We start from the raw sequence: 108,832 nt of genomic DNA on the forward strand, positions 1-108,832 counted from the left end.
TGATGATGCACCCCTATTACTATTGACGTCACCACTGCTACCGTCGAGTAACTGCATGCACGCGCGCAACGTCGGTATAATCGAGACCTACTGAACCAATACATATATATAATATATATTTATTATGCCCATTACCTACCAGACAGACATGAGGGCAGCGAGCATGGAAACTAGTTTAAGCTTATTGAAGTTAGGAGTCTGTGAGAGCAGAAACTGGAGGAAGATAAAGAAGAGGATGTAGAATGTCTGACGGACGCCACTCCAGCCGGGAATCAAGAGATCGAAGAACTTCTTCAGTGACTTGCCGCCGGTCACGCAATACACGATGGTGGACGCAATCTGTACGGTCAGCTGTTGCACCATCACCAACCAGAATCCCAGCTTAGGCCCAAGCATGTGCTCTCCCAATTCATAGTATCGATCAAATCTCTTCCCCGCAACCATTTCATGCATCTCCACCAGTTGCCACAGTGTATAGAATGTCACAAGCCATGACAACATGATTGCTGTTACACCTGGAATCCTATAATAACAGTACTTTATTCATCATATTCATATATATATATATAGGAACAAATTACACACACACGCACATACATATCCCTAGCTAATATTAATTACCATCCAAGCTGGGATATAGCAAATGGCAAGCCAAGGACTCCAGCGCCAACCATGGCAGTCACATTGTGGAAAGTCGAACACCACCATTTTGCGTCCCTAGCATCATTATTAGCATTAGCATTGTTTCCTTCGTTCTCACCCGCATTCTCCTGAACCGTTTGTTCCATGGGTATATACGTTGAGAATTAGTATAATATAATTAATAATGAATCTTAAGAGAGCGAAGAATTACTACAATAATTGGATGATCGATATCGGCGAGAATAGTATACCATTAGTAAAGCTGGCTCCAAGTGATATCTCCTTCGATATTCTCCGGGTTTGTCCAAGAATGGTAAAGGAAATGGAATTAAATATTACTGGATGGTAGTCAACATTCAGCCAATTTAAATAATGGTGCATCAGTTCGTTGCTGAATTAGTCATGGTTCCGAGGGTGTGGGAGAGAATAATGTTTAGGTAAGAAATTAGGATGATAATGTAAACGTGTAATGCCAGATGGCCACAATTCAAGTGTATATAGTATACTAGTAGTGCTGTACTTCAGTGAATTGAGCTAGGAACTCACTAATTGTTTCAGCGACAAAATGGGAGCAAGTTCAGAAGATCGGATCTAGAAGATCCGACAATAATGCGGTTCCTTATGTGTCACTTGCAAAACGTATGGACTGCCTATAACTTTTCTTTCTTTAATTTAATACTCTTCTCCATCATATCATATTCTTACGGTAAATATGCCTTCGCTTATTGAATTGTTCAAACATTTATTTTACTCCCCGGATCCCTCTACTACAACTAGTACCTACATTAGTTATTCTTTCAAACACAGTATAGTATTAGAGTAACTTGAAACACATTGGCATAAGCAGTAGTGATCTTGATGCCATGCATTGGAGATTGTATACTCCTGCTTTAGCATTTTGGTCTTTAATTAAACGCTATATAAGCTACCAGGCACAGGACAGGACACTTGGAAATGAAACCCAACATTTTATTTTCTTCTACAATTTCATTAAGAAAACAATAAAAATATAAAAGAATGAATGATCATGGTCCATTTATATATACTGTAAACAAAAACGGCATGTACCATATAATAAGACAAGTGTGACATTATATTATAAAAAATATATAGGGAATCCCGATTTCCTACTCTTTCAAAAATAGAGATAAATGAGTTCATGTGTGCACAAGGACGAAATTAGATTGAATTTTAAGAAAAAGACCAAAACTTAATTTTGTAATGAAAAGGAGATCAAAACAAAAATTATATATATTAATTTGACCATGATATCCCCTATTTCGTAGTTCAAGAATTAATTGATCACAAATTTAAATTTTATTTGTTTTGGTTGTCGTTGGTCAATGAATTGTTACATATACAAAGTTTAAACAGACAAATAAATTGACTATTCGATCAACTAAAAAGATGTTAAACAAATTTTTTTTTTTGGTATTTCATATTTGTTAAACTAAAATTTTATATAATTAAAAATTAAAGTTTGGACTTGGGCCATTGTCCCTTCCGTTCAACAAGGCTCCACCACTGGCCGTTGACTTGAGGATTCATTATACATGTTCGTCCTTCTATTTTTGCACCATTTTAGCATGTATTTGGGTAAGATGCGACATATGAGACAAAGGCCCACACGAACAATAACGAAACATATTATAATGATAGTCATGTACAAAAACAAAGAGTCCATAATGGCTTTGTCCATTTAGCAAAAAACAAAAAAGAGTAAAGAAAATAGCAAGAGCCTATGTTGAATTTTCAAGGTTGGGAGTTGAGGATACACAACCAGATGTGATAAGAGGAATTATATGGTTTAGGTTATGGTAGAGTCTCCACTTAGGAAGTAGAGTACAAGAGTTACCACGGAATGACAACAACTCATTGACGAGCGACAAATCTTTAAATGAAATTTGGTCCCGCGATAAATTAATGCTTGATCTGTCAAATTAGAAAATACGGTGCAAAACAAAAGAATGGGCTTATTACTATTAGTTAGTTAGTAGATTACAATTTAGAAAATCCTAAGATGAGCATACTTTGAAGGGAAAAAAAAAAATCGGTAGTGTTCACAAGGAAGGATGGGAGGAAAATGAGCTAAGCCTAATGGCCAAGAGGCCAAGTATAAAAGAAAGAAATATTATAAAGAAAACTGATAGAAAGGATCGGAATTAGGTGAAAGGGGAGAGGCGGTTGAAGTTGTAGCGTAGGAAAAGAAAGGGAAGGCGAAGAGAAGAGAGAATGGAGGGTCCTGGTCCTCCTGCGAACGATATGTGCTCGGTGTGCCATGGGAACTTCAACACTCCGTGCCAATCCAACTGCTGTCACTGGTTCTGCGCCAACTGCATCATGCTCGTCTGGCACCACGGATCCGCCGTGCAGCCCTGCAAGTGCCCCCTCTGCCGCCGTCCTATCACTCTCCTCGTCCCCACCGACGACTCCCTCAGCCACCGCCACGACCCCGAGGTTGCTAACGCTCTTGACAAGATCCAGAGATACAATCGCTTGTTCGGTGAGCGTGAGGGCGGGCTTCTTCAGCGATTGCAAGATCTTCCATTCCTACTGCGTCGGCTTCTCCAGGACTTCTCCGATCCTCGCAGATCCCTTCCACTTGTCATTCGAGCTCGCGTCTACATTGCAGTTAAGTATCATATCGTATCTTCTTTACCAAATTCGATGCGATTTTCTGCTCTTGATCTCAAGCCAAGTCTTGTTTGTTTATGCAGATGATACTAAGTGTTGTGTACATCATCAGCCCTATAGACATCATTCCAGAAGGTATTAAAAGAAATTATTTCTTTCTGTTTTGTAGATAGTAACTGTCATTTATATTATATCACATTTCTGGCAGGGATATTAGGAATAGTTGGACTCTTGGATGATCTGCTCATTGTGCTCATCTGTTTCCTGCACGTTGCTGCCCTTTATAGATCAGTACTCTATCTCCGCCACGGTGGTTCCTGATCGCTGCCTGCCTCCATCATCTTTTTGTACATATTTCAAATAGTGATACTGCAAGCTTATTTCGTGTACCAAAACAAAACAAACACATTTCAGTCATTGTTGCGTTTGTTAAACCGTCATCTTCCTTTACACTTTTATTTTCTCTTGGAAATGCATTTCTCCTAGTATAGAATATAGAGCCTCCGTAGTCCGTACCCAGTTGGGAGTATCGTTTCATTCGAACCCACACAACATGTAGAAGTTGTGAGGCGATCCACCCAAATTCTCCCTTCATTCCATCTGACCAAATATGTTCCCCTATAATTTCACGACCCGCTAAAGCTGAACTGCAAATTACTTTCAGGTTACAACTTATAACCTATTATGTTGTTGATACACGATACTTGATAGAAGTAAGTTACTAATCGGGATTTGGAAATAATCTAAAAATCTGAGTATATTAATATGAGACACATTCAGCAAAGCAATTGATTTTTGTACATTACACGGTGTGTGATGGGATATTATATTTACATTTTACATTCTAAGAAAGTTCCTTACTTCAAACAAAGGAATCCTTGGTCAATCCTTATATATATCAACAAAATTCAATGGTAAACGTTAGCTGCATAACAAAACCGGAAGTATTTATCCAACATTAGGATTGGCTGCTCGAAGAATGACCACAAAGCAGGATGTCAGAATCGTTCGTTCTTGGCTGGCTAGCTGCAATGACATGAAAGTAATACACAAGAACACATCCAATTCAATTGTTCTCAAAATGCTTTTTACATTCGAAAGTACTTTACAAGAAACATGATTCAGAATCACCAGACCAAGGAAATCTTTGAGACGAGCTCCCTAAGGAAATCTTTGAGACGAGCTCCCTGAATACTATAGTTACATATTCACAAGAGCACAATATTAAAGAGGATATCGCAGAGAGCAACAATCCATATGGTTGCCTAGCATCTTTCAAAAATCTTGTATAGTTTCTCCAATGAAGCTACCTGCATAAAGTTTAAAGACACAAAATATCAATAAACGAAATAGATAATGGCAGTAGTCAAATTCCTTTTCTAAGATTGAATTGTACGTTTCTTCACATCACAAAGATCGTCTATCAATAATTAGTTCTTGGCTCATTCAACCGATAGGAAAATTAGGCCACACAACAACAATTATGACGTTATATTTTCAATTCTAAAACATGAATTTATCATTAAAAATACAAAACAAAATTATTAACACTAAACAAATCTGTTGTTCAGTTAATAAAAAATATCATCATGTGGCTCTTTAAAATGAAAAAAAGGAAATACTTCTTGCGGTAGTGACATATGGAGGATGAAATTTGCATGGCGTAAATGCTAACGATGATCAATAGATATCATTTATTGAATTATTAAATAAAAAAAAGTATGTACATTACCCGAACAAAGGTTCCATCTGTAGCCATAGAGACAGGTGGTTTTAGAAAGAGTCTCATGGAAGGAAAAAGCACATGTTGTATTGACCATTCACGCTGTGTCCATGCAGTCTCAGCTTCAGAAAGCAGTTCTTGCTCAACTTTATCATTGATCACGTCACTCCCTGACACAACGTAGCTTGGAGCTTAATAAAAATAAGCAGAAACTTGCACAAATAATGGAAGAATAAAATTCATAGCCATGTCAACATCACAAGACACCTCCCTAGGAGATTATTTTGTAATGATAGCTTTCATTTTTTCTTCCCAAATCCCAATTAGGAACCAGCAATTTTAAACCAGGTTGAATTTGAAAGAAAATTTGAACTAGGCTGAATTTTAAATGGGGTGAAGGCCGGTGTAATCAAATTTTCAATTTGAACAGAGGGTGACAAATATCAAACTCTAAGATCATTTGGACATAAATCTCTAATAACATTTATCAAAACAATATTTCACTCCTCGATGTTTTGTTTGTTCACCTATGACCCAGATATAGGAGACCGGTAAGGAAGTTGGGTTATTTGAAAGTAAACAAACTAGACATTGCTCTTATACTGACTGTCAAGTGTTGTGTCTTCTACCAACTAGCACTAACTGATAAGCAGGGAAGCTCATCATAACCACCAACTAAAGAAGCCTCCTAAAACAGTAGTATGGTATAAGACTCAATATAGACTGATCAAGGTATTTATTAATGGTCAGCATCTCCTATAGACCTAAACTCTACAAGGAGGACATTGGGTCTTCGTTAGAGGAGACCTTGCTCTATGATAATGCATGACATGGAAGTAAATGCAAGGTATAAAATGCTGGATAGTATTGTCATGTGGCACATATTTGCATGCTGATATGATTTAACAACTGCTATGTGAAACCACTTAAACCTCAAACACTTTCAAAAAGAATCAGTTGACCAAAAGGCACTGTTCAGCAGATTTTATTTTTCTTTACATTACAAAGCATCAGTGGACGTGGGTGATCCAGAAAGGAACAAGTGTGAAGTCATACCAACAACATCACAGGTATTCCCCTCCGCACAACTATCGAGCATTTTCCTCTTCTTATAAAAAAGCAAACCCTTGCCAGATGGATTGGGTAACATTGGTGGATGCATTGCATAGAAATTTCCCAGAGCAGCTGCAACTGCCTGAATGCAATTCCTTTCATCTTCCCAATTAACCTATCGGGAAAACATATATGACAATGTTTCAGCATGTTTTGGTGAGAAAAAAAAAATAGATATGATCGACAAACACTATCGACTACATTCAACTGGCAATGAATTCAATGGAATAACAAAAGGATGAAGAGGAATGCACTTTATTACAAAGAATGTAATCAAAATAAACAACAAATTCATAGATGCTACAATCTTTTGATCGTATAAACTGAAGTAACAGCTGCTAATAATATTGATGGTTCAGAAAATACTGAGAAAAGGAAATAAGATAATTTTCCATAAACAGGTGAAAATAGAGGAGAGACTTGGAGGAAGGGGGAAGGGCTATAACCTACATCATTGCCTAAGCAAAGAGCAAACTCAGGGATGTGATCCATGTCAGGTGTATACTGGTCAAGTATCACAGGAAGTCTAGAAATGTTTCCATGTTTGTCAATATGAATTCCAAAATACTCGTCCAACATTTCAGCCTTTTGTTTCAGCAGTTCTGTGTTCATCTGAAGCAAAGGGAAAGAAATACCCATATATTTATATCAACAACAAAGATTCAATAGGGAACTATGATAGGCAAATATGGTTGCACAATATATTGTAGCATTCATAAAACTGGCACAGATCTAAAACCAGCGCGTGCACGCGCGGGTGGGGTGGGGGGGGGGGTTACTTCTGCAATCTTCTCCTTCAAGTTGTCATCATCATTACATTCTGAAACTAAATCCTCTTCCTTCAGTGCCAAGATAATCAAGTCTTTCAAGGGGGCTGGATCACTTAGTTGTATAGCATTGAATTGGCCAAAACGGCTAAGAACTTGCTGATACATAAGCTCTTTGCTGCAAATAATTAAACAAAGAGCATCAAATACCACTCCCTTTGACCCTTTGAGCTTAAAGTATTAGGTAAAGGCCCATAAACAATTTTATATATCTGACTTAATTGATCATAAACTAGTAAATCTCTAGTAGCATGGTCAAAAACTATGTATCACAATCTGGAAACATATCAAATCATACTTTATAAGGGCTTCACAAGAAAATCTTAAATCAAATTTGTTTCAACATTCATATGCTATAAAAGTTACTTAACATATACTTTAAAAAAACACATGCCTACCTCAAGTTTACAACATTAGCAAGATAAAGATGAGTATTATGCTGCAGCAAAGCGAAAACATCATCTGCCATTCCAACATATGTACAGTGCCTTACAATGTCCATCATGCCTATAAAGTTGATACCCAGTGAAACATTTTTGACATCAACATACATCACAAAATGGAGTCATTATTATGAGTAAGGTAGATACAAACTTGGGTGACAGTTGCTATTGATATCATCAAGAAGCTGTTGGACGCTAGTTAGATCTGTAGAATCTTTTGGGTTCCTTCTTTGTCGAATTGAGTTCCTAAGAAGGGACAACACAACTTCTTTGTCACATAGAGGGATTGGGACCTAATTCAAACTAAAAAGCTTTATATATGAGACAGAAAGAGAAGGGGGAAATTCGAGAGCCCATAGCTTATATATTCCTCTCAATCCAATTATCTAAGGAGGTTTTGATTATTCATGCAAGTCCAAGCATTCCATAGAACTTAGAAGAATGTTAAGAAAAAGAGAAGAAAACATATTCAACAATTATACAGAAACTCAACTACAAGTCGTTAATATGAAAATAAGACTAAATCAAATAACAAACTTCAAACACAAATACGCGGAAGCAGGGAAGGAATTAAGTTTGACAATTTAACTATTATTATTCATAGAACCCCCCACCCACACTTTCCATCCTTGTCTAAATGGTTGTATCAAGTTTATAAGGTGTATACTTTAGATACTTTGAGATTCTACACTTGGGTAGCAAATAGGCCCTGCTCAAATAAAATGATGAATGCTGCAAAGCCTAAAAGAATGTAATAAAATTTACCAAAAACAAATGCAGATTAAGGGGTTCAAAGAAAGTTAAACATCAAGAAAGGACTATGAAATCACTGCATCTAGAAATCAATTTAAAGCCAAAGTATTAGCTTGAAGCTTGCTACATATGGGAAAAGGTACAAGAAGAAAATGGGGATCACCTTACTGCATTCAAAGTAGCTCTCTTTTCAAGATGTCCATCAAGCTTGGTTTGGATGTAGGCATGTAATCTTCCTGCAGGATCTAATGAATCTGTTCTAACCAACTTATGCACTGGAACCTTCTGTGATCTTGAACCTACCATGAATAATAATAATAATAATAGTGATGATGATAATCAATCAATTATAAAAAAATTGACAGTTGCAGAGGATAACCTAAAAAGAAAGAAGAAGAATTTCTTATACCCATTGGCAAAGGGATGAGGTTAGCCTCCTTGCTAGTAATACGAGACAGAGAACATTGATCAGCTGCCTACACAGACATGAGGCAAAATATGCAAAGAAAATGCAGGTTTTGAGTGATTGTAATTTATAAAACATAAATAAAAGACAGACTCTGCATACATGACATATCATAATTCTTCATCCAAAGAATGACTTCAATTTTTTTTAAGGGGGGGTTAAAATCCAAATTGACAAGTTGCAAATGCATAAACCGAGCAATCTGTAGGCATAATATAACTACAAATCATAGTGCTTGAGGATTAAACAGAAGACTTTCACCTGCTTTCACTAATTTCAGTTGAAAGAATGAAATTCAATATGCTAAAAAATACCTGTTCTTGGTATGTCCTTGTCTCATTGGAACTCCTCAATCTTGATTCAATCACTGACTGTATCTTCTCAATGATAACTTCCTGGTTTAAAAGGCTGACCTATCCAGAAATATGATTAAGAAAATGATGAAGTTTCATTTGCATGTTTTCAGTAGGTCTACAGTATAACCGTTTATCGGAAATACACTAAAGTAAAAGATTATCAAAAACTGAAACCAAGAGAGGAAAACAAAGGATGGGTATGGAGAAACATGTGCAGTTCAGAAGGCTTATATTATCATCATCAAAAGTTAATTAAATGGAACACTTTAATTAATTAGGACAAACAAAGTTTTAATGATAGTTTTACCTCTCTCTTTGTCGGATGCACATTGACATCAACATTTTCAGGTGGTAAAACAATTGAAATATATATAAAAGGTTTAGATGCTTTTGGCAATGTTGCTGCATAAACAATTTCAATAGCTCTCTTCAATGCTGAGCATTCAACCAATCTATCTGAAAACATGAATACAAACAATTTCATGAGAATCTACAAACAAGTAGCTCATGGAAGATACAAATACATTTTCCAAAGAAGAAATTTAAATGCACAGCAATAAAACTTAGTAATATATAACATAAAATTAACTCCCTGATTCAATTTTGATATTCTCCAGAATAGTGCAAGTTTCTAGAACACACTGAGATGAGAGGACAAGTGAGATATAGCAAAAGAGAAAAGACAGAGCAACCAGTTATATTTTACTCATAGTAAATTGAATATAAGATTATGTTATTAGCAAATATAAACTTCATAAATAAAAAAGAAAATACTAATAACGGCCCAAATATCCCACAGACTGTAGCTACTTTCGTAAATACCTCTGTCAGTTATGCATACTTTCATTTTTTCAGATATTCAAAGTAGACCAGTTAACCTAACAATTAACTTTACCATTTAATAGTTTCCCTTCATCTAGTATACTAATCCAGTCTAGGGTTGAAAACATGAGCTGGTAAAGGACACTTTATTTTTCCCTTTCATTTTGACCCAAAAGAAAAGGGTATTTTCATTAGGGAAAAAAAAAACATGAGACTCAAATGAATCATGTCACAATAACTAATGAAACAAATTCTCTGGCACCATATACTGCTAATGACAAGAGGGTTTATTGAAAACAATAAACACCTCAAAATTTTGAAAATCGCCAGTTAATGTTGTACAGATAAAATATACCATTGATAAAAAGCACCATAGTGATTTTCTTGGAAGCATAATTTGCATTGGACATGTAACCCTGCATTTCAAAAATTGAAGTAGCTGGATTGTTGTCTGAAGCTTCAATTTTCATCAGATTGCGTGCAACAGAGATGCCATAAACAGATCTGATGGCATCAAGTCTAGAAGATGTGGCAACTGTGTGGACATCTGCTCTAGTAGCTCCATGCTGATTGTAAAAGAATTACATACATTGACATTACAATGTGGCTTAGATGATTGCAGTATATAAGTTCTAGTTCTAGGGCGGTAAAGACCAACCTTTCTGCAAGAAAAACTGACATTAATGTGCTGAATAGCAAACCGACTTATTAAGTCGACAATCTTAGAATAATCATCAGAAGCGTTTTGTAATGTCTTCCTCCTTGCAGCCATGTTGTAGAAAAGATTCTCCACCTAATAACACAAGCGCAAACATCAATTAGAATTACAACTAGTTTAGTGAAATCTGCACGTTGACTGTTAACATTGAGGAATGAACTATTAATATCAAATACTGTAGAAAATATCGTGTTTACATGCAACAACATTCAAAAGTTGAAGGAAAACTGATATAAAAGGCTCAGTGAAGTTGAGGGGGAAAAGAAAGAAGGATGGGAATTGGGAGTACCATAATCTGTGTTCCTTTAACGGCGGCACAAGGCCTGGGTTCATTCTCCATGAGACCATCTCTATAGGAGACCCTGTAACCATGCAGCTGGCCTTTGGTGATGGTGGTGACGGTGACATGGGCGACGTAGGTCATGCTAGCGAGGGCCTCTCCACGGAAGCCCATGGACTTTATGGACTGCAAGTCCTCGAACGCAGACAACTTGGAGGTCGTGTGCCTCTCGCACAATATTGGCAGGTCCTCCAACTAACAAGTTAAGCAAATCATTTTTGTTGTGACTGATTAATTAGTTAGTAAATTGGATTAGAGAGAGGGAGGGAGATACTCTAATTCCGTGGCCGTCGTCGGAGACTTGGATGAGCTTGAGGCCGCCGTCCTTCACGAGGAGGTTGATGGAGGTGGAGTGGGCGTCGAGGCTGTTCTCGACCAGCTCCTTCACTGCAGAAACAGGACGCTGGATAACCTCCCCAGCCGCTATTCGGTTCACCACTGACTCGCTCAGCCGCTGGATTCTCGGTGGCTCCTTCGCTTCTTCTTCTTCTGGTGGTGGTACCGGTGATTCTTCGTGTTCAATCTCCATGTCTATCGACACTCGCAACTGACGTGACAAGGGTTACTGGTTGTTCCTCAATACTAGCGCCCTCCCTGCTTTTATTTTGGAGGGAATAATTGTACCGTTCTTGGCTTCAGAAGTTGTAACTTAGGTTAGGGCCTGGCCCGGCCCGTTAGTTGTAAAATGTAAACCCATATGGCTCTGTAAGACAATATATTTAACTTAATTAGTACAAATATAATTTTTGTGTGCAGTGCGCCGCCGGAGGACACATAACAGATTAACAGCAGCATTATTCAATTCAATTCAAATATTATATTATAGTCAAGTTCCTTCCTGGAAATAAAGGAGCCCTAAGCTAAGATTCATGTTGAAGAATTTGATATTAATATAAGATAGTTTGGGATCGATATCGATATTGATGCAGAGTAGCACGTGGAGGGTGAGGTCGTGTATCCGCTGCGAATTGGCCTCACGGCTCACGCGACCGCGCCATCGCCATCGTCATCACACTCCTCCCATGGACACCAACGCTTCTGCTGCTGGGGAACAACGCATCACTCGTGTTCTCTTTTGCGGACCCCATTTCCCTGCTTCCCATGAATATACGACACAATATTTGCAGAGCCATTCATTTATCAAGGTCGCTCCTACGATACCTTCCTTTATTCATCTCATATACTACTGCTACTGTATCTCTTAATAGTAATACCTATGTAGGTTGATGTTCTCCCTCTCGAACATGTGCCCCAAGCAATTCCCAACTATCACGTCTGCATAGTTAAAAGCATGAAGCTTGATTCACATATTATTTCTCGTGCAGCTCGGATGCAGCTTATAATGCAGTATGGTGTTGGTATCGAAGGTACTACTTTCTCTACTTGCCCAATTTACTCTCTCCGTGCTTCAACCCCTTTTACTCACCTATTTCAACAAGGTAGGCGTTGATGTTGAAGCTGCCACCAAGCACGGAATCAAAGTTGCTAGGATCCAAAGTCATGCTACAGGAAATTCTGCTTCATGCGCAGAAATGGCCATATATTTAATGTTGGGTCTCCTCCGAAAGCAAGTATGCCACCTTCCATTTTGAAAACTAAAAGTTCCCTCCTGTTTTGATGACAATTCTTTACATTCCATGCATTTGCATCAAAAGGCTGTTTAATCTTTTGGAGCCAAAAAATATTCTTCTTGCAGAATGAACTGCAAATTTCCATACAACAGAGGAAGCTTGGAGAGCCAATTACTGAAACCTTACTTGGGAAAACAGTTAGTATATTGATTCTTCTCTTTAAGACAAATAAATCTTTGTATGCCTTGGACTTGCTATCTTCTTTTCTCGTTACCTGCATTATATGGAATATTGTTTTTCTTTCTGGTGACATCATTAGTGCATATTGTTAAAATTAAGTGTCTACTGTCTACTGTTTCTCTCTAAATAAATTATATAATTTGATAGGTTGCTTGGGAAAATATATAATATGATACTATTGTCATATTGTCAAATGACAGACGTGTGTATCATGTGTAGATAAATCTTGAAGATAATATATTTTCACTTTCCATATTTGTATATCTCGCTTGGTGTGACTGTAGTTTTAGCAATCATCGAATATACTGTTTGTGGAAATCTAAACTTCATGATAATGTAGATATTCATTTTGGGATTTGGAAACATTGGAATGGATTTGGCACATCGATTGCGACCATTTGGTGTAAAAGTAATTGCCACAAAGCGGAGTTGGACTTCATGCACCCAGCACACTAGCAAATTAATCAGAAGTACGATTGCTGTGGATTATGACTAGTAGTACATAATAAACAATCCTAGTTTGTTCTTCTATTTCATGATGTGTTCCATATTATTTTGTTGAAGGTAATGTGGATGATCTTGTTGATGAGAGGGTTAATCATGAAGATATGTACAAGTTTGTGAGGAAAGCTGACATCATCGTTTGCTGCTTACGTTTAAACAGTGAAACGGTTTATGGCTTTATCCAGTCCTTCATTGTTCATTATTTCCGTTACTTTTTGCTTGTTTTCTTCCACTTTTTATTTCACTATAGGTATAAGAAGTCTGTGAAAATGTTTTTAGAACATTAGATGGTTGGTTCCAATGTCTGAGTTTTTCTTGGTGGTACATGATATTTTAAGTTGGTAAACAGGCATTCTTATTCGTGTTCTGTCCTATCTTCCTTGATCCTTGGTTACTTTAACAGAGATTGCTATTATACCTTTCTTTAGTAGTAAATATACCGTCTTGGACCCTGGATTCAGTTAATAGATGTTTAGATACTCATTGACATGGATGTGATTTTGTTTTACAGGCTGGTATTATAAACAATGATTTCATATCTTCCATGAAAAAGGTTTGTCATCATTGGAGATGAACTTGTGTAGTTTGTTTACTTCTCTTCATATGCTAGATCAGCTCATTATGCACTTAAGTAGAAAGAATAGTTTGTCTGTAATTGATTGTTAATTCTTGTTGACGATCTTATTCTTGAAAGAGAGATGGGAGACAAATACTAACTTGAGAGATTAGAGGATGTACTATGGGAAGATATGGTTGCAGAATTGGATATTTATTTCATATAGGTTAGATAATATATTATATGTACTGCTGAACTTGCTCAGCTAGAAGAGTCCTAACATCTGAAACAAGAGCTTTTGCTTCTTGTTTCATTGTGAATCCATTATTGCGTTCACCTGCTGTAGCATCATCAATTTGTACCATAAATGAGAAAAGGCAAGAAAAATAGCATTTGATTTAAGTATATCTAGCATTTGATGCATTAATGTCTGGCTATTATGATACAATTTAATAATTGTAGGGTGCCCTTTTGGTGAATATTGCTAGAGGCGGTCTTATGGACTATGAGGCTGTGGTCAAACATCTTGAATCAGGCCATTTGGGAGGGCTAGGAACTGATGTTGCCTGGAATGAGCCATTCAACCCTGATGATCAGATATTGAAATTTAAGAATGTTATCATGACTCCTCATGTTGCTGGCGTTACTGAACATTCTTATAGAACCATGGCTAAGGTACGTCTCCACAATTATCTGGACTTGGATCAGTAACAAGTCATTTTTAGCTGCGTTGGGAATTGTTTTGTGTTTTACATTACTGTTCTAGATCACACTAACCATTACATTCCATTATAATTTATTATCATGAGAGGAAGAGAGAGTCAGAGAGTAAGCAGGAAAACTTGTACTGTGAAAATCATAACTTTTCATGCCAATTGATCTGGCGCAGGCTGTCGGTGACGTCGTTCTTCAACTTCATGCTGGGCAGCCTCTGACAGGGATAGAGATAGTCAACTGAATTACGGCAAACTGGTCTTCAATTTACTTATTTCACAAATAGGTTAATTTGAGGTGTCGAAGCACTTTCAAAATTGTATTGTATAATGAAATAAGAAAACTGAGACTAGTTAGTGATTTGGTGTTGGACATTAGTTGATCTTTTATTGTTATAGTGAACCAACTGTTCTTCAACATTTGGTTGTGGGGAAATACATTGTCAAAGTATTTTTTTCAAATTTTACTCGTTAATTAAATTGATTCTTCAAATTTTCATTCAATCAAATTATCAATCATATTCTTCCTTAATTTTCTGTCCAAACTTTGTTTTTCTTTGTGGAGGGTTTTATTTGACAATCATATTATATATACACTAAAAATTAGTTACTATATCAATCACTTGTATAAAATATGTATTGAAATATAAAATACATATTAAAAATAAATTAAATATTTCATATATATATATATATTATGCTAATTTAGTGATTATTTTTTTTTTGTGTGCACATTATTTTTATTAAAAATATTATTTGTATATTAAAATTAATCACTAAAATTAGTCACTATGTATTTATGTATAAATACATGAGTTGTTTAATTCATTTCAATATCTATTTTGTATTATAATATGTTTAATTCATTTCAATATTTTAGTATACATCTAACATAGTTAATTTTTATTTATCTAAATTCTAAACTTGTTTGGGGCGGGGAGTTGGAACTCTCACAAAGAGGCTATATTTTAAACCTATTGTAGAATTTTAAATCCTACAAATCTTGATATACAATTTTTGAATATATTAAAAACTCGCACAAATAAGTTTAGTTTCTAAAAATTATAGCTTTTTTTAAAATCCCTACATTTGAATGAAACAGAAATTTAAAGGAAAGACGAAAAGTACAAAAACCAATTCAATGTAAGAAGAGGAGAAACAGGTGGTTTAATTAAATGAAAATTTAGAAAATCAACTATCGAATAAAATTTAAAGAATTTGAATCCTCTAAAATGAGAAAATTAGTAGTGATAAAGTGAAAAAGTAATCACTATTATTTTTGTAATTTCCATAAAATATGTAGACACTATCTTAATTTAAGAGGAATTAATTTCTCATTTTATTACTTTACCATTTTCTTTACTTTAGAGAATCTTATCCAAATTTAAAATACTGTTGACCATTTATACTTTGCGTGGATATATACTAATCTAATAAGCGCCATTTAAGATTTGTTTTGACTTTTGATTATATTCTACATTATATCTTAAGTGGCCTTTGGTCTCCCCGAACATTAGCAAGTAGTAAGGTTTTGGTCCATCGATTTTATGGTTTATGCTGTCTGAAGATGCTTTCTGGATCTCTGCCAATTGCCATATATGTGTCCCATAAGGACCTAATTGGTGTGATTTACAAATGTATTCGCCTATGGAATAGTAACGAAGGGAATCAATTAACTATATGTACTCTCTATTACCCAAATTGGGGTAGTGTGAGAGCGCGTAATGTGACACAAGTTCTAATAGCCTATATCACTATTCACTGTACATCAAAACTAGAATAAACAAAATTATCTTAACTTGTACTCCAAAAAAGAGTTTCCTCTCCAAACAATTATCCTCTTTTGTTGGATTTAATTTGGTTAAGACTTTTATTTATTCTACAAGACTTCATTTTATTGTTCTTAATCTTGGAGGAATGCAAGTATAGGCCCTAGCATATCAATGAAACACTGACGGCTTTAAACTCATTCGCCTTTCTCTTGCTCAATCTCCTGTATATATTAATATAGAGGAACCATTAGATTAAAAGCTTCCATAAGATGTCATGTTGAGAACAACACAGATAATAGAGAACATTGTCACTCTGAGAACTGAGAACATTGCCATGGACGATTTTGATCGTAGCGAATACATCTGCTTCTATACTTCTAATTATTAAAAGGAACTAACTGTTTTGCATTAAAAAAAATATTCAAGTTTCCAATAACATACAAGATATTTAATATCTTTTTAAAAAGAAAGTAAAAATAATTAGAGAATATTTTAAGATGATATGGAGAAATCCAAGTAAGAATACCAACTCTTACCCTTAGAAAGGGTAAAAGGACAACCTTCCTGCTTTTATGGTTGGTATTTCATGGGCACTAACAATGCTATCCACAACCTACAAAATCTTAGATCACCCCCTTCTACCTGAAGAATTTGAAAGCCCTGTTACTTTTGACCTATAAATTTTTCTCTCTCTACCAACCTTTCCCATATTTTTCTCCAGTGCAAGTGCAAGTTAACCACATGCTTTAAAATAGCATCAACCTTAGCATTATAATATAAACAGTTCTAATTATTTGTGCATTATTATGTACAATTCAATTCATCAAGAAAGAACACATTAATGGCTTATAACTGTAATTGAGTGGAAAAAGTTACTATGACCTTGTTACTATTTTGTCAGACATCCCTTACCTTCAGCCTAACTTCTGAGTGTGGACGGAGGAGCGGCTTCTTTGGACTTGAAGGAACAGATGAGAACTTCTGGACCAGAACTTTGAAGCATGGTACAAGTGCTATGTATAGGGCTCCCAAAATAACAGGTGATGCAGCTAACCACCCTAATAGCTGGGAAAGGTTTTCGACAAACAAATAACTATTAATATGTCATCAATATTTTAATTTTGAAAATGAAATGAAGGTTGGATCACGCAGAAATCACAGTGCAACTCAAGCAGAGAGGAATTCATTGTGAATAGAAAAACATGAATTCATTTGACAAGCTAGTAAAACAGAATATCGTACTATATCATAAGTGATTGTGATAACATTAGCAATGATTGTTTTAATACTTCAACGGAGACAATACAAGCAGCCCAACTCTCCGCATGATTAATAATTATAATATGAATTTCAAGCATCCATCCCACTATTAGCTCCATTCATTTTCGTAATATAGCTCAGTTCAACTAATGTAAAATGGATATCACAATCATATTCTGAAAAACAGGACCGAAATTGATATATTAAGCAAATAAACCACTATTAGTCTTCTTGAGACAGATACCAAAAAAGAAGGATATGGTGGTACCTACCGCATGAGCAATACTTAATAGGACTTCATGTGAAGCTCTGCCAGTAAGAACTTTCTTCAAAGCATCAGATGTTAAAGTGAAATGAGGTCCACCACAGATGAATTCACCAAAGCGTAAAAATGGTACAATGAGACTGAAATGCCAAATGAATATCCATAATTCTCACTATAATAGAATCAAGATAGAACTGCATGTATAAGAAACTACAAAAATAAACATCCATCACATGACATAATGGGGGAAGGCATACGAGCAACATTAGAAGTATCCCAGCCATTTTTCATTGGTTTTAAGGCTAACAACATATATGTTTCTTATAATATGAAACTAATCCAAAATAGATAGGGAGTGTAAACTTGAATTTCTCACTAGTAACCACTAATCACTCCTAAACCACTGGGTTCCCAGTTGGTAGAGTCAACCACATAGATCAATCAAAACTATCGGGTTCTACTAACAACCACATGAACAACAAAATACAAATACAATGATTCACCATGGCACTGGAATGCGGATGCAAATAGATATTAGAATTGAATGCAGCATACCTCAGCTCTACTGGAGTTGCAATGAAGTTTGCAAGCATGACAGTTGGGGCATGGCAATTTGAGCCAAGCAATGCAATAACGATCCCGCAGAGGAATACAGTGACACCTATTAGAAAAAAGATTAGCATGTCTAACAAAATGTAGGGAACAATTTAATTAAGAGAAATGCTAGAGGGTCATCACTCATCAGATTTATTGTTTTTGGCCATCACTTTTAGCAATCAATCCAATTCCTTTTAGTCTAGTAATCCAACAACATACTTTAGCTCACACTTTTAAATATTAATGGCTAAATGAGGGCCAAAAACAATAAATTCTGATGGCCCTAGCATTCCTCTTTAATTAAATCAGCTTATTCTAAGAATTGAATTGCAGGTAGGTTAATTAGAAATACCACATATAGGAAATACTCCCAATGTAATTCCAAGAGCAGCAGAGAAAGCCAGCTGACTGGGCTCAGCACCTCTGTAAACAAACAGCCCCGAGAAGAAATTCAGATACTATGAACCGATAAAGATTTCCATTTCAGAAACGTCTTAGCATAACCAATATTCAACACAGATTATTCTGTGATTGGAGTGAAGAATAGTCATAAACATTGAAGGATCTCTCTCTTAAATTCAGAAGCAGATCTCATCTAGTGATTACATATGCACAAAAAATAAATAGCAGATCAGAGCCGAGAAAGGGAGATAAGTTTGAAACAGAACCTTCGGAGAATCGAGATAAGAGGATCGGTGATCTTCTTCTGGAACCAACTAGTTATTCCCGTCTTCCCAGTCGCCATATTCGCCCAAAGATTTCAACTTTGAGGTTTGAAGTTTGATGAGCCACGGGATTGGAAACCCCAGCTCCAATACACACCAAAATGTTAGAGAGAGAAATAAGACAATTTTTTCTTTTTCTTTTTGGGAAGGAAAGAACTTGAACTTAGCATATATATTTTTTTATTAAATTTTATTAATTATTTTATATTTTATTATAAATTTAATTTTAATACACTATAAATATAAAAAGTTTTAGACACTAACTATATTCGTTTTCTTTTTTTTTTACATTATCATTCGCACGATTAATATAAAATAATATTATTTTTATTAATATAGTATTATATTATTAAATACATATATAAAATTTTATATATTAAATTATTTTATTAGTATAGAAAATAGTGAGGATGGATGAGAATCAATTATTTTGTTGGATTAATGATTGACTTATGACTTATGAGTGCTCACAAATCACATACAGACCTCTAAGTGCACCATATTTGTAGCCAGATTAGAGTGGAATAGCTCGATTAGTTAGCTGATAGTTTTGCAGCAATGCAGCATGTATAGCAAGCTGTCCTATTTAGTAAATTAACGAACTAGTTAGTTTGAGTTGTGTTAGAAGTTTGTTAGGCTGTTGCCAATATATCGTTCAGATTAGTTGTATATATACTAGCTCATGATAATGAAGTCATGTCTTTTGTTATTCTCTAATATCTCACACTTTGAGTCTCTTTTGCATGAAGCAAAGAAAACACTTCGCAGCTAAACAGCTTTTATCATAGTACAGTGAACATGGAGTTGTAAAAAAGTGTAACCACCCTGCGCAAGATCACATTTTTAAAATGATTCGTGTAAAGTAACGTTTGCATGATTTGTTCATCAATGGAAGCGAGCATGCATAAAAGAGTGCCAAATCAAGAGAACCAAATGATGGTTCAGTTCAACACGTTTCAAGCCCAAACAACAAGATCCAACACGAATTTGCTGCAAGATTCATTCAGCCATTTCTATTTGCACTCTAGCGAAATTCCTGGAATCTCTCTCACGAATGCTCTACTAAGTACTTTGAACTACCAACCGTGGCCAAGGTCAGCGATGATTTCCCTCAAATCAAAGAACAAGCTCAAGTTCATTGATGGAACTTCACTCAAATCAAAGAAAGAAGATCCTTCATTTGAGGCTTGGGACCACTGCAACACGTTCGTCTTGTCTTGGCTGCATGGATCTCTAAGTCCAAAAATATTCCAGAGCGTTTTGTGGTGCGATAACGCCTAGGAATTATGGATGTATCTAAAACACAGATTCTACCAAGGTGATCTGTTTGGAATTGCATATCTTGAAAAAGAATTATTCTCAACGAGACAAGGTGAGCTCAATATTACTTCCTATTACACAAAACTGAAGAGTATTTGGGAGGAATAGATGAATTTAGACCTATCTTGTGTGTTCTTGTCTGCATAGTTGAAAGTGTGGAAAGAGTCTTGAAATTATTCGAGAGTATAGAAAGCAATCTCATGTAATTAGGTTCTTTTGAGGATTGAACGATCAATATGTAAATGTGCGCTCCCAACTCATGCTTGTCAACCCCTTACTAAATGTGGCAACAGCTTTTTCTTCGCTTTTACAACAAGAAACACAAATGTTACACTCTATAGACCCTGAATCTGGATTGATGGTGAATGCTATTGAAGCCAATGCATTCAGGACTTACCAAAGCAGTGGAAATAACTTGATTAGAGGAAGAGGACGGATTCATGGGGGCAAAGGTAGAGGAAATGGTCGAGGGATGCCTAAATTATGCTTTTATTGCGGAAAGAATGGACATTTGGTGGATGCATGCTATCACAAACATGGATTCCCACCACACAGGCAAAGAAGTCAATTCAAAGGGAAGACTATATGTCAAGTCAAGTGAGCTTAATAAATTCTATTACTACTGCGAGTAATGAAGAAAAAAGCACTGAACCTTTAAGCCAAAGGGATGTAAAGGTCAACCTAGATGGCTTGTTTTCGGATAAGCAAAAGGAAGCACTCATTGTCTTGTTCCAACAACAATGCAGTGACTTTCCAAATAATGGGAATTTGGCTTCTGTACATGCACCATCTGCAGGTACCTTCTATCTTCTCTCAATTTCTAACCATATATTAAACTGTCATAACTGGATTTTGGATACAGAAACTAGTGTTCATATGTCATTCTCACTCGATTTCTTTCAATCTGTTAAAACAATTCAGTCAGTTCAAGTAATTATGCCAAATGGTTCTAAAATTGTCACAACCATTTCTGGAACAATTTTCTTCTCAGCAAATTTCTACTTGACTGATGTGTTATATGTTCCAACTTTTAAATATAATCTGATTTCAATTTCTAAAGCAGCTGATACACTTTCTTGTTTTTTTTGTTCAATACACATAATTGTGAGATTTAGGTGTGACTTACCTTCAAAATGATTGGAGCTGCCGATCAAAAAAGGAGATTGTATATAATAAAAATCAAACCAATTTTAACAACATCAAATCTCACAATTATACCTATAGTAGAGGGTGATCTTGCTAAATCTGTAAATTCTACACATACACACACAAGATCATTCATGCATCTGATGTAACAATGTAGCATCATCAATTAGGACACATTTCTAGTAATAAAATACAACAAATAAAAAATGCTTTTCCATTCACTTCATCTCATAACACTGAGATACCATGTTCTTCATGTCATTATGCAAAGCAAAAATGCTTGCCTTTTGATAAAAATCACACAAAATCTGAAACATATTTTACTTGGTGCACACAGACATACATATAGGAATTCATAGCCACACCATCCATCTCAGGTCACAAATATTTTTTCATAATAGTAGAAGTCAAAAGATGGTGAGTGAGAGGCGGATGAGTGAGAGAAGTGAGAGGGGTAGAGTGGAAAGTCACGTGTTTTTTTAGCACAAATTTACTTTTTTGAAATTTAAAAATTAAATTATTTCAAAAATTGATTTCATTTGACCGCATATGTATAATTGAATGGAAAATCTTAGCTTCATATATATGTGCCAATCGGGCATCATAACGGACACGGAGTAAATAATATGCAATCTTCTGAATCATAATGTTGTTTTAAACTTTTCCTTTTGGACAAGGAATAATAACAATGTCGTGATATGCATATATATATATATATTACTCGTAAAATCAACGTGGATATCATTGGATCCCTAGATCAGACTCTAAACGCAACATGGTTGCAGCAAATTAAAGAATTAGCCTCATGTTAGCCCCACATTGCAGAACATGCATACTCTAATGTCCACACGTATATTTTGGTTTTTGCCCTTTTTTTTTCCTGCCTTCTTTTAAAACAAGAATAAATAAATTGGACGATCCAAATTAAGGAGAGAGATTAATCAGACGATCTGATTTAAATTTAGGTACGAAAATCCAATGTGTGCATACCCTATGTGTCGCGCGTGAGAGCTCTCTCTCACAAGTCTCATTCCATGCGAGCGACCTCTCTCTCTCAATTATTTTAATTATATAAATATAAATTATTATTTAAATTTTTTTTATCCAACAAAAATATTAATAATATTAAAGATTAATATTATTTATATTGATTAACTGCTAGTTAATATATGGTAGTTAGAAATGTGTTATTATATTCAGTTAGTGAATATTGTTAACATAGGTTTATATATTAGAAAATATATTTTTAGTTTATTTAATAATAATTATTAGAATTATATTTTATATATAATTTGTTAGAGAATAAATTAAAATCAATATTAGATCAATTAGTATCATTTATATTTATATAACATATCTGTATATTAATATATTAAATTATTAATATAAAATTTTTGTAAAAGAGATTTAACATATTTAAAATATTAGATATTTTAAAATTTTAATAATTAACTAATTATTATTAGATATTTAATTAATATATTTATTGTAGTTAAATTTTTAATTAGTTTTTTTTGGTGACTTACGTTTTTAATTAGTTAAGTAATTTACATGTTATACGTACATAATGCAATAATACAATAATTAAATTTAGGGTTAACTACGATTTTGGTTCCTAACGTAGAGGTCGAAAAATTATTTCATCTCTGGTCTTTTTTCGCTACAAAATGGTCCTAAAGGTTTACTTTAATTCTAAAATCATCATTCGGATGAAAATACCCCTCCCCTTTTTTCCCAAAATCAACGAGAAGCAGAAGCAGACCTAGAAACTCAAAAAATCATCATCTGCATCTGCATCACCCCCCAGAACTCAAAAAACCATCATCTGCATCTACATCACCCCCAGAACTTGCATCACCCCACAGAACTCAAAAAACCACCAACTCCCACCCACTGTCACTCTATCACTATCTGCATCATCCCACCCGGAACCCAAAAAATTATTATTATCATCATCGTCAAAACTCAGAAAGCAGAATTCAAAACTAAAAAAAAAAAACAAGAAAATCATCCTCATCATCATTGAAACTCAGAAACATTAACAAAACTCATAACTAATAAAATTCTTCTTCTTTCATTAACAAAACTCATATGCAATTACAATAAAAAAAACTCCAAATTCATCTTCAATTACAAGAACCAAAAATCCATAAATATAATTACCAAAAATCTCTCTGGAGAACGCGAGGAACACGAGGGCGACCACCACTTCTTCGACGACGACGAGGAACACGAGGGCGCAGGCCAGACGCGTCGCGGCGAGGCGAGGCTAGGGTTCAAGTCACAGCACTGCGAGGTCGAGGTGCGGCAAGACGAGAGCGACGGTGAGGCGAAGACCGAACGACGAGGAGCAAGAGCGGCGGCGACGAGGAGTAGTGGCGGTGGCCTTTCCCCTTCCCTTTCCCCTTCCCCTTCCCCTTCCCCTTCCTTCCCTTTCCTTCCCTTCCCCCTCTTCTTCCTGAATCCAAACCCAACCCCTCCCCCTCCTCTCCCACAAAGCGTGATACCCTTTTTCCGTTAACCTGTTTTCTTTTTTTTTTTACTTTTTATTTTTTTTTTATTAAGATAATTTAGTAATAAAAATAAAAATTTAATAAAAATGACAATTTTAAAATAAATTAAAACTTTTAGAATTATTTTGTACCAAAAGGTCAACGACGAAATAAATTTTTGACTTTTATATTAGGGACTAAAATCATTCATATTTAATCCTTAAATTTAGTGTAAATCAGTTAGTTAATTAATTTATTAACACTAAATATATTAATTTAATAAATTTAGATACTGTTTAAAATTTTTGGATATACTATTTAATCAATTATCTATTATTATTTAAAAATTATTTAATAATGGTTTACTATTTTAGATGTCGGTCGTCGTGTTTTATATAGTCCACCTTTTCACTTGGTCGTGGGCTCGTGGCTGATATTTTGATCAAAATTATTAATTTATTATGTCCCAAAATGGACACACACTAATGTGATAAGATGACGTCGACATACCATACTTTTTCAATAGCAAACAGGTCTGCGGTAGTTGAATAATTGATAACTGTACATAATAAAATGAATATTTAACAAATTTTATTGTATTTACTTAAATTTAATTTAAATTAAATAAATATCTATTTTAAAATAAAAATAATCATTCACATTAACATTTATATTCAAAAAAAGAAAAAAATAAGAGAAGGCTGAGGAGAAAAACCACAGCGGCCGATAATGGTGCATAGGAAAATGTGCACGATGGCATCATTCGTGCAGCAACAGCCGACAACGACACCGCAACAACTCCACAAGAGAGTGGCGGGACATCGTAGCAATGCTGCTAGAAAAGAGAGGCGCGAGAATAGTTAAGACCAAGGTTGCGAGAACCGAACCGGTCAATGAACCGGTGAAGTAACTGGTTCAATAATTCAGAGGTTCAACCGGAGTTCAACCGAGATTCAATCGGTTTAATTATATATACAAAACAAATTTAAATACCTCAGTCAGATTTCAATATAAACAATATTTTTCCTCAAATCCAGCCACCCATAGTCAACAAAACACCATCAATAACTCAAACCCAGCAACCAGAATCAACAAAGCAGACAAATCAGCAGAATCAACTCAGAATAAAAATCATTGCACAACTCAGAATAAAAAAATTTCAGCATTAATAATAAACAATGCAGTGAAGCACTGCCTATACCACCATCAACAGCTGAATAAGAAAAATAAAAATCATAGCATAACTTAGAATAAAAGAATTCCAGCATAAACAATGACCAATATAGTAAAGCACTGCCCATAACACCATCAACAACTGAATCACAAAAATCAAAATCATAGCATAACTCAGAATCAGAAAAATTCCAGCATAAATAACCAACAATGTAGTGAAGCATTGCCCAACTGAATCAGAAAAATCAGCAACCAGCAACTCATAAATCAAATTAACAAAATTAACAAAATAACCGATGCAAGGTGACAAAGCGGCTAATACTCCGTAGCCGGGCAGAGAGAGACGTCGCCGTGTGAGAGACAGAGAGAAAGGACGTTGAGCTCCGACCCTCAGACAGAGAGACGGACACTAACAAATCGAGCAGCGACGACGACAGAGCAGTCCTTCGCGGCGGCGATTCCAACAGCTCAGACTCGACGTCGAGGGGAGGTGACTATAATAGGTGCTGTTGACCTTGAAGAGAGCGACAGAGAGAGATCGCCGAAGAGACGACGACCGGCTGACGGCGATAAGAAGAGTAACGATCCGAAGAGACGGCGACAAGGAGAAGAACGATGAGAAGAGTGCGACGGTGGGATAGTGATGGTGCTGGGTTTAGGGTTTCTCAGAGACGGAGAGAAAGGAGAGGGGAGGGGAGGGGTGGGGTGAGAAGACTGCGACGGTGGAAAATTGATGGCGGCTAGGTTTAGGGTTCTCAGAGACAGAGAGGGAGAGAAGGGGGAAGGGTGGGGGTGGGTTAGGTATCTGCTGGGTTGGGTTTGGTTTTTATATATATATATATTATAAAAAAACCGGTAACCCTGAAAAAATCCGGCCGGTTCTGACGGTTCACCGGTTAACCGCCGGTTCGGCCGGTTCTTAGCCCGGTTTTTTGCTGAACGGTTTTAGAGTACAATCGAACCGACCAGATGACCGGTTTCCGATTAATCCGGTTGAACCGGCCGGTCCGGTTCGGTTTTCAGAACAATGGTTAAGACAACAACTGCGGCGGTAACGCTGCTATGCACGTGGATGGGAGAGACAGAGGCAGAGAAGGTGGCAGAAACAGACGGATGTGACGGCGCTGCGTCTGCACGGACTGTGGGGATGGAATGACAGCTGCATTCTGGAGTTTTGTCATTGTGAGGGATGGTCTTTTGATCTGTGTCGCACAGCTGTGTTGCTTCCGCCATTGTCCAAATCACCTTTTAAATTAGGGAGTGTTAGGTAAATAATGACCATCTTGAACAACATTAACAACTACTAATCAAATAAAAATACACTACATCCTAATTTAATGCTACTAATTAAATTTAAGATTAATTTACTCTTTTAACCCTATTAATTCACATTATTTAAAAATATTGATGATTATCTATACTTTTTCTTAAATTATATATGGTTATTCTGTAAATTAAGAATAAGCAATAATGTGAATAAAAATAAATTTAAAATGATGATTTAGTTTAATTATTTTAAAATTATAATCTAAAATTTGATATTAATTAATTAATTAATTAAGGATCAAAATTTTAAAATTAGTTTATTTTTATTTTTTTACCATATGCGTTGTTCATTCATGCTTTCTCGTATTATATATAATTTAAAGAGAAAGTATTAGGAACCAATATTAATCGTGTAGAATGTGTACAATGAATTAAAAAAATAAAATTAAAATTAAAAATTAGATCATTAATTAATTATTTAATTTCAAAATTTAAAATTTGAAAATTAATATTAGTATTTAAATCCATTCACACTATTATACGGTTATTTCTAATCTTACCGTAACCTCCAATATACGTCCAAAACTCACCGTCATCTTCTCCGGTTCTCACCTCGCGTCACTGAATTTCTCGCCGGCCATGCTGAGGCCGCCGCATCCTCCCACCGACACCGTCTTCACCTCCGCCGGTCAGCCCGATGCGCCTCGCCCTCCGACGTTCAGCCTAACGTTGCTGTCGCTATTTTCGTGCCTCTCTTCCGAACCGCCTTCGCTTCCTCCCATTCCTTCAAGCCTCTTATCACTGATGATACCACTATGCTCTTCTTGTTCTTCGGATCTAAGCATGGTTAGCTTCTTTCATGATTTGAGCTAGGGGTGTTCATGGATTGGATCGTATCTGTAGATCTGCGATAAATATCCGCATTCGATCCGAAAAATTGCAGATACGATCCGATCCGCAAATTGATTGGATCGGATCCGATCCGCACCCTAATAATAATTAAAAATAAATAAATATATATGTTTGATATTATATTTATTTGTTTGTATGTTTTAGTTAGTAATTATGATTCATATATTGTATTATTTTATTTTTGTTATTTAGAAAGAGCTTGATTAAAAATATTTTAGGAATAAATAAGCTTAAAAGTATAAAAGAAATATTTTTATTGAATTTTTTTACATAGAAATATGATTAAAAAGAGAATGTTTAATTATGCGGATATATCCGATATCGGATCCGATTTGCGGATCGGATCAGATCTGGCATTAAAAAGCGCGGATATCATATCCGATCCAATCTAATGAAAATTGTGCGGATCGAATCGAATTTTTTGCCATATCTGATCCGATCCGATCCGCAGACACCCCTAATTTGAGCCCTATGCTTCACAATAGTGCCGCTTTTGTCATGATTAGTCCTTCAAAATTATGTTTCACCACAATAATAGTTTCTTCTGTTTATTCATCTTCTTCTTCTATTTTAATGGTCAATTTAGGATGGTCATTTTAGTAGGTATGCGAATGGTTATTTTATTTTTATGTAGATGATTATTTTGATTGGATTGAGTTTAGTTATATATAATTAAAATATGTTAGATGTTCAATTCATTAGGTATGCGGATGATTATTTTTATCTGGTTATTTTTATTAAGGTGAGTGGCGTGTAGCAAGTCAAGTAACAACAGTGAAATGGGATAATTATTGATGAATGTGGGATGACCGCCGGTTGAAAAAGAAGAGAGTATTAGAGGATTTCAGATTATTATTTTTTTAAAATAACTAACTGAATTTTTTAAAAATTTAAAATTTAAAATTGGGAAATTTGAAATTTGATATAAAATAACTGAATAAAAGTTTTTAAATTTATTATTTCGTGGATAATTTTCATTTTTAACTCATATTAGACTAAATAAACAGTTCATTGTACACATTCTACAAATACGCATGAGCTCCTAGCGAGACTCATTATATATTTTCAATAGTTAAATGTCTTATTTATAAGTGCTTTTGTTATATATATATATATATATACACTATGGCTCTGTGGAGCTTATAAAAAATAGAGAGACAATGGCTTTGAAAGAATTAACTTGTCCCAGTTTTGAGCTATGTCTGTTGTTGTTTTCTACGATTATTACTATTATTGTGTCTAAGCTAAGAACAAGTGTGAAAGTGGAAAGCAAAGGCATTGTAAATCTGCCTCCGTCACCAAGAAAGTTAGCGATAATTGGGAATCTTCATCAGATAGGCGCATTGCCATATCGGTCCTTCAAAGCCCTCTCAGAGAAGTATGGTGACGTCATGTTGTTACAGTTAGGCCACATTCCAACTGTGGTGGTTTCATCAGCACAAGTGGTGGACGAAATCATGAAAGCTCACGACTTAGCACTCTCGAACCGAGGCCAAAGCACAGCCACGAATATCTTGCTGTATGGATCCAATGATATTGGTTTTGGAAACTATGGAGAAAGGTGGAAGCAGAAAAGAAAAATATGCGTGCGTGAACTCTTGAGCCCTAAGATGGTGCAGTCAGAGTCGATTCGTTTGGTGAGAAAAGGGGCAGTTGCAGAATTGGTTGACAAGGTACGCGAAGCTGCAGCAGCATCATGCTCATCACTGAATTTGAGTGAGTTGCTCGTTGAAGCAGCAAACAACATCATTTGTAACTCTGCTCTTGGACAAAAGAACGATGCAAAAGGTGTTCGTCGCAGAGACAACGTGAAGGTGTTGGCGAAGAAGGTGATGTTTGAGGTTGGAGTTGTCACCCTTGGGGATCACTTTCCTTGGTTGCGTTGGGTGGATGTTTTGACTGGCCAGGTTCGAGAATTCAAAGCCACTTTTGCAGCCTTGGATCCCTTGTTTGATAAGGTCATTGCTGAGCACAGGAGTTCCATGTTCAACAAAGAAGCAGCTGATGATGATGTCAGAGATTTTGTTGACATCCTCGTCCAACTTCAAGACCAACAGCAGGCTGCCAATAACGCCATCTCCAACGATGACATCAAATCAATTCTTCTGGTTTTGTTACCTTCTTCATTTCTTCTATTTTCTTTTCTTTTCCCTTACACTACCTTTGATTGAGAGGAAAATGAAAGGAAAGAAAAGAAAAAAAAAATGGGAAGAAAAATTGTTCGATTGAGAGGAAAATGAAAGGAAAGAAAAGGAAAAAAAAAATGGGAAGGAAAATTAATGAAAGGAAAGAAAAAAAAATGGGAAGGAAAATTAGAGAGGAAAGAAAATGGATGGAAAAAAAATTAGTGGGTTCATCAATTTTTTTTCTCTCCAACATTAGAAAAAAAAATGAAAAGAAAACTAATGTTTTTATCTCTACTTCCAATATTATTTTTTTACTTTTTCAATATATTTTATAATATAGGGATAAAATTGTCTTTTTATAATATTTTTTTTATTTTTCTTCCATCCAAACACATCTAAAGAAAATAAAAATCCACTCAATTTCTTTTATTTTCTTTCTTTCCTTTCTATTTCCTTCCACTCTATTTCTTTCTTTCCAACCAAATATAGCTTTAATGCATGCAAGAGTGGCTTCTATATGTTAGAATAGAGAGAGTTTGGGGCAGCAACTTTTGTGTTTTGTGGCTAGCACTTAACCATCAAAAGAAAAGTGAGTGATCTCTCACCATTAGATATAATCTCACACCATTAAAAACACTATTAATGGCCAATTGATTATTACAAAACACAAAAGTTGTTGGCCCCTAGCACTCCTTATTAGAATATATTATATGATCAATTAACATTCATTAGATGTAATTTCACACCATTAAAAACATTAATGATGGTTACTTAATAGCTCCAAATTACAAAACTTGTTGGCCCTTAGTACTCCTCTATTTAATATATTTAAAATTTATTATAAAATATATTTTTATTATATCGATTCTCTTATCACTTATAAATATATTTCTATATTATATCATTTTACTTGAATACACACAAATTTTTCTCTACTGCTCTCTCTTAATCTTACTAACATGGTATCCGAGCTATAGTATTCTCCTTGAGGAGAATAGATTGATTTTCTTCTCATAAAATCACCGTACTTTTCATACTTTTTTTCGTGTCATTTTTTTCCTTTTTCTTTTGTCGATGTTTTGATATTTTTTTTTACCTCATCGACGAGCTCATTCACTACTTACTTATTCTCATGAAGAAATCATATATTTTTCGTCACTTTCTAATAGTTTGTCATTTTTTCGCACTTTGTCACTTTTTAGTAGTTTTTCGGTAATGTCATCTTTTCAACAATTAGCCACTCTTGCGATAGTTCGGTCTACGCTCTTCTTGTGGCAGTTCCATCTGCACTTTCTTTCGCCAGTTCTATTTGTGCTTTCCAGTTCTGTTTGCGTTTTCTTCTGACAGTTTTGTCTGCATCTGTTCTATCAATTCATGCATTTTTTTTTGTTTGGTTGTTTTAAGTAAGTTTCAACTTGAGTTTAAGGAGAGATGTTAAAATATATTAGGATCAATTAGCATTTATTAAAATTATTTAATATATCTAAATATTTATTATAGAATATTATAGTTTTTATTATATCTATTTTCTTAGAATCTATAAATATCTTTTTTATATCATATCATTTTACACAATTTAAATACATACAAATATTTTTTCTATTGTTCTCTCTTACTCTTTCTAACACTATAAATTCACATTTCATGCAAAAGTAGTACTTGATTTTTTTCCTTATTCTACGAAGACTCTTGGCTCCACGACATTTTTATAAATTGGTTCTAGACTTCTAGTTTTTTTTGTTCGTAATCCACAGGATTATGACCAAGCTAATTTAGTTTTTAAAAAAATTATAATTCTATATTTTTATAGGCAAAAATATTAGTATATTTCTAAAAACTTTTATAATTGAAGAAGAATAAAAGTGAAGATATCAGATGGTAATAATTGTCCTGTATAATTGATGTTAAAAAGTAATGATTTCAGGACATGTTTGCAGCGGGAAGTGAGACAACTTCAGTAACAGTAGAATGGGCAATGTCAGAACTAATGAAAAATCCAATGGAACTGAAGAAAGTCCAAGAAGAGGTGAGAAAGGTTGTGGGGCACAAATCAATTGTGGAAGAGAGCAACGTGAACCAAATGGAGTACCTAAAATGTGTGGTGAAAGAGACTCTAAGGTTGCATCCACCTGCACCGCTCTTGGTTCCGAGAGTGGCAACACGCCATGTGAAACTCTCTGGATACGACATCCCAGCAAAGACAAGATTGTACGTGAACGTCTGGGCTATCCAGAGGGATCCTCGAGTGTGGGACAGCCCGGAAGACTTCATTCCAGAGAGGCATCGCCATAGCCACACTCCAGACTTCAAGTTTATCCCATTTGGTTTCGGCAGAAGAGGATGCCCTGGAATGAATTTTGGCCTTGCTTCTGTTGAGTATATGCTCGCTAACCTTCTCTATTACTTCAATTGGGAATCTCCACAAGCCATAGATATGGCTGAGACATTTGGCCTCGTTGCCTCCAAAAGAATCCCACTTCATCTTAAGCCTATTCCATTCTCATTCGGATAACAACGTAATCATTTACTTTCCAAGTGATGTTAGTGAGATGAGTGTGAATAAAGTCTTGGAGACTATATATTTACGTACTACTTTGGTATGTCTCATCAGTGGCAACTCTTATGTTTCTTCAGTACTATTTTCTGTACCATCATTTAGAACTCTAAGCAAGCTGATGTAGCTTCAAGTTTAATTTACTGAGATTTTTATGTGAATGAGCAACATATTCCCCCAATGAAGTAAATTAAACAAGTATATTTTCTTGCAAACATTAAATTCAATAATCCATAAGCTGGCCGATGCACAAGTCTCTGGTAGAATTAAAGCCGTGTATATAGCTAGAACATTTCTTGCTTCTACTTCATTCATTCAATCTGAATATGGAGACGGGTTCCATAATTTCCACAACATAATAGTAATAATCATATAAAGAAGCATATACGAAGATGATATGTAAATCTTGATGCAAAAATAACACTGCTGCTGAACCACGAAAAAATGTCTTCTAGTACACGCCAATCAATAATAACAACATAACCCAAATTATTCTCTTCCAATTTTTTGCTCCACAAATATTTAAGGAGCCACTAAATATCATGAATGCAAAGGTATAAGCCCCAAATCAACCACGAGAATAATGAGACTGCATACAACAATAAAGATTAGTGTATTGATTATCAAGATTTGAAACAAGGCAAATTTAATGTGAAAAAAGGGTTATGTTCCTGAACAAATGTTACTGTGGTAATGAATAGCCCTCTTCAAGACATTGCGTTCTGGTATCTTGCATTAGGCGTTGAAGTAAAGTTGGATTGCCCGTAACAACAGCATCAACATGCTCAAACAGCATCCTCTGCATGGATTCCACATCATCAACAGTCCAGGCATACACCTTTTTCTTCCTTCTATTAACCATCACAACGCAAAAGATGGATCATCAATACAGCAGAAAACATCAATGCTACTGGATAAGTATATAGTAGGAGATGTATCAACAGAAAAGCAGACCTGTGCAGAACTCTCATAAGCTTTTCATCAATCAACGGGTGGTAGACACCAACAACCTCAGCACCTTTCATCCTCAACAAATTTGTTCTAGCCCCAGTAGAGGGTTCTTTCATAACGATGTAACCAACCTGCATCGGGGACATTGAAGTGCAAAAAGATGACACTCGTAAAATGTGACTCCAGCTATAGCAGCTTTGTAACGATGTAAATAATTTTTTGTCACTATTAACAAAAGGCAAGTGAAGTAGTTACCGTAATTTCTGACGAAAGTTTGATTACATCCCTTACCAAATTGTCACTTTTACACCATACGAGACAGTTTTGACACACTGTGTTCTCCAGCTGAAACATAAATAAAACGCAACAAAGCAGTAAAGAATTGTGTGCGCGATGGAAAGTGCAGAAGAATTACACTTACAATAGAGAGAATGTCTCTGGCAAGACCTTTCTCATAAAACGGGGGTCCAACTTTGATGTCTAGAATTATCTGTCGTACTGAATTTGCAGTCAACTAAGAAATACATTGCAAAGCAGGGGTCAATAAATATGATCCATAAACAGGAACAATAGCAGACGAATGAAAGGAATGATACCATGAGGGCATCTTGAATGGTAGGTATACTTTGATCTTTTAACTTGTCAGGAGAATGGAGAGAAGCACCAAGCTCTCTTATCTAAAAAATTACGATCTTAGTTAGTTGAAGTGATTATTTCTGAGCCCCAAGGGCCAAGGGAGAAGTGAGTAGTGAGCAAGACCTGGTTGGAGGTAAGGTGACCAACTTTAGAAGTAGCGTTGGGAGAGAAGCGGTGCAAATCCCTGCCTGTGCCACCACCATGGGACTCGTGAGAGCAAACGAATAATTAATGGAAGAGATATGAATGGAATGGAGTAAGAGTACCTGTCGTGAAGAGCAAAGAGGACGCCATCAGAGGAACGAGAGACGTCGATCTCAATGCAGTCCACTTTGGAATTAAGAGCAGACACATACGCTGCCATCTGTCAATTCAATTGTGATGCACAAGAACTAAAGTAAGAAGATAATGATGAATATGAATGGATGAGGAATGAGGAAGCAAGAGGCATACGGTGTTGGAGGGGGCGACGGAAGAGTCGCCGCCGTGGGCGCAGACTAGAGGCGGTTGGTGAAGCCAGGCGCACTTGGCGAGGTGGATCCGGTGGAGACGCCTGACCCGGAGATGGAAGAATATCGGAGGCAGAATGGCGAGAAGAGCAAGACACGCAATCAGAATCCGCAACTGTCTGCTGCTGCTGCTTCTTCTTCCTGATCTCGCTGTTGATCTCGATCTTCCACCTATCAACGTTGACATTATTTCCCCGCTCGCATTCACACTCACACGCCGCAGCTGCAGTTATCTCATGCTTGCCTCCATCCACTTTCCTAGTTTCCTGTAAGGCCTCGCCTTCCTAAAACTAGAAGTCTCCCCTACATTATAGCTTATGCAATTCTTTTCTTCTTTTTTTATTTCTTTTTTATTTTTTTTCCTTTTCTTTTCGTTGCTTTATATACATGGCAATATATATATATATATATATCAAATCCCTTTATTGATTGATTTTTGTTAATGCAAATAGTTACTACTATTCTATTCATTATTTAAAATTAGATATCTTAGGATGATATTATTTAAAATGGTCACTTTTTATTGATTGATTTTTGTTACTACTATTCTATTCTATGCAAATATTTTTTTAAGAATTTAATTGTATTTTTTATTTTCTAGAGATTTAAATGTCCACAGAATAAAAAGACAAAAATATATTTATCTTTTTATCAAAAAATTAGTCTATGTTTCTATACTCTGTACGAGATAATAATACATAAAATTATATAACAAATTTTATTAAAAAAATTAAATAAAATATATATAGTAATTATTATTATAAATATTTTATAAAATTATAATTAAAATCAAACTTTTAGAATTTTTAATATTAAAATATTAAAAATAATTAACATTTATCTTAATCAATTTGAGTTTGTTGAGTGATCATCTCACTTGTCCGCTTAAACAATCCATTGACTAGCAATACACCCTTAATAAATGGAGCATCAATACATGGTTAGACTTGGCAGGAGTACCCGAACATGCGGGTACCCGACTCGTCCACACCCAGTTGGGGAGGGTAATAACTTGACTCGAGTTGGAGAAGATTTTGCTTAGGACAGGGCAAGGTCGGATTTAGCGTATACCCGCCTTGGATATGTACATAGAAACACTTTTTATGAATTAGAATTTGTCTCACATCCATAGTAGCTAGAATCTCGATTTAACTCTTAAAATCTTTCGATATTACGATTTTAAATGAGTTTATCGATTTTACGAAATTTGTACTAAGTCTGACGATTTTACGATTTAAATCTTATTAAGATTTTACGTTTTACGTTTTTTATTTACTTTTTCGATTTCACGTAAAATCTCGATTTTCTCTACCTTGGTCACATCACAAATTCGGTGATTTACAGTTTCAGTCCATACTCTATAGCCATGCAAGAGAAACACAATCATCCTCACCCAGAATCTTCTTCTTCTCGGCTTCTTCACAAAAAGCCTCATAGCTCCGTCATCGTTATTGTTGAGCCCATCGCCGCCTACCCCTTCACAACTCCTATCTTCCTTCACAGCTCATGTCGCCATCACTGCTTATCCTGTTACCATCGTTGTTGAACCGTCACCACCTTTCTCCTACCAAGTCTCTCTCTGTGTGTGAGTCTGTTAAGTTCTTCTCTTCTTCTTCTTACACAGACTCATTGTAAGGCCCACATCAGTTGGGGAGGGGAACGAATCATGCCTTATAAGGGTGTGGATACCTCTCCCTAGCATGACGCGTTTTGACGAGTGAGTGTGGGAGGTTTCGGCTATCATCCCTATCGTCAAAGGCAAAACCGTGAGGCCTTGTGTGCCAAAGTGGATAATATCGTGCTAGCGGGTGGTCTGGGTTGTTACACTCATCACTCAGTTTTATCTGAGTCAGTCACCGAATAAAATAATTTTTTTATTCAAGTTAGACCAGTTAAAAATAGGCATGCATGAGATTATTTTTGCATGTAATTTCTGAATTTTCTCATCCAGATTTGATCTATGTGATTGAGTATTTTAGTATGGCAATCATCGTGGTTTCGTTGCGACACTAATGTGATAAAAGTTGCGGTAATTTCATAACTGATATAGGAGACAGACCAGATTATTAAAGTAATCAGAGAAATAACATTCAAATGTGCGTATAAAATTTATAAGATGTAATTATCTCAGGAAAATATATATATGTATAACCCAAGTGGAAGATTGTTAGGAAATTATCATTTCTTAATATATTTATAAGCAATACATATATTAATTATAATCACGAATTAAGTAATTTCACATTAAATGACTTATATAAGGGTGATCTCATTTATTGTCATAAATGTTGAATTAAATAAGTCATTATTACTTTTAATTTTGGATAAATGAGATTAAAACCATAGATACTATTTTATTTGAGTTTTAGGGTTTAATGAGTGTCACACTCAAATATAAATAATGATTTCAGAATTTTGGTTTCTAACACATCAAACTCGTCTCTGTAACTCTTTTTCCATAGTAGAGTTGTGATTCAACCCTATTAGGGATACAAAAGGTTTTGGTTGACGAAGATCAAAGAACCACAAGAGCTAAGCTCTCTGATCTCAATCATGCTCTCAAATGAAAGGACGCTTCTGCACTCTCAGATATATTTTTTAATGATTTAATACAGATGATCTTGATGTTGTGAAATTCTAAAATTTTCAGATAAAATAGAATTTTTATTCAATCAAATGATGATAAATAATTTTATTAAATTAAATTATATTAATATGATCATTGGATGATGAAGAATGCTAGAAAAATAAATAAATAATATTTAAAGAGTATAAAAATATTAAATTGTCATTTCAATTTACTTTTTTAATCAACGACAATAAATATCTTGAATTAATTAAATTTTTACAAAAAATTATATACCTAAAATTATTTCATTTCTTCAAAAATCTTTTGAACATACAATAGTTCAGTGAGAGGTTGATTATATATTGAGAATTGAATATAATATTTTTAAATTCATATTTTCAATAAAAAGATGTACTTAATTCTATCCATCCTAAATAATTCTATATTCACTATTATTTATCTATCTAAATAATTTTAACATTAATAGGATATTGTTTTTAGATGCAAAAATTTTAAAATATATCATATGTCTAGACTGATAATAAAGTAAGTGAGGTGATATAGAATTTAAAATAATTAAATTATGTTATTCACCTAAGGTCCCGTACTATCCCATCTTAATTGAACATTGCTAATTGCCATTGTAACTGATACAATTTTCAATTCTCATAGCCGCATTCAAGTTTTTTTTTTTTTACATTTTTGAACTTCTTAAATATCATTTTGTTTATTTATTGTTGTTTTGATTGGTGTCGAATGACTAATATGTTATTAATGACCCGACTTTGTCAGGTTGAGGCTTAATTGGTCACGAACCTCATCTCGCACAACACGTTTGATGAAAATGCTCCCTACACGTTCACTGTGTTATGATTTTGAGTTACGGGCTCGGAAAATATTGTTTAAGTGGCTAAAAATTACAAATTTCATAAAAAAAAAAAATATTTTTTGTTGGTTTCATGGTTTAGTTGCTAGATGCAGAGGATGATCCTTAGTTGATAAATCTAATGGCTTCTTAAGATATGCGCTTTTTTTTATTTAGAGAACATTGGAGACCAAAAAACAGGCAAATTAAAGTTCACGTGATGCTTCCAATGAGCCTTAGGTAAATATTACAAGTTTGTTCTTTCTTTTTGTTTCTTCTTCTTACATTTAATTTTTGTATTTTTAGGAATACACGCTGATGCTCTATTCTTGATGATGACTTGATTATAGAGAAGTTCTCTGCGACAATTAGTGCGTCCATCATTAGTGTAATTAGAATGGAGACATCACTTGAAAGATATGGCATTAGAGATGTTTTTTGTTTAATTTGTGTATAATTTTATATTCCATGAATTATGTTCTTTTGTTTCCAACTTACCAAGTGACTACAAGGAAGAGTATGTTAAACAACAATGTTGAAAGAATGGAGTTAATTTTGAGGGTGTTTAGAAGTTTTTAATAAGTTAGAGTTTAATAAAATGTTTGAGAGAATTGAATTAATTATGGAGAGAATTTTTTGATTAGGAACCAAAAGAATATAATTGAAATAGAATATGTAGAGTGTGTTTGAAATAATTATTTTGTCTTTTAACTATTACCACTAACTCTTTAGTGAGGATAATTTTGGTAATATCATATCTCATGAGAATACAATTGAAAATTAGACCACTTTTTATGTGATTTGATTTAAACTAAATCATGAGAATTGAATTCTTACTAGAAATCAAATTTGCTTTACTTTTTACTACTTAAGTATAAAAAAGAATTCTAACACTGGAGTGAATTGAAATTACAATGGTATTATTCATATTATTATTGCATCTACAAACAACACTAGAATAGTCTAATATTCTTCATGTCTTTCTTTTTTTTAATTGAAATGATTACAATTTACTTTAAATTTTACAAATACTTTAAAAATAATAAAGATAATCATTTCTTTTTTACACTAGATAAAATAACCAACAATTCTTTATATTCATCGCGTGGGTATATTGCTAGTTATAAGAGAAAATCTTATTTTTTATTTTTGATATGTCTGACTATTTTTTAAGAAAATAAAAGTAAAAATAAAAGAAATTTTTGAAATAAAAATCCTTTTTTAAAGCTAAAATATTTAACAAGCGATTTTTTTATTTTAAAAAAGAGATATTTTGATATAATTAAAAGACAATTTTTATATTATTGTTTCTAAACAATACTTTCATATAAAATTTTCAAGCATCAAATTACTTTAAAATTTTCAATTTATTTTTTAAATATCACTTAAAAAGAGATTTGTTCTAGAAAGCACATAAAAACAACCCTTGATAACTGAGATTTGCTCAAGATTGGACTCATCATATAGTTAATATAAAAATAATAATGGTACAAGTCAATAATAGGAGCAACCAGGGAGAGCTAGCTTCACAAAATTTCCTGGAATTATTTGTTTTTTGATAACTTAGTGTTCGGTATATGCTCATAGCCGTATCCAGAAACAGCCGCAAGATAGCAAGCAATGAAAAAATAGCAGAGACAAGAAACACAACCACACCCTTGTTTTCCAAATATTCTTGATTCTCCCGGACGTTTTCAACCTCAGACCTGCATCAATGAAGAAAATAATTAACAATCAAAAGCCAAGACTAGAAAAACAAAGGGAGTCTCTTCAACTCTCACCTCAGAACAGCATTGTCCCTACGTACATGATCCAACTGCATGGAGATATGGGACTTCCAAGAATCTAAGTCTCTAACATGTTTCATCTGCAAGGCCACAATTTGTTGTTAAAATAAACAGAAAGGAGACATGCAGTTGCACTGGTGTTGTATAACTATAAACAAACATAGCAAGAATGTGCAGATAGTACAATACCATAGCATCCTGCCGGTGAAGGAAATTCCTAATGTCATCTCTGATCATTTGTATAGGTATATCCTTTTCTGCAATGTCCTTGCTGTACACTTTGAAAATATTGACATATCTAGAATTCAATTCCTCCATGTACTGCTCCAAAACAGACAAGTTCAAATCTAGAAAACGAACTTTCTGCATCAAAATCTTGAGCACAGTATCCCCAGGCATCCTGCCAACTTGTTGACGGATTTCTTCAACTGGATCAGGAACAGCCTCCTGGTTTACAGAAGACACTTCAGAATTGGCTCCTCCAAAATTAATTTGGCCAACATCATCTTCCTCAGCAGCCCTCTTGTCTTCACCGGATGAAAATGGGTTATCTGGAGCATGTATCAAGTCCTCCAGCATCCTCTCCACTGCATCCACACCATAAACTTCAATCACACTTAGAGTGCAGTAAAATTCTGAACCATAGTGGCTCTGGAGGTTCAAATTCAGGTACCTCACCCATTTCGGCTCATGAAGAACAAACCTTTGGGCCTGCTTCACATTTGAGGCAGTAAAATTCCCAAGGAATACCCAAACATCTGTTGGATACACCAAACTTGCACGCAATTCAAAAGTTTTCAAATTGGAGGAATGATGCTCTAAATTAGCTATTTCTATTGTACCAACCAATGTTTCTTCTGAAAGTTCGATGATGACAAATTTGTCTTCTGCAGAACAAGGATTCCGAAGATATTTGTCTTTGTCTCTGGTTAAGATATTAGCGGCACCCTTGGCTTCTTTATTAGAAGCTAGAACTTTAGCGCCCTTTGATGCGGAAGCATAATTGTATTCTGCACCACCGGGCTCTACTCTGTGGATCACATTTCCGGAGGGACCAGTACCTGACTTGATTTTGGAACTGATTGCCCTGCTCTTGAATTCATCAAGACCAAGAGGCTTAAGCATATCAGATTCAGATTCAGATCTCTCAGCTTCATCTTCTTCTCTAGTTTGCTTATCACCGGGTTTAACAGAACTTATGCTTTCTCTACTGAGAAGTGACAAATCCTCAACGGAAACGTGAGCATCGGTTTCTTTAATCTTGCAGTATGTGTCCTCTTCTTTGTTGCCATTTGATACAGCAACTGGGAGTTCTCCAGATCCATCTGCATCTGCATAGACAAATAAGGCCATGACAGACAGGTTTCAGGACTCTAAACAATTGACTTTAGATGGGTGGTCAAAAAGCAACAAAATCTTTTCATTCTCAAATCTAAATCGAGTTAACAGACAATTGTGAACATACAGGGCAACTCAGGAAATGGAAAAGGTGTACCTGTAGCTGTGTAACCATGGCTTCGACTTATCCACAAGCTGTAGAGGAAAATCAGTCCCCACAAAACAAAAACCAAGGACATAGACAGTTTATAGAGATAGCTTCTGCAGGTTTTAGCCCTTCTTTGAAGAAGAGCTTTGCGAGATCTCTGCATTGCACTTGCACATCAATCCAATTCACTGCTCTGGATGCTGTAAGGAAAAGAATGAAAAGCGTTGAGGATCTCAATTGAATTCTAGTTTGGGGATCATCATCATCGAAGCAAGAGAGCGCGTGTAAAGTGTGTCCAGGTTGTCGAGTGTCATCAATGGAAACACAAACAGAATTATGACGTTTTTAAATTCAAAACAAGACTCTCTATCTCTCTCCCCGGTATTACATTCCAAGCGTTACCACCCTTTTATATCTCACAAGTGTAGGAGGTTCTATGCAATTTATTAACGGATAACTATAGATAAATTCTTACACATAGTTCCATTAATCCTTGACTACCGTAAACAATATATATTATAAATAAATTTAATAATATTTACATTTATATATAAATACATAATGTCATAATGGTTATTTTTTATGTATATATAATATTTTTTGTTTATATATAAACATTTAAGAAAATGTCATATACATATATATCTTCATTTTTATATTATAATTAAAAAATATAAAATATAAAAAAATAATACTATAATATATATACACAAAAGATTATGCGAACATTATTTTTTCTACTTAATTCACTTTTCCTTCGTTTTAATAATAATCATATTGTTTCGAGAGTTACTTGAAACTGTAGATCGATCTCGGATGAGATCTGCTGTGGTGGCTGGAGCTGTTGTGTCCGACTTGTTTGATCTGATGGTGCTAATCCTTCGTTACCGGAGGATGGTGGTACCTAAAAGGGACTCCGATACTTAAGTTAGCAAGGACATTAAGCAGGTTTTTTGTAGAATCAAAGTATGAGTTATACTTGGGTGCTTCACTGTATTTTATAATAGTGTGGAGTGATCTTTCTGGAGATAAGATAGTTATCTTATCTTATCTTATGACTTTCTAGGCTTTGCCTGCCTTTAGATTGGGCTGTGTCGCTTCGTTTGGGCCTGCTTGGGCCTCTTACGGCAATTTGGCCGAGCTCTTTGTGAAGAGGTCGGTCATGGGCCAACCTTCTGAGAGGTCGACCAACCTGGTCCTTTATAGCTCTAACCGATGTATGAACACATATATATTAAATTTTTATCTTTTTTATTTATTATCTTATCTTTATTTCTTATTTTTTATTTATTTTTATCTTATCTTTATTTATTTTTATCTTTTGTAGTCAATATTTTATGTATATTTAGTTTTATTTTTACAATTTTTCAATCAATCAAAAATATAAAATATAATATTCTTTATTTTTTTTTCATTCTTTCATATTTTTATTACCATACAATTTAAATATCTTAACCAAATATTTTACTTCAAATTCTCTTACTGTACAACCCATTTCTTTAATATTTTACCTTTCTAAATATAACTAAAAAATTTGTAGCCAAATATTGTAAATTCTATCACTTGAATAAATTCTAAATATACATTCATGAATTTTAATAAATTTTCTAATTATAAAAAAGTCAAAGGATATACTTAACATACATTTTATGACATTAATTTTTTTCAAACATAACATTCCTAATTCCTAGTAAGTATGGTATAATATTTAATAGGGGTATTTAAATCTAAATTGATCCAAACTAAACCGCTCATCTAATTTAATTTAAACTGAAAACCGATTAAAATCGCACTCATTTGGATTTGATTGGATTCTATTTTTGCAAACTGCTCTCGAATTTCAGATTTACTTTTCATAATTGATCCAATCCATCCAAATTACACAATGTGCTATAATATTATTTTATTATTATATTTACAATTATACTTATAATATGTTCAATTTGTTATATATTTTTATATTATTCATATATTATTATTTAATAAATATTTTATGTTTAAAATATTATACATTTATTTATTTATTTTAACTAACCTATAATTTTATTTCTATTATTATGTTATTGTTGGCTTTTTAAGATATTATTGAGACTTATTATGTCATTATTGATTATTTAAAATTTGATGTTGAGACTTGTTATATGTATTTAATTTTTTTAATTTACAAAACCGCAAATCCAATCCAATCCAAACTACTTGAAATTGAATCGGATGTTGGATTTTTTTTTTTTTTGTAAATCATCAAATCCAAAATGCACTGCAAGTAAAATTAGTATTTAAATTGAATGAGTTTTTGACTCAAAACCGATCCAAACCACACCACAAACAATCCTTAATATTTAATACTAGATATTGTATCATTAACTTATCTTTATTTACTTTTATTATTTTATTACACGTACACGCACACACACACAATATTTTAGACTAAAAAAATTAAATTGATAACTAAAGTTGTTTAATTAGCCAAGTTATTTTAGAAAAGAAAAAGGAAATCACAAGTATTTTCTATAAAAAGGAATAATTATTATGCTAGTCTCTCTAATTTTATCAAATTTTCAATTAAGTTTTTATTATATCTTTTTTTAGTTTAATTCCTATACTGAATCAGATTTTATAACTAAGTTTTATCGTGAAAAAAATATTAGAATTAACTTAGTTAACATTGTAATTTTTTTATTCAAAAAAAATATGAATTATAAATATAATTGTATTATAATATTTAATTAATTATTGATATATAAATAAATTATGTTTTACAAATTATAAATTATAAATTTTAAAATATATTCAATGTTAATTTAGAAAATTTAAATTATAATTCATGAAACAAGTTTTTTAAATAGATTTATGGATTTATCAGATTTTAAATAGATCAAATTCGAACATAAAAAAAACTTATAAAAAATAATAAACTTAAATTTAGACCATTTATGTATAACATAAACCAGACTCCTTAAAATTAAGACTCGACATTGCTCGACCCATTTCCACCTATACTCAGTGTGAGATACCTAACTAGCAAGGTTTCTATTCGTTGACTTGACCACCACCGGAATGATTTTGGGTCATTTTATTTTATCCTTGATGTGTGTTGTTAAGTGACACATAACTGGTCGGTCATACGGCACATTTAGTATAGAACATGTGTCAAATCTAGAGGATTGATAGACCTAGAACTAGACATTACATGGGACATGGCAAATTCAACACGTAAGATTTGCCACATGTTACCAATACAAATATATTTATATCAAGATTTAAATTTTCTAAATTTTAAATTTTATTTTAAAAAATAAAATATAATTTTTTATTATTTATTTCATAAATAGAACAAAAAAAATATAAAAAAATTATCGTTCAAAAATAAAAAATTACACTTTTTTTTTAAATTAAAATAAAAATTTAAAATTTAAAGAATAAAAATCTTTCATATTAGTTCTTTTTTTTGGACGGACCGGGTCAGATAAACAGACCCAAACCAATACCCAAGCCCAGACCTTTCTAATAAAGAATCTCGCGTCACTTACATCTCCTATTGGTGATCATCTTGTGTTACTTAACACCTCACATTGTCCACGCAGTATTGGCGTAGATCAAATGACTTACTACATATACGAGTCTCAAATAGTTAAAATCAATCACGGTGATAAAATGGACGAATAAAGCAACTATAATCTGGATTTGGACTACATAATATAGAAAAACTTTTAAGTGTACTATTACATCAATATTTTAATAATTTTTAACCGTTAATTTTAATTATTTTTTTTTGAATTAAAGGGAGCTCAACACAACCGGGTGGAGCAGTAAAAAGGTGATACAAAGACAAAGAGTAAATTAGATACCAAACAACCCCTAGTCAATTTCAGCAAGGCCATCAACAACCAAAGGACTCCCCACCAATCCATTCCTCAGCAAACTCAAACGACTTGTTTATAATTGCCGGCACACCTGAGGCTTGATTTCGGAACAACAGCAAAGAACCCAATGAACCACTGCTTTCTATCCACCTTCCTTGCTACTGAGGTCGTCCAGCTTTCAAAGTGGTCCTTTAGAGTACCTGGCAAACACCAACTCCTTCCAAAGGCAAGTAGCCAAGCACACCACACCTGCCATGTAATCTCACAACCAAGAAACAGATGAAAGGCAGTTTCCTCAGACTTACAACATAGCACACACAAAGTGTCATTCTGATCAATGACATGTAGTCTACCCAGTCGGTCCTTAGTATTCACCCTTCCGATCAACACAAACCAGGACAAAAGCTCAATCCTCGGGGGGACGAACCCTTTCCAAACAGCACTCGTGAAACTATAGCTTGTGACTTCCTCCGGTAGAACTTCCGCATGCAGCGCCTGGGCAAAGGACTTAGTTGAATAAACACCTGTTCTATCAAATTTCCACACCACGCTATCCTCTCTCGCAGCTGTGGGCTTGACTGTGTGTAAAGTCTCATGAAGTTGGTTAACTAAATCCAACTCTCATTGAAACAACTCCCTTCTCCACTGGAAACTCCAAATTCAGTCTAACACATCCCAAAATCCACAATCCCCTACCACTGAACCGTTAAGGGTTGAAACCGAGTAGAGTCTAGGAAACAAATCTTTCAATACCCCATTAGGTAGCCAGCTATCCTCCCAAAATCGGATGGTTCTGCCGTTCCCGAGGTCCATCAACAACCCGCTGATCATCTTTTCTCTCAACCGCGGTTCGCGGATAGGTAGCTGACAGATATCCTTCCAAGGCCCCCCTCTTTTGGGGACAGGCTGGTCGCGCAGCATCACAGCAGGATCCATGTGGGTACAAGAGCAAACCACTTTCTTCCATAAGGGACAGTCTTCCTTTGCGAACCTCCACCACCACTTAAACAACGCTGTATTCCTAATAACTGCATCACCAACTCCCAATCCACCTGCCTTCTTTGGAGTCATTACTACTTCCCACTTCACAAGTGGTAATCCTTGCCTCCCCTCCTCCGTACTCCACAAGAATTGGCGTTGTAATGTAATCAACTTCTCTGCCACCGTCTTCGGCATCCTGTACAAGCTGAGGTAGTAAATAGGCAGGCTACTTAGGACCGACTTAATGAGTATCAGCTTGCCCGATTTGTTGAGGGTCTTCGCTTTCCACAAGCTCAGCTTTTCTTCCACCTTATCAATCACAGGTTTCCATGTCCTAACTAGTCTCGGATTTGCTCCCAGTGGAATGCCCAGATATCTAATTGGTAATGATGCCTCTGTACAACCCAATAACAGACACATTCTACGGGTCCACAGCCTATCACAATTGACCGGAATGATGTTGGACTTCTGAAAATTGATGCTCAAACCAGACATCAGTTCAAAGCACCGGAACAGTCGCTGATAATTTCTAATGGTCTCCTCATCAGGTGGGCAAAAGAGAATAGTATCATCTGCAAACTGCAAATGAGACAGCTCAATGTTATCCTTCCCAACCAGTAGCGGAGAGATACGACCGTTCCTGACCGCCTCTCCAATCATCCTGTGTAACACATCAACAATTAGAACAAACAGGAACGGAGATAGCGGGTCTCCTTGTCGCAGGCCCCTTTCCATTTTGAACGGCTTCGAAGGTGATTCATTGACAAGTACCGACATAGAAGCAGAACAGACACACTCCTTAATCCAGCCTCTCCATCTCTGACCAAAACCCATCTTCTGTAAAACAATATCCACAAAACCCCACTTGACTCTATCATAAGCCTTTTGAAAATCCAGCTTTATTATCGCGGAGCTCTTTTTCCGTGCCTTCAGCCAATGCACGGTTTCACAGGCGATCAACGCCCCATCGTGTATTTTCCTACCCTACACGAAAGCACTCTGAGTCTCTCCTACCAGACCCGGCATTACCCACCGCATCCTCCTAACCAACACCTTAGAAATGACCTTATAGACACAACCCACCATACTAATCGGCCGAAGATCCTTTATTTCTCTGGCTCCAGTAAACTTCGGCGTCAGCGCTACCCAAGTGACGTTTGACTCGCTAGGAAGCTTTGCTAAATGGAAGAACCCTTTCACCGCTCCAGTGAAATCTCCACCTAAATCTTCCCAACACTTCTTTATAAAATTCATATTATATCCATCACTGCTTGGTGCCTTTGTTGACTCACAATCCCAAACTGCCTCATTTATTTCTTCAGTAGTTGGCATTAGCTCTAGCTCTATTGCCTCTTCCGGAAGAATTTGCTTTACCAGCCCGTCCCTGAACCCAATAACTGGCGAAGTCTCCTGGTGGTATAGTTCCTTATAGAAGTCTCGGATAGCAATCTTTATCCTTGCTTGATTTCTAACTAACCTCCCATTTACTAGTAAGGCATCAATCCGATTGGACCTTCTTCGTGCTGAGGCTAAATTGTGAAAGTAGCGGGTATTTTTATCCATTTCCTTCACATGCCGAGATCTTGACATCTACTTCCAATGTAGCTCCTTTCTTATATACCACGTTCTACAGAAACTCACAAGCGCCTTTCTCCTTGCTTCAGTAGTCCCATCAGCCACTCCAGTACCAACCATGTCATCCACTTTTCTTATTTCATCCTCAAGATGTGTGATCCTAGTGTCCATGCCCCAAAGTGCTCTTTATGCCATCTGCTCAATGGCATTGCCAAAGCCTTTAGCTTGTCCATAAACTGTACCTCCCCTAAACTCCTTCATTCCTCCTTTACCATCCTCAAGAACCCACCATGTGTAAACCAAGAGTCCAAACTCCGAAAAGGTCTAGGCCCCCCTCTAATCCGTGAGACCTCCATAATCAATGGACAATGGTCAGATAGCCCTCTAGGTCCACCTCGCAGCCTTGTTTCAGGAAACACTTCTAGCCATTCCAAGCTAACCAAAACCCTTTCAATTTGACTGCACGATTGCCTTCTAAACCAGGTGAACAAGCAATCAGATATTGCTAAGTCTACTAGCTCCATATCCTGGATCCAAGATTTAAACTCAGCTGCAGACACCGTCAAAGAAGTAGCCCCCCTTCTCTCTTCCATATGAACTATCTCATTAAAATCCCCCAAGTAGCAAAGTGGGACTTGGCATAACCCAAATAAGAAGCTCAGCTCCTCCCACATAACAAGTTTTTCCGCCCTATCATATGAGCCATAAACTAGGCAAAAAGCACAAGAGAAATTATTCTGTAGTAACACACCCTCCACACACAGCCAATGATCTCCTTTATAGCAATTGTTCATCTTAAATACTGTTTCATCCCACATCAAAACTAGACCACCTACAGCGCCAACTGACCCCACAAATTCCCATTTTAATTATATATATATATAATATATATAATTAAGACGGTTAAATATTACTAAAACACCAGCATACCGATATACTTGAAAACTTCCAATAATATATAACATATAAAATCTCATATAATATAAGTACACCAAGGTAAAATCTGATCTATATATATTATTTCGGTGTTCAGTTTAAAAACTAAGTTTGGTTTGCCCGAGTTATAATAAATGAAAATGAAACTATCCAAACCCCAGATCCTCCTACACTTTATCCTATTATTTTCGCTGCAAGTTGTGGGGGGGGAGGGGGGGGAGAGAGAGAGAGAGAGAGAGAGAAAGACAGAAATGCAGCAGCAGAAATATATAGGCAGGACAGGACATGAAAATTAATATTTGAGTATGATGTCATATACAAGAAGCCACTGAAAAGCTTCGTAAGTTCAAACACCCACACACATAATAGAATAGATACATGCTTTGTAACAAAAGGATTTTTATAATATTACAACCATTATTGTATTTCACACTACTTGCAATTAAGTATTGTCAAATTCTTCATCTGATACTCAGAGTGACACTAGGCGCCGGCAGTGATGGTCGTACTATGGGAACACGTCTCACAACTGAGAACGCTTCGTTAAGACGTGCAACACGACCCATCAGCTGAGATGCCTTCTGCAAATGTTGTCAACATTGCCAGTGTCATCATATTTGCCAAACAATACAACAGATAAGCAATTAACAAAACAAAACCACGCTGATATATGCTCCTTCACATAATTGCTCAACCAGTTCCAATCCTCAACAACAGAAGAAACCCCAAAAAGATGCTCACAAACATGATAGTAGTGGTTTAGAATCACTAGACAGGCAGATAATAATGTTTTTCATGAAATTACACTAGGATCTCTTCCTTATTATTGAAGGTGAATTCCAAACAAATAAGTCTGGTAGACTAGGGGAAAATGCACATCAGTTTCTGAATCTATTTTCTCATGTGCCACAACTGATTTTATAATACTTGAAGAAATCAAAACCACAGTAAACACACAGCTTACATTTCACAATAATGACAATACCACCTATTAGGAATATTGGATGGGACATTATAAATACAAATATCAATTTAAATTGCCAACTAAATACTTAAGTATGTTTTATTCCACAAATCAAGGATCTTAAATTTGAACAAACACAATACAGAACCATTGTCTGAAGCCATGCACTATGAATGTTTTCCTTCTTTAATCGCCGCCCAGCATTTTTTTTAAATGATTATGCAATGCAGTGAAACAAGCATGGATAGGTCTACACTAAACCTGGTCCGCATGCTAAAAGGAGCAGTAAAATGATTGGATCATCTATATGCAGAGCAGAACGAATATAAGCGAGTAGGGGCAATCAAATATGGTAGGCTGTGCTGTTCATTAACAATTTTATGTACAATAGCTACCATCTAATTAGAACATGAATGAATAAAAGCAAAAGAAAAATGTCAAAAAGGCTGAGACACCAGATTGAAAACAAAACAAAGTTGAAATGCAAGATGTTAGCATCCCGCTCCTTTAACTAAATACATAAAAGATAAAAAAACGGACTGTGCAAACTCAACATTAACGTTTTAGCCAATGCTACTATGTACGTGGGGGGCAGGGCAGTGCTAACTTACACATTTATTGCTGTTTTATTTTGTATTGGATAGATAGAAGAAACATAATAGAATGAAGATGCGAGAAAGCATTTGGAATTGAAATTTGAGTATTAGGAAGGTATAAGAAAGTGATGACCTTATCGTCAAGAGCGACGTTGAGCTTCAAGGATTGGGTCTTGCGCTTCATCTTGTAGAGCCTCCTTCCGAGGATTACGAGTCCGAAGAAGGCAGCAGCTGCAGCCACAGAGAGAGACCAGGCGGGGATAGGGCTGACCCTCACTACCCAATACTTGAACACCTCCAAAGGAACCTTCCACCACGCAACTCTCGTCTCCTCCTCTTCCTCTTTGGCTATCTCCTTCCCTTGTTGCTCCTCCTCATCCTCCTCCTTATTCACGTGAGCCTCGGTCTTCGCATCAGAATCGGAGTCCGAGTCGTTATTATCGGGGAGCGGTTGGAGAGTGGAAGAGGAAGCAGAAGAGGGAGAGTGGTTGGAGAGTAAGAATTGGGGATAGAGCTGATCGGCGAGGTAGGTGTCGTCGAAGTTGCGATCCACTTCGTTGGGATCGGTGGAGGAAGACGATGAATTGCAGCTGACCGCAACGGGAGTAGGAGGGTGGATGGAGAAGTGATTGGGCCTGATCAGGGCCGAATCCTCCAGCTGCGGGCCCAAGTCCAGATCGTTATCATCGTCAACATCAGCGCTGTGGTGAAGCAACTCCCACTCCATAGCTTCAGCTTCAGCTTGAGGATCCATAGAAAGGGTGTATGGGAAGGGAAGAAGAAGATAGAAATGAAATGCGAAGAAGCAAGAAAAGAATCCCAAATTTGCAATCCCAATTCCCAAGTGCAACTCAAATGCAAAATTCAATAATAACCGCGCTCATCCATCACACAGCCCTAACCCTAAGTACCAATATTTCCACACTGCCAAAGTAGGAGGCTATGCGGATTTAATTCATTCATTAAATTAATACGACTTCCGCCAGCAACACGCTTATAAATTGATTCACATATCAAATTTGGATTTGAATCCCCTCAAATTTAAATTTTAATATAGAGAGTAAAGTATGATCTTTTATCTTTAAATAGTTTTTTTTAGATTTGTTTTTTGTCTCACTTATAAAATAAATAATAAAAAATCACACTTTATCTTTTAAAGTAAAATTCAAACTTTAGAGGATTTAAATTCATGTAATTTTGAGTATTAATCCCTTATAATGCACTAATTATTTTTAGAAAAACATTTTAATAGAATAATGACAATTTTCTTTAAGTTTTGACATATTTAATTTATTGATTTAAAAATGTAAAAAAACGTTTTAAAATTTTTTAGTAAAATATTTTTTATGATATTTTTAAAAGAGTAAAATGACAATTAAGTCTTTGAAAATTTTGATTTCAGATTAATTAGTCACCGAAAAAAATTATCAGTTTAGTCATCCACAATAGTAAACAGTAAATACGTTATGTCCTTCTATCAATTTATCACGTAAAATTTAATGGTAATGCTTATATATACCATTAATGACTGTGACGTGTCTATTTATAAAATATTATCACGTATATGACAGATTTTAGAGCAAAACTTCACTTATTTTGATAGGATTCGTATAAATAGAGTGCAATTGATAAAGGTTTTATAAAAACTCAAAAGATAATAGATATTTTACTGTCTAAAATTATATAGTTTTCATACTCATGTGACAACAGCAGGATACACATCACTTTACATGTGCAACTATGTTTTATTTCGTAGTATCTATTTATGGAAGGATATACATGTCTATTATTTATTATCATAAAATATCTAATTTATATTTTTTTTATTCATAGACTATTTAATTTAAAATTAACATTTTTAAAAATCTAATTATCACTTTATTATTTTTAAAATATACTAATAAAAAAATACGTTGATAGATGTTTTCTTAAATATTGAAGAGTATCAAACATTTCTTCTATAAAAGTTAATGAAGGAAGCCTTATATAATATGATGATTATATGGTTGCATTAATGTTTACACCATCTATTATTAGGGAGGAGATTCTCGAGTAAGATGATAAATAATACTCTTCAAAAAGAAATATACTATATAATGAGTCTTTATGAATAATATATTAATATCTTTTACCTTTAATTGAAAAAAAAAAATATATATATATCTCCAATCCAACTCTTAGTCTGTGTTTGTTTTTAGAAACAGAATATAACATGACATTGAGACAAAGACAGAATAGAACAGAACATTAAAAATTATTGTTTGTGTATTGTGTTTGAATATGATGGACAAGACACTAATGTAATGTCTAGTATTATGTTTGGATACACATGAACAAGACTAAATTATTAGGTAAAATGACTAAAATAGACATCCCTCCCCTCCTTCCCTGTATCTCTAATCCTTGCCCTCCCTAACCCTCTCTTGAGTTCAAGAACCGAATGGTTTTCGTTGCTTCAACTTCGATCTTCATTGGGTATAAGAGCAAAAAACTGGCCAAGAAAAACCAAACCATGCCGGAACTGGACCGGAATTCATTGCCAAAAGGGTTCAGTTATCGGAATCAACATTTCCGATTTCAGAAGAACACATAAAGCTAGTCTTCACCCAAGTTTCTCTGTTGATGCACTTGCCAATTTTACCCGTTTAGCTTCCTTCAATGCTTCAGGTTTTGTGCTTAATGGTTCTATTCCTGAGTGGTTTGGTGACAAAAGCAATAACAACTACCTTGGTGCACTCCAGGTGCTTGATTTAAGTTCTTGCTCAATAACTGGCTCTATTCCTGAGTCAATTGGTGGTTTGATTTTGTTGAAGTCTGTGTTACTTTCTGGGAATAGCTTAACTGGTAGAATGCCTTCAGGTTTGGGAATATTGTCTAATTTAATTGTGCTTGATCTCTCAGAAAATGAACTTTCTGGGTCTATTATTGATTCATTGTTTTCACTTGGTAACCTCACAAGTCTTAATCTTTCTTCCAATTACTTATCTGGGAATGTTCCGAATCAACTTAGTAACCTTTCAGGGCTTGAAACTTTGGACCTTTCCAACAATGCACTAACTGGTAATGTGCCTAGTGTCTTGTTTTCTCGCCTTTCGAAACTTCGAGTTCTCAATTTAAGTGGTAACTTTATTGATGGTGATCTTCCTGATACTTTGTGGTCATTACCGAGCTTGCGTTTCGTTGATGTGTCCAACAACAACCTTACCGGTCCTCTACCGAAATTTTTCGGTTCAAATACTAGTTCTACTGATGCCACATTCAAGAGAGAATCATATGTTGTGGAGTTGGAATTATTAAGCAAGGTTTCACATGCAAGATTGATCCCAATCTTGGGACATTGCTTGGAGAATGACAATGAGAAATGTATAGTTTACAAGTATATGCCAAATGGAGATTTGGCAAGTTCTTTGCAGAGAGTCACCGATGCAGATGGTAAATCGAAGTCCCTTGATTGGATCACGAGATTGAAAATCGCTACGGGAGCTGCCAAAGGCCTTGCTTATCTACATGATTGCAGCCATCCCCTCGCTCACAGGTAGTTAACACCAAATATAATCTAGACTCTTTATTGTTATTTCATCATGAAGGAAATGAATCTATTGGCAAAATGTGATTGAGTTTATGATATGCTGTCAAAGTGTCATTTTATGCTGCATTTTCAATTTTTTGTTACATCATGGTGCCTTGCAAATTACTGAAATTTACTTTTGATTTTGTGAAGAGATGTTCAAGCTAGCAGCATACTTCTTGATGATAAATTTGAGGTGCGACTTGGAAGTTTGAGTGAGGTTACCACCCAAGGAGATGTCCATCCTGGTGTCATGAACAGGCTGTTCATCAAGCCATCGTAAGTTTCGAATTCTTTAACAGACAAAGACATAAAAAACAGCTGAATCTATTACAATAATTGAATATTAAACCTGAAGAGGTACCGTCATGATTTATAAATATATTGAATCTTAGCATTTAGTTTGAATGGATGCTGATATTTAAGTTTACTGTTACATTTTTATGTTCACTCAAAGTTGTAATCAGTATTTTCATCTTTGTAATTTTGCAGATCTTCTAATCAACCAAATTTTGGTAAGTAAACTTGTTTACCCTTTCTAGTTAGTTTTCATCCAAGTGTTGATGGAAGAGATTTAAATGCAGCACATTAGTCCCATTGAACAACTTTCTATTCTCCAAATTCTACTTATCATATTACAACAATAACTCAATTTTCTCCCTGTTTTAGGGGGTAAGCTTCTGTTCGAGATGAATCGGATTCTAAGACCCAGTGGATACTTTATTATGTTGACTAAACATGACAGCATTGAAGAAGAAAAAGGTTGGTCAGTCTCACTTTAAATCAAACTGTTTGTTGCAATTCATTATTTTCTTCACACCCCATCTTCTCTTTTTCTGTAGTACATTCTTGCATTGCTATACAAGTAACATTGATGCATCTTTTTCTTTTCCAGCCATGACTTCATTGACAGCATCTATTTGTTGGAATGTTCTGCCACATAAAAGTGACGACATTGGTGAAGTTGGAGTTAAAATATATCCCTGAAGGAAATGAGATATATGAATTGAGGAGGAAGAAAATTCCACCACTTTGCAAAGAGAGTGAAAATTCTAATGTAGCATGGTATGCTTCTGTTACATTATTTTGCCAAAACTGCTTCATGATTTATCCAACTTGGCTTTCTACATCATATGACTTACCATATTATCTAAATAGGTACGTTCGAATGAAGAGTTGTTTGCACAGCATTCCAATTGGAATTGAACAACATGGGGCAGAGTGGCCCGAGCAATGGCCGAAGAGGCTTGAATTATATACTGACCAAAGAGAAATTGGTTGCTGACATGAACCACTGGTATGCTGTTGTTAACAGGTCCTATCTCAATGGATTGGGCATTAACTGGTCGAGCATCCGAAATGTAATGGACATGAAAACCATCTATGGAGGGTACGCCTGTGAAACAACTCGAGTGCGTAGATAAGCAACAGTATTGGAGCAGTGTCTGGACTTGTTCAGCTGATATTATATGCTTGCTACTGCTCCTACAAGGGAGACAAGAACAATGATGAGAGTGCCTTTGGCACAAAACCAGAAGATGCGGTTCAACTCTCTGCTACTTCAAATGGAAGGGTTGCAGATCAAGTTTGATGATGACAACTACTCCAATATCAAACCCTTTTGCTTTTTTAATTTCTTTTCTGTTGTTTAATATTCGATCAAGACAGTATCAATTTATATTTTATTTATTGGTACATGAGAGAGCTAGATATTTCTGTGTGCTACTCTCCTCATGTGACTTTATTATTGTCATTTCATCATTTCTAGTGAGTACTTTTGCACATGCTTAACATAAATTAAGTTATATTCTGCACAGTTGACTAAAAATTCTAATTGAACATAAACAAAAGAAACATTTGAAAATTGAAGAAAAAACTAAAATTAATTAAGCACCCATTTTGAACAAGTTTTTGCAGTAACATAACTAAAACCAATACTTAAAACTAATTATGCACTAACATCAACAAAATCTTGCATTCAAAATTATGCATGTTTGAACCTAAATCTGCACAAAATGAAATGATAACTCTAAAAAAGATTAACTCTAATTCTAAGTATGCAATATAGCTCTAATAATTCCGGCTTTCTGACTATTTCCCAATGACCAAAACATTTTTTTCTAGTTGAGGATTTGTGGAGAACTTGAGTGCAATAGAAATAACTTCATCATCAGTGAATCCAAGTTCGCTAAGTACATCACCAGCCTTTTTTTCCTCACGAGTGTTTACCATAGCTTGGGCAAAAGCGTCCAAACGCTTTCCCTGTTGATCGAACACATATTTCAACGTGTCAGTTAACTCCTTCATAATCTTCGTATCCTTTGCCGCTTTAAATGAGGAAGGCTTCTTTCCTTGTTTCTTCCCAGAAGATGAAGCCACAAAATTTGATTGTTGGAGTAGAGATTCACTGCAATCATGGTTTGAGTTAAAGATATCTGTATCTTCTTCGTCTATTTCTTCATACCCATTCATTTGCACTTCTTCTTCAGCGTCATTGCCGCATACAGCAGCATCCCCATTTGTTCTTTCCTTACAAAATATTTTTTCTAAGAGCGTATAAAGGGGAAAAGGCTTTCCTGGAGTATACAACCTTACTCCTTGTTTCTAGAAAAAATAAAAAATAAAAGATCAACAAAGAAGGACAGACTATCAAGTAGAATAAAATTAATTCAACAAAATCAAACTTGTAAACCAACCTTCATATAAGCAGTTAAGATCTCTTTGTTGTCCACAACCACACATTGCTTCACATCATCCCATCCAAAACCGCTACAGGCTGCCATGTCAGCAGCAAATTGATATTTCTCTTTCAACCTCTTAACTTTGTTTTTGCAATGAGTTATTTGAAAACCACCACCTGGAAACCTCTCATTCATTTTTGCAGTAAGTTTCTCAAAAGATCCGGGCCTAAATTGACCTGCATCAGCTATTCTTCCTTCAATGACAAGCTCCTCCATAAAACCAACAAATACCTCTGTCTCTTCATCAGTCCAAACATGTCTGTCCATTTGTCCCTACAATCTATATTAACTCAATCAAAATTCAATTGAACATCCTAAGCATATCATGACATTATCTTTATAATGTATCAATACAATATATTTAAATAAAATACATATAATAATTCAAATAAAATACACATATAATGTATCAATACAACACAAAAGCATATCATAAGCATATCATGAGATTATTTTTATAATGTATCAATACAATACAAAATCCAACACAACAAACTATCATAATAATTCAAATAAAATACACATACAAGAAATAAACCAACCAATTAATTCGGCTATGCATCCACTCATTATACATTTCATGTGCTAAGTTGTCTTGCCAAACAGTCCATTCATTGCTGCCCTCTACACTGTCAATAATTTCATCGTCGCCATCTTGGTTATCACCATGCTCCTCTCCAATAAGTGCTTGCTCATTCTCAAGTGACATGTCCTCCTTAGGATCAGAGTCCATATTAAGCCGAATAAAATTTTGTAATAAACAACAAGCAATAATTATTCTATTTTGTGTCTTGATTTGGTAGAAACAAGGACTCCTCAAAATTGCCCATCTCTTCTTCAATAAACCAAAACAACGCTCAATAATGTTCCTAGCTGAAGAGTGCTTCTTGTTAAAATATTCTCGAAAGTTTCTAGGCGCATTTCTACCATAGGCCCATTCTTGTACGTGGTATCAAGTATGCCTATATGGTGCTAGAAACCCCTTGCAATTAGTATAACCAGCATCCACTAAATAATAATTCCCTATAAATTAAAAGAGACAGGTTATGAGGATTACGAAAATTGTATGAATTAAAAATTTTGAAGTGTTTTTGTTACCTAAAATTTAACTATTACATACCAATTGGTATCTTGAGGTTATTACGACGTGAAATTGTATTTCTAAGGACTCTTGAATCCGATGCGGATTCTTCCCATCCACTAAGTACGTACACAAAATTCATATCTCAGATTGCATACGCCTAGGACACTGGTTGATATTTTACCTTTTCTTGTTCTGTATCTTGATTTATCTTCTTCAGGGACAGTCACATCTATATATGTTCCATCTAATGCTCCTAGACAATTCTAAAGCAAATAAATTGAAGGTTCAAAACTATCTCTATACCAAACCATATATAATACAAAACCACAACCGCATTTCTTCATTAGACGTACCTTGAACCATTTTCATCGGGGATCTATGCAGTCTTCTGGAACAGGAACAGGCTTTGCAAACAACAGGCTTTGGACACGTAATACCGATGACAAAATTTTATTAAAATACTTACTTATTGTTTCTCCTGACCTATAAAATCTAACTTGGAGTGTGCGATTCTTTTTATGATGAGCTAAAATTATTAAAAATATAATCACTTGCTCAGGTATATTTACATGACATTCATCGCTTAATCCACCCTGAACTTTAAGTAACTCACATAATCTTCCTAATGCATCTACGCTCATCCTTAATTTCCAAATACAATTCCTATCGCCTCCTCCTATGATGCGGCTTAACACATTTCTTCTTAAGGGATTAGTATTAATTTCTCTATTCATGATCAACAAATGTCTCCTTCTCCTATTTTTCAAATAAAAAAATGCTAACATCAAAACTAATATTGTGGTTGTCTCAAGTTCAATCTGAATCATAAAATAAATAAAAAATTGCCTAAATTATTCAGATTGGTCCAATCGTTCCATTCTTCCCTAACAACAGATAAAAAATATAAATCATAATTTATTATAAAATAACATAAATACTAAAAATAATCAATAAGAATAAAAATAACAACATAACCAACTAATTATTTTATTTTTGCATTCAAACAAATAAGAAGACTTCAATATATTTTTTTCCATTCTTTATTCCATTCTGAACAAAATATGTTCAATCATTCATGCACAGCAGGATTGTATAAATTAAAAATTTTGACACCAGAAAGACAATTTCTCATGTCCATATTCAATTTTTACATTTTCAAATTACAAACAATATAAACAAATAAAAATAAAAGAAGCCAGTAGAACCCAATAATTTAAAGTAAAAAAATGCAAACGAAAATAAGAAGCAAAGAGGAAAGGCTGAGTTATATACCTGCGTGACTAAGAAAGAGAAGAACACGTGAATTCCAAAAGTTGTTACAAGCTCTAATAAATAATTTGCTTCTGAAATGTTGTAGTTAAATTAGTTGAGCAAAAAAATAAAGAGGAGAAGTACACAGTAAAGAAGAAGAAAAAGAAACAAAGAAAAAAAGAAGAATAAGATGAAGTACTAAACCACAGAACACCAAAAAAAGAAGAGAAATAAGAAGAAGAAGAAAGGGACAGAGAGCAAGAAGAGAAAGAGAAGAGATAGAGAGCTAGACTTGGAAAGTGAGACGAAAAAAGAATCCAAAAGAGAGAAGGAAGAAGGAGAGACGAAACAGAGAGCATGGGGAAGATTACCTGGGAGGAGAAGGCTGCTGCACAACACATAAAATTAGGGATTATGATATGATTTAAAAAAGGGCAACAATGAAATAATAATAATTTGTAGAGATAAAATGGAAAAGAATTTTCATTAAAAAATTTGTGTCTACTTTGTTAATTCCTGTGTTCATCATTGTCCCTCATAAAAGAGTGGACACAAAAATTAAAAAAAACTGTTCCAGAGATAATATGTCCACTGTCTATGTCTCTGCTACCAAATACGTTTTAAATATTTAATGTCCATGTCTTTATGTACTGTCTCCAAAAACAAACGCTACCTTAAAGACATGAACTTTGATTTGATTGAAATCTATTTTTACTCCACTCGTTAATACTCCAGCAACATCCCACACTAGATATAAGTTGGCCATAAATTCTTATTTTTATTAACTTTGTATTATACAATAGTAGAATTAATATGAGTATTTTGTTATTTTAACGGATGAGTTTGTCAATATTTTATATTATTTTAATACCAAATGCTAATATATTTTTAAAAAAATAAAAAAATAACTTAAATCTTAAATTTTAAGATTTAAATTCTAAAGTTTAAATTTTAAATTTAAACACGTTCTAAATTATTTGTCTAAGAACTAAATTTAAAAGTATTTAAAATCCTAAAAAAAAGAATTTAAAAATTAAGGATTACTTTATATTTTAAGATGTTATACCTCAGAAGTATAAACCACAATAATAATTCTTCATCAATCCACTTAATTTTTTATCACTCAACTTTATAAATTTAGTGACAATATTATAACTATTGTTTCTACTCTTAAAAAAAATTTATAATATTAATGATAAATAGATCTATAGAAAAAACGAGTATGATATGAAAGGAGAACATTTCGTAAAATATACTTCATGAAAAAGTATTTCAAGTAAAATATTATTTTAAATACGTACACTCAAATATGATCTCTAACTTAATGCCTCTCGTGACCGATGTTAATTTAAGCATCGAAATCCTTACAAGTACATTCTCATCATGGTGGGAAAGACAAACTTGAGACATTGAAAACTTTGAATAGGAGGATGGAGACAGTATCGTATCTCCAACTCGCTTTCTCCAACTCAATTACATAGTAATATGTAGTCGAACCAAATACTCGCAAAGAATCAAAGTCCGTTGTAGGTTTTTCAGACCATACCTCCAATGATATTTTATCAATGATTGCAGATGATAGCAAGCGATTAATAAGATGTTATGAATATCTCATAGATTCCGTCTAAAATTAGTTGCCTAATCCAGCGTTAGACAACATTCTCCGAACTTTCTCCACCAAAATCTTGTTCATGCGTTCTGCCACCCCATTCTTGCTGTGATGTATTTCTGATTGTAAAATGGCGTGTAATTCCATACTTATGATAAATCTCCAGAAATGGATCACTCTTGTATTTTCCATTTTTTTTTTATCGGAGAATTTTTATCTTCCTTCTTGTTAGGTTTTTTACTTTGGCCTTCCATTTTAGAAAAATTCTAAGCACTTCATCTTTAGTCTTTATGATATACACCCATACTCGTCTAGAGAAATCATCAATGAAAGTGACAAAGTAATGTCGACCATCAAGAGATGGAGTCTTTGAAGGACCATACACATCAGAGTTCACGTAATCCAAAATACCTTGAGTATCATGAATAGCAACGCCAAATCTTATTTTTTCTTTTTGCTTTTCCATCACACAATGCTCATAAAACTCCAATTTACAGAGTTTAATGTTTTTAAGCAATCCTGATTTAGATAGAGTTTGCAAGACTTCTTCACCAGCATCTCTACAAGGGAACAGGAAAATTGCGGTTTTTTTTTTTGGAGATTTGCGGTCGTTTTTAACCGCCGCAAAATGGCATACCAACGGTTCCACAAATGTTTTGGTTTACAATGTGGAGATTTAATTTTGCGGCGATTCTAATGAACCGCTGGTACAATTGCCACTATTTTAGTAAGCGGATTTTAAATAATAATTTGTGACAGTTACACAACTGCTGCAAATTTATGTGTGTTTTTTTTTTAAATTGTGACGGTTTTGAACCGCCGCAATTTCATAATTCCCTTTCGCTCCTCCAATATCTTTGTAATGCTACTACTTAAATCAAAATCAGGATATGAACCAACAAGCATGCATAACAACCATCTTCCTAACATCTGTATCCACATTCGCATCAACTTCCATGGTGTCAACACTAGGATTTTCATTAGGTTCGGTGAACTAAATGGATCAAACATTGCCATCCATAGTGTCCATATCATAGATCATATCTGCATAGAACTTTAAAACATATTCAAAACACTTGGCATATTGTCGAATACTTGGTATGCAAAAGCATAAACAACACAAAATAGTACTAACAATTATTCTTTGCAACATCAATTCAAAATTTAGCACCAATAATATGAAAAATAAGTAGTATTTCGCAGTGACTCAGCAAAGAAACAGTCAATTAATTCAAACAGATTAAAATTCAAACTCAAGAAGCTCTTAACAGCATGTTTAACTATGTATAAATTAACATTAATTCTAATAAGAAAATCCTAATCCTAACCAAATCAAATTAATACTAGAATCAACATATAACTAATCCTAATTTAACTAAAACAGAGAAGAAAAGATGATCTGGGAACTTGAGTCAAAGAACAGAGCAATAACACAGGAGAGATGGATGTAGTGGCAGTGACCTGCCGCTGCTGCGTCTGAACTCGCTGGAACTAGAGTGGCTCTATTCTGATTCTGTGACTGGGAATGAGGGAGGCAAGGGCGAGCTAGAGAACCACAGTGCGAGGTTGTAAGGAGGGAAAGAAGATGGTCGTGGCAGCGCTGGATGGTAGCCGGCAGCGAGACAGAGAAGGTATGAGACAGGGAAAAAGAAAGAGAGAAAGGGTTTTTGCGGTGGTTGTTCGGCGAAGTTGGAAGAAGACGAAGATGAAGATGAAGGTGGTGGTTCTGTGGTTCTGACGAAGACGCTGGGGAGTGATGATCGATAGTGCCACTGCGTGGGTGGTCGAAGAGAAGCTAGGGATAGAGAAGGGGGAGTAATTCGAACTTCAAAGCTCTCGACTTCTGGTTGAGTGAGTGACAGAGGACTTAGGGCCGCTGGCTCTTTTCTTGGTTTGATTTGTAGCAGTTGGGAAGCTAACCGATGCTATATTGATTTCTTTTGTAGCATAAGTCCAAATTGCTACCATAACCGTTACTATCTTGCCAATTTGTGGCGGTTTGATAAACAGTTGCTAATTAACCGCTGCTAACCTGCGCATTTGCTATAGTGCATGTCCCAAACGCCAATGTCGCAACTTTGTTATTTTTGCATCTTTATCATCATGGAAGTTGTTATTGTTGTCGTTGTTGCTACTGTTCCACCAACTATACTACCTTGATAATGATACAAGTTTTTTCTTCGGATGCCTTTTATCACTACTAATGCTACAAATTTTGTTATAAGAATTCCATTTTTCATTTTCACCACTAGGCCACTTGATTCTATGACCCCAAGAAAAATGAGATTCTTCTTTAAACTTGGCATGTATCAAACATCCTCTAATATTTTGGGCTTTTGGCGGATCCATTTTGATTTTTCAGTCTGATTGAATATATCCCAACTATTTTAGATGGAATGTTATTTTGCATGTAAATAACTCCACCATTTAGTTCTTTAAAATCGGAAAATCATTCTCGAATGGGTTACATATGATAGATGTAACTTAGATTCAAAAGCCACTCATATGAGTGGATTTTTGTTGATAATACGATCAACGAGTAGTTTGAATCTTCATTCTCACACTCAATGACATTTGCATTCCGGGGATCTTTTTATTTGTTCTTCAATTTTAGACAGTCTTTCTTCCAGTATTCTTTCTCACGATAAAAAGTACACTTATCTTTCTAAATTCTGGTTTTTCACTTTGATCTACCTCTTCTATTCTTTATTTGGTGTTTTTGACATTATTCTCTTGCTACCAATGTTTTATTTAATTTGTCACTGCATGTTTATTAATCTTCTTTTAAGATATATAATATAGAATTTAAAATTAATAATTTATGATCTAATATTTGGAAATTAAGATAAATAAAATAATTTTAAAAAAATAACAGATATTGGATAAAAAAAAATTAGTTCTATAACATTGTTGGTTTGAATATTATTGTTGTTATGGCAAAGGTGCTGGAATGCTTCACCACGTTATCTTCGTTACGAGCTTACGACTTACAATGCAAGCCGTTGTATCATGTAGTGTAATTCATCGTCGAAAATATTCTTTAATGAAGTTATATAAACTTATTTCTATTGAGCGTCGATCTGCTATTACGTGTTTTTTGTCGATTAGGGGTGGTAATGGGTAGAGTAGGGTAGCGTTTGGATCTAACCCTAATTTTATCCGCGGGTTGAGATTTTTATATAAACTTAATCCTACCCTATCCGTGGGTTGAAAATATCCCAACCCTAACCCTACCCGCTCTTAACCTGCGGGTACCCGACTCTACCCGCGGGTTACAAAAAATATACAATATTATTATATAACTTGATGATAATTTAAAATAGAACTGATTTTTATGTAAAAAAAAAAATTAAATTATCAATTAATGATTTTCTTTTAGTGGTTAATGATCTTTTGCATTTAGTGAGAGGTTTTTGATTCAACATCCATTTAAAACATATTTTTATATAAGTATATAACATAAACATATATAGAGTGCGAGTTGGTCGGGTAGGGTTGAGGTTCAACCCGCACTTTATCCGACCCGCACGAGAACCCTACCTGCACCCTACCCTACCCGTTGCGGATTGGGTTGGCAACCCTATCCGATCGGATGGGGTCGGGTTGGATACCCGCGGGTAGGGTACATATTGCCATCCCTATTGTGAATACAATGTAAAACTATGAAGATATTAGGTGATTTCTATTTGGAAAAATATAGATAGACAATGAAAATATTAAACAATGTGAACAATAGATATATCGGATGTTCATTTCACTAGGTGTGTGGATGGTTGTTTTAATATTAAGATTTAGATAGATAATTTAAAAATATAGTGTATTTTAATTTAATTGGTAGTTGTTCATGTTATTCAAAAAAATTATTAATTACCTAGTATTACCCTGTTTAAGATATTATGTAAATGCTTTTAAATATGATATAATAAACAAGAAAGTGATTTACATTTAGTGTGTATGTGTACGGTTATCCAATAGGATAAAAAAAGATGGCTTCGTATATAATTGTTAACGATAGTAGTAGTATATTTTTTATTGGATAACAAACATAGAAGTTAGTTAATTTTTTTTAATTAGATAAGTTAGTTGTTAAAAAATGGTGAACTTGATTTGCTTTCCAACTATAATAATAAACTTTGTTCATGTGGAATGAGTAAATTAAATACAGCAGCATTAGTTGACTAAATTATTTTGGATTATATTGAAGGCTAAAGAGAACTAATGGTAATTGTTAGCGACGCACTTAGCGTAGAGCAGAGAGTCAAGCAAACAACAAAGCCTTTCTTGATGCATGATTCATGCAGGTTTCGCATATTCAACTGTCAGTAACGGTTTTCAACATTGATTTTTAATTTCTTAGTACTGCAGACATGATATCCGGTATCTGCAAGCGCCACTTTCTAGAATTATTTTTATTTATTCTTATCATACTTGTTAAAGTTTATCAGAGATAGAACAATATCATTTTTTATAAAGATTTAAATATTTCATCACTTATGAGCTAATTTTGTAAGTTGGAGTCAAATTCACTTAATTTTAATGATCTTACTCTATAATTTATTCTAAGATTGTTAGCAGATCGCTATAAATGTTCAATCTTATAAAATTGATCAATGATCATCTATCGTATATTTACCCTCAACTCTAATATATTATTAGAGTATCTAAACAAATTTTTGGCAAGTTGATTTTGTGATGTATACTCATCTAATTCTAATAATAATAGCTAGTGTTCCGTCCTTATGTTGCCGAGGTATAACGACTCCTTCTGCCTGCAACTGTGTTCAGGTGGAAGAGGTATGTGCTCAGGTGGAAGAGGTATACGTCGGCTAGGTTGGAACACCGCGGCGGGAGCACCTGTAAAAAGCATTCCGACGTTCAAGTAAGAATGTGAGTTATGAGAAAATAAGAGAAATTAATCAGAGTGAGTTGTGTGACCTCTCTTACTCCGGAGTTACCTATCTGTTTATATAGGCGTTTGAGGTTGCTTAGTTGGAGTTAGTTTCGGGATTCTCCGAATTTACCGAAGTTATCCAGAAGGCTAACGTTTGACCTGTTAGTTGTGGTTCCGAGCTTTGTTAAGCTTGTCCGGATTTTGTGTTAACGATTTTGGAGATAGTTTTTGACTTGTTGGGAGCTGTTATCAGATTACGTAGTCTTATTAGCCAAGGCATAGGGTATGTATCAGCTAGTATTAACCAAGCACGTATTAATTAACAAATTAGCAAATAAAGATTTAATTTTTTTTATATTACTTTTCTATTTATGATAAATTTAAAGAGTGCATTTAAAATGAAAACTGCTGGTTAGCATAAACAGTTAAACTAAATAGACAATTTTGAAGCGCGCAACGAGGAGATTCAAAGTATTGGCTCAAGGATAGGAAGAAAGTAGAAAGTAGACAGGATTTGGGAGATAGCAAGAAAAGCAGCACAGCATTTGAAAGCAAAAACACTGAAAAAGCAAGAGATTATTAATTAAATAGTAATAAGAAAATAGGAAAAATGTGATTATATGGTAAACTCAATGGGGGCGCCGTTTGCTTAGCGTAATTCGAGGAGCATATGATATTAGTAAAATGGCACCATTCACGCCCCTTCTTTTCATGTGAATGTTGACAAAAGATAATAAGCCAATGCGAATATTGGCAACTTTGCGCTTTTGGTCTTTGAGGAATGAGTTCGTCCGGTCCTAACTGCTCCCAAACATAGGTTTGGTTTTGATCCATTTGAGGATACATGTGATTCCATGGCGGAACACAAGCCAATCACAAGAGGAACATAATCAGAGGAATATGTCATGTGTGTTTTCCAAATTCTTGATGCTAATTAATGGTCCTACAATCTCGTGTGATCTTATCAATTATCATACTACTAAACATGTCACATTATTATTCTATATTGTATAGTCTTTTTCTAACTAGGCCATTCTTCATTCATTTGAATTTTCATGTCTTTTCCCTCTTTATGAAATAAAATAAGCCTAAATGGATTGGCCAATGGAGTGCGCACTGGTCACTACTACTATTTTATACATCAAACAAAGATTTTATCAAACATCATAATGATTTTCCTTTTATTTTATTTTTGACGTGGCCATTATAACGATCATTGGATGAAATAAAATGGTAATCCTGCCGTAACAATATAAATATAAAATGTTAAAAATAAGAGTATAAAAATATCAAATACGAAATATATTTAGAGAATTTGATGAATCTCCGATTATTAAGAGGTATTCATATAGTAGATATTAGGTTGATGAATAATGATATTAAGGATTTTACTAAATAGACAATGATTTTTGTGAATAATGTGAATAATGGGTTCTAAAATTAGCTTAATAAAGTAAAAAAAAAGTATAGATAGATAATGAAAATATTAAACAATGTGAACAATAGATATATCAGATATTTAATTCACTAAATGTACGAATAGTTATTCTAATATTAAGATTTAAGTGAGTAATTTGGAGTGTAGTATGTTTTACTTAAATTAGGCCAATTTTAGAATCTATTGTTCATGTTGTTCAAAAAAATTATTGTTCACATTATCTAATATTTTTATTGTCTACCTATACTTTTCTTAATATTAATGCTATGACTGTTTGGTTATCAAGTCGGCAATAATAACTAATAAAATCGTTGATTAAAAACTAAAAATGAATCAAATACTATTTAGATATAATGGATGAGACAAATATTTTTAAATACGCAAATAGAACACATATTAATAAATGGACGGTGTTATTAGACATTGAAAGATATTAAATTTGCAAAATGGTCGCTAAATATTCTGTAGAAAATGCATAAGTTAGCAAAAGATACGAAGGGATGGTTAGAAAGCGTTGTTTTATTTGGTGTAAAACTGTAAATAAATGCGAAAGTAATGCTGATTAAAAAACCAATTATACTTTAGGTACATAAAAACTCAGTAATTAAAATAATTATTTATATAAAATATATATTAAAAATTAATTAAATAATATATATATTTACGTATAAATATATAAGTAATTTGATGATTATATTTTTAGTGTGTATATATTATTTTTTTAAGAAAATTATAAATTGAAATCACATGTCATAATACTGTTTTGGCATAAAGAATGATATACTTGTTAAAAAATTGATAAAATGATTAAATTAATAATAAATAAAAATTGAGATAAACACATAGCCAATGTATATGGGGCATTTTGAAATTTGCATGGACGGAAAAGGGGGCATTTTGAAGTTTATCAAAACCCCTATTGAAGGGCGAAGCAAGTGTATAAATATTTATTTTGGGGCTAGCAAAAAGCCTTGAATTACGCTACGTGATTGTATGGGCTAAGTCTCTTGGATAGCTTTGTTAAGTTAGGTAGTATTATAAAAGGGGGAGGAGCTTGTAATTCATTTCCATCAAGTGAGGCAGAGAACATTGGAAAGAAAAAAAAAAAGAATGTCCATGGCAAGTAGTTGCTTGTTTGGGGTGTTGACATTGCTGTTGTTAGTGGTGGCGGAATGCAACCCAGTGAACTACAGGGATGCTTTGGCAAAATCATTGCTCTTCTTCCAAGGACAGAGGTCTGGAAGGCTCCCTCCAGACCAGCAACTCAAATGGAGGTCCAACTCTGCCCTCTTCGATGGTCGTTTAGCCAATGTATGTTCATCACATTCCCTGCTTCAACTTTTTCATCATCATTTATCTTGCTTAATGGTTTTTTCGTTTTACTCTTCTATTAACAATGCTAAGTGTATTAGTTGGTGGAAACTCAAGAGAAATCGACTTTACGTGAAGTTGATACTTGAGAGTTGTTAGATGATTTGACTGATTTGACTAAATTTTTATCCGTCGGCTCTCAGCTATTAACTTCATGTGACTTTTTACCATATTAGTTAGTAAATAGATCGAGATTACACGCATCCAGAAACAAACAAAGGACATTGCAGTACTGAAATCATCTTAAATACTTGCTTCTTTTCCAATTGCTTTGGACATATTTTCAATTTTTCCTAGTTTTTTATTCTTTTAGAGCATTATCGAATACCGAGCGATTCGATTTAAACAGTACCGAAAGATTCTTTTCTGCACACAAAAGTCAAACAAAAAAAATTGAATAGTCACGGTCTCCTGAATCTTGGCATTGTCATTGAATTGGAAACATCACTTTCCCCTTTGCTAATTGGAGCTTTGTACTGCGCGATGGTGCCTCTGTGCCTCTTCACCCTACTCTGCTCTACTCTTCGCATGCATGAGTCTATTTCACTTTCCACTTTTCCTGTTGACCAGCCAATTCTTATGACCCATTACCGTAGTTTCCCATATTCAAAACAGGGGATATATTGTATTTTAGAAAAACACGTTTTTTGCTTTACATTATTTTATACTTAATTATTTATTTTTATTATATTTTTACTCTCTTCTCATAAATATTTGTAATATAGAAAAAAAGAAAAAATCATTCTTCGTATGTAGTATATAATGTCTTTTTCTAAAAACAAAAAAACAATAATCATTAACATAAAGCCTTTGTATCACCAACTTCTCTAAGGTAGTGTTTGGTGGAGAGACAGAGACGGAAAGACTGAGATTGAGAGACAGAGACTAAGAGACAGTGATTGAAATAAATCTCAGTATTCTGTTTGGTGTAAAATGGGAGACAAAAATTGAAACAAGAATAAAACTCTAATTTAATTTGCACAAAGGATAAAATTGGAATTAATTAATTGAAATGAAAGTATTTTAGGTATAAAATGTTATTAAAGTTTCAGTCTCCATCTCTAAAAATTTCAGTCCACTGTGTTCCTACTTTTTGGAGGTACTGAAATACTGAACTTTTAGAGACAGAGACAGAAATTTTAATACCAGTCTCTGAACTAACAAACACGATACTGAGTCTCAGTCTTTCAGTCTCTGTCTCAGTATCTCAAAACAAACGCTACCAATAGTTCCTTTTTATATTTTTAATGTTTTTTTACATAACTCATCTTGGTTTTTATTATAATGTGTTCTTTTAATTTTTAATATACAATGATCAATTATTTTGAGGATGAAAAGTGAAGATGAAATTTTGTTTTGCAGGTGGATTTAAGTGGAGGGTACTACGATGCAGGGGACAATGTGAAGTTCAATTTTCCAATGGCATTCACGACAACGATGCTATCATGGGGGACACTTGAATATGGGAAGAGGATGGGTCCGGAAATCAAAGAAGCAAGGGCTGCAATTCGTTGGGCCACAGACTACCTTCTAAAGTGCGCGACTTCCACACCTGGGAGGCTCTATGTTGGTGTTGGAGACCCAAATGTGGACCACAAGTGTTGGGAGAGGCCAGAGGACATGGACACTCTTAGAACTGTTTATTGGGTGTCTCCTCAGAACCCTGGTTCTGATGTGGCTGCTGAGACTGCTGCTGCCCTTGCTGCTGCCTCCATTGTCTTCCGAACCGTCGACCCAACATACTCCAACATCTTGTTGAGGAATGCCCAGAAGGTTTACCAGTTTGCATACCAGCATCAGGGTTCTTATAGTAGTTCCCTTGGATCAGCAGTTTGCCCTTTTTATTGCTCCTATTCTGGTTTCAAGGTAACACCACACACCAGTTATTATTCATTTGAATAATTCACTAATTAATTCATTAATAAGCATTTTGTTGTGTTGGTTGTTCAGGATGAGCTATTGTGGGGAGCTGCGTGGCTTTTCAGAGCAACAAATGCTGTTTACTACTATAATTTGGTCAAGTCCCTTGGAGCCGATGATCAACCAGATATCTTCAGCTGGGACAACAAATATGCCGGTGCACATGTCCTTCTTTCCAGGGTAAAGTAATCTAATTCACCATGTGTCCAGAAACACTAAATTAGTATATTTTGTGTCTATCTTGACAGGAAGGACACGGAGATACTAACAAAGGACACAACTTATTTTTTATTGTTATATTTTTTATCTCAAAATTTTTTAATGAAAAAAATGAGAATAAATTGAATTTTCATAATTTGTTCTAATTTATCACCAAACATAATACAAGAATACAAAATTTTGTGTCTCTGTCAGTACCTTGTCATGTCCTGTTCTCAGTGTCTTGTCCTGTCCTGTTCTTAGAAACAAACGCAGCCAAAGTGTATATAGAGAGTGTGTGTGAGAGAGAAGGTAATGGTGCCTGATTATGTTTATAATGCAGAGAGCATTGGTGAACGGTGATAAGAACTTTGAACAATATAAGCAAGAAGCAGAGAATTTCATGTGCAAGATCTTGCCCAACTCTCCGTCTTCAAGCACACAATATACACAGGGTAAGTAAAAGTAACAAATAAATATAGTTTGAAAATGAAAATATAATTAATTAATTAAGGAATTGATGCACAGGGGGACTCATGTACAAGCTTCCAGATAGCAACCTGCAGTACGTGACATCGATAACATTCTTGCTTACAACATACTCCAAGTATATGGCAGCAACAAAGCACACATTCAACTGCGGTGGGGGAGTCCTGGTGACTCCAAATACACTGAGGAGTATTGCGAAAAGGCAGGTAGACTACATATTAGGAGAGAACCCATTGAAGATGTCATACATGGTAGGGTATGGTCCATACTATCCCAAGAGGATTCACCACAGAGGATCTTCCTTGCCTTCACTATCAGCTCATCCGCAGGCAATAGGTTGTGATGGAGGCTTCCAACCATTCTACTATTCAATGAATCCAAACCCTAACATACTCCTTGGAGCCATAGTTGGAGGTCCCAACCAGAATGACGGATTCCCCGATGAGCGCGGTGATTACAGCCACTCCGAGCCTGCAACTTACATCAATGCCGCTCTTGTCGGCCCATTAGCCTACTTTGCTGCTACTGCTTGACTGCTACTGCTTTCCCTTACGGCCTTAAGCCTAATTAATTAACTGTAGATACAACAAAAACATCTACTTAACCCTCTAGTCTTGTTTTAGTTTTACCATCCACAACCACAAATACTTATGTTGTACGCCGTGTGGTGCATTATATATCTCATAGCACCCCAAAAGTTTATGTCATCGTCATTCATCAAGTCAAATATATTATGATTCCCTACTCTCTACAATACTGAAATACCCATATCTTGTGCATTTTGATGGCGTTCTCTAAAGCTAACGAGTAACCAGTAATTTAAGCAAAGTAACATCAGTGAATTTGGTAATTGTGATTTGTGAATGCTAAGAGACGTTTTGTCATCAATAAAATGATAAGTGAATGGTAGATACACAAATAATAATGGCATGGGAACTTAGCTCATTATGTAAGGTATTGACCCACTAAGGTAACAAGAGTCATATTAGTTTTGGCAACTAGAATGATTCATCGGATTTGACCCACAAAAATTACTATTGAGCCCGACCACATATTAATAATTTAATATACATGTGGTTAGGGATATTTATATGCCTCTTGCAAGCTGCATTCATCCTAACTAAGGCTGGATTTTGTTTAAAAATTCATAGTATGTAGTTATTAACATAAACTAAATCATAAGCATTGCTAGAATTTTTAATATTATATTTTTTATTCTAGTCCGTACTTAGAATGAAATTATGAGGGAATGAACGTAATTGGAATGGTGATGACTATGTGGAGATGTAATGTAACTGAGAGGGAAGAAGAATTTATCATGAGGGAGAATTAGAGAGGGGAATTACGAGAAACTCATTGGCTGGTTTATTCAAACTAAGATTAAGACCCACGTGATGTGTATAAACTAAATTAATTATATTATATATAATAAATTTAAATTTAAATACTATGTTATTTAAGAATGAATTAGATAGGAGTAATAAGCTAGAGAGTAATGTTGTGTCCAAGGGTGAAGATTGTTTTTTTTAGAATAAAAAAAATTTACCAGTAAAAATCTAGCATGTGTAATATACATATTTGTTTTAAATTTAATATATTAGTTTTTATAGTTTTACTAAATTTATAATTAAGTTTATATTTTTTTAATTAGGTCTTTATATTAATTTTAATTTTATAATTAAGTCTTGTCATTGTAAAAGATGTTAGAGTTAACGAAATATTTATTCATAAATTGAAAATACTCACAATTAAGAGTTTAATTAGATTATTCATCACATATTTTTTAAAAAGAATATTCTGTTAATTTTAATATTTTTGATATAAAAATAATTTAATTACAAAATTAAAAGTAATATATAGATTTAATTAAAAAAAATTAGACAACATTTTTATTCATACCCTGACCCAATACTAAGGCCCAGGTCCAAATAAGCCAGAAAGGCCCAATCCGTAAGATTGGCCTTCGCACATAACCGACCTCTTCAGAAGAGTCGGATTCGACACAGACTTCGCTCTAAAGAAGTAAGGAGCATAGGTTAGCTGGCAGATAATGCTTATTCGAATAAGTAACTGCCCCTAAAATCTCTCAACCCACTTCTATGAGCCATATCTCTACTTCCCTAAGATAAAGGGACTGTTATCCTCCTTTAAAGGTGGAACTACTCCAATGGTGGTTATTGGTTCACCACTATAAATACATTGACACCCCTCAGGTATCCCTAAGTTCCAATACTCTCTAAACCTGTTTAGGCCTCTACTGACCTAAGCATCGGAGTGTCTTTGCAGGTACCACCCCCCTTCTTTCATACACACTAGTCGGTCGGGGGCTCCCTGACGCGAAGCAAGTCGAAGAATTCATTCTTCAAACGATTGGGCCAACCCAACGAGTCCAGCCCACTAATCTCCGGTTACCCAACGTAACATTGGCGCCGTTGCCGGGGACCCGAGAGATCAACCAGTAATGGCAGACGATTCACCCGAAGATGGCCACACAGCGTCTGATTCTGAGCAAGAGAATCAGGACATTGGGACAACGACGCGAACATAGCCGCCCACCAAGGGGTGACTAACCAGCATAGAGAAGGAACCTATGGGTTGAAAGACCCAAAGGCAAACTCTTTTGAAGGGCGCGAATCAGGAAAGGAAAGACAACCCTATGCAGCCGATTTCATGGGATTGTTCCACGGCCACCAAGGGAACCTGGAGCAGTTGGAACAAGAACTGGAACGACAACGAGAGGCAGAGAGAAACTTGAGGAACGAGATCGAGCGACGAAAGGAGCTTGAGGAAAAGCTCCTGAAGTTAGAATCTGCTCTCAAAGGTCGAACCTCTCGCAGTGACCGAGAAGATTCTCCCCTAGTGGGAACATATTCGTTCAGTGAGGACATAATGAGGGCAAAAGTTCTAAGGAACTTTAAAAGCCCTGATATGGACCTCTACGACGAGACTACTGACCCAAAGTATCACTTAAGCAATTTCAAAAGTCGAATGTACTTGTCCGACGCTTCTGATGCTACCCGCTGCAAGGCTTTTCCAACAACCCTTACTAAAGCAGCGATGAAGTGGTTCGACAGCCTCCCCCCAAGGTCGGTCACTAGTTTCGACGACTTGTCTCGAAAATTCCTCATGTGGTTCTCTATTCAGAAGGACTAGGTAAAGCATGCACCGAGCCTCCTGGGTGTAAAGCAGAAGGTCGGAGAACCTTTGAGAGGATACATGAAAATGTTCAACAAAGCATGCTTAGAGATTCAAGACCTGCCCACAGAGGCAGTAACTATGAGCCTAGTAAATGGACTCCGAGAAAGTCCTTTCTCCCAGTCCATCTCGAAAAGGCACCTGACCTCCTTAAGCGATATACAGGAAAGAGTTGAGAAGTACATCAATATGGAGGAAAATGTCAGGCTCCGAGAGCCAAGTTGGCGACCTGGGCTCTCTCACTCGTCAAAAGAGAAAGAGAGAGAGCCCAAGAAAAAGGAGGAAGTCGGCCCGGAAAGGCCTAGGAGATATCACTCATATACTCCTCTGCGAGTTTTCCTAGTTGATGTCTAAAGGAAAATTTGTCATACTGAAAGGCTACCTCCCCCTAGACCCATTAAAAACAAGAAGAGGTGAAGTCGTAGCGACTATTGTGAGTACTATAAGATATATGGTCACTCAACAAATGAGTGTTACGACCTAAAAACGTGATGAAAAAGTTGGCCAGAGAAGGTCGGCTAGACAGATATCTCGTTGAGAGGTCGGATCATCATGGGAAGAGGAAGAGAGACAACGAGGACCGAAGAGATCGACCACCACAGACCCCGGAAAGACATATACATATGATCTTGGGGGGATTCGGTGGAGGCGGCCTCACAAAGTCATCTCGAAAGAGACATCTGAAAGAGGTCTACCAAGTCGGGGGCGAAGCTCCCGACCTCCCTACCATTTCTTTTACTAAGGAGGATGGGCAAGGCATCATTCCTGGACACGATGATCCAGTAGTGATAACCATTGTTCTTGCCAACACCCATTTCCACAGAATCCTGGTGGACCAGGAAAGCTCAGCCGACATCCTGTTCAAACCAGCATTTGATAAGTTAGGGTTGGATGAAAAGGAGTTAAGAGCTTACCCCGATACTCTCTATGGGTTGGGAGACACTCCAATAAAGCCACTAGGATTCATACCCCTGCACACGACTTTTGGAAAATGGGTAAAATCCAAAACTCTGAGCATCGACTTCATAGTCGTCGATGTGGGGTCAGCCTATAATGCTCTAATAGGCAAGACCACCCTAAATCGGCTCAGAGCAGTGGTGTCTACTCCCCACCTTTGCATGAAATTCCCAACGCCAGAGGGAATAGCAACCATCAGGGGAGATCAGAAACTGGCAAGGAAATGCTACAATGAAAGCCTGAACCTAAGAGGAAAGGGCAAGAAAATTCACACCATAGAGCTCGGAGGAGTTAGAGCCAAGGAAGAGTTGCAACCACAACCAGTGGGAAAAACTGAAGAGGTACAGGTTGGAAAAGAGGAAGAAAAAATACCAACATAGGAGCCAATCTGAAAGAAGACATGAATCAGGAACTTATAAGGCTCCTACAAGAAAATTCTGATCTCTTCACTTGGAAAGCCTCCGATATGCCAGGGATAGATCCCGAACTCATGTCGCATAAACTTTTAGTTTACCCCGGATCGCGACCTGTTCAGCAAAGAAGACGGAAGCTTGGACCCGAAAGGGCTCAAGTGGTGGAAAAACAAGTACAAGCCCTCCTAGAAGCCGGCTTCATCAAAGAGGTTAAATATCCGGCGTGACTGACAAACGTGGTGCTGATCAAAAAGCAAAACGGCAAGTTGAGGATGTGCGTCGATTACACTGACCTGAACAAGGCGTGTCCCAAAGACCCATATCCACTTCCAAACATTGATACCTTAGTAGACTCCAGCTCGGAGTATCAGTACTTGTCGTTCATGGACGCATACTCGGAATACAACCAAATTCCGATGTACAAGCCGGATCAAGAAAAAACATCCTTCATCATGCCTAGAGCAAACTATTGATATGTGGTCATGCCTTTTGGGTTGAAAAATGCTAGAGCCACATATCAAAGGCTGATGAATAAGGTGTTTGCTCCTCACCTTGGAAATTTAATGGAAGTTTATGCGGACGACATGCTAGTAAAAACCAAGGATGAGACTGACCTCTTGGCGGACCTCTCGTAAGTCTTCAACACCATAAGGTTGCACAGGATGAAGTTGAATCTCGCAAAGTGCACCTTCGCGGTAGAGGCTAGAAAATTTCTGGGATTTATGCCGACACTAAGGGGGATTGAAGCAAACCCCGACAAGTGCAAGGTAGTCCTAGAAATGAAAAGCCCGACTTGCCTAAGGGAGGTCCAGCAGTTGAACGGCCGACTTGCAGCTCTCTCCAGGTTCTTGGCAGGATCAGCATTAAGATCCCTACCACTCTTCTCTCTACTAAGGAAAGGATGCCAGTTCGAATGGACTCCTGAGTGCGAAGAAGCATTTCAGAATTTCAAAAAGTTTTTAAGCCAAACTCCCATTCTGGCCCGACCTAGAATCGGGAAAGAACTCGTCCTATATTTGTCCGTAGCAGACAAAGCTGTAGCATCAGCTCTAATACGGGAAGACGAGGTCGGGCAGCATCCTGTATATTTCACCAAAAAAGTTCTACAAGGCCCTGAATTAAGGTATCAAAAACTGGAGAAGTTTGCGTATTCCTTAATAGTAGCCTTACGAAGGCTACGACCTTATTTTCAAGCCCACACAATAAGGATACGAACGAACTAGCCCATGAAGCAAATCCTTCAGAAGACGGATATTGCAGGTAAAATGGTTAAATGGGCAATAGAGCTCTCAGAGTTCGTTTTGAAGTACGAAACTCGGACGGCAGTCAAAGCCCAATGCCTCACTGACTTCGTAGCAGAATATGCAAGAGATCAAGAGGAAGCCTCCACAACCTAGGAGCTGTACGTGGATGGGTCCTCCAACAAAGTGGGAAGCGGTGTAGGCATAATCTTAGTCAACCAAGAGGGAACTCAAGTAGAAGCCTCCTTCAAATTCGAATTCCCAGCTTCCAACAATCAGGCAGAGTATGAAGCCTTGATTGCGGGATTGAAGCTGGTAGAAGAAGTCGGCGCAACCAAATTAGTTGTGTTCAGCAACTCTCAGGTGGTGACCTCCCAAATAAATGGAGAGTACCAGACCAAAGACCCCAACATGAAGAGGTACCTAGACAAAACCTTGGAGCATCTTAGACGTTTTGCAGAGACCGAAGTTAAACACATAACTTAGGATCTCAATAGCAGAGCAGATGCCCTCTCCAAGCTAGCTAGTACCAAGCCAGGAGGGAACAATAGAAGCCTGATATAAGAAATTCTCCAGGAACCCTCTGTCTCAAAAACAGAGGCCAAACAAGACGTCCTTGAAATATCTGGATTCGACCTCGGATGGATGAACCCACTAATCGAATACATGAAATTCGACATCCTACCCAAAGAGAAAAAAGAAGCCAAGAAAATCCGAAGGGAAGCACAGAATTACATCTTGGTGAAAAATATCCTCTATAAAAGGAGAATATCCACACCACTGCTGAAGTGCGTCCCGACCTCAAGGACGGTTGAAGTACTAGAAGAGGTCCAAAATGGTATCTGCGGAAACCACCTCGGGACAAGGTCATTAGCCAGGAAAGTCATCCGAGTTGGGTTCTATTTGCCGACCTTACAGAAAGATGCCACCAAGTTCGTAAGAAGTTGTCAGCCATGCCAAATGCATGCGAACTTTCACGTCGCTCTCCCCGAGGAGCTCATTAGCATAACTTCTCCATAGCCCTAGTCATAACTTATAACTTATAAGTGTCAAATTCTTAATAGTTGAATTAATTGATTCGATTATAATTGAATTAAATAGAAAATACTAAAAGATCAATATTTTAAATTAAAAAATAGAGTTATAATTCAAACATAAGACAAATCAAAATAATAATTTTCGGACAAAAATAAAACATTTTACACATTATAAACAAAATTAAAACTTAGTAGAAAGGACAGACGTTAGAAAATAAGAGCGCTTTCCTGCTTTACCATGCATTAGAATATTTAATACGATTGAAAAAGAAAATTGGAAAAATAACCTGACCTCTGAGTCTCTGACCTGGTGGCACTTTGGTCCTTCTCCGCTCTCTCTCACGCGTCTTCTTTCTCTCCCCCTTCTCTCTCAATCGAGCTCACATGAACCAGGTATCTATGTATTTATTTACACGATCTTTTTCTGTTACTGTTACTGAACTCTTTGCAAAGCCAACTTCAACTATCATTACTATTTCAGTTTCATTTGGGAATCCCCTTTTTCGCCAACGAACTTGTTTGATTCTCAAGTTCCACCCAGCTTCCTTCTAGTGCCGCCAAGTATGGATCTTTGCGACTTTGCCTTCACTTTAATATTTTCAAACTCCTTTATTAAATCAATCTCTCTCTCTGTGCCAAAACTTCATTTCAAGCTACTTTCTATTGATTGATGTTGACTCTGTGATCTTAGGCTCTGTTGCGCTCTTGGTGAAACGATGTAATGTGCTTGTCAGTGGATTTAATTGAAATTGATTTCTTATATGCATGCATATTTGCTTATTGTCAGGTAGGGACTAGGGATGAGGGGTTTCATTCACCATTTTCAATACTTAGCTGAAACTCTCTCTTTGTATTACCCGGAGAATTCATTGCCCTTGCTTTTTGCTTATTTCCTTGAGGAGTTTATTGGCTTCCTCTTCTGCCAGATCATGCTTGCTTAAGCTCTTAAGTTGAGATCAGTGTTTGACAAAGTCAACTTGACATCCATCACTCAGAAAGAAAGACAGAAGCAGAAATGTAAATTGTCTGATTGGGCGACCTTCCATCCAAGTCGAATTTGCTGCGATCTGATCTGGGATATTGTTTGCAGAATTTACAATGGACTCTATTCAAAATAAAGTTCATTACTGTTGTGTTTCTAAGGGTAATCACATCCTGTACGCATATAATGGTGGAGACCAAGAACTTGAGAATGTGGCAACCTTGTGCTTGGAGATGGCTCCTCCTTTCCACAGGTGGTATTTTGAGACCCTAGGTAGAAGGACTTACGGATTTCTCATGGAGGAAGGGCATGCTTACTTTGCAATTGTTGATGAAGGTGTCGGTAACTCTCAAGTTCTTCGGTTTTTGGAGCATGTCAGGGATGAATACCGAAAGCTAGCTAAAAAGGGTTCGAGGGGCAAATTACAAAACACGAATTCAACTCACATTCAGGAAAAACTGGTTCCTGTCATTCAGAATCTGATTACTTCATTGGAGAGTGTCTCACATGGCAGCAATCGGAGGGATCGAACTTGCTCATCTTTTCATGCCAACTTGTCTCCTTCACCAAGTAACTTGAATAGACAAATTGAAGGTGCTAGTTCAACAAAAGCTCCTCTATTGGGAAAATCTAGCAAGCCAGAGAAAAAGAAAATAAAGGATCATGTGATTGCTATGAGAGATCTTGAGTTAGAGGAGCATAGAAAATCCACAGACAGAGGACCAAAGGCTGATTTAGGAAATCTGGATTGCATTAGCCAAGGTGGTGCAGGTGCATCGCCCTCTTTGCAAAAGGATATGGGTTCAATGAGGATGAGATCAGGCCCTCAAAACATTCGCAAGAAATGGTGGCACCAAGTACGCATTGTTCTAGCAATTGATGCAGCTGTATGTATAGTATTATTTATCATCTGGTTATTTATATGCCGTGGCTTATCCTGCATTCGATAGAGTTAAATCCCTTATGACGTAACTCTGTTTAAATTATTATCACGTTGGAATTGAGATCTTCCATGCATGATCTGATCAACAACAGAGATCAGTTTCTCTGTGGAGCATGTTGGTGGAAGTTACATATTTGTCTTCTCACAGAGACGTTTTCTGCTTATAAGGCATGTGCTTCCTTCTGGTCACCCATTTATCGCCATTTTAATTCAAATGTTCACTGTACAGCTTCACCTATTTTTAAAGTGCATGTATATGAATTTTGGATATTGGGAAGAATTTAAAGTGATTATTAGTCTATTTAAAGTATATCTTTTTTAGGTAATTATTGTTTTCTAGTATAGAGGACTACTATTATCAAGTACCTTTTTTGTTAAACAATAAACTTGCTTGAGAATTTTATGTTTTAGCCTGAATCAAACCTTTCTTAAGATCAAATTTGTTGCTAGTGGTATTATCCTTTCATTTGATGGACTCATTTTACAGAACATTACTGGTACTAGTTTTAGAACTCGTAAATATAATTGATAATCAGAACCGTAGGACCTTATTTTTAATCCTTTGTGTTAAAGGTGTTTGATGGACTGATTCAAATAAAATCATCAATTGTTGGAATGTAGTATAGACTGGATTAAATATTCACAATTCAAAGTTAGATGTATATATTGAATAACTTTGACTGGTGAACCCAACATTTTATAATTAGCGTTTTCCCTCAGTTTCATCATCAGAACTGTGCTGGGTCAAATAATCCAGCGAGGTCGTGGCCTTCTTATGTCTTTTCTATTGAGCATGTCCTTGTTATACCTATGAAGAAGTCAAGATTACTTGTGAATTTTGATATGCAACTTGAATTCAATATCTCAGTGGCTTACATGTTATGATATATGGAGTGAAAAGTTTGATGAGTTTCAAGTCGGGGATTAGTGAAAGAATGAATACCACCATTCAGACATAAAATACATTAAAGTGGTTCATGAAAACTCAAGGATTCCCCAAAACAATAATTCTTAAGCTTAGATTATATGTGGTAGTGTTTGACTTCTGTCTCGGAATAAAAATAACAATTATATTTACTGTCATATTAGTTGTGTTACTTTGCTTTGTTTATATATATTTATAATTTGCTAGTACTCAGAACAATTAAGTCTGAAAGAATTTGAAGATCGCATGCTGATATAGAGGAAACTGCGAAATAGAGATTCCTATGGTAAGGTTTTGAATTGTATTATGATGGCTTAGAGTTGACAGGTACTTTCTTTTACTATAGTTGGTGAAACTTTACTCGCTGATGAATTGCATTGTCTTGAATTCAAGAAGTTGAGTTAATAAGAAATTAAGAATTAGTTTAGTCGGCATTTCAGAAGAATGAATTGCTCGAATAAGGATGTGGGTCTAAAGAGACATATAAATTATAAAATTTGATTTAGTTTACTTGCGAGAGATAGGTTTCATTTGGAGCTTTAATGACAAAGTCTTGGTTTTACTATTTCTATGATGAGCTCATGTTTAATACTTCAACTCTATTGTGTGTGTAAGTTAGCAAAGAAACCAAACTCTATTTTTAAATTTTAGATTTTTTTTATTGGGGTTCTAATAAATAAATTGGCAGATATTATCAACAGAGTATTTAAATAACTGCTAAGAGTGTCGTCAATTTTAGTAAACTAGTTTCATCATGTGGCCAAGAAGCTTACAGCTCAACTAGAATCGGTCCCAAGTCTTTTAAAACTTTGTTCAAAGTTAGATCCTTCACATGCCAGCATTTCTTCCCCTTTATGACATACCTTTACTTTGCAAATGGCAATTAGTTTCGTGTCTCTAGGATGAACTAAAAGTCCATAATAATAAGCAATATTGCTGTAATCTTGGGTTCACAATAAAGCCTACATTTGATAACCATTTAAAACCTAAGTATTGTAAAATCATACGTTGATCTGTTATCTTGCATAGGATCTACCATGAAGTTGAGTCCATATTAGCATTTCTCTTAATAATGAACTGATCTTTCCAATTGAAGAAGACTATCATATATTACCCCCCTCATCAAACACTAGTTAGTATTGATGGTTGATGATAGAGTTGAATTGCATCAATTAAAAGTGAGGAACTGTTACTTTACCCTATTGAGGTACTTGCATTCGGTTTTAACTTTTAACCCAGCATGCCAGAGGCCCAGCAGCAGTAAAGTACTTTATATGAAGAGGGGAAAAGATCAAACAAAAAGGTTGTGATTTTATTTTATTTTTTATACTCATGTATCAGAATAGTATGAGCAAAGTTTTGGGGTACAGTAAGGCGATAGATTGTGGTGTTGTCTTCTCTGTTTGTCTTGGGCAGCGTAACCTTCAAATGAGAGAAAAGCTAAGGAAGAAGGTGTGGTGTGTGAGAGAGCACTTGGTATTGGTCCACTTCAAATACATACACACCTAGTATTATTATTAGTCTTTCGTATCATAACATCAATAATAACAATTAGTTATATACAGTAGTTATCCATGCCTTGCTTCATGGCCACTTCTTTCTTCCCTATCTTTAATCTGTTGGTTTCTTTTCGGAAAGAGAAAGGCTCCTTTATTTATTTATTTATTGTTGGATCGGTGTGGTTTTGTTCTGTTGGTTCTTTGGTCTTATTTACTGGGTGGCGCATCATTATTACACATACAAGTAAAAGCAAATTGATTCTTTTCTTGTTTGCTTGGGGTGGGGGCATCATGGCTTCAAGTTCTAAGGTTTGATGATGCAACAAGTGTCGTGCTTCCCTTAACCTTAGCTTTATTTATGTCACATGTCCTACGCCTTTTTCATTAACTCCACGGATTAAGTGGGAGGTAGACATGAATTTGCAACCAATTGTGAATGGCATTTCCACGTGACTCGTTATTAGCTAGGTAGCTTCCATAATTTGATGCATCGATGATCGATACACTTAATTAATTCATTGAGATTTCTATATAAACAAACAGGCAGGCCCTCCTCACCTGGGACACATTGAAGTTATAATTATATTATACTTATCCTGTGATTGCGATGAGATGAGATGAGATGAGAGGAGAGGGACCATTGACCAAATCCAATGAGGTAACAGCCAGCAATGTCTCTAACTTGTCATTCAAATGCAATTGCTCCCTGATTTGCAACCACCACCCACTAATATTGTTGTTGTATCTTAAGAGCCTTGCCAGCGGATCCTCTTCAATCTTAGTTATTAGTCCACCGCTTGCGTAATATTAAATTGGATTGGAACAAATTAAGGCACTGGGGTCAAGCACAACTGCTACTAATTAACATGATACAACGTAACCAACAAATTAAGTGCAACATAGATTCATGAATATGATGTAGGGCTTGTTTGGGTGAGCTTTTGAGAAAAGATCTTTTTTTGAATTATCTTTTTTTAAAAGATCTTATAGAGAAGTAAAAGTAATTTTATGTTTGGATATCTCATGTAAAAAGGTCTTTTTATTTATCAATTATGTTTGGGTATAACAATATAAAAGTACTTTTTTGTTCATTTATTACACGAAAAACATTTTTTTTTTAAGGAAAAAAGATATTTTAAAAAAAGATGTAAATTACAGCTTCTCAAAAAAGATCTTTTTTTAATTTTACTAGTGCTTTTACTTTTACTACTAGAAATTTGCCAAACACGTTAAAAAATAAAAAAAGATCTTTTTTCATTGAAAAAAAGATCTTTTTTTAACAAAATAATGGCGCCCAAACATGCACGTAGTGTGTCATATTGCGATGTAGCTCGTGAGCCTTGCCTAGACTCACTCTCGTTCACAGTAATGCTTTCTTGTAGTGACATCGTTTGATGTAGGCCATAGCAGAGACTACGAATAAATTATCATTTATACCCATAAAAGATATAGATGTTGACAAATGTACCTATATAAGAATAAAACGACAATTATAACTACGGAAGATAGCTTCCGTGTGCCAAGAGTACTCGGACGTTGGTTACATAATTGATCCGATAGGGTATTCTTGGCACATAAAAACTATCTTCCGTGTACAATTATTATTTTATTCTTATATAGAGATACATTTGTCAGCATTTATATTTTTCATGGATACAGAGAGTATTCAAAGAGCAGCAGGAGATACATATTACATAGGACATGAATTTATTTCGAATAAGGATGTGTTATCTGCTAAGTAGAAATGAAAGCAAAGTGTGTGTGTGTGTGAAAAGCGGCAGGAGCGGAAATGGAAGTATATAAATATAAATAACATTAAAAAATGATATAGACAGAGAGAGAGACAGACAGTACCGAATACAAAATAATACAGTACTGTACATGTAAAAAGAATCGGTGATTTTGTTTGATAGCAGAAAAAATCTATTGTATAACGTATAGTAGTAGCAGCAGCCTAGTAGGGTATAGAAGTGTGAAATATAAGGGATAAAGGTAGGACCAGCCCCTTGAAGGTTGTAGTATTACAATAGTATACAACGACCTGCTCCTACAGGCTACAGCTACTGAATTTAAAGATTGAGTGTGTTGTGTAAGTGTGTCACGCTCACACTCAAACACATGTTAGTTTCATTTTGATATTCTTCATGTATAAACATGTGTATCTCTGCATCACAACTTTAATCATAAATGTTTCCGCCATTACCATTACTTACGACACAGTGTGTGTGGAATGGTGAATGAATGCATGGGTAGTCTCTCAGCTCAGCTGTATTAGCGGCTATACACTAATACTACTCTCGCCCTCATCCTTCTCGTGATTACCATTTCAACCTTTTACTTTCCCCCCTTCTCTCTCTCTCTCTCTCTCTCTCTCTCTCTCGCTGTTCAAACTTCAAACCCTAGTCTTGGGGCTATTCACTCTTGCACGCCTATCCTCAATGCTCACACCTCTTCGTTCCAGGTAATTTCTCTAACTTTTCCCATTCTTCATTGTCTTGTTTTTCAATTAGTTTTCGGTCATGGGGATTATGTGTCTCTCATCGTGCAATTATTTTTAGCTTTGATTTAATTGAAAGCTCAAGTTTTTTTTTTGGAGGGTGGAAGGGGGGAGGGTTATCTTTTCTTCTGCGCTTTTAATTTTCAAGCTTGCATTTAATTCGATCGCTGGAAATGAAATCAATTAAATGAATTTTTCTTATTGCTTCGACGACTCTAGGTTTGCTGTTGTATATGTTTAAATTCAACTCTAATTTTAATTGGAAATATGATCGCAAAAGTTTCAGGTTGGGATGGTTCGTTAAGTGGGAGGAGTTGATCAAATGGTTCTGCTTAGAAGTGTGACGGAAGAGTGAAGTGGCAGTTGTTTGGATCATCTGATCAGGTACATCTATCCAATATGGAGGCTTCTTCCAGTACATGTGAGATAGTGGAGTCAAGCGAAGATATTATTTCTGAGTTCAAAGTGGCTGAAAAACCTGAGTGTAGTTATGCCAACAAATCAGGGAAAAAGTATTCTATCGAGGATGATATTAATCGTCTTTTCCAGGGTATTGACATTCAAAGTTCATCTAGAGGTCTTGGTGCATCACGCTCACACAAGAGTGCTCTTAAGAGGCCAATAAAAGTTAGTTCAGCTCAGGCCTCAGGAATCGGCATCTCCGAATCTGTTAGTTTGAAGCAGGCATTTAGAGGCTTGTGCATTTCTCAGGCGTCGGAAATGGCTGCTTTGAAGAGACTCTCAAAGCCATGCAGTTCGTCACGAGTATCAGAGGCTGGCAACATCAAAAAGTTATACACAGCAGTTGTAGATGAGGGCAAACAGAACTTGCTGGAAATCTCCCTGGTGCCAGAGGCATCTGCCCATTCTGATAAATTGCCCAGGGTCTCGATATCCATATCAAATTCAAGTGCTAATCATTCTGTTCCCTTGGCTGATGCCACAAACCTGAAAGAAACTACAACCAGGCTTGCTTCTCGAGATCAGATTGTTCCTCTTCCATCAGAAGTTGAAGGTGAAAAACCGACAATTGCAAATTTTTCACCGACTGCTTGTGCAAATGAGATTGTGCTGGAGGGCAGAATGGATCCTGCTGCTGCTCACAGTTTTTCAATGGCAGATAAGGGACACAAAGCAAATATACTTTGTGTGTCTTCTCCTTCCTGCTCTAGTACTGGTGATGGAGTGGATAAACCCACAAGCAGCCATACATGTTTAGCAAAGTCAATAGTCAGTAGCAAGAACTTCTTTAAGAAAAAAGTAAAGCAAGATGTTTGTTCTGCCTCAAGCAGCTCCACTCCATGCCTGAGAAAAGTTGACAACAATTTGGGATCGATTGCAAATACTTTGGACAAAGAAACAGACAATTCTGATTTGAAGCATGAAACAAAAGGAAACCAAAAGCTGTCTCCCAGCAGTTCAAACGGTAGCATTGAAATTAACTCAATCAATTCTGAGAAGGACTCATGCAAACCTGGTTTCACGTTAAATTGCAACAAGAGAACCAAATTTCAAGTGACAAAAGTTGATGAGAAATCAAGATCAAAGGAAAAGGGTGAGTTCTCCCAAAGCTCAAAAAGTAGCATTGGTGAGTATAGTAGTAGCACAAGCATCAGCGAGGAGAGCAATCTAAGTGGTTCCAGTCGCATTGGCTACAGGCCTCATATGTCAAAACATCTGAGATGGGAAGCTATTCGAGCTGTTCAGCAGCATGGTAATTTAAGTTTGAGGCACTTTAAGCTGCTAAGGAAGCTTGGTAGCGGGGATATTGGAACTGTTTATCTTGCAGAACTAATTGGGACAAACTGCCTTTTTGCCTTAAAGGTGATGGACAATGAATTCTTGGCAAGCCGGAAGAAAATGTTCAGGGCTCAAACTGAACGAGAGATCCTACAGATGCTGGATCATCCATTTTTTCCTACCCTATATTCCCATATCTCCACAGATAAGCTTTCTTGCTTGGTCATGGAGTATTGTCCAGGTGGTGATCTGCATGTATTACGGCAGAGGCAGCCATATCGGAGTTTCTCAGAACAAGCAGCTAGGTAGGGTTGATGGGCTATCTTCAGCCTTTCTTATTCATCATTTAAAGATATCTATTATTTTGACGTTCAATATCGTCCACATAGTGTAGTATTTTGCACTTGCGTTCTCAAGCTACTTTTCTTTTTTTTTTTTTTTTTCTCAAAAGAAGTGCAGTTGTAATTCGTTGTAGCATTCATCGACTCTGGTTATGCTGGCTCATTCTCAGGTTTTATGTTGCTGAGGTTCTTCTTGCCTTGGAGTACTTGCACATGCTGGGAGTTGTATATCGAGATCTAAAGCCAGAAAATATCCTAGTGAGAGAAGATGGCCACATTATGCTGACAGATTTTGACTTGTCACTGAGATGTTCCGTGAATCCAACGCTAGTGAAATCATCTTCTCCGGAGGAGGTGGATGGAACAAGAAAAATGTCAAGTCCATGCTCAGATGCCAGCTGCATTCAGCCTTTCTGTCTCCAACCTGATTGGCAAGTCTCCTGCTTTACTCCCATTTTAATATCTGGCGGAGCGAAATCTCGAAAAACAAAGGCTGATGCTCAGGTTGGTCCACTGCCACAGCTCGTGGTGGAGCCTATTAGCGCTCGATCTAACTCCTTTGTTGGAACCTATGAATATCTTGCTCCGGAGATCATCAAAGGTGAGGGTCACGGGAGTGCTGTGGATTGGTGGACTTTCGGTATATTTTTGTTTGAGCTTTTGTATGGTAGGACTCCCTTCAAGGGCCAATCAAACGAGGATACGTTATCCAACGTTGTGTCGCAAAGCCTTAAGTTCCCAGGCGCTCCTATTGTCAGTTTCCATGCTAGAGATTTGATCAGAGGATTGTTGATAAAGGATCCTGAAACTCGGTTAGGTTCTGTCAAAGGAGCTGCTGAAATAAAGCAGCATCCCTTCTTTGAAGGACTGAACTGGGCTCTAATACGATGTGCAGCGCCACCAGAGCTCCCCAAATTTCGTGATTTCGGAAGTCGTGCTCCATCTATGGCTGCTCAGAAGGAGAATGCAAACGATTTAGAGGACACAGAAGATTGTGAGGAGTTTGAGTTGTTTTAGTTTGACTCGTCTTTGCTACTCCCCCCTCCTGGCCCTTTTCTTTCATCTTTCTTCCTTATTTCTTATTCCATGTAACACTTAATCTATATATAGCAGCTTATAGCGTTAATGTAATTCAAACAGATAGATTAGTATATAAAGGAAACATGGGAATTTCTTTAGTTTTACCTCTCATACTATCAATGATATCTCTCTCTTGTTTTGTATCCGGCCCTGGATTCTGTACAATTTTATGTTATTACATTCCTAAGTCATATCTACTAATCCATTTTTTCTTTGAGCTAGCATTAAAACAGGGGCGGAGCATGTTTTTGTGCCACTTCGATTCATTTCTCTGCATCAGGAAGGAAAAGGTTCAGCATAAGAATTTGTTCAGCTTTGGACGTATTATATTATGTTGAATGTCTTTCTCTGGTCTAATGTGAAATATTAATGATGCAGGATACTTGATGTGGACATCCTTAATATAACCTGGATTGGATGCGAACCAAAGACCAGGACATGATCAGAGTCAACTGGAGAACATAACAGCAGAGTGATGGATGCTTTCTTTTTTTAATTTTAAAAAGAAAAAGGATCTTCAATCTTCAATGTTATATGTTTTAAATAGCTTGAGTCCATTTTAAATGCAGTGATAGAGATGCAGAGTTTTAAACTTTTAATGGATTAAGTTTGAAGACAGTAGGTGTAAGTTTATAATTAATTTAGTAGAACTCGGCCCATAAGGCAGCACAGAGAGAGCGGAGTGAGTGAGTAGACAACACAGAGACAAATGTTAGGAGCAACCTGGTGTGGTGTTTCTACCATTCATTCCCCCCATTATGTTCATGTTCATGTTGCACCTTAGTCATTGAGGTGTTCATGAACTTGTTTCAATTGATAACATCCACTTCCTCGCCACCCTTGGTTTTTTAATTTTTTTGTCAGGTTGAATTGACCCTCTTCAGTCTTAAGCATTATAACATCACAATATTCATGCACAGTGTAGACACATACAACATTAAGAATTCGATCCATTATTTACTTCAGCTAAATCTCAAAGCCGAATGTACTTAATACAAGGCAAGAAATGTCACTCGTAAGTCAAAGTCTTGTGTGTCTCATCACCCTTGGTTTAGTTAATTAGATATTTTGGGTATCCTTTATGTTGGATTGGATCATTGCGCCAATCCAAGTTGGGCATGCGCTGCTGCCTTACCATAACCATGCCCAAACCTACCATGGATTAAATTAACCATGTTTCTTTTCTTGGAATTAATATATATACTTTTGTGACCTAACAAGTGATGATTGGAGCACTGCACATCATATACTATGTGTCAACTTTAAAAAAACAAGGCTAAAGTTTCACAGTTGGATATTCCATGTCAAAAATTATAGTAATAAAATTAAATAAACAAAAGTTGGACATTAACCAAAAGACAGATCAACAGTTGAACTTAAATGACAAGTAACTCTTCCTGTTTGAGAGGAGACAACATAACACTTCTAAGGACCTCAAATTTTATTTAATATTAATATATTATATTCCAAGCATTAGTGATTGATATGGATATTCACCGAGTTACTGATTAACTTGCCTGAAAATGAAAAGTAATAATGTATTACTGGTCAGTTGTAAAATTTAATTGTTTTTTTAATTTTAGATTGTTCGAGTGAAAAACCTTGATAATAATTGCACCGACGAAGGGGTAGCAGGACAGGACGTCTACATGGGGCGGGGCCCATCCTCCCAATCGTATTCACATTCATTAATCACAACTTACTTACCCTTCCTTCTTTCCCTTCTTTCTCTACCATAGACTACCATTCTTCATCTTCTCCTTCTTCTTCTTCTTCTTCTTCTTCTCTCTCTTAACACTATTAACGCCCACACACACACACACCAACCACGCCATCGCAAACCCTTTCCTTCCTTCTTTCATACTTAGGCTTAGTCGGCGGTGCCCGCCTCACTCGCTCACACACATGTCGTCCTCCGGCGCCGGCAGGTACATGGCCTTCCCTCCGTCGCCGTCGCCCTCCCCCTCAGCCCCTCACTCCCCTCACATCTCCGGCCTCCGCTCTCCTGCCTCCTCCGCCCTCCTCGAGCACGACAAGTATTCTCTCGATCTCACTTCTTCCCTCCCTCGTCCACTAATTTCTACTTTCGAGCTTCTTTTTTCTGTTCTTATTACTATTCTTCCTCTACCCTTAAGTTCTCTAGTTATAGCTGTAACTGTAACTGGATTTCGTGCTTTTCATTTCCTGTTATTGCTCATGCCTTTTAAATCACCTGATCCAGTGGTTGACTCAATTTTATCCACAGAACATACCCCATCTTGATAATTACAGCATTCATTCAATATTGTTACTTGTTACTTGTTAGCCCTACCTGCAGAGGTTTTGTTTTTCCTGTGAATTTGAGTCCATTTACTCACTGGATACTTTTAACAACCCGATCTTGTTTCTTACACTACTGGAACATGACTTGACCATCCTCACTTTGTTGTAGTTTCTCCAACTTCATCTTCTGCTAAACAAATTGTCAACTTACATGTGGATTTGGATCTTGAAAATAAACTTGTTTTTATGATAAATAATGTCTTGATATCATCGGATGTTTTCCTTTTATTTTCAGATATCTCACTGAGTTATTGGGAGAACGTCACAAGATCAGTCCATTCATGGCTGTGCTTCCACACAGCTATCGATTGTTAAACCAAGGTCAGATCCCTTTCTAGATTATTATATATTATATTGTTGTTATTGTCAGTGCTGTAAGTAAGCTCTTAATCACCCGTTCCCCCCTTTTTTTTCTTATTGCATAAATCAGATCTGCATTTTTGCTGATAACCCCTTTTTCCAGCGTTTAACCACTTGTGTTGAATCTCTGGAAGTGTATGAGGCTCAGCACCTTTGCTTTGAGCAAATCTAAGTTTGAATATTTTATAACTAAATCATTATTTTATCAATTTTTTCTTTATAATGTTTTTAAGCTTCAGCCATGATACACTTTACAGATGAAGTTAAAGACATAGATGTATTTCTTCTATAAACTGTTACAAAGGATATACTTTATGGCTACGAAGCATAATCTTTTCTACAACAGCTTAGCATTTTCTTTGGCATAATATGTCGGAAGGTATTTTAAATTTGTATTCAATGGAATAAGTTATTCTAAGATCTTCAATTATACACCAACGAATTTCATGCCAAAGTAAATAATTTGGTCTTACCTGGCTGGAGGATGGTTGTAAAAGACTTGCAGTAGTAGACTCTGTAAATTTATTAATGGAAGTTACAGAGATAATAGAGGTTCTAGAACTACACTGAAGTATATGTGTGTTTACAATTGCATATTCAGATATTTATTAATATGAGTAAATACCCAAATTAGTCCCTAAGGAATTTCAGATTGGACACTTTGGTCTCCCAACAACTAAAATTCCTCAAGAATTACTCCCGTTGGACAGACTGGTCTTTTCGTTGTTTTCAATCAAATTTTTAATATGCATGTCGGGAAAATAAGTCCCTAACTTTTATTATAATACAAATAGGTCCCAAAAAATATCACTATAAGATGAATTAGTCTCCTTTAAAAACGACGAGGAGACCAATTTGTCTGACGGGAGTAATTCTTGAAGACTTATAGAGAATAAAATTTATTGGAGACCAAAGCGTCCGATTTAAAATTCCTTAAGGATCGGTTTGGGTGTTTATTTTATTAATTTTTGTATTACCTGATAAAGTTTGCTGAGATAGGAGAAATATGGAAAGACATGAGAGTGTAGCATACATATGAAGTGTGAAAGAGCTATATGAAGGATTTATTGGAAATGATTAACTTGTTTAATACTGACCGCTTTTTTTTTTTTTTTTTTAATTTCCAATGGGGAGTTGACTTTTTCTTTTTGTGTGGGAATGTTTGTAATTTTTTTGGGTTTTTTTTTTTTTTGGGGACAGTTCCCCAGAATGTAATTTGGTAGGAAAGGTTAGGAAGCTGGGTCCGATGTAGCTTCTATTCTGATTTATTAATATGATTTGATGGGAAACCTGTATTTGCTGCTTTGGGACTTTTAGCACTTAATAAACCTAGAATCTTAACCATTTGCTGCATTAGGTTTAGTTAATTTAATTCATAGTAAAGAGATTCAAAAGACTTGGACCAAAATATGAGGCTGGAAGTCTGGAGCCATTATATTTATTGCCCTGGATCTATCATGTGTGTTGCTTTCTTGAGCTCAATTGGAAGTATAGGTTATTAATATTTTCCATGCATATAGTTTAGCCGTTTCTGTTGATGTATGAATTGCCTTACATTCAAAGTAGAAGAAATTTTGTATAATCCCTACTGAAGTGATTCAATATGTGCAAGAATTAAGGCTGTTAAACATCTTGGCAAGCGTTCATACTTAACATTTAACCACTAATCCCTTCTGTTATTATGGGTTTGTTATGATGGAGAAGATTTGAGGAAAATGGAGGAAACAAGGTCAAGTTAACATTTTTGTTTGGGGAATTTTTTAAAATGTTAAGAAATTGATAGATTACCTTGTAAAGCTTCATTGTAAGTTCTAACAAAACTTCTAGGGTTCCTCTAATTTGGATAATTTGAACATCCACAGCTGCAAGGAAAATTTTTCAAGTCCTATTCTACCTGCTTTCCTTCCTGTTCATTTCATCTCTTCATTCATCTCCTTCCCCTCCTCAATTCCAATCACACCATGTGTTAGATCTCATGTTTATTATATACTTTTTTGACAACATAGATTTCACTTATCTGTTGGGTTAGTGTGTTCTTATTTGGTTATCATGAAGTTTAGTTTGTAGGGTTGTATTGTATTCATTATTAATTATGTTATTTCGTCCAAGATATCAGCATAAAGAACAGTTTTGAGCCACTTGTTTAATATCTGTTATTCTGTTTACTAACATAAACTTTTCTTGTAGCGTCTTTTCTTCTAGTGTTCAATATCTCTGTTTTGTTTAATATCAGCAAGATGACACTTGACTGCATGGTTTACTAACTTAATATTTCTTGTGCACTGACTCAGAAAACATCCGTGTTGTCTATCGATTATGTAGTGGCTGCTAACTTGTTAACAAATGCTGACTGGTACATCTTATTCTTGAAAATTGACATTTTTGGAGCAGAAATTTTGCGTGTAACCACACTATTCGGGAATGCATCAGTTTTAGGTCAAAGTGGGCTTGAACATGCTAGCCCCCTGGCTACCGGAGGAATATTTTCAAATGGAGGTGCCGATGTGAATGGATGGGCATCACGATTTCAATCAGAAGTATGGATACTAACCATTAACATAACTTCATTTCCATCTAATTCTGTATTTTAGAAGTATTTCTGACACAATTCTTACATCTGATGCTAACTCTTGACATTTGTTCGAGTTATTGTAGCTCTATTTGTCTGTGACAGGTAGTGCAAAGCTAACATCAAGCTCTGACAATAATCTATAGCTTAGCTTCTGTTTCCTAAATCCTGCTAATGGATCTATATGTCTACTTTTTTGCATTAACATAAATCAGATGTCAATACTCGTCACCATTTAGAGTTTCCTGCAGACAGATATGATGAACAGTTTCATCTGGATAAATATGAACATTTTAACATGGTTATCTTGATTTTGTTGTGTAGAATGCTAACACTAGCTACTTAAGGTGTTTGCCTCTTGTGTGGAATCAGTAAGTTATGAGGTTTGAGGAGATCACTTATCAGATATTTTGCCGAAATGGTTCATTATCCTGATGTTTCATGATATGTTCAGTTTTATTTCCGGATCTAATTTAACATCTTATATTTTCCAACACACTGATCCTTTTTATTGATGTAGTTGCTATATATTTGCATTTTTTTTCTTGTTATGGCTATTGTTAGAATGGTAGTTACTCTTCACGTGTATATTTTTCTCTGGCGCAGTAGTAAATTTAATGTTAATCTGCATGGCAATGAAAGTCCTGCAAAATTTGTGTCTGTGTTTGACATTTGGATTGAATCATGCAGATGCCAAGCTTGTTACAGTCTTCATCAACACAAAACTGGCTGAGTCCACAAGGTGGCTCGTCTGGTATTATCGTTAAAAAGACAGTCAGAGTTGATATTCCTGTGGACGCATATCCAAATGTATCTCTCCGCTCCAATGTATATTTGAATTTTTTTATCATTTAACATTTGATATTGACTTAAGCATTTTGCAGTTTAACTTTGTTGGTCGCCTCCTAGGGCCTAGAGGAAACTCCTTAAAACGCGTAGAAGCAAGTACAGAGTGTCGTGTCTTGATCAGAGGCCGAGGTAGCATTAAGGATCCAACCAGGGTAAGAAGAATCATTTCGTTGTTTTGTAATACATGATTCTTTATTCCATTATTTCTTATAAAGGAAATACATTATAGTTCATCTACGATAGTATTATTGCACGATATTTGAGCTGTGTAGAAGATATTTTTGTTGTATTTTTATCAAATCCAAGTGTCCATTGACACCTGATTGACATTTCCTAAAGAATTTTAAATCAGACACTTTGATCCTCAACAAATTTTATTACTTTAGAGGTCCTCGAGATGGATTGATCCTCCTATAAGGAGGACTAATTTGTCTTATGAAGGTATTTGTCGGGGATCTAATTGTCTTGTAGTAAATTTTGTTAAGGATTTATTTGTCTAATACGCGTATGAAAAATTTTATTGGAAGTGATAGAGGGACCAATCTGTATGACATATGTAATTCTCAGGGACTTCCAAAGTACTAAAAATTCATTGAGGATCAAAATATATGATTTGAAATTCATTAGGGACTAATTTGGGTATATACTCAAATTATTATAATATTTTAAAATTAATTCTATTCCTGTGTTATCTGGATGTGTGTGACATATATACTTCCTTCTACTTCCTTCTGGTATCCGATGAACCCAGTAATCTAATGTTGATGCCAGCATTACTTCACATTCTGTAGGAGGAAATGATGAGAGGGAAACCTGGATATGAACATCTGAATGAACCTCTCCATATTCTGGTAGAGGCAGAATTACCAGTCGAAATCATAGATGCTCGCCTGATGCAGGCACGTGACATACTTGAAGATTTGCTTAAGCCTGTGGTATGTACTTGTTGCTTAAGTTAGCATTGGCAGTACTGCATACCTTTGTTGAGATAGAGTTTTTATTGTTTGAAGTTTTCTACATTTCAGGATGAATCTCAGGATTTCTACAAGAAGCAGCAGCTTCGGGAACTAGCAATGCTCAACGGCACTCTTCGAGAGGAGGGTTCTCCAATGTCTGGTTCTGTTTCACCCTTCCACAACAACCTTGGTATGAAAAGGGCCAAAACCAGGGGGTAATGTGTTCTAAGAGCTTGTGTTAATTTTATACAAGAGCACATAGCATGCTACAGGTATTGCTGTTCAGCGGGTGCCCCGAGCTGCATCACCGTCGGGGCACTGGCACCACAGTGCCAGTTCTAACTTGTTCTATGTGCAGTGTGTTTATATTCCGTTTGAGAGAGGTTTAAGTATGGTAGCACGTAGTAATGGTCCACTTGAGTTTGGTGAATTCGCTATTTTGAGTTGATTAGGCGGTTTGCTTAGATATTCATCAAATGTGTTTATATATGGCTTATATTTTAAGCTTGCGATGACAGTTTTGGTATGCTGTTGGAATTGTGAGGAAGATACTGTGTCAACTGTCCCCTGCTTGTGAGGCACATAACATAATATCTACTTTAATTCGGGTATGCTATGTATGGGTCATATATTTGTAATCTCAGCTGTAGATTATCATTGTCAAAATGCATCTCATTTTCTATTGTCCTGACGATTACTATCATATTACTACCATCTAGTTGGGGCCTCCGAGGACGTTTAGCGTGTGTTCTTTTGGTTTTGCTGGAAACCAATTACAAGTTACAACCTCAAGAGCTTCGTTGTTCATTGTTCTCGCCAACAGTATTATACCATATCTACAAATTAAAGGAACTCCTTGAGAGTACTCTGATCTTTTTTTTTTTTTTTGGGGTTAGAAGCAAAAAACTATCACCAAATGGAACAGAAAACAAAAGTGGAAAGTAGCTGAAGGAAATGAATTATCCCTTTTGAAATTTTAAATGATTAGGTGAAGATATATAAATAGTTTTATATTATTTATTATATTTTTTATTTTTTTTCAAAGATAGTAGGTTATTTTATTTCAAATGAAAAAAAATATCTTATTTAAAATTCAGGACTATACAAAAAAAATGAGGTTTTCATTCTTCGTTTAAATATTGAAAAAAAAAAAATGAAACTAAAAAGAAAATAAAATTGGAATTATGTTATTTATTATTTTTTATGTTATAATCAAATATAAATAATGTGTAAATTAATATTATCTGATATGCTTAAATCCTCTTTGTTTAGAAATAATAGGAATAAATATTAAATTTTAGATTTTTTAGTTATAAAAATTTTGATCTTGTATTTTAACTATTAAGAATTTTTTTTTTTTAAGTTAAAACTGTGAAGATATGAATAATTTCAAAGAATAAAATGATATAAAGAAAGAAAAAGGCAAAGAGGAAAGGTGAGAGGTACGAAGAAGAAGAAAAGGGACACACGGCCACCCCACAAGAAAACGTACGTAAAACAGATGCCACGACAACCCACCCTCTGTTACTGTTCCTAATTCCTAATTTCCTAGGCTTGCTAGATGCTTCTTCTGCTCCAACCTTCATAATTCACATCACTGTCAATGAATAATTAAATACCGGTACTTTACTTATTACTATTTTATATTTCATTATTTCTCAGCTTAGCTTCATGTAATCATAACTAACGCTAATCCATAACCCATTTGCCCACCTTCATGCAGATTCAACTTCACTTGCCATTTTAAGCTACTTAATTTCATGTGGTACAACCAGTATCTTATTGATTTGGATCATCAGCATAAAAATCTCTAAAGCGAAAAATCAAATTAAATCGAATCGATAAACATATATAATCTTATCCTCTAAATTTCATGATAGTTGTTCTATAGAGAACTCTACACACATATATATATATATACATTATAAACTTAATGTATCTCTATAAATTATTTCATATGTATAATTTTTAATGTCGTTTAATTTATAGGAACAACGAAGATTAAATATCTCTAGTCGGAATATACTTTATATATACTAGCAAATAGTGTCTATTGATTTTCATTTTTAATTGCTTTATTAAAAAATAAGAAAGGTTGAATTAAGATGTCATGTGAGTAGTTATTTTCTAAGTTAAATTTCTAATTGAAAAGAAATGATCAAGGAAAGTTGAATAAAGGAACAAAATTTGAATACCAACAGAGAGTAACCCATACATATACCGAAAAGAGTGGTATTTCTTTTCACATGATAAAATTATCAACATTTAAAATTTTAAATTTAGTACTAATTACTATTAATTTGAATAACAGACTAGACTTGGCTAAAAGTTATTGAAAGAAATGAGAATTTATTTATATATGAATCTCTTCTATTTTGAGTGTTTGGAAATATCTTGAGGGATGAAAACATCAAACACCTTAATCAATTAAAACATATGGTATGAATATCAGCTTATATTAATATTGTTATTTAATTATTTAGAAAAGAAAAGAGAGAGAAGAAAAGAAAAAAGGGGAATAAAGGAATATAGAAAAAGAAAGAGAATAATAATAATAATAATAATAATAGACATCGTAGAAGGAAGCAGAGGGATCCATAGTTATAGTCGCATAACAGCGTTAACGTAGCGTGTCACTTGCTCTCTCTCTCTCTCTCTCTCTCTCTCTCTGTCGAAATCAAATTCCGAAGAGGTACGCATTCGCTTCCACTCTTTCTTTCTGTAAATCTGTCGACGCAAAAACCATATAGATTAGAGGTAGTTGGGGTAGTTTGTATTGTCGGTTATGTTATTTGAAAGAAAAGAAGCGAGATCCGAAGAAAACAAGCATTGCCAAACGCCAAGTGAACTGAACCCAATTCAATGCGTTTATTTTTGGGTAAAGTAGGTGTCAGGTGAACGAGCTATAATAAATAAATAATAATAATAAATATAAATCAAAATTATTTAAATAAATTAAATGCTACCGCGGATCCAACCCATGATATTGATTAATGAAAATTGGATCCTTCTTCTTCTTCGTCTAATCATAACGCTCACATTACAAACTTGACATCCTTCTTGAGCTCACTTCAGCAGCAAGCACCCTTTTTTAACGCCCAAACCATCCCTCTTTCGTTTCTTTCCCAAATCTCAACATTCGTTTCAAGCTCTGTTTGAGGTGGAATTCCCATCTTCGATTCAATAGCTTTTGCTTCCCCTCGCTATGCTGATTCTGTTCTTAGATTTCTGCATTTCTTATTGAGCTCGGACAGAGTCGGGCAGCTAAACAACTATTTCAATTTCTCTTTCCTTCATAAACAGTGCCTTTCACATTCTTTTTTCCTTTTTGTTAGATTTCCTTCTAGATGTTATCGTGTCAATTTTATGAAGCTGTAAATTTATCCTCTCCTTTTTTATTGTTTAAATTTCTCTGTATACGATTCTAGATGTATCAGTCCTAATCAAATAGACAGCTTGATGAAGTAGTTTATCGTAATTAGAGAAATTTTTATGGCTTGTGTTCGATTTCCGCAGTTTAGGCAATATTTAGAGATGTGTGATATGCTGTTGCTTTCAATCCCATAACTTGTTTAGCTGCCTTGATCATATATTAGATTTTCATCCTTAAGGAAAATGAAATGTGTTATTATTGTGTATTCTAAATGCAATTCATACATCTGATTTGGTTTGCAGTGATCTCTGGAGCTGGAAATCATGAAAGGGTCTGCTCTGCTACGAATTTGATTTCATCGTTTTAACAGTTAAAACTGTCTTTGGTTTTTTGTTGCGCCAAACATGTCAGGTATGCTATCCTGTCTCTGCTGCTGTCTAATTTTTTATGGTTGTAAAGTGTCAAGTCATGATATCTAATTTCTAATTAGTCACTCTTGCTTCTAAATTCTTCTGTGAAAGGCTCTGAAGGACAATGTAGTCATGATGAAATCAGAGATAGAAGATCAGATGTTGAGTACTTTGAAGATGAAAGGCAGCGGTCTAAAATTGGAACCCTCAAGAAGAAAGCAATGACTGCTTCATCCAAGTTTACTCATTCGCTAAAGAAAAGAGGGAAAAAGAAGATTGATTATAGGGTTCCCGCAGTATCCATTGAGGATGTGCGTGATGCACAAGAGGAGACTGTTGTCCTTGAATTCCGCCAAAAGCTAATTGATAGGGGATCTTTACCTCCCAGGCATGATGATTACCATACATTGTTGAGGTATTTCCTCACTTCATTAAAGTTCTTCCATCGCTCAGTGGACGACTAGCTTAGCTCCCTGTGGCAAATTGTTTCCCAATCATTTCACTTCCTGTTTAAAGGGTATAAAACGTCAATTGTTATAGTTTATTGGAATGTTAACTTTTAACTCACAGGCTCACACTTTACTTCCTGGTAGGTTTTTGAAAGCCAGGGACTTTAACATTGAGAAAACAATCCAGATGTGGGAAGAAATGCTTAATTGGCGCAAGGAATATGGAACTGATACTATACTAGAGGTAATGATAGCAATGTTATGTCTTGCAACCTTAAAAAATAGTTGTTGCTTTAGACTGAATAGTTTAATGGTGTAACAAATTACACAAATTATGTCTGTTTATCTGATTTCGAACTTCATACTTGGAACTATAAATTTAATTTAGGAAGACTGGGCTACATGGCAACAAATTGCACTCTTTTGTAATATCCAAGTATTTTATCTTCAGCATGTGTACTATGCTAGATGATGCTTGATACATATTTTATTTGGCTCTAATGCAATTGTGATCTTTGAAGGATTTTGAATATGAAGAGCTGGAAGAGGTATTACAGTACTATCCTCAGGGGTACCATGGAGTGGATAGGGAAGGTAGGCCAGTTTACATTGAAAGGCTTGGGAAAGCTCATCCAAGCCGCCTGATGCGCATCACCACAATAGATCGATATTTGAAATACCATGTCCAGGAGTTTGAAAGAACTCTACAGGAGAAATTTCCAGCATGTTCTATTGCAGCAAAAAGAAAGATCTCTTCAACAACGACAATATTGGATGTACAAGGCTTGGTATGTTGCATTACACAAAATAATGAAGTGGGAATATGGGATAAATTTTTGCAAATATCTGGATGGGGTATTTCTGTTGATGTTTCTCCTTGTATGCTTGGTAATTTATGCCGCTTTCGGATAGTAGTAGTTAGTTTATGTGCTTAATGCCTATACCTTAGCATTCTATCAAACATGAGGACAGGTTTCTTCATTTTAGGAACTGCATTGCTTTTATCTGTTGGAAGGTTTGTCTGATGAAAATTGACCTGGCACTTATTATGTATGGTACAGGGAATGAAAAATTTCACCCGAACTGCTGCAAATCTTTTGGCTGCCATGACAAAAATTGACAACAATTACTATCCTGAGGTTTTTGTCCTATCCCTTCCAAAATTAACTTGTATAGTTAGTCCTGTTCCTTTCTGTATAGAACTTTTCATGGAATTTGCAGACACTACATCGAATGTATGTCGTCAATGCTGGTCCTGGGTTTAAGAAGATGCTTTGGCCTGCTGCACAGAAATTTCTTGACTCCAAAACTATTGCAAAAATACAGGTAGAGAATGTAACATCCAGCTAATAGTATATCATATGCTCTTCTCCCGCATTGCCACTGATTTTATGTTGATTTCTAAAATTTTCAGATTCTTGAACCTAAGGCTTTGTGTAAATTACTTGAAGTCATCGACTCTAGGTATATATCTCTGCCTTTGTCACACTCGCACTTCATTTAAGTTCTATTAATTTTTAATTAATTTGGAATTTATAAATGAATTTGTACAGTCAGTTGCCAGACTTTTTGGGTGGCTCATGTACATGTCCTAATGAAGGTGGATGTCTTAGGTCTAACAAGGGTCCATGGAGTGATCCTGATATAATGAAGGTAATGTTTCCTTTTATATGTATTGTTTTAGTCCTTAATTGTGAGCTCTTGAAAATGTATCATGATTTAGAATTATGGAGATAGTATTTGGCAACTAATGTATGTATTCTGATTTTAGCTTGTACGTAACGAGGATGCAACATTTGTGAGGCAAACCAGCCGAGCGTCCAATGGACAACAGAAATATTTTCTATTGCACCCACTGAAGGCAAGTGCAGTCTTCTTGACATGCAAAGTTAGGAATATGACTTTTTAACGTCAACTACTTCACATATTACTTAGTATTATTATATGGTTTTTGAATTCTTTTACTCAACTTCCAGGGACGATGCAGTGATATGTCAACAGTAGAATCAGGATCTGATATTGATGGTTACTCCTCTCCCCTTAGACAAAGGAGCTGTCCTTATCCTCGTTTAGCCCCGGTTCATGAAGAGGTCAGTTTTGAAGCCTCATCTTCTGGTTTATTTTGGAATTACCAATTATGTTTCTTATCTTCACAGATTTCATGGATGTTATCTATGCTTATACATCTTGAGCTCACAATCTTTCCTATGACAATGTGTAGGTCAGGACATCAGATCTCAATGGATACTATAGCTGTGATGATAGCGCTCTTTCACCTGATAAAATGATAGAAAGTGACCAATCTCCCCCTACATTGGAGCAGTCATTGCGAACTGCTGATATGGGAAATGTTGATAGTATGACAAAATCAGAAGGTATGATCATGCTGTGTGGAACCCTACTTGCACACCTTTATATTTGGATGGGGAAGTTGGAAAACTCCTGATGGCTATTATTCATGCTAGGTTTAATTGATATCACTGACTAGTGTTTCAGCATGTCTTAATGTTCTGAAATCTCACTAATTTTGTTTTGTTGTCAGATACTTGGTTTAGCATAGTTAAGGAAAAAGTAGAGAGAACAAATTTCATGTACGTGTCAACAATGCTGACATCTTTCTTTGAAAGACTTATTGCATTCTTCTGTAGTTTAAGATTTGAATTTTGGAGGCCACAGAACATTGTTCACCCATCAATTACTGTGGAGCATAATATTAACAATTCAGCAGTTGTTGAAGCATCTTCTGAAAGAGAACATGTTCTTCCTTGTGAACAACGTCTTCAGAGACTAGAAAAAGTATTCGAGGAACTTAACAAGAAACCTGATAGTATGCCTGCCGAGAAGGAGCAAATGCTCATGCAATCCTTTGATAGGATCAAGTGTGTTGAGTTTGACCTTGAGAAGACCAAGAGGGTATACTTTGGCCGTCATCTAGAACTTTTGTTTATCGCAGATTGTACGTTGTTTAAAATCCTGGTTTTACTGCAGGTGCTACATGCTGCGGTGATGAAGCAGCTTGAAATATCTGAGTTGCTGGAGAACATGCGGAAGTCAAGGTGTCGGGTAAGTTGGTTCTTTGGGTTTTCCGATTATTTTGTTCTCTGCCTCGGATAAATGGTTGCAAACAAGATGATCCTAGTTAGTGATCCCTTGATGATTTCACATACTTGTGTTAATGATATACGGTTATTATTGCAGCAGAGGCGGCTATTCTGTTGAACCAGGATCCTGTCTTTGGCACCACACCAATTGAAGACTTGGTCAGGCAAATGGAGTACACACTTTGGCATTTTGGTCTAAACATGCTGGGACACATTCCACTTTGTTTTATAAATATATAATGTAGATTTTTACTCATAAATCTTTTTTCCCTTTTGGTGGGGGTCAATTTTCACAGTAAATACTTAAATAGATGACAGAATTTGTAGTTACGCAGGGACAAGATGTTTAACTCAGTTTTAGACACTGCTACAGAGAATGATGGATGCTATTAAAGTTCACATTACAGGAAATTCGGAAGAAAAAAATGAAATGAAAAATAAAAAAGAAAAATTCCCTCCTCTCATCCTTTATTATCATTCCCCAATTTCAAACAATTTGTACCGAGTTATGCCATTAATTTTAGTAGAGAAAAGAAAGAGCCCCTAAAAAAAAAAAGTACGTAGTCAACATAAAATACTGCAAGCGCTAGTTCGGTAACAATTGTAACAGCTGGCGATAGTTGAAAGTTGAAACCCATTGTCCCATTCTATGAATTTCCTTTTATAAAGTATCAGCTAGCGTGATGTATATTCCTTGGATTACTACATGAATTTGCTTTTGCAACTGGTTTTTATAATTTGAATAACGAGATTAAATTGTTGTGGAATGTGGAGAGTAACGGTGGCAAATGGCAAAACGGGTTCGCTGAATTAATGCGAGGCAGGTTGCTTGCTTGTTTCATTTAAAATTAAGGGGTTTGGTGGATAATCTGATTGATAATAATAAATGTAAAGTGATCTGTCATCTATCAATAAACGGTTTCACTCGGTATTTTAATAATTAATAGCTAAACATTCAAATTATTATGGATAGTTGGATACTAGAACTAGACCAAAATAAGTGTATATAAGTAAATTTTTCCTTTACTACAGTACAGTAGAAGATGAAGATCATAGAAATTTTGGTCGCCAAACATTAGGTAAAGTCGTAAAGAAAGAAAAAGCTACTACCAAATCTAATTTAATAAACCAGTTTACAATAAAATAAAAAATAATAGTGGGAAGGAAGGAAGGAGGATTTGGAGAAAAGGAGTTTTGCGCGTTTCCGAGCTGTCAGCAATTTGAAGGGATCGTGTCTTTCTGTCATCTATCTGTTTGCAATTTGAGTTGAGCTCACAATCACATCACACTCTCGTTCCATTACCTGCTGCTGCTGCTTCTTCTTCTCTTCATTTGCCAAAATTAAAGAGGTTTTCAATTTAACTTGGTGGTTACAAAAGAAGATCTACTCTGTGTTGCTCAGACGAACTGAGCAACGATGGCTATGCCTTTCAATCACCCACTCTCTCTCTCTTGTGCTATTCTTCTCTTCATGTCTCTCTCCGTTTCTGCCGTTTCTCTTTCTGGTAACTTCCTTCACTTCCCTTCTTTTTTTCAAGCTCCTTCTGACTCCTTTTTTTTCTTCTTCTGACGTTTCGGTTTTCTAATTACAGACACAATTTTCGATTCTCAGGCGCATACGGCTCGCCATCTTCTTCAGGCTAAGAGAGGTTTGCAATTTCTTAAACATCTTTATGCTTTTGGATCTACCAACATTTTTTATTCAAAAATTGAAAACACCAGTAGATGAATTATATGGACATAGCTATATTAAATCTATCTAGTGATTTATGCTGTTCTTTCCTTTCCTTTTATTGTTGAGATCAGTCTGCTCTGTATGAGGATTTTCATTATTCGTTTAGAGATAACTCTAACTTCAAATGTGACTCGATCTGCCATTTCTGATAAGCTCTTGTATATACAAACAGCACAAATACTTATGAATAGTTGAATAATGATTGCTATTAAACAACTACTTCAGTTCTGTTGATTACTTATTTGAGATATCCATCTTTATAGGATGTCTTAGTATATTTTCATCACTTCGTGCGAATCTAGTGCATTACCTGTGTCTCTGATCTGTAGAGGATTTTCAGCATGCTGCAATTTGGTTTTGCCGTGACATTTGAACTGTTATGTGTGTGCTGAAGCCTGAAAGGTTAGAGTTTGGTGATATCAATTATCAAATGCACAAGGCAAGTGGAAAGTGCTGCCACATGGCATGTGTCTTAATCACTTTCTTATGTCTTTCATCTAGTATCGCCTCATGAATCATGATTTTATAGTTGCCAATTTTGTCTTAATTTGTTTGCAAACTCGTTGCAGACGTTGCTACTTGCTGTTACAAAAGAAAATTCTTTTCTTTTTAATTTTCCTCACCTGTCTGTTTAAAATATATATGGAATCTGGGCCAAGCTGTTCTCATGATACTGGTTTTCCCCGGAATCTGCAGGTTGTTCTGTGAATTTCGAGTTCGCGAATTACTCAATAATCACAAGCAAATGCAAAGGACCCAATTATCCACCTAAAGAATGTTGTGGGGCATTCAAAGAATTTGCATGCCCTTACGCCGATGTGTTGAATGATTTACAGAATGATTGCGCTTCAACCATGTTCAGTTATATTAATCTCTATGGACAATACCCTCCTGGCCTCTTTGCTAGTGAGTGCCGTGAAGGGAAGGAAGGTCTTGCCTGTCCTGCATTGCCGCCATCGGCATCTTCTGATGATACAGCAAATCAAGTTATACATAAGCCATCTCTACTGCTGATGATCACAACCTGCTTTTTAATTTTGTTACTCTGATGTTTCAGTTGCTAATTTTCATTCATTTTTTTTATACCAACATGATTGTGCTAGAGCTCAAAACATTAGCATGCAATCGGATTAGTCTCCCCCTTTTCGGTTTTACAGTTCCATGTAGTAAGCTCTGCTGTATGCGAGTGTTGGTAACTAATTGCAAGCTTGCTTGGGACTTGTATATTGTCTGAAAAGGAATGTGCCTACTCATATCTTTTTATTCGGGTTATTTATTTGTAACTAGGTATTTTTTTTTTCCGCCGTGAAACATTTGCAGTAGAATATGCATGTGTGAAGACCAAAACCAAATTGTTTGACAAGTTGTATGTGATTTGTGAACTACTACTCTTTGGATTTTCCTAGAAGATGTGCGCAGTGCGCAACATACTTAACATCTTAGGAAGAAAAACTGAATTTTCTTTTGGTTCTATAGTTAATTTGAGAGAATCATGAACTCAACTTTTCTTATTAGGGTGTTATTGTTAAACCCAGAAATGTTAATGATCAGTCACGGATTTAGGAGACATGTATAGGCTGTTGCCCTCCGTAATTTTTAAACAGTTATGGTTTTCTAATTATTGCAACATGAAATGAAAAGTTTATACTTTTTTTCTTTTGCTAAGACATTGCATTGTGAAGGTATGAAATTGAGAAATTTTTATCAGCATCTATTAATCAAAAATGCTAAAAGACCAAACTATTTGTTGCTTTTTTATTATTATTAGGTTTAATTATTTTGTTGATTGTTATAGGTTCACCAAATTTATAATTAAGTTTCTAATTATTTTTTCTTTTTTCTAATTGGATCTTTACACAATTTTTAATTTTACAATTAGGTCCTTATCAGTCTAAAAAATGTTAGGGCTAATAGAATATCTCTTCGTAAATTGAAGGTTCCTACAATCAAGAATTTAATTAGATCTTTGATTACGTATATTTTTGGAGGGATATTCTGCTAATTTTAACTTTTTGACACGAAAATGACCTAATTACAAAATTAAAAGTAGTGTATAGACCTAATTAAAAGAAAAAAAAATATAAAAACCTAACTATAAATTTAGTAAAACTATAAAAACTAACAGAATAATTAAATTTTATTATTATTATTATTATTATTATTATTATTATTATTATTATTATCAAAAAAGAGCCACATCACTAATAAAAAGTAAAAATAAGGAAGAATGGACAAAATTACACCTGAAAGTTCACACGCTGGATACAAATACACTTCAATCTTTTAATGAGTCACGCGTGCACAGTAATTATACACTCCAGCGGACACATTCACCCTTCCGGCCATCAGCGTGTGGCGTCGTTAGTTTGAGTGGACACGTGACTCTCTTTACTCCTTGCTGGCACCTTTAGTTGAGTGAGCTGTCCATTTAGTGCCAACTCAAAAAAAATCTTTTATTTTAATGATTAATTAAACAAAATTAAGGCTGAACCCTTCGTTCTCTTTTATCTTCAGAAAGAAGATGCTCTGTATTGAAATCCTAACACAGAGACCAATAACTAAGAACATGGGCTTACTCCAGGAAAAATCGAGCTCTTTATCCCTAAATTGTGGCAACGTTGTTAGTGGCAGATCTTCGTTATTAAGGAACAAGAAGAAGAAGAAGTTTGACTACAACAATGGCAAGTGTTTGCACGGAATTGAAGCTGTGGTACTTAAGTCTGGAACAGAGTGGAATCCGGACAGATTGTTTCTTGGATGTCCTTTGTGGGAGGTAGGTTTCGAAATTGCGTTGCTTCTTGTTATTGGCGTTAGGTTTTCATCTATTTGTTTCCTTCACCTCTCCTCCGATTGTTGTCTCAAATTTTCAGAGTGCTGAACATCGATGTGAGTATTTTGTTTGGCTGGACGAAGTTGAAGGAAAAACAAAAAAAAAAGTGGAGACAGAGGTTGAATCTAAAGAAAGGTCATTGAAACAATCATACCAGAAGATGAACGAGCTTACAGAGTATGCCACAAAATTGGAAGAAGATGTGCAACAATTACAGAAGACAGTGAATCTGATTAGGGGTGAAATAAAGTGTATTAAGAATATGGTTATGGGCATTTGTCTGGGGTTGAAATTTTGTGTATTATGGATTTTTAGGATATATGCTCAGAAGTGAGGATCATGTGTAATCATTTTAAAAGTTGCATTGAATAAATGGAAGAAAAAAAGCTCTGTGTTCTTGTGAATTACATATTGTAATTGGTGTAACATCAACCATTGACAACTAAAGAAATGTAAACATGTGTAAATTAGGGACAAAACAAGCAATTGTCAAATTCATGAGTACTGACTCTGACTCATAACCAAGCTAACTCATTGTTATTGTAAAGACAGATAATAATATCCAACAACTTCTTTTCAATTAGAAATTTCTGCTTCATTGTAATAACAAAATAGTCAGAGTAGTGATTATAATCACCGAGTTTTCAAATAAGGCAGAAATACCTAATTAAGAGGCAAAGTCACAACGTATATAATATATCACATACTACCAAACACCAAAAAAGACAAAAGTTTATGATGCTAAACAAAACAACCTTGTCCACCTAGTTGTTCAAATAGCCTAATAAACAAAAAACAAAACATGCACAGCAGTGTTCATCCTGGGTCCTATGTATCTGTTGCAGACCCTTCCATGGCCCACCTCCACTTGGGCCACCTTGGTCAATTGGTGCAGCTGGACCATTGGTTCTCCCAAGAACTCCTCTTGGGACCAGTTTTGATGGTCTTGGACCAGGCTTTGGTTGTTGTCTCATACTTGGGGTTGGCATAAACTGTTGAAACCTCTCCCTCATTGATGGGCTTGTAGCATTCATGGTTTCAGTTGAGACCATAGGGTTAGATTTGGGTCTTGGAGCTGTAGCAGCATCATTAGCTTTCTGTTGTTGGGGTGCATTAGTTGGAAGGTTTTCTTGGGGTGGTGGTGGCTGTGCAGGATTTTCAGTTGGAGGAGCAGCTTCCTCTGCTTCCATAGCTGCTACCTCATCAGCCATATTAGCCTGCTTTTTTTGACAACTCCTACTATTGTAGCCACTCTACAACATATAAACATTGTTGGTGTAAATATAACATTATGAGTGAGTTCTAGAAACAATACATAAAACATGATATTCATACCTCACCACAGTAATTGCAAATTATTGTTCTATATCTCCTTTTAAGCTTATGTGGGTTAGGGTTTGGTCTTGCCTCATTTTTCTTCTTTCTTCTCTTTTTTGTTGGTCTGCCAATAGGTGTCTTATAATGAGGGGGCAGTAGAGGATATCCTTCAACCTTATCCCAAAATTCTTTACTTGGTACAGGGTTGATGTTATGTTGATATGCTGAGTTATATGCAGCCATTCCCAGCCAATTATGAATCTGATCTTCTGGCCTACGATCCCTCAGAGCAAGTGCTGCACAAGCATGTCTTCAAGGCAAGCCTCTGAGCTGCCAAAATCTACAGGTGCACTTTTGATTTCCCAAGTCCACAGTTACTTTAGTAGGATGCTTCTCAACCTCATATATTTTTCCATTGTCATCCCCTTCCCATGTGGGAGTCCATTTGTTGCTTTCTTCCTTCTCTCTCTCAAGCCTACTAAGCTGTCTTGGTGCAACCGAACCAACATAGCTACTAAGAGACTTTTTGTTCCTTGCCATAACCCTCATGATATGCATTCTGATTTTCTTTAACATTGTGATGATTGGCTTGCCTCTGTACTTGAGAATCTTTCCATTGAAGGTCTCATAGTTGTTGTTGGTCACATTGTCCACCTTCGGCCACTCAATGAAATGTGTCTTTGTCCAAGTCTTTAGGTCAAGTCTATCTAAGTATTCCCAGGCAACAGTGTTGATTCCGTTTAACCTCATCATTACAGCCTCAAACTCATTAACAGTGGTGGCTCTACAATATTCCCAGACTGCTCTTTTCAACTGTTTATCCTTCCACCTTTTAGTGAAGTTACCCCAAATGTGCATTGCACAAAAACGATGGCATAACTTGCTCCATGGCTGGTATGAGACCTTACAGTCACACAAACAACAACAATTAACAAGTTCAGTGAGCCAAATGAACTAGAAAACAACAACAATTAACAATTACCTTCTGTTGGTCACTAATGAAGTTCCAACCATGCACCCTATAGTTCCCCAAATTATGATGCAAGAGTTCTAGAAACCATCTCCATTTATCTCTTGTCTCAGAGTCAACAACCGCATACGCAATGGGAAAGATCTACTTGTTAGCATCTTGTCCCACTGCTGTAAGCAACTGGCCACCGTAATACCCTTTTAGGAATGTACCATCCAGTCCAATAAATGGTCTGCAACCTTGTATGAATCCTTGTTTGCAAGAATCAAAACATATATAGTCTCTTGAAAATCGGGAAGGAATCAGGCATAGGGGTAGTGTCCATGTCAATAGTTGCTCCTGGGTTAGCTGTCAACAGGGCAAAAATGTAATCCCTCAACTCATCATACTGCTCCCTCTCTGAACCCTCAATATTCTCCCTTGCCTTCTTCATT

The 108,832-nt window shown here is 35.6% G+C and overlaps 18 protein-coding genes across 35 annotated transcripts in view; 10 read left to right on the forward strand and 8 right to left on the reverse strand.

The window, feature by feature from the left end:
- LOC107641593 (lysine histidine transporter-like 5) overlaps positions 1-788 on the reverse strand; it is a 1,869-nt gene extending 1,081 nt beyond the window's left edge. Inside the window, exons 1-3 of the mRNA XM_016345077.1 lie at positions 622-788; positions 140-523; positions 1-51 (exon numbers count right to left, since the gene is read on the reverse strand). The exon at positions 1-51 is cut by the window's left edge and continues 346 nt beyond it. Of these exons, the coding sequence (XP_016200563.1) occupies positions 1-51; positions 140-523; positions 622-788 (602 nt within the window). The remainder of the gene's footprint in view (positions 52-139; positions 524-621) is intronic.
- Positions 789-2,658: 1,870 nt separating this feature from the next.
- LOC107645080 (uncharacterized) lies at positions 2,659-3,710 on the forward strand. Of its 2 annotated transcripts, none has more exons than XM_016349108.3 (3): positions 2,659-3,273; positions 3,360-3,411; positions 3,485-3,710. In XM_016349108.3, the coding sequence occupies exons 1-3, from the start codon at positions 2,875-2,877 to the stop codon at positions 3,595-3,597; spliced, it is 564 nt and encodes a 187-aa protein (XP_016204594.1). In that variant the 5' UTR covers positions 2,659-2,874; the 3' UTR covers positions 3,598-3,710. The 2 variants fall into 2 exon arrangements, with proteins under 2 accessions (XP_016204594.1, XP_088356538.1); XM_088500412.1 differs by having other exon boundaries at positions 2,716-3,269; positions 3,355-3,411.
- A 344-nt stretch (positions 3,711-4,054) lies between these two features.
- Positions 4,055-11,627, reverse strand: MLH1 (MUTL-homolog 1). Of its 2 annotated transcripts, XR_015900086.1 has the most exons (16): positions 11,112-11,627; positions 10,787-11,032; positions 10,438-10,572; positions 10,135-10,345; positions 9,265-9,413; positions 8,916-9,014; positions 8,545-8,611; positions 8,299-8,434; positions 7,534-7,628; positions 7,338-7,446; positions 6,892-7,057; positions 6,563-6,724; positions 6,056-6,227; positions 5,009-5,169; positions 4,413-4,586; positions 4,055-4,302 (listed from the first exon to the last, which is right to left on the reverse strand). XR_015900086.1 is itself a non-coding variant. In XM_088500411.1 (15 exons), the coding sequence occupies exons 1-15, from the start codon at positions 11,364-11,366 to the stop codon at positions 4,542-4,544; spliced, it is 2,208 nt and encodes a 735-aa protein (XP_088356537.1). In that variant the 5' UTR covers positions 11,367-11,627; the 3' UTR covers positions 4,323-4,541. The 2 variants fall into 2 exon arrangements, 1 of the variants encoding a protein (XP_088356537.1); XM_088500411.1 differs by lacking the exon at positions 4,055-4,302 and having other exon boundaries at positions 4,323-4,586.
- LOC107645077 (D-isomer specific 2-hydroxyacid dehydrogenase family protein) lies at positions 11,564-14,925 on the forward strand. Its single transcript, XM_016349103.3, has 9 exons — positions 11,564-11,982; positions 12,060-12,204; positions 12,281-12,408; positions 12,534-12,605; positions 12,989-13,118; positions 13,213-13,319; positions 13,664-13,705; positions 14,171-14,383; positions 14,598-14,925. The coding sequence occupies exons 1-9, from the start codon at positions 11,761-11,763 to the stop codon at positions 14,664-14,666; spliced, it is 1,128 nt and encodes a 375-aa protein (XP_016204589.1). The 5' UTR covers positions 11,564-11,760; the 3' UTR covers positions 14,667-14,925.
- A 1,146-nt stretch (positions 14,926-16,071) lies between these two features.
- LOC107645073 (uncharacterized) lies at positions 16,072-19,185 on the reverse strand. Of its 3 annotated transcripts, none has more exons than XM_016349092.3 (6): positions 18,984-19,185; positions 18,668-18,738; positions 18,274-18,379; positions 17,726-17,858; positions 17,106-17,258; positions 16,072-16,414 (listed from the first exon to the last, which is right to left on the reverse strand). In XM_016349092.3, the coding sequence occupies exons 1-6, from the start codon at positions 19,058-19,060 to the stop codon at positions 16,388-16,390; spliced, it is 567 nt and encodes a 188-aa protein (XP_016204578.1). In that variant the 5' UTR covers positions 19,061-19,185; the 3' UTR covers positions 16,072-16,387. The 3 variants fall into 3 exon arrangements, with proteins under 3 accessions (XP_016204578.1, XP_088356539.1, XP_088356540.1); XM_088500413.1 differs by lacking the exon at positions 16,072-16,414 and adding an exon at positions 16,575-16,835; XM_088500414.1 differs by lacking the exon at positions 16,072-16,414 and adding an exon at positions 16,712-16,955.
- Positions 19,186-28,465: 9,280 nt separating this feature from the next.
- Positions 28,466-32,228, forward strand: LOC107645072 (phenylacetaldehyde oxime monooxygenase CYP71AN24). The gene is made up of 2 exons (XM_016349091.3): positions 28,466-29,457; positions 31,400-32,228. The coding sequence occupies exons 1-2, from the start codon at positions 28,510-28,512 to the stop codon at positions 31,985-31,987; spliced, it is 1,536 nt and encodes a 511-aa protein (XP_016204577.1). The 5' UTR covers positions 28,466-28,509; the 3' UTR covers positions 31,988-32,228.
- An 82-nt stretch (positions 32,229-32,310) lies between these two features.
- On the reverse strand, positions 32,311-34,488 carry GDPD4 (PLC-like phosphodiesterases superfamily protein). Its single transcript, XM_016349089.3, has 8 exons — positions 34,070-34,488; positions 33,883-33,980; positions 33,740-33,800; positions 33,577-33,657; positions 33,402-33,494; positions 33,236-33,325; positions 32,984-33,111; positions 32,311-32,880 (listed from the first exon to the last, which is right to left on the reverse strand). The coding sequence occupies exons 1-8, from the start codon at positions 34,310-34,312 to the stop codon at positions 32,712-32,714; spliced, it is 963 nt and encodes a 320-aa protein (XP_016204575.1). The 5' UTR covers positions 34,313-34,488; the 3' UTR covers positions 32,311-32,711.
- Positions 34,489-38,998: 4,510 nt separating this feature from the next.
- LOC107645070 (SUN domain-containing protein 3) lies at positions 38,999-41,267 on the reverse strand. The gene is made up of 4 exons (XM_016349087.3): positions 40,842-41,267; positions 39,536-40,677; positions 39,341-39,426; positions 38,999-39,265 (listed from the first exon to the last, which is right to left on the reverse strand). The coding sequence occupies exons 1-4, from the start codon at positions 40,993-40,995 to the stop codon at positions 39,019-39,021; spliced, it is 1,629 nt and encodes a 542-aa protein (XP_016204573.1). The 5' UTR covers positions 40,996-41,267; the 3' UTR covers positions 38,999-39,018.
- A 6,241-nt stretch (positions 41,268-47,508) lies between these two features.
- On the reverse strand, positions 47,509-48,069 carry LOC148543485 (uncharacterized). Its single transcript, XM_088497984.1, has one exon. It carries the CDS (start codon positions 48,067-48,069, stop codon positions 47,509-47,511), a length of 561 nt encoding a protein of 186 aa, XP_088354110.1.
- A 388-nt stretch (positions 48,070-48,457) lies between these two features.
- On the reverse strand, positions 48,458-50,721 carry LOC107645069 (uncharacterized). The gene is made up of 2 exons (XM_016349086.3): positions 49,881-50,721; positions 48,458-48,768 (listed from the first exon to the last, which is right to left on the reverse strand). The coding sequence occupies exons 1-2, from the start codon at positions 50,499-50,501 to the stop codon at positions 48,649-48,651; spliced, it is 741 nt and encodes a 246-aa protein (XP_016204572.1). The 5' UTR covers positions 50,502-50,721; the 3' UTR covers positions 48,458-48,648.
- A 550-nt stretch (positions 50,722-51,271) lies between these two features.
- LOC107641591 (uncharacterized) lies at positions 51,272-54,906 on the forward strand. Its single transcript, XM_016345075.3, has 7 exons — positions 51,272-51,307; positions 52,117-53,282; positions 53,469-53,594; positions 53,808-53,830; positions 53,985-54,077; positions 54,504-54,676; positions 54,775-54,906. The coding sequence occupies exons 1-7, from the start codon at positions 51,272-51,274 to the stop codon at positions 54,904-54,906; spliced, it is 1,749 nt and encodes a 582-aa protein (XP_016200561.2).
- Positions 54,907-55,406: 500 nt separating this feature from the next.
- LOC148543486 (uncharacterized) lies at positions 55,407-56,272 on the reverse strand. Its single transcript, XM_088497988.1, has 2 exons — positions 56,012-56,272; positions 55,407-55,919 (listed from the first exon to the last, which is right to left on the reverse strand). Exons 1-2 carry the CDS (start codon positions 56,270-56,272, stop codon positions 55,407-55,409), a joined length of 774 nt encoding a protein of 257 aa, XP_088354114.1.
- Positions 56,273-67,094: 10,822 nt separating this feature from the next.
- CEL3 (cellulase 3) lies at positions 67,095-71,061 on the forward strand. The gene is made up of 5 exons (XM_016349085.3): positions 67,095-67,640; positions 69,063-69,566; positions 69,651-69,800; positions 70,162-70,273; positions 70,347-71,061. Exons 1-5 carry the CDS (start codon positions 67,440-67,442, stop codon positions 70,838-70,840), a joined length of 1,461 nt encoding a protein of 486 aa, XP_016204571.1. The 5' UTR covers positions 67,095-67,439; the 3' UTR covers positions 70,841-71,061.
- Positions 71,062-77,352: 6,291 nt separating this feature from the next.
- LOC107645067 (SNARE-like superfamily protein) lies at positions 77,353-79,514 on the forward strand. 5 transcript variants are annotated; one of them, XR_015899020.1, is made up of 4 exons: positions 77,407-77,543; positions 77,632-77,711; positions 77,842-77,937; positions 78,077-78,213. XR_015899020.1 is itself a non-coding variant. In XM_016349083.3 (2 exons), the coding sequence occupies exon 2, from the start codon at positions 78,249-78,251 to the stop codon at positions 79,080-79,082; it is 834 nt and encodes a 277-aa protein (XP_016204569.1). In that variant the 5' UTR covers positions 77,415-77,543; positions 78,077-78,248; the 3' UTR covers positions 79,083-79,514. The 5 variants fall into 5 exon arrangements, 1 of the variants encoding a protein (XP_016204569.1); XR_015899017.1 differs by lacking the exon at positions 77,842-77,937 and having other exon boundaries at positions 77,353-77,543; positions 77,938-79,514; XR_015899019.1 differs by lacking the exon at positions 77,842-77,937 and having other exon boundaries at positions 78,077-79,514.
- A 3,809-nt stretch (positions 79,515-83,323) lies between these two features.
- LOC107645066 (serine/threonine-protein kinase D6PKL1) lies at positions 83,324-87,255 on the forward strand. Of its 4 annotated transcripts, none has more exons than XM_016349077.3 (3): positions 83,324-83,960; positions 84,283-86,041; positions 86,188-87,255. In XM_016349077.3, exons 2-3 carry the CDS (start codon positions 84,396-84,398, stop codon positions 87,092-87,094), a joined length of 2,553 nt encoding a protein of 850 aa, XP_016204563.1. In that variant the 5' UTR covers positions 83,324-83,960; positions 84,283-84,395; the 3' UTR covers positions 87,095-87,255. The 4 variants fall into 4 exon arrangements, with proteins under 4 accessions (XP_016204563.1, XP_088354016.1, XP_016204564.1 ...); XM_088497890.1 differs by having other exon boundaries at positions 86,248-87,255; XM_016349078.3 differs by having other exon boundaries at positions 83,467-83,960; positions 84,277-86,041; positions 86,248-87,255.
- Positions 87,256-88,834: 1,579 nt separating this feature from the next.
- Positions 88,835-94,902, forward strand: LOC107645065 (KH domain-containing protein At5g56140). Its single transcript, XM_016349075.3, has 7 exons — positions 88,835-89,193; positions 89,715-89,800; positions 92,231-92,376; positions 93,099-93,218; positions 93,293-93,409; positions 94,049-94,192; positions 94,283-94,902. Exons 1-7 carry the CDS (start codon positions 89,063-89,065, stop codon positions 94,430-94,432), a joined length of 894 nt encoding a protein of 297 aa, XP_016204561.1. The 5' UTR covers positions 88,835-89,062; the 3' UTR covers positions 94,433-94,902.
- Positions 94,903-96,766: 1,864 nt separating this feature from the next.
- LOC107645063 (Sec14p-like phosphatidylinositol transfer family protein) lies at positions 96,767-102,015 on the forward strand. 7 transcript variants are annotated; one of them, XM_088497891.1, is made up of 15 exons: positions 96,767-96,905; positions 97,889-97,997; positions 98,108-98,411; positions 98,590-98,689; positions 98,967-99,233; positions 99,507-99,584; positions 99,667-99,771; positions 99,860-99,909; positions 99,999-100,098; positions 100,217-100,306; positions 100,422-100,535; positions 100,667-100,820; positions 100,988-101,358; positions 101,434-101,508; positions 101,644-102,015. In XM_088497891.1, exons 2-15 carry the CDS (start codon positions 97,991-97,993, stop codon positions 101,662-101,664), a joined length of 1,836 nt encoding a protein of 611 aa, XP_088354017.1. In that variant the 5' UTR covers positions 96,767-96,905; positions 97,889-97,990; the 3' UTR covers positions 101,665-102,015. The 7 variants fall into 7 exon arrangements, with proteins under 7 accessions (XP_088354017.1, XP_088354019.1, XP_088354023.1 ...); XM_088497893.1 differs by having other exon boundaries at positions 96,768-96,905; positions 101,647-102,015; XM_088497897.1 differs by having other exon boundaries at positions 96,773-96,905; positions 98,108-98,513; positions 101,647-102,015.
- A 519-nt stretch (positions 102,016-102,534) lies between these two features.
- On the forward strand, positions 102,535-104,644 carry LLG1 (LORELEI-LIKE-GPI-ANCHORED PROTEIN 1). Its single transcript, XM_016349074.3, has 3 exons — positions 102,535-103,051; positions 103,139-103,195; positions 103,978-104,644. The coding sequence occupies exons 1-3, from the start codon at positions 102,964-102,966 to the stop codon at positions 104,328-104,330; spliced, it is 498 nt and encodes a 165-aa protein (XP_016204560.1). The 5' UTR covers positions 102,535-102,963; the 3' UTR covers positions 104,331-104,644.
- Positions 104,645-108,832: the final 4,188 nt, after the last annotated feature.

Source organism: Arachis ipaensis, chromosome B9 (genome assembly GCF_059453495.1).
Source record: "Arachis ipaensis isolate K30076 ecotype BB chromosome B9, ASM5945349v1, whole genome shotgun sequence".
Lineage (NCBI taxonomy): Eukaryota > Viridiplantae > Streptophyta > Magnoliopsida > Fabales > Fabaceae > Arachis > Arachis ipaensis.

Bases quoted from the DNA above. Each gene is read 5' to 3' on its own strand.
- LOC107645080 (XM_016349108.3), top strand. From the start codon at position 2,875: ATGGAGGGTCCTGGTCCTCCTGCGAACGATATGTGCTCGGTGTGCCAT. The intron at 3,274-3,359 runs GTTAAGTATCAT...TTGTTTATGCAG, and splicing joins GAGCTCGCGTCTACATTGCA to ATGATACTAAGTGTTGTGTA. The intron at 3,412-3,484 runs GTATTAAAAGAA...CATTTCTGGCAG, and splicing joins TATAGACATCATTCCAGAAG to GGATATTAGGAATAGTTGGA.
- MLH1 (XM_088500411.1), bottom strand. From the start codon at position 11,366: ATGGAGATTGAACACGAAGAATCACCGGTACCACCACCAGAAGAAGAA. The intron at 9,015-9,264 runs GTAAAACTATCA...ATTTCTGGATAG, and splicing joins TGCATCCGACAAAGAGAGAG to GTCAGCCTTTTAAACCAGGA. The intron at 7,629-8,298 runs GTGATCCCCATT...GTCCCTTCTTAG, and splicing joins GCTACTTTGAATGCAGTAAG to GAACTCAATTCGACAAAGAA.
- LOC107645077 (XM_016349103.3), top strand. From the start codon at position 11,761: ATGCAGAGTAGCACGTGGAGGGTGAGGTCGTGTATCCGCTGCGAATTG. The intron at 12,606-12,988 runs GTTAGTATATTG...ATGATAATGTAG, and splicing joins AAACCTTACTTGGGAAAACA to ATATTCATTTTGGGATTTGG. The intron at 13,119-13,212 runs GTACGATTGCTG...ATTTTGTTGAAG, and splicing joins CACTAGCAAATTAATCAGAA to GTAATGTGGATGATCTTGTT.
- LOC107645073 (XM_088500414.1), bottom strand. From the start codon at position 19,060: ATGGCGACTGGGAAGACGGGAATAACTAGTTGGTTCCAGAAGAAGATC. The intron at 18,739-18,983 runs GTTCTGTTTCAA...GTTTGTTTACAG, and splicing joins CTTATCTCGATTCTCCGAAG to AGGTGCTGAGCCCAGTCAGC. The intron at 17,259-17,725 runs GTAGGTACCACC...AACCTTTCCCAG, and splicing joins TATTAAGTATTGCTCATGCG to CTATTAGGGTGGTTAGCTGC.
- LOC107645072 (XM_016349091.3), top strand. From the start codon at position 28,510: ATGGCTTTGAAAGAATTAACTTGTCCCAGTTTTGAGCTATGTCTGTTG. The intron at 29,458-31,399 runs GTTTTGTTACCT...TAATGATTTCAG, and splicing joins ACATCAAATCAATTCTTCTG to GACATGTTTGCAGCGGGAAG.
- GDPD4 (XM_016349089.3), bottom strand. From the start codon at position 34,312: ATGTCAACGTTGATAGGTGGAAGATCGAGATCAACAGCGAGATCAGGA. The intron at 33,112-33,235 runs GTAACTACTTCA...TCCCCGATGCAG, and splicing joins AACTTTCGTCAGAAATTACG to GTTGGTTACATCGTTATGAA. The intron at 32,881-32,983 runs GTCTGCTTTTCT...GATGGTTAATAG, and splicing joins CTTATGAGAGTTCTGCACAG to AAGGAAGAAAAAGGTGTATG.
- LOC107645070 (XM_016349087.3), bottom strand. From the start codon at position 40,995: ATGCAGAGATCTCGCAAAGCTCTTCTTCAAAGAAGGGCTAAAACCTGC. The intron at 39,427-39,535 runs GTATTGTACTAT...GTGGCCTTGCAG, and splicing joins TTCACCGGCAGGATGCTATG to ATGAAACATGTTAGAGACTT. The intron at 39,266-39,340 runs GTGAGAGTTGAA...TCATTGATGCAG, and splicing joins AGGGACAATGCTGTTCTGAG to GTCTGAGGTTGAAAACGTCC.
- LOC148543485 (XM_088497984.1), bottom strand. From the start codon at position 48,069: ATGTGGGATGAAACAGTATTTAAGATGAACAATTGCTATAAAGGAGAT.
- LOC107645069 (XM_016349086.3), bottom strand. From the start codon at position 50,501: ATGGATCCTCAAGCTGAAGCTGAAGCTATGGAGTGGGAGTTGCTTCAC. The intron at 48,769-49,880 runs GTCATCACTTTC...CAACATTTGCAG, and splicing joins ACGTCGCTCTTGACGATAAG to AAGGCATCTCAGCTGATGGG.
- LOC107641591 (XM_016345075.3), top strand. From the start codon at position 51,272: ATGACTGTGACGTGTCTATTTATAAAATATTATCAC. The intron at 53,831-53,984 runs GTAAGTAAACTT...TCCCTGTTTTAG, and splicing joins TTCTAATCAACCAAATTTTG to GGGGTAAGCTTCTGTTCGAG. The intron at 54,677-54,774 runs GTAATGGACATG...GGACTTGTTCAG, and splicing joins ACTGGTCGAGCATCCGAAAT to CTGATATTATATGCTTGCTA.
- LOC148543486 (XM_088497988.1), bottom strand. From the start codon at position 56,272: ATGGAGGAGCTTGTCATTGAAGGAAGAATAGCTGATGCAGGTCAATTT. The intron at 55,920-56,011 runs GTTGGTTTACAA...TATTTTTTCTAG, and splicing joins TCTTAACTGCTTATATGAAG to AAACAAGGAGTAAGGTTGTA.
- CEL3 (XM_016349085.3), top strand. From the start codon at position 67,440: ATGTCCATGGCAAGTAGTTGCTTGTTTGGGGTGTTGACATTGCTGTTG. The intron at 67,641-69,062 runs GTATGTTCATCA...TTTGTTTTGCAG, and splicing joins TCGATGGTCGTTTAGCCAAT to GTGGATTTAAGTGGAGGGTA. The intron at 69,567-69,650 runs GTAACACCACAC...TTGGTTGTTCAG, and splicing joins GCTCCTATTCTGGTTTCAAG to GATGAGCTATTGTGGGGAGC.
- LOC107645067 (XM_016349083.3), top strand. From the start codon at position 78,249: ATGGACTCTATTCAAAATAAAGTTCATTACTGTTGTGTTTCTAAGGGT.
- LOC107645066 (XM_016349077.3), top strand. From the start codon at position 84,396: ATGGAGGCTTCTTCCAGTACATGTGAGATAGTGGAGTCAAGCGAAGAT. The intron at 86,042-86,187 runs GTAGGGTTGATG...TTTTCTCAAAAG, and splicing joins TTCTCAGAACAAGCAGCTAG to AAGTGCAGTTGTAATTCGTT.
- LOC107645065 (XM_016349075.3), top strand. From the start codon at position 89,063: ATGTCGTCCTCCGGCGCCGGCAGGTACATGGCCTTCCCTCCGTCGCCG. The intron at 89,801-92,230 runs GTCAGATCCCTT...TTTTTGGAGCAG, and splicing joins CTATCGATTGTTAAACCAAG to AAATTTTGCGTGTAACCACA. The intron at 93,410-94,048 runs GTAAGAAGAATC...CACATTCTGTAG, and splicing joins GCATTAAGGATCCAACCAGG to GAGGAAATGATGAGAGGGAA.
- LOC107645063 (XM_088497891.1), top strand. The intron at 98,412-98,589 runs GTATTTCCTCAC...ACTTCCTGGTAG, and splicing joins GATTACCATACATTGTTGAG to GTTTTTGAAAGCCAGGGACT. The intron at 100,821-100,987 runs GTATGATCATGC...TTTTGTTGTCAG, and splicing joins TAGTATGACAAAATCAGAAG to ATACTTGGTTTAGCATAGTT.
- LLG1 (XM_016349074.3), top strand. From the start codon at position 102,964: ATGGCTATGCCTTTCAATCACCCACTCTCTCTCTCTTGTGCTATTCTT. The intron at 103,052-103,138 runs GTAACTTCCTTC...TTCTAATTACAG, and splicing joins TTCTGCCGTTTCTCTTTCTG to ACACAATTTTCGATTCTCAG. The intron at 103,196-103,977 runs GTTTGCAATTTC...CGGAATCTGCAG, and splicing joins TCTTCTTCAGGCTAAGAGAG to GTTGTTCTGTGAATTTCGAG.